General features: G+C 43.4%; 1 protein-coding gene across 2 annotated transcripts; it reads left to right on the plus strand.

The window, feature by feature from the left end:
• Positions 1 to 773: 773 nt before the first annotated feature.
• Positions 774 to 117,055, plus strand: SLAIN1 (SLAIN motif family member 1). Of its 2 annotated transcripts, XM_073614348.1 has the most exons (8): positions 775 to 1,441; positions 19,871 to 20,010; positions 69,169 to 69,318; positions 71,139 to 71,288; positions 74,544 to 74,897; positions 89,964 to 90,113; positions 107,533 to 107,815; positions 115,767 to 117,055. In XM_073614348.1, exons 1-8 carry the CDS (start codon positions 1,050 to 1,052, stop codon positions 115,840 to 115,842), a joined length of 1,695 nt encoding a protein of 564 aa, XP_073470449.1. In that variant the 5' UTR covers positions 775 to 1,049; the 3' UTR covers positions 115,843 to 117,055. The 2 variants fall into 2 exon arrangements, with proteins under 2 accessions (XP_073470450.1, XP_073470449.1); XM_073614349.1 differs by lacking the exon at positions 69,169 to 69,318 and having other exon boundaries at positions 774 to 1,441.
• The last annotated feature ends 27,124 nt before the right edge of the window (positions 117,056 to 144,179 follow it).

Genomic DNA, 144,179 nt, shown 5'->3' on the forward strand with positions numbered 1-144,179 from the left:
ATAGGGATATTTACAATGTCATATAGGAATGTTTACAATGTCATATAAGGATATTTACAATGTCATATAGGGATGTTTACAATGTCAAATAGGGATGTTTACAGTGCCATATGATAATGTTTACAATGTGATATAGGGATATTTACAATGTCATATAGGAATGTTTACAATGTCATATAAGGATATTTACAATGTCATATAGGAATGTTTACAATGTCATATAGGAATGTTTACAATGTCATATAGGGATGTTTACAGTGTCATATGATTATGTTTACAATGCCATATAGTGATATTACAACGTCATATAGGGATGTTTACAATGTGATATAGGGATATTTACAATGTCATATAAGGATGTTTACAGTGTCATATGATTATGTTTACAATGTCATATAGTGATATTACAATGTCATAGATAGAGGGATATTTACAATGTCATATAGGGATGTTTACAATGTGGTATAGGGATATTTACAATGTCATATAGGGATGTTTACAATGTGATATAAGGATATTTACAATGTCATATAGGGATGTTTACAATGTGGTATAGGGATATTTACAATGTCATATAGGGATGTTTACAATGTGATATAGGGATATTTACAATGTCATATAGGGATGTTTACAATGTGATATAGGGATGTTTACAATGTCATATAGGGATATTATGTTTCCAATGTGATATTACAATGATATTAACACTAGTGATGTTTCCCATGTGATATGTGTGGTTAGAGTATAATTGGCCATTGGGTGTGTATAATGAAGAGGATAGGATTGAAGGGGATGACTCCACCCTCCTCGGTGTAGTAATAGATGAGGGTGTCAGTGGACGGTCGGTGTGTCCCCGGATCTCTTTGTTCCATTGTGTGTTTGTAGCCCCCTCTCTCGGTGTGTGGTGGGAGGGAGCCCGGAGATCACATTCATAGTATTAGCGCTGACAGGAGGATGCAGCTTGTACACAGCAGCCATCCCTGAGTGAGGCGGTCATAGAGGAGCGGAGAGGAGAGAGTCGGAGGGTGGTAGCGGGCTGGGACTGGGAGATGATGGCGGAGGTGAAGTGCGCCTCGGGGGCCACCAATGGGCTGGTGGTGAACGCTGAGTTGGAGGTGAAGAAGCTGCAGGAACTGGTGAGGAAGCTGGAGAAACAGAACGAGCAGCTCCGGAACAGAGCCAGCGCCGTCAGTAACTGCACCGCCAGCCCGCACCTGCTGCAGCCTCCTCCCGCAATGCATCAGCCCTGCCTGCTCACCCGACCCGCCGCACTCTGCCTGCCCAGCCCTGTACCCACTCTACTCTGCGGGAGCCTCTACCCATCAGATCCGTCCCTGGGATACTACAACAGCAGGCTGGCCTGCCCGTCCCCCGGGAACACCATCCTAGATGAAGTGGACATCCTGGACCTGGAGGACTGCTATGAAGACGAGGATAGCTGGTAATCATGGATGGATGAGGGGTGCTGCCATTGTCTACCAGCACTGCTCCCCTTCGAGGGAACAGGTTGGCTGGACTCAGGAGATGCATGTCTTGAATGCTGATCACTGGGCTCCACCATCAGGAGGGGGGCCTTCCACAATAACAGGGGACGCTTCTCATTTACTGGGAGGTGACGGTTCTGACGTACTGGGACGACCGGGATGAGGATGACGGTTCTGATGTACTGGGGCGACCGGGATGAGGATGACGGTTCTGACGTACTGGGGCGACCGGGATGAGCATGACGGTTCTGACGTACTGGGACGACCGGGATGAGGATGACGGTTCTGACGCACTGGGACGACCGGGATGAGGATGACGGTTCTGACGTACTGGGAGGACCGGGATGAGGATGACAGTTCTGACGCACTGGGAGGACCGGGATGAGGATGACGGTTCTGACGTACTGGGACGACCGGGATGAGGATGACGGTTCTGACGTACTGGGACGACCGGGATGAGGATGACGGTTCTGACGTACTGGGACGACGGGGATGAGGATGACGGTTCTGACGCACTGGGAGGACCGGGATGAGGATGACGGTTCTGACGCACTGGGGCGACCGGGATGAGGATGACGGTTCTGACGCACTGGGGCGACCGGGATGAGGATGACGGTTCTGACGCACTGGGACGACCGGGATGAGGATGACGGTTCTGACGCACTGGGACGACCGGGATGAGGATGACGGTTCTGACGCACTGGGACGACCGGGATGAGGATGACGGTTCTGACGCACTGGGACGACCGGGATGAGGATGACGGTTCTGACGCACTGGGACGACCGGGATGAGGATGACGGTTCTGACGCACTGGGACGACCGGGATGAGGATGACGGTTCTGACGCACTGGGACGACCGGGATGAGGATGACGGTTCTGACGCACTGGGACGACCGGGATGAGGATGACGGTTCTGACGCACTGGGACGACCGGGATGAGGATGACGGTTCTGACGCACTGGGACGACCGGGATGAGGATGACGGTTCTGACGCACTGGGAGGAGCGGGATGAGGATGACGGTTCTGACGCACTGGGAGGAGCGGGATGAGGATGACGGTTCTGACGCACTGGGAGGAGCGGGATGAGGATGACGGTTCTGACGCACTGGGAGGAGCGGGATGAGGATGACGGTTCTGACGCACTGGGAGGAGCGGGATGAGGATGACGGTTCTGACGCACTGGGAGGAGCGGGATGAGGATGACGGTTCTGACGCACTGGGAGGAGCGGGATGAGGATGACGGTTCTGACGCACTGGGAGGAGCGGGATGAGGATGACGGTTCTGACGCACTGGGAGGAGCGGGATGAGGATGACGGTTCTGACGCACTGGGAGGAGCGGGATGAGGATGACGGTTCTGACGCACTGGGAGGAGCGGGATGAGGATGACGGTTCTGACGCACTGGGAGGAGCGGGATGAGGATGACGGTTCTGACGCACTGGGAGGACTGGTATAGATTGGTTGACTTTCCCATGTACTGGGACGTGTTAATTCTGATGTGACTTCAAAATGTCTATCAACCCATCACAGTCAAGACTAGAATGTGTTGGTTGTCATTCCAATGTACCAGTAAGACTGGGATGTTTTGATTGACATTCCAATGTACCAGTAGGACTGGGATTTTTTGATTGACAATTTGATGTACTAGTAGGACTGGTATGTGATGATTCTAATGTGCTAGTTGGACTGGGATTTTTTTGATTGACATTCTGATGCTACTGGTAGCATATGGATGGATGCGGTGATTGACCATTATGATGTACTGTAGGACTGAGCTGTCATTACCAATATGAAAGGCCTTGATTAGCCAAAGAGGATTTAGTCTGTCATTGCTCGGATATTGGCAGCAGACATGCAATCTGTTCCAGGCAATAGGATTTGGAATATCCTTGAGCGTTGGCTGGATTTATTTGCTTGCTTAAATCCTCACTTATTTAAGGCTGGGAACCTGCTATGAGGGTGTCATGTCTTTGTCACCTTTTATGTACAGGTTTAATTTTTTTTTTTTTTTTTTTTTGAATGGCACAGCGTCATCAGTTTGTGTGGCATGTTGCGTCGGATTGGCGGGTAGAGATTGTGGGTGTTTTGTTTTGTATCACGCCACCTCTATGGTCCTATGCAGTGTACCCTCCTATATGGTACTACGGAATACACTGCTTTCTATTCTACTCATAGCCTGTGCTCAGTGCCATGCAGTATTCCTTCCAGCCACTTTCCCTCATATCAGTGTGTGGAGAGCAGGAATGTTTTTCCAGATTTGTCATGAAATGGGTGCCCTTTATAGAAAATAACCCATGGATAAAGAAAAAATACAGGGGTTACATGTATTGCCCCTCTATAAAATGCTGCTTGTCTGACTGTTGTGCAGATTCTCAGTCTCCGATCTGTAAATAAGCATGTCAGTAGTTCTGGTTGCATACTTATTCCAATTCTGTGTCATAGGGTTTAGAGGGTCAGCTTGGTAGCCAGGAAACCTAGCATTGTTTTAGGGGGTCACCTATGACAGCCCCTTATTTCTTTGTGCACAGGCTGTGCTTTACTCTGTGCAATGGACATTCTGATGACTAGAGCTGGAACAGTGGCATAGACTAAGGACAACATAGCCTTTATTTGGGGATTTAGTAAAGCTGGATTCACCCCTCCTTGTTTTTAGGTGCATGCATATTCCATTGGAGTGAATAGAAATGCATAAAACCACACATTGTTACATAGTTGGTCAGGTTGAAAAAAAAAAAAACACAAGTCCATCTAGTGCAACCATGTTGCAGTGTGCAATGATCCTACTTCAATGTGCATAAAAATACACATCAACGTGGGTTCAAGTATGCTTTTACTTGCATTGATATGCTTTTTCGTTGACTTTCGGTGGAAATGCATGTGTATTAAAACGCGTCAGTGTTTTCTAATTCCTGGAAAATCAGTACTAATCAAAACTGGTAATATAAATATTAGTGACAATTTTGTGTGATAATTCAGCTTAAAGGAAACCTATACTGAAAATCATATGTTGGCTGCCATTACAAAACTCTCCATTTGATAGTACTGGCTACCTGGTTGCCATGTTGCTCTAATTACATAAAGCAGAATTCTAACCAAAAATACAAATCTTAAAACAAATTGCTGTTTAAGCCCTGGTTCACATTGCAGCGATTTGACATGCCAAATCGGCAGCTATTGCTGGCAATGGCAACGTCTGAATGCAATGCCGCATTTATGGCGCCACACCGATTCCCAAAAGTAGTTTCTGCACTACTTTTGGCGACTTTGGGGTGAGATTTCAATAGACATCTGTGCGGAAACGTGCACAGATGTCTCCGAAATGGCCCCCAAAGTCGGGACTGACATGCGGGAATGAAATCGTGCACACTCAGTTGAACTCGCACAATTTCATTCCCGCTGTCAATGTGAACCTGGGCTTAAAGATTAGGGGGAAGAAAAAAACACTTTTGCTGAAATATTCATCTTTAAAGTGACACTAAAGGTATTTTTTTTTTTTTTTTCTTATAACAAACATGTCATACTTGCCCCGATCCTGGTCCGCAGGGGTCCCTCGGCGGCTCTCTCGACTCCTCCCCGCATCAGATAACTCCCTGAGAGAAGCGCTCTCCTGGGGGGTTACCTTGCAGGCACGCTCCCGAGTCCAACATTTCGGCGTCCATAGAGCAGCGTCATTGGATTTGATTGACAGCAGTGGGAGCCAATGGCTGCGCTGCTATCAATCTATCCAATCAACAGCCGAGAACCCCCTAGCAGAGAGAAGGATGGGATGCATTAAGGTGAAAAAACACAAACCTTTACATTCCCTTTTTAATGTAGAGATTTCCCGTCACAGTACATTTTGTCCTCAAACTGATGGCCACTAGATGTCCTCAAGCTGATGGCCAGCATCATTAAACCTACTACTTCCTGAACTTGCGTTGTCCTGGATCTGCTGCCCCTAGCAGCATAATAATGAGCTAATCTGTCTGTCACTCTGCTTTCTCCTCCTATCAGAATGCTCCTTGTCAACACATGAACTGATTTTCTCCTTGTACTGCTTATTTCTCTCACACTCCAGCCCTGTTGTACATGGACTGCAAGAGGCTGATACCAGGTCATATTCAAGTACTTGGATTGCTTTAATACATCAGCAAATGTGTTTTTTAAATTTATTTTCGTCCTTTTACCTGCCAAGCGAACCAAGCTCAAGTCATATTTATGGAAATTAAGTCAGCAGCTACAAAAACCTGTAGCTTCTGACTTTTAATAGACATACACTCACCTGTCTCAGGATCCAGCGCTGTGCTGGCATTTTAAAGTGGAAGTAAACTTCCATCTCTTGCTTTTACCTATAGGTACTGTAAATATCTCCTATACATGCACCGTTTAGGAGGTATTTAGTGTACATGCAGCCAGTGACATCACTGGTGAATGCGCTCTTAAGGAACGACCAGCTGTGCTGTTTCTTCGGAGCCCTGTGTCGTGAACAGTGGCTCCCATGGGCATTTGTGGGAGTGACAACACCGAGGCCCAGGCCTGTCAGAGATCTTGAGTCCACGAACCCAGAAGCAAAACTGATGAAGATGAGAGCGCCTGCAGCACTGACATCTTGAAGCTGGAAGAGCTTTGTTTTAAGGTAAGTTTAACACAATGTGCTAGTATGCGATGCATACTTGCACATTATGCCTTTTACAAAAAAAAAAAAGAGAGCGATATTATATATAAATAATCTCTTTTTAAAAAATTTTTTTTTGTAAAGGCATAATGTGCAAGTATGCATTGCATACTAGCACATTGTGTTAAACTTACCTTTTAAAACAAAGCAATTGTATATGGCAGAAGCAGGATCCCAATTCACTTTGTAGGTATACAAATGTAGGCATCTTCACCTTATAACATCTCTCCACTGCATATATCAATTTGCATCAAGTAGGTCTCTATGTATTTCACGCTAGAGCATGCGTCACTGGGCCCACTTCCTGATGACGCGCGTTCTACAGCATGTTACACTTTACACCCATGTTTAGGGTGTAATGTGTAACATTCTCCAGCATCCCCTCCTGATCTCAGCCCCACCTCCAATGGGTTCCTCTCTCCACACATGCTGCATCATTCATTCATGGGAATCTGGGAATGAGAAAACTACAAGTCTCATCTTACACCATGGCAGATGGATTGTAGTACTCAATGAACTGCGAGTGTGCTAAGTGCCTTCCTGGTTCATTCTAAAGCCCTACAGGTAGAGGCAGAAAGCTGCAGGGCTTGTCTGCAGGAACCTGATATTGCGTCTGTAATCCATTGATAAGAAGTGCAATGCTCTGCAGGCTCCTGCAGGGAAAAAAAAAAATCTTTTTAATATCGCACCACTTATTGGGTGCATTGAAAACTGATTTCACTAGAACAGGCAGCTGCCAGTGCACTTTACCTCTTTGACAGCTGTCCATTCCAGACTGCAGTAGGGGGCAGTGTAGTGCACAATTCGGAGCATCACATGGCTTCCTTTTTATTTATTTATTTATTTATTTTTGTACAAACTTTATTTGAAGTATACAAAAGTCTACTTCATTCATGGTGCTGTTTTCATTTTGAAAATTCAGTGCTAAAAATATGTGAAGGACAATTGCTGAAGTTTTCAGTAAGAAAAGTCCCTCATTTGAAGGTTCTGTTGGCAACGTCTTTAGCAATGAAGAAGCCACTCATTTATTTTATAAGTGGTGCTCCTAGTCCTGTAATATTTGAATTTGAACATATTTAGATTTCATGGCAAAGGTTATTACAAAAACCTTGTGTGGTGTGTGGGTTTTTTTTTTTTTTCATATTTTACACATTTGAATTGCCCATATTTGTAACAGGTTTAGAGCCGGTTCACACGGGGGCGACTTGTCAGGCGACCTAGCTGCCTGACAAGTCGCCTCCCGTTCTGTACAATGGAACCGTTCTAATCGGAGCGACGCAAGTCGCTCCGACTTAGAAGAAAGGTTCCTGTACTACTTTGGGGGTGACTTGCATAGACTTCTATACAGAAGTCGTCTTGCAAGTCGCCGCGGCAGTCGTGTGCAGGTCGCCTCGGTGAGGCGACCTGCAAGTCGTGCCGCTTCTAATGTGAACCGGCGCTTACTCTAAAGCAGACTGGGCACAGTCAAATTATTCTGGTGGTTTTGTTTAGTAGATCAACCCATTTGTGCATAAGAGGCAAATGTCAATAGAATATATTTAGATATCTGAATAAGTCTGCCAAATTTTTGTTAAAGCTTCCTATTGCCTTAAGGTGGTGTGTAGGAACTACTCAATGTATAGAAAAGTAGGGACTGGGAGAGATGTCTTGCTCATCTTTCTCAATTATATAAGGTAGATATCTTTTAAATCATTCCAGGAACTCAAGGTGGAATCCAATATACCAAATCAGTTCTTCCTTCTTCCTTCTTCTTCCTTCTTCTTTCTTTCTTCTTTCTTCTTTCTTCTTTCTTCTTTCTTCTTTCTTCTTTCTTCTTTCTTCTTTCTTCTTTCTTCTTTCTTCTTTCTTCTTTCTTCTTTCTTCTTTCTTCTTTCTTCTTTCTTCTTTCTTCTTTCTTCTTTCTTCTTTCTTCTTTCTTCTTTCTTCTTTCTTCTTTCTTCTTCTTTTTTTTTATTAGACCTGCTTTAGGGACCCAATTTCTAAAGAGGCGAGTGGAGTGAGGTGATTATTGTTCAGAAAGTAATCCATACTGATACGTCCAGGGGTTTGATCTCATTCCTATATGACCGTATACGTGATGGTGGTTATAAGGGAGAACAAGGAGCTTCCCTGCGGGAAGGGATGGGTGGAAGATCTGGGGGATATAATAAATCAGCAGGGGAAACGCATTTTGAAAATAGGTCCATTAAGTACCCTATCGCCATCACAGACAGTGTCACATCTACTGTTGCTGCATAGGGCATATGAGACACCTCATTCCTATTCCTATGTGGGTGGAGGTCGGATGCCCACAATATAGGGATCTAAAGGAAGATCTAATTCAAATGATGTGGAGATGTCCAAAGTTTAAATGGATACTGGAGAGAAGTTATCGGTACAATAACTACAGTATTTGGAATAACTCTTGATTTAGACCCAAAGATATGTATATTGGGCTATATGGAAGATAATAACATACGGGGTAGACCAGTGTTTCTCAGCTCCAGTCCTCAAGGCACCCCAACAGGTCATGTTTTCAGGCTTTCCATTATTTTGCACAGGTGATTTGATTAGTTTCACTGACTTAGTAATTACCACAGCTGTTTCATCTAAGGGAAATCCTGAAAACATGACCTGTTTGGGCACCTTGAGGACTGGAGTTGAGAAACACTGGGGTAGACAAACGGCAATAATTAGATGCCTTTTTCTGGCACGGAAACTGATAGAGAAGAGGTGGTTGGCGGTAAACCCACCAACATGTGCAGAATGAGGTTAATTATATAATAAGGCAGTGTTTCAGTCCTCAAGGCGTCCCAACAGGTCATATTTTCAGAATTTCCTTCAGATGAAACGGCTGTGGTAATTGAAACTGATTAAATCACCTGTGCAAAATAATGGTGAGCCTGAAAACATGACCTGTTAGGGCACTGGAGGACTGGAGTTGAGAAACACTGCAATAAGGAATGAAAAATTTGTGTCTATTAACCACAGCAGAATGATGGCTACAGCGCGGCTCGATAACTCTGGGAGGGTGTACATTGACAACCTCCCAGAATCGCGCCCTGGGGCGCACACATGGGAGTATCCGTGACCACCGGGTCCAGAAGACCCAGGGCATCACGGATTACAGTAAAAGGCTGCTGATAGCAGCAGTTTACCTCGTGATCGCTCTGTTAAATGACGGAGCGATCACTTGTAAACAAACCGGCGTCATGTCCGGTTCCTCTCTGCCCTCTCTGTACCGATCAGTACAGTGTGAGGGGAGAGATCAGTTGCAGCAGCGCTGTGGGCTGGATCTGTAGTGCCCACAGCACTGATCTGTGCCCATAGCAGCCTCATCCATCCATCCATCTATGCTCAGCCATCCCTCTGTCCTACTCATCCATCCATGCTCAGCCATCCATACTCAGCAATATCCATCCATCCTCAGCCATCCATACTCAGCAGTACTCTATCCATCCATGCTCAGCCATCCCTCTGTCATACTCCTCCATCCATGCTCAGCCAACCATACTCAGCAATATCCATCCATCCATGCTCAGCCATCCATACTCAGCAATATTCATCTATCCATCCATGCTCAGCCATACCCAGCGATACCCAGACGTACTCAGCCATCCCATCCATACTCAGTCATACTCAGCTATCCACATTTATGGCTCAGCCATATCCATCCCCATTCATGCTCATCCATGCCACATCAGTTCTCATCTATGCCACTACAGTGCCTCACAAAAGTGTAATTGGTAGTCAATTTAGATTTGAGAAATGTATGCCCCTAGAACACCTGATGGCGCTCCCTGCATGTTAGGCCTCTGTATGTGGCCAGGCACAGAGTTTTTATATCTTAAAGTGGTGTTCCGGTCGAAATTATATTTTTAAATAAAAATACCCCTATAATACACAAGCTTAATGTGTTCTAGTAAAGTTAGTCTGTAAACTAAGGTCTGTTTTGTTAGTTTATAGCAGTAGTTTGTTATTTTATAAACTTACAGCAGGCCGTGGCCATCTTACGTGTGGGCATCTGAAGCCAGACTGTATTTCTTCCTGGATCTCATCCTTGCAGATCTCGCACATGCTCAGTGCAGCACAAGCAGTGTAATAGGTTTCAGGTCAGGTTTCCATAGCAATGGCAGTGTCAGAGGAAGTTGCTGCCTCTTCCCAGAAGGCATTGCAAACAGGAAATGATGCAATGGGCCACAGCCAGAGAGGAGGAAGTGAAAAATGAATACAGCAGATATACAGTAGGTGCTGAGAAAAAAAAAGTAAAAATATCCAATTTGTTTACAGTGCACAGTTTAGTGAGGGATGCTGAAGAGTTGTAAAAGTGGGTGGAACTCCACTTTTAAGTTTTTTTATATCTTAATGCATTCTGTGCATTAAGATAAAAAGCCTTTTGTGTGCAGCAGCCCCCCTTGATACTTACTTGAGGTCCATCCAGATCCAGCGATGTTACATGAGACTCGGCTGTCCGGGACTCCCCTCCTCATTGGCTGAGACAGCAGTGCAGCGCTATTGGCTCCTGCTGCTGTCAAAGTCAGTGAGCCAATGAGGAGAAAGAGGGGGCCGGGCTCTGTGTCTGAATGGACATGGGAACTGTGGCCTGAGTTCCCCCATAGCAAGCTGCTTTCTGTGGGGGCACTCAACAGGAAGGAGGGGCCAGGAGCACCAAAGAGAGACCCGAGAAGAGGATCGAAGCTGCTCTCTTCAAAACCACTTCACAGTGCAGGTAAGTATAACAAGTTTGTTATTTTTAATGGGGAAAAAAACCTAGAAACTTTAGTATCAATTTGAGACTGGGTTTACACTTGAACACGCAGCTGCTCACAGCAGGAGTCCAGTGCATCTCTATTCACAGTTTTGGGTGCGATTTCAGCCCAAATGTTTGGCTGAATTTGGACCTGAAATGGACCAAAAGACGCACAGGGCTCCGTGCAGGAGGAAAATCGTGCAGGAGCTGCTGCGGAAATGTGTGAACCGGGTCCATAGAGAGCCGGTCACAATGTCCTGCTATGCGAATTGGATGCAGGGAAAACCTGCATCCAATTTGCATAGGTGTGAACCCAGCCTAAAGCAGAAATAAAGACAAAAGGGCAGGTTTTATTGCAAAACGGTCACCCCATGTCTCTTTTGCAATAAAATACACTTCTCGATAAAGGAAAAAAAAAAAAAGCACTTTTTTTTTTTTTTTTTTTTTTTTTAAATATTTATCTACTTGGTCAGGGGGATAAGCTTGTTCTAGCTACCGTGGTTGGTGCGGTTTATTATTTTTAGAGATTTGCCTGAGCACTGGTTCTCAGAATTGAAAAATACACTTACCTGCCTGTTCAGTCCTCACAGAATGTACACTGAGCTGCTCTGCATCTTGTGGAGCTGCCCTTGCATGCAGGGAGTAGAGTTGTGTCTCCTTACGCTGTGTAAATCAATAGAAACTCGCAGCCTCATAGCCTAGATGGCAAGATGTTCCCTGCTCCTGCAGTTGGGAGGCAGAGCATAGCCATCCACTAACAACAAGTGCCTGAACAAGGACCTCCATTGCAGGATCACAAGATGTTTTTAAAAAAATACAAATTAAAAATACTTTTGAAATTACAATCAGGGGGATAACAATCAATTATTAAAAAAAAAAAAAATAAATTTGATGTAAATAAAATATATTTAATAAGATGCTTTTAGAGTAAAAATCTATCTAAAGATAGTTTTCTATTTAAGATACATTATTCATTTAGTTTATTCAGCATGAAATTAAGCTTGGTTATGTAGCATGAGGCTGTATATTCTGCAATATTCACATTTTTGGTAAACTCATTCAATGAATGCGAGCTGAGATAACATGCACTGCATTGATGAAGTCACACAATTTCACAATAACCATGAGATAAACCAAAGTTCAGGAATATTTCTTTATCACATTGTTTTACAAACCTATGTACATACAAACTGTATGAATCGGTTCTGATATCGCTATTTTATTAACCTGACAGGTTATTATTCGAAATAGGAAAACTTCATTTTGTTTGCAAATATTAAAGATTCTAACTACCAGCGAGAATAAGTCCTTACATTTAAAGAGCACCTGTCATTTCAGATCCATCATGGCAGCATCCACTCACCTGCTGCTGCCATGTCCCTCACCTTGTTGTGTCACTGCCGCATCACCAACCATCCCATTAAAGTGGTCGGGACTGTCGGTGAGTCAACAGCGGGTTCAGAGGAGGAGTCACTGCAGAACAGAGACAGTTGCTATTTAAAAAATATGATTTAAATCAAGCCATTTTACTAGTGACTTAAATCAAACCCACCCTGATCACAATAACCCTTTAAAGTACAAATTGGAGTTTAGAGATTGGGTTTCCATATACTTTAAACAACTGCTGCTTTCTACAACCTTGGTGCATTCTCCATGAGGATGAACAGTACCATATATAAATGCACCCACTGCAACTGCATACCATGGAAAGATAGGTCTGAATGGGCCGTTATTCCTGTTTTGTAATCTCATCCGTCATCACCCAGACATTCCTGTAAACTGTTAAATTACTCATGCTTATATTCAATGGCATTGTAACATCTCTTGTTGTGTTTTTTTACTTTGATTCCTACCAGGCTAAAGGGCGTCTGAAAAGAACTTGCTACTTTTTCATTAAATACATTTTGTGTGGGTTAGAAAAAGATTGTAGCATGTTATGTGTGAATATTTGACAAGTTGTTTCTTTTCTTTGTCTATAATCTTTAGAAACTGTAGTTTTATTTAACAAATTCATTTTGTTGACCTGAGCAGCCTACTTTTCATTGAGGGTTTTTTTTTTTTTTTTTTTGCAATGCTGCACATTCATGCTATTGATGTTTTTCCTGAGAAAGCCTTTTCTCTAAGTGGGTCAAGAAGTGAGTAACAACATTCATTGTGAACAAGGCCTGCAGATTGGCTTCACTTTCAGGGCATGTGACCAACTGCATTTGTAGAAAACAAGAAAACATCTTTTTGTTTTTAAATGCCATACTATATAGACCAGGGGTAGGCAAACTTTTGAGCAGTGTCCCAAAAAATGTTTTCAAAGAAATTGAGCGTGCTGATTTTATAACAAAAAATGTCAACTTCACACTCTCAATCACGTAAAAGGATTTTTTTAATAAAGTAAATGCTGTAAACTACTTTTAGTAGTGAGAAATTAACATCCTGCACTCTCACGCCTCAGATCAGCCCCAATTCATGCACCTTCACACCTCAGATCACTGTAACCCCCTGCACATCTGCCCCAACACTGTAAATCCCTGCTCTTCTGTTTTACCGCTGAAACATCTTTTCATCTGCCCCAACACTGAAACCCCCCCCCACCCTACTTTTCTGTCCCACCACTAAACCCCCTTCTTATCCCTCCCACCACTGTACCTCCTGCACATCTGCCCCATCAATGTACCCCTTTTCTCATCTGCCCCATCACTGTACCTCCCTGCACATCTGCTCCACTGCCTTATCCCCATGCTCTTCTGTCTCACTACTGAATCACCTTCTCATCTGTCCTAACACTGAACCCATCTGCTCATCTGCCCCACCTCCTGCACATCTGTCTCGCCTCTGTACCCCCCTGCTCTCCTGCCCCACTACTGTAACCCCCTGCTCCTCTTTCAATCCGATACACATCCTTTCACATCTGCACCACTGTTCTACCCCCTGCTTTTCTGTCCCACCACTGAACCCCCTTGCTCATCTGTCCCACCACTGTAACCCTCTTCTCATCTGCCCCAACACTGAACCCCCTTCTCATCTCTTCCACCACTGAACCTCCCTGCACATCTGCCGCACCTGCTCTTCTGTCCCACCTCTGAACCCCTCCTGCTCATTTTCCCCACCGCTGTACCCTCCTGCTCAACTGCTCCACCGCTGTACCCTCTTCTCATCTATGATATGCGTGATATGTAGAGCGGTGAAAGGAAGCAGAGATGAGACCCATCTACCTGTCCTGGCACACTCGTCCTGCTGCAACCAGATGTCACAAGCATCTGGAATGGATGAGCTCAGGTCAGGGGTATTTTCTGAAAGCAGTGGGCCTGTGTGCAGGATCATAAGTTGGTGCGCCACATCGTAGCAAAAGTTGGGTGTGATTTATTTATTTTTTGCATTGGGCTGAATACTGGTCTTGGCTTAAAGGGACACAGAGGTGCAGGGGTTCAGTAGTAAGCTACGCAAAGGTTCAAGGAAAAATTTCAAAAGTTCCCAGAAGCTCAATAGTAATTCCACAAACTGTCACCTTATTGTGGTTTTCTCAATCACAGTGAAATCTTCTTTCTGAGATTGGTAGTGGCAACCAAGCGAGTCATCTTCCTCCAGATGGTGGATGGGGCTAGCAGGATTGTGATTGGCTTTAGCAGTGGCCAATGACAGTTGTCGTCGTCCTCCTGGAAACGGGGAATGCACCCCCCCTCCCCCCCCCCCCAAGCAGAACTGCACCCAATATCTTCCCCATCACAAAACACAAAAGCTGACGATCGCAGCTACAGCAAGGTTAGAGAACAGCTTGGATGAACTGGGAGCAGGAGTGATTTTTTTTTTTTTTTTCCATCCCACTGCTTAAAGTGTAAGTTCACCCACACAGCCGTGTCATTTATTCACAGATTTTTATATATATATATATATATATATATATATATATATATATATATATATATATATATATATATATATATATATATATATATATATATATATATATATATTAGTGCTGCTACATCTCTTGGCACATGGGCCCCGGCACTGTGATCCTCCAGCGTCCTACCACTCCCTCCAGGAGTTAAAAGGAGAATATATATATATATATATTCTCCTTTTAACTCCTGGAGGGAGTGGTAGGACGCTGGAGGATCACAGTGCAGGGGCCCATGTGCCAAGAGATGTAGCAGCACTAGTGAAACAAGGGGCCTTTTGATGGAGTGGCATTGATAGTTCTTTGCTTGCTGTTCAGCCCTGGAGTGAGAGGAACGAGTCCGGGGAGCAGTAGTGTGTTCCCTAGGCCAGGCGATGTGCCAGCAGGTAAGGAGATCGGTTTAGAGTAAGGAGTACTCACTGCTTCCTTGCCGGAGAGCATACAGTTGTGAGGGGGAGAGGATGGCTGGACTAAACAGCAGCGATTACCCGATAGAGGGCAGAACCTGTTTCTTTGTGGAGAGGCAGCAGAGCTAGCAAATTAGATGTCTACTCTGTCTGGGATTTGAGGGGGGTGTATCTGAAATCTAGGGGGGTGCAGCTCTCCCCAGCACCCCGCTATATCTGGTCAGGGTGCATAGGAGAATGATGCAGGGAACAGAACTGTATTTTTAATTGGACAATCAAAAGCCATCCGGAATTTGGTTATAAGTAAGTGCTTGTCACAGCGCAAAACGCGTCAACTTGTACTATATCCCGCACTGTCTGTGATGTGTTTTGCATGAGGGGAAGTATTGCAGTGAATTCCGGATGTCTTTTGATTACGTGTCTGCAGATGAGCTGTGCTAGCACCTTCACCTAAACCCTGGCTATGCTGTGGACGGATGGCTAATGTGCTCATCTGGAGCAGCTTGCTCTTCAGTATATTATTAATTGGCTCTGGTCTCTGGAGCGTTCGGGCCAGCCACTGCTGGAGAAAAAAAGAACTTGGGATGAGGCCAGATTGAAGATCCATGGGCAAAAGAATATGTCTATTATAATATTTTTTAAACTAGAGGGCATGCTCCAAGAATAGGAGGAGAGAGCAACCTGGGGTTGGACTTTAAAGTGGTTGTAAAGGCACAAGGTTATTTACCTTCATGCATGAAGGTAAAAAACCGTCTGTGTGCAGCAGCCCCCCCTTAATACTTACCTGAGCCCCCTCTCGACCCAGCAATATCCATGAGAGCCTTGACTCTCTGGGGACTCGCGCTCCTGATTGGCTTTTGGCAGCAGCGGGAGCCACTGGCTCCCACTGCTGTCAATCACAGCCAGTTAGCCAATCAGGAGACCAAGGGGTCAGGGCTGAGTCACGGCTCAGTGTTCAAATGGACACACAGATCTGCGGGTCAGGAGCATGCCTGCTTAGGTGCCCACCCAAAACAAGCTGCTTGCTGTGGGGGCACCCAGTTGGAGGGAGGGGCCAGGAGCGCCAGCGCGGGACCCCAAAGAGGAAGATCCAGGCTGCTCTGTGCAAAACCAGGTATGCACAAAGCAGGTATGTATAACATGTTTGTTATTTTAAAGAACAAAAAAACAAGACTTTAATATCACTTTAAACACATATATGTGTATAGATCTTCTATTTTTCTACATTTTATTTATTTATCTATTTATTTTTTCACATTCCCTCTGTTTTCAGCTGCATAAGAGCTTGGAGGGGGAGGAGAAGGAGAAGCAGCAGCACACTGAGCTTCCCAGTGAACATATTAGGAATATGAATTGTTGGGGTAACAAACACTCATTTCACTTTCTTCTAATTCACTGTTTAGCAACAATTTGGGAAAGGGTGGAACAGCACTAAGGGTCAATCAAATGTCCTGGCAAGTAACATTCTGACAGAAGGAGAGAGACCTCAACAATCTATTGTTGCTTCCTCAATGTCTCATCCAGTGGTTGTCAACTTGAAAATTATAGCCCATTTCAAGTGCAGCCCCCAACACTTCAAGAAGGCTGCACAATAGCAGGCCATTCAAAATGAATAGGCTGTAATGCACCATCACGTTTGAGAATCTCGGTCCTGCTTCATATTTTGCAGCATACCATGATGTATACAGAGGAGAAGGTGTGCATGTAAAAAAAAAAAAAAAAAAAATCCATAAATGGCCATGGCCACAATCCAAAACTTCCAGTGGTGGTGTCAGTGGCTGCTGCAATAACACATTAAGTATTGTTGGCAGTCATAACCCCCAGCATTGGGGTCAGTGGATGCAAAAATAACTAGTACCCCCTCACTGGTGGTCAATAGTAGAGATATTTAACGTCCCCCTTGGTGGTTGGGTGGCAGTGTTTTTAACCCTGCTTGACAATACAGTTTTTATTTCAGTGCCAACTGCTGAAATGCATTGTGCATTTCAAAGCCTTGCAGTCCACCTCCTGTCTTGTTCCCAACAGATGGCAGACCCAGTCCAGCACATGGCAAGCCACACATAGTGTCAGGGGTCCCAATGTGGCTTGCTTGTTGGACACCAAAGGTCTAATTGTAGACTCTGCTGTGTGGCAAAAGAAATGACAGAAAGACAATGGCTGACAATCAAGACAGCTCACATTTTTATATATTTTTTATTCTATTTTGTGTTTAGCTGGAGTTCAATAAAACCAGTAAAATCTACAAAACCTGCACAATAAAAGTGTTTTACTACCTAAAAACAGATTGCACTTGACCTGTGTTTTTGATGACAGCTAAGTGCTCTCCAGATGTTGGGTCACAGATAATATATTGCGCGGAAGATAATGTTGCCTTTTTTCTTTTTTAAATTCCTTCTCCTAGTGGGCCTCCTCGGGTGAAAAGCACTAAACAAGTAACAAGGCGCAATATGCAGATACCTTACAATGTAGTACCCAATTGTCCAGGAATGTGGATGTACAGATGTGTACACTGGTAATATAAAACCGCAGTCTGTCAGGGCAGCCACCAAGAAACCAAAAGCGAGTTCCAATAGCTGAGAAAAAACAAGGAATAGGGGCGCCTCTGAGAAGTTATCATAAAACACTTTGTTTCAAACAAAATATCCACTCACATGAAGGTAGGAGAAGTCATGTACAGGAGCATGATGAGGGCTGAAGAGCTGAAAAATGGGGAAAAAAAGATGCTTGAAAAAGGAATGTGACTATTCCATCCATCTATAGCTAGCAATTTCGGAAACGCGTTGCATATTGATGACGTCACGGCTCGGCGCGACGGCCTGTGTCTGCTCTCCAAGCCTCGCTTCCATCCTACACACACGGCCGTGTCTCTCCCCTCACCACACAGGGACAGTGCGATCGCTGTGGAGATACAGCGCAGCCCTGCCATCCGGCCGGACGTCCTTCTCCCTCTCTTTATTGACATTTTTGCCATCATTGGACTGATCCTTTCCTCTTCCACTGGACTACTGACACCATCTTTCAGGGACATTGTATTACACCTATGTGTGTATGTGCTCAGCCATCTGCACCCCTGCCTGCCTGGACTTGATTGTGCTTCAGCTACATTGATACAGCTTCTGCCTACAGTCCTGCATTTTTCAGCTCTTCAGCCCTCATCATGCTCCTGTACATGACTTCTCCTACCTTCATGTGAGTGGATATTTTGTTTGAAATAAAGTGTTTTATGATAACTTCTCAGAGGCGCCCCTATTCCTTGTTTTTTCGGGTGAAAAGCAGCTTGCAACAACAAAGTTGATAAGGGTACACCCAACATCTTCAAGTGAATCTTCCACAAAATTAGAACAGTGTCTAGTGTTTTCTGTAACAGACACTGCACAGACATTAGAGGGCAGTCAAACGTCCTGGTACAATTCGACTGCCCCCCGGTATCTGTGTATGGCTGCAAATCCCTGAACATGAATAGTTGCATTAATGTATGGAAAAAGGGAGGCATGGTTTTCTATGTGATTGTTGTTCCCCCTTTCTCAGATAGGCCTCGGCTGGTGGTATCTGTTGATGTTTGTTGGAGTACTCCTAGGAGTATTGACTCCATATTATTTGTTTTGTAATGTTTGTCAACACCCAGGTGAGCTAAAAAAATACAAGCCTGTCCTACACAGATAATAGGACACCTTGTAAGGAGTTGGGGCATCACTTAAAGTGGAACTATCCACCTATTCAAAGCATACCGTGAATGATTAATCACACTTGCTAGTGCTCTAAACCAAGCTGTTAAATCATCAAATGTTTGGTGTCATAACTGATCACATGTGCATCACCATGGCAACTGCAGATCAAACAAAGGCTAAAATGGCAGCTTCCCTGGCCATAAAGGATAGGAGGGTTTAGTTCCACATTAAAGCTGAATTTTGGGATAAGCCAATATTGTTTAAATACAAGAGGCATGTGTGTTTTGTACTTGACTGTGGGTGTGCTTTGCATATTTTATTCAGATCTGAATCCAGCATGAAACCTTTTCTTTGTGCAAGAGCTTCCTATAATTTAAGTCCTGTCACTGATGCTCTTTCCCCTTGTGCATGATGACTGGTCTTGTATCCTCCTAACCTCCTGCCCTCAACCTTTAGTAGGTGGACCTGCTGGGTCCCTCCCACAGTTCTGCAGCACAATGACGTCACTACTACTTTTTTACAAGGTAACGTCGGGGTTTGCAAAGACATTTGGTGAACATAAAGTGAATGTATTTCTTTTGTGGCTTTAAAGGAATATTTTTAGATGAAAGTTTTTGTGCCTGGAGTTCAGGTTACACCCTGGTTTAGGGAGTTAAAGCTGCAAACTCTGACTTGCCCCCAAACTGGTCATAGATATTAGTACATTGATGGATGTGTTGGGTTTATGCTCAGTGAGAGAGAACTTCTAAACCCTTCTAGCAGGGGGCACAACATACAAAACCTTGGGTATTCAGTAATAAGGCAACGGAAAGGATGATGGCCTTGAAATCCTGGACTTTAAAGAATACTATAGCCTTGTCAGCTGACTTTTTTTCTTTCTAGGGGCCACATGAGAAGTAAGTTCTACTTTAGGAAGTATAGAGCATGTCCAACATTTGCCCCTAATAAAAAAAGCAACACAGGCATGCATGTCTTTTTGAAGGTCATTGGCTTTTAATCTGACTTGATTCTTTTTATTTTGTTCATTTCTCTAGGCTTTATGTGTCTCCCCCTAAGAAGCAGAGGTCATTTGAGTCCAGCCTTAGCCCAATGGAGTGGTGTAGGCAGGTTCTGGACAATCCATCTCCTGAAATAGAAGCTGCAAAACGCTCTCTATGCTTCCGACTTGAGCAAGGTAATCTATATAATGTTGACGTGCGTTCTGTTTGTCGAAATTTTAACCACTTTTATTATTATTTTATTATTATTTTTTTTTTTTTTATGTGATCGTCCTGCTTGTCTAACATAATATATGTACAAGCACTTATGGAGCATAGCAGGTAGGGGTGGAGTGTGTATCAGGTTTTAATGTAAAATGAGAGAAAAAAAGTAATAAACTGTGGATAAACAAATTAATATTGTCATTCAGTCTCTGAATAAATACTTCATGGGGCGTTTTATGGCAATGCTGGGCTGGATGTTCTGGTTCCTTCTAGCTAAACACATTGCTGCCATTGTTGTTGATATCTGATTTCTGGGTAGATGTGGTCAGGGCACGCCTTGTCTGGTTAAAGCCGAGAAGCTCAGAAGAGGACTGCACTGAATATGCATGTTGTTATGGCAGGCTTAAAGGGAACCTGTCGTGTCTGTCGAATGAATTGCTGGCTGTGTCACCCTTTAGGATGTTTTCCTTTCCCTCTTTTCTTTCTCTTGCATAGGAAGTGAGGGGAAATCATCCTAATGAGAACGAGTTAAGAAAAAAAAACAACTGACAGAAGTTCTAAATCTTTCCAAGTCTGGTAAAAATGGTTTTATTGCTGCATGCATTTCTATTGGAGAGAGTTATTTCCTGCCTAAGTGACTAATCCCTTGGACAGTGATCAAAGGAAGCCCTCCCTTATGTGGACATAGCAATAAAAAATCAAAAGCAGCTCTAAGCCTTCCTCAGTCTGCCCAAAAAAAGAAGATTTTGCTGAAGTTTCAGTTCAAATATTTCTTTCTTGACCATGTTTAAGACTGGTATTTGTTGGTTTTGTAGCTTAGGTTGCAAGTCTATAATCAAAGCGAAAAAACAAATCTGGTTGTTCAGGTAAATATGTTGTTTTGTAGCATCATTGATTGTTAAACAATGTTCTATTAGGAATGCAGTTTGTGTATAAAACCGATGTCAGAACATTGGTGATAGTAAAAGTATAATAGGGTATTTGGCCTTTTGATGCACAGTACCAAGAGGTGTCTTTCCTGCTCTATTTAGCTACTTGCTTGTCCTATCTTTAACTAGACCTTTAAAAGACTGGCTCAAATGTTGTGTCCAAATCCAAAGTTTTAATTTTTACATGTAGCACCCTTGTCTTAAACAGGGCTGCTAATAAATTTGTCTGTCGTAGCTAGCCAGGCTAAATTGTAGTCTTTTTGATTAATGGGTTTCAATTTAGCTGTGGTTTCTCCCTTTTGTCAATAGGGGCACTGGTACCTTTTGGCATTAGTAAGATGGGCTACAGTGAAATCAGGTTATGAATATAGACATTTTTCTTAGCCAATCAGTAGAAGTTTCTTTGGTCGCTGAGAATGCTGGGAGATGGTATTTATTTGGAGGAAGTCGGGTGATCTGGGTCTTTTCCAGCCAGAGTCTGGGTGGATGTGCGAGGAACAGTTGCTGCTGGGTAGGGCTGAATCCTGAGGCCTAGCCATGTGCTCAAGGTTCTGCAAGGGAGAGCGTGCTCACTACCTGGAAGCATGAAGGAAAGGATGGAAACCTGAGGTTACTCTTGCATGGACCGATGAACTGTTGAGATCCTGGGAAAGCGTCAAGACAGAATCATCCATAGCATTACTCAGGCTATCTCCTATAGCAACTGAAAAGTACAGATTGCTGGTACCAGCTTGAAGGCTCTTCTGTACTGCTGTCTACTTTTTCTACATTTTTGTCTAAGGAGTCTGCTAGTATTTGACTAAGGGTGTCCTGTGCCCTACCCCTCTCTCCCACATTGTTTCTGTTTCTGTTTTTCTGGGAATTTAATTTTTGTGTAATAGGATTTTGATATTTAAAGCAGATTTCCACCCAGCAATGGAACTTCCGCTGATCGGATTGCCTCCCCCCCCCCCTCCAGTGTCACATTTGGCAGGTATTTGCTCCCACTTCCGACGAGAGATCGCTGCACATTGTGCAGCGAACTGCGCCATGTCTGTCGTGCACTCCACAAATCTGGCCTTTATGGTAGAGTGGCAAGGAAAAAGCCATTGTTGAAAGGAAGCCATAAGAAGTCCTGTTTGCGAGATCCCACATGTTTGCTGTGACCCACACATGGAAGAAGGTGCTCTGGTCAGATGAGACCAAAATGGAACGTTTTGGCCTAAAAGCAAAACGCTATGTGTGGTGGAAAACTAACACTGCACATCACCCTGAACGCGCCATCCCCACCGTGAAACATGGTGGTGGCAGCATCATGTTGTGGGGATCCTTTTCTTCAGCAGGGACAGAGATGATGGGAAGATGGATGGAGCCAAATACAGGAAAATCTTAGAAGAAAACCTGTTAGTCTGCAGAAGACTTGAGACTGGGGCGGAGGTTCACCTTCCAGCAGGACATCAACCCTAAACATACAGCTAAAGGTACAATGGAATGGTTTAGATCACAGGTGTCAAGCACAAGGCCCGCGAGCCGAATCCGGCCCTCCAGGCCATTTCATGTGGCCCTCGCACCTCTCCTGCAGCCGCAGGAGAGTTCCAGCCCTCCTCTGGTCCTCCTCCAGACCCCTACTTTCTGCTCTCAAGCAATGCATCCAGCTTCTTCCCAGCAGCAGCATAAGGAAAGGGGGTGCACTGTGATGTTAGGGAGAGTAGGGGACTCAGCGTCTGATGGTGGGGTGGCTCTTGACATCTAATGTAAGGAGAGGGGATGCGCTGGACATCTAATCTTACAGATACAACCGGCCCTTTTGAGGACAATCATAATGCTGATGCGGCCCATAATGAAATTGATTTAGACACCCCTGGTTTAGATCAAAGCATATTCATGTGTTCGAATGGCCCAGTCAAAGTCCAGACCTAAATCCAATTAAGAATCTGTGGCAAGACTTGAAAATTGCTCTTTACAGATACTCTCTATTCAATCTGCCAGAGCTTGAGCTATTATGCAAAGAAGAATGGGCAAAAATTTCACTCTAGATGTGCAAAGCTGGTAGAGACATCCCCAAAAAGACTTGCAGCTATAATTTGCAGCAAAAGGTGATTCTATAAAGTATTGTATTGACTTTGGGGAGCCTGAATACAAATGCACGCCACACTTTTCACATATTTATTTGTAAACAATGTTGAAAAACATTTTATAATTTTCCTTACACTTCACAATTATGTGCCACTTTTGTGTTGGTCTATCACATAAAATCCCAACAAAATACATTTTATGCTTTTGGTTGTAACATGACAAAATGTGTAATGTTTCAAGATGTATGAATAGTTTTTCAAGGAACTGTACCACTAACATAATTTTGTTTCCATTACTTAAAGTCCAGTTCCAACTTGGAAAAAAATTGACCCCCAACTGCTCATTAAAATAAACTTTAAAAAAAAAAAAAAAGCCACTCCAGCACCTAAATTCACCTGACCCCAGCGCTACTTCCCACACTCGCACTGATTCTGCGCTACCTCTAATTTTAGATTGAATAAGGCCCATCATCATTCAGTCCAGTTGGTGTTCGCTTAGGACAACAAGGCTCTGTCCCCTTCCTGGACTTGCAGGAGAATGCCACTACACTACATTATGCTCCTCTCTGTAGAATTTAGGATATATACTTTGTGTGTATGTGTATACGTGTTTAATGATTTGATGGCATCAGAATGTGCTGACACATAAAATGCATTACTGCATGTTGCCCCATTGCTTCCAATTGCAAAAGTATGTTTTGGCCCAAAGGCTTCTTACAGGCAAGCTAGCTAGGAGCCAGTACAACAGGATTAGAGTGACTATGCCGCTTAAAGAATTGTTAAAAAAAAAAAAAAAAAAAAAAAAAAAAAAAAAAAAGGTGTTCATTGTCAATGAGAGCTGCAGAGCTGGAGGTGTGCCTCTGTGTAAATCCAGGAAAGCGAACAGGCAGCAGCTTCAGCTGCCCACAGTTAAACTGGTTACAGACAGATTCAGTGGAGAGAGATTTCTGCAGCATTTTTTGCAAGTACAGAATCGCAGTATATATAAAATATTTTGCAAAGTGGTTGGAGGGAAGCTTCAGAATGGCAAAGATGTTTTTATTACAAATTATGTGAGCAGACTGCAGTTCCTCTATCTAATTTTCTTCCTTGCAGGCCAATTTTAATGAGATGTGTTATACAAGGGTATGACTTTGTATACTTAATTCAAACTTTGCAGAGCATCACATTTCACATTTAAAAGTCTGCCCTGCTAAAATGCCGTTTTACCATGATATGCTTTCTCCTTTTTGGCAAGAAATATTTACATGCTTTCTTCCAAGGACATAACCCCAAATCTCCATAGGTTTGGTTTGAATCACAGTGGAGGATATTACAGCAAACGAATAATCAATGGTGCATTTTTGAATGTCAAGAGTTTTGCTGTCTATGTTCAAGTTGATTTGGTCTAGTCAGTTAGCCAGTAGTGTTTTCTGGTGCTTCAGCAACCAGATATTGCTTCATAGCCCATTTACATTTTATCCATTTTTTTTTTTTCTCTGTTTTTCCTTCAACACCTGCATTTTACCACGTAAACTAGGGTTATACCGATATTAGTAAAGGTACCAAACATTTGCATGAGTATCTGTACTCGTGCAAATGCTCTGGTACTTGATCTGATACCTCTTTTATCGGACTAGGCACTCTCAGTGTAGCGGGAGGTGAATGAAAATAAATAAAACATTTAAAATATATATATATATATATATATATATATATATATATATATATATATATATATATATATATATATATATATATATATATATATATATATATTTAGTTCAAAGGGTGAAGTGCATCAATTACTTTTATTATTTAATTTACACTTATTTATTTATTTTTTGGTTTCATTTTTATTTTTCTATATAGGATTCCCAATCGATATAATCTGTGACACGTGGGAACATTGTCATACCTGTTTGATCTTTTGTTCCAAGATTGTACTATATTATGTATTCACTATATATGTTTCACACCATGATCCACCAATTAATTGATTCCAGATTGTTTAATAGATTACTGATGTCTCTCTCTATCTATCTATCTATCTATCTATCTATCTATCTATCTATCTATCTATCTATCTATCTAGATATATCTATCTATCTATCTATCTATCTAGATATATCTATATATATCTAGATATATCTATATATATGTATGTGGTCATTTAAAGGCATGAGGTTTTGAAGAAGGGCGTGATCTGTATTAGCCCAAAACTGTTACCATGACTGCCTGAATTTTTTGATGTTTTAAACTTTTGTGCAGCAATCCCACATCTATCCTATCTGACAGCCGCTTTGACTCCTCTCCCTCCTGTGGCTATCAGCTGCTTTTATGAAAGGCTATACGGGGGGGGGGGGGGTCGGTGCTTGTAACTCTCGCTGCACCAATCACCCCCGACTGTTCTCTGGCTTCAGGTGTTATCCTCCTCAGGGTCGTCGTCCTGCGGGTCCTCCGCCACCCCCCTCCCCCAGATCTGTCAAGATGGAGAGCGGAGGCGGGAATCAGTAAATCTGTCATTTAGCGGCTCCTTCCTTTTCTGAATGACTGGGTCAGTGATCACTGACTCTGTCCATTCATAACTGAGCATCGTAAACTGTGTTAATTATGCTTCAGTTTATGAATGGAGAGGAGCTTCTGTTTTCTGTCCATTAATCTGCAGTGCAGCTGAGTCTGCAGAGAAAGGGACTGGGGAATCTGTGTCCTCAGTCTCTTTCCCTGCCCCCCCCCCCCCAAAAAAGCATAAAAAACAAAAAAATACCAAAAATTATAGAGATTGTAAAAAAAAAAGACAGTCCACACCTCCATTAGTGCCACTTATCAGTGCTGCATTTTAGTGCCATTGTCACATGACATTAAAAAAAGTGTATCAGTATTGGCGAGAACTTGAAAAGTATCGGTACTTACACTCAGTCTTAAAGTGGTATCTTGTTGCTACCCTAAAGTAAATGTTTATTTTTAGTGGAAATCCCATTCTTACTATATGGCTAGTTCACACGTTTTACTGCTATTTTAGCCTGGGTGTGGTTTTTTTTTTTTTTTTTTTTTAGATTTACATGTGTTTGTTACATCTTGTATGTTGTGCTTTTATACGTTAGTTGGCATATGTTCATCAAGAACAAGATATATTTTTGAATGCTTCTCCACAAATTTGTATAGCCCTTTCTTTTTAACGAATGTTTAACACATGGGGAAAAAAAAAAAAAAAAAAAAAAACAGGAGGTCTAGTTGAAAGAGTGCAAGTGCATGTAAAAATGGAATCTGTAGTTTGTGTAACTAAACAAAATGACAGCAACAGTGCATTGTATGTTTCAAACCCTTCATCATTTCCCTAAAATATTTGCAGTGGCACTGTACACAGCCAGGCTGGTGTGTGGTGTCGTCGTGGTGTGTGTTTGTTTTTTTTTTTTTTTTTTTTTCCTATGATTCATGTAGGATTGCATTTTGGTAAGGGAGTCTCTACTGGAGTCTTTCATCCTATATTTGTCAACAGCTGGCATTTAGATTTGTCCCTCTGCTATGCATTCCATTTCAGTGCCAGTTGGGGCTTTAATAGCAGAGGGCTAAGATGGTCATGGAGGTAGTCATTCTCTTCCTGACTTCTGTGCCCTGTGACTGGTGCCTGAATGAATTATACTGCAGTCCTCAACTCCTTAAGGGGGAAAAAAGCATAAAAAAATTACACATTCCCTAAATTCTTTGTTTCAGGTCCCATCAGTCACTACAGGATTAAAAAATCAGTAGCATTGATGAAGTTGTTGCCAGAATGCATGTATGCTATTATTATCTTTTAGCCAGTGATGTCTTAATACAAGAAAAAGAGACAAAGATGTACTGGTAAGAGGATGAAGTATGTTCTTGGCATGCTTTACTGGTTTGTGTGAGAAATCACTTTGCTCTCAGGATTCACCTGAATAGTCCAGCGCTCCCCTAATGACTGTCATCTTGTTTCTGTCTCAGCTGAGGCTCTGCTCAGTTTATAACCATATTCTGGAGCCATGCTTCACTGCACACCAAAAGATGGGATCTAGAGAACACACGCAGGGCATTGCTTTAAAGGAACAGGAAACTCAAACTTCAAGATACTTGAATAAAAGTAATTGGTTATAATGTAAATACAGTGGGGAAAACAATTATTTGATCCCCTGCAGATTTTGTAAGTTTGGCTACTTGCAAAGAAATTAAGGGTTTATCTTTTTTATCATAGGTGTATTTTAAATAATAGAGACAGAATATCCCCCCATGAAATCCAGAAAAAACACATAAAACAAATGTTATAAATCTGAGTTGCAGTTCAGTGAATAAAATAAGTATTTGATCACCAAGCAAAATATGACTTCCCTAAGAAAAAGGAGCAACAAGGGTGGGACTTTAAATGAAGTGCGTGAATGTCCAGAAACGAAACCGGTGAACAACTAGGAAAATTTTATTCAATTCATAAAAATATAACATGCATATAATATATATCAATCACAAATAGAAATATTGGCAACTATAGCAGCAATTATACATGATTATATGAATATAACAATCTTCCATGGTACACCAATTGGATATAAATACACAACCATATAATAGGGTATCGTGTACAAAATAAGCCTCCAAGAAACTAAAAAAAATGACGCTGGTGAGAAACACGATAATGGTAGCTCTACGCGCTTCGTGGCTATTGTGCCACTCGTCAGGAGAAAGTGCGTGTCTAATCTAGAATAGGAGATATAAAAAATTGGTCTGATAAATATATACATGAAACAGAGGTGGGGTATTTGAAAGAGCCCCACACAAAGTGCATGCTTACGCATTGTGGTTTGTAGGATGGTGGCAGAAGGCCATACGCCACTCCCCAGGAGCTGAGGTGGACGGATCGGCGGGGGCAACCCACAAGGTGCCATCCAAGGCAGCAGGCATGAACACCCGAGGCAAACCTGAGTGGAAAGTGAAGGTTGAAGTTAAGGATACGACCATGCCATAGAAGTGAAGAGCAGTGTGTGAGTAGAGGATGCAAAAGTGATACTACCCAGAAGAAGGAAATGATGAAGGAGAAATGTGAATAGAGACACCTGGAAGAAAGTGCTGAGAGAAAAACCGACTGCCCTAAATAGAAATAATTTTTTTTTTCTTTTCTTGTATTTCTATTTAGGGCAGTCGGTTTTTCTCTCTCAGCACTTTCTTACTTTCTTCCAGGTGTCTCTATTCACATTTCTCCTTCATCATTTCCTTTTTCCGGGTAGTATCACTTCTGCATCCTCTACTCACACACTGCTCTTCACTGCTATGGCATGGTCGTATCCTTAATTTGAACCTTCACTTTCCACTCAGGTTTGCCTCGGGAGTTCATGCCTGCCCTGGATGGCGCCTCATGGGTTGCCCCCGCCGATCCGTCCACCTCAGCTCCCGGGGGGTGGTGTCTCTGATTGTGGAACGGTGTATGGCCTTCTGCCACCATCCTACGAACCACAATGCGTAAGCATGCACTTTGTGTGGGGCTCTTTCAAATACCCCACCTCTGTTTCATGTATATACTTATCAGACCAATTTTTTATATCTCCTATTCTAGATTAGACACGCGCTTGCTCCTGACAAGTGGCACAATAGCTATGAAACGCGTAGAGCTACCATTGTCGCGTTTCTCACCAGCGTCATGCAATTCTGTTTTTTTTTTTTTTTTTTTAGTTTCTTGGAGGCTTATTTTGTAGACGATACCCTATTATATGGTTGTGTATTTATATCCAATTGGTGTACCATGGAAGATTGTTATATTCATATCATGTATAATTCCTGCTATTATTGCTAATATTTCTTTCTATTTGTGATTGATATATATTTATTATATGCATGTTATATTTTTATGAATTGAACAAAATTTTACTAGTTGTTCACCGGTTTCGTTTCTGGACATTCACGCACTTCATTTAAAGTCCCACCCTTGTTGCTCCTTTTTCTTAGACTAGTACAGGGATGGAAACGCATGACTGCATCAGGTCATGGTTTCATTTAAAGTCCCATGGGATGGTCAGTCCCAAACCCTTCTCTAGCAATACATGACTTAGTACTTGGTGGAGAAACCTTTGTTGGCAAGCACAGAGGTGAGACCTTTGCACACACCTCAGAAGGGACCTTGGTCCAGTCTTCTTTAAAGATCTTCTCTAAATCCTTAAGGTTTCTTGGCTGTCACATGGCAACTTGAAGTTTCAGCTTCCTTCATAAATTTTCTATAGGATTAAGGTCTAGAGACAGGCTAGGCCACTCCATGACCTTAATGTACTTCTTATTGAGCCACTCCTTTGTTACCTGGGCAGTATGTTTTGAGTCATTGTCATGCTGGAAGACCCATCCACCACCCATCTTCAGCCTAGGTTCACACTAGATGCGGTGTGAATTTGCTATAGTTTAGGCACCACATCTAAATCTCAACCCGTCCATGCGAACTGATTGCGGAGTGTGTTAACGAATCAGATCTAATGAGTGTCATTGTCATGCTGGGGGATCCATCCACGACCCATCTTCAGTGTTCTGGCTGAGGGAAGAAGGTTCTCCTCCAAGATTTTACAACATATAGCCCTGTCCTTTGGCCTCTCAATGCGGCAAAGTCGGCCTGTACCTTCAGCAGAAAAATGTCCCCAAAGCATAAGGTTTCCACCTCCGTGCTTCACTGTAGGTATGGTGTTCTTAGGGCCATAGTCAGCATTTTTCTTCCTCCAAACACAGCAAGTCGAGTCTTATCTGACCACAGCACTTTCTGCCAATCCTTTTTCTGAATCCTTTATATGTTCATTGGTGAATCATTCAGATGTTCATTGGCAAACGTCAGATGGGCCAGGCGTACATGTGCCTTCTTGAGGAGGGGGGCCTTGTGGGAACTGCAGGATTTTAATCCATGGTGGTGTACTGTGTTGCCACTGGTTTGTTTAGTGACTGTGGTTCCAACTGCCTTGAGATCAGTTACAAGCTCCTTCCCTGTAGTTCTGGGCTGATCCCTTACTTTTCTTATCATCGTTGCCTCATGAGGCTAAATCCTGCATGGCGCTCCAGACTAAGGGCAATTGATGGTTATTTTTTATTTCTTCCATTTGCAAATCATCGCTCCAACAGTTGTCTCCTTCTCACAAGCTTCTTGCTGATGGTCTTGTAGCCCATTCCAGCCTTTGTGCATGCTTACACTCTTGTCCATGACATCCTCTGAGATCTCTTTGGTCTTGCCCATGATGGTTAGGTGTGTGGTTTTTTTTTTTTTTTTTTTTTTTTATAAATCTATCCATCTATCCATCTATCCATCTATCCATCTATCCATACATATTTACAAAAACTTCCAAAATCTGAAGGGGCTCAAGTAATTTTCGCCACTGTGAATGTCTGTAAAAGCAAAAATACAGTTGTGTTTGTAAATGTAATGTAGAACAGAAGTTGGGGTGTTTGACATTACTGTTAAAGCTGAACTCCAGGCAAGGCAAAATCTTAATATACATTGTTTACAGTGGGGACGGAAAGTATTCAGACCCCCTTAAATTTTTCACTCTTTGTTATATTGCAGCCATTTGCTAAAATCATTTAAGTTCATTTTTTTCCCCCTCATTAATGTACACACAGCACCCCATATTGACAGAAAAACACAGAATTGTTGACATTTATTAAAATAAAAGAAAAACTGAAATATCACATGGTCCCAAGTATTCATACCCTATGCTGTGACACTCGCATATTTAACTCAGGTGCTGTCGATTTCTTCTGATAATCCTTGAGATGGTTCTAAACCTTCATTTGAGTCCAGCTGTGTTTGATTATATTGATTGGACTTGATTAGGAAAGCCACACACCTGTCTATATAAGACCTTACAGCTCACAGTGCATGTCAGAGCAAATGAGAATCATGAGGTCAAAGGAACTGCCTGAAGAGCTCAGAGACAGAATTGTGGCAAGGCACAGATCTGGCCAAGGTTACAAAAAAATTTCTGCTGCACTTAAGGTTCCTAAGAGCAGAGTGGCCTCCATAATCCTTAAATGGAAGACGTTTGGGACGACCAGAACCCTTCCTAGCGTTGGCCGTCTGGCCATACTGAGCTATTGGGGGGAGAAGAGCCTTGGTGAGAGAGGTAAAAAAGAATCCAAAGATCACTGTGGCTGAGCTCCAGAGATGCAGTTGGGAGATGGGAGTAATGCCGCGTACACATGAGCGGACTTTACGGCGGACTGGATTTCGTCAGACAATTCGATCGCGTGTGGGCTCCAGCGGACTTTGTTTTCTCAAAAGTTGGACGGACTTAGATTTGAAACGTGTTTTAAATCAATCCATCGAAATCGAGTCCGGTCGAAAAGTCCGCTCGTCTGTATGCTAGTTCGGGCAAAAAGCCACGCTAGGGCAGCTATTGGCTACTGGCTATGAACTTCCTTGTTTTAGTCCGGTCGTACGTCATCACGTACGAATTCGACGGACTTTGGTGGATTGTGTGTAGGCAAGTCCGTTCATTCAGAAAGTCCGTCGTAAAGTCTGTCAAAGTCCGCCGAGCAAAGTCTGCCGTAAAGTCCGCTTGTGTGTACACGGCATAAGTTGTAAAAAGTCAACCATCATTGCAGCCCTCCACCAGTCGGGGCTTTATGGCAGACTGGCCCGATGGAAGCCTCTCCTCAGTGCAAGACACATGAAAGCCCACATGGAGTTTGCTAAAAAAAAACACCTGAAGGACTCCAAGATGGTGAGAGAGATTCTCTGGTCTGAGACCAAGAGAGAACTTTTTGGCCTTAATTCTAAGCGGTATGTGTGGAGAAAACCAGGCACTGCTCATCACCTGTCCAATACAGTCCCAACAGTGAAGCATGGTGATGGCAGCATCATGCCGTGGGGTGTTTTTCAGCTGCAGGGACAGGACGACTGGTTGCAATATAGGGAAAGATGAATGCGGCCAAGTACAGGGATATCCTGGACGAAAACCTTCTCCAGAGTGCTCAGGACCTCAGACTGGGCCAAAGGTTTACCTTCCAACAAGACAATGACCCTAAACACACAGCTAAAATAACGAAGGAGTGGCTTCACAAAAACTCTGTGACTGTTCTTGAATGGCCCAGCCAGAGCCCTGACTTAAACCCAATTGAGCATCTCTGGAGAGACATAAAATGGCTGTCCACCAACATTTACCATCCAACCTGACAGAACTGGAGAGGATCTGCGAGGAGGAATGGCAGAGGATCCCCAAATAAAGGTGTGAAAAACAACTTGTTGCATCTTTCCCAAAAAGACTCATGGCTGTATTGGATCAAAAGGGTGCTTCTACTAAATACTGAGCAAAGGGTCTGAATATTTTTTTCTTTTTTAATAAATCTCCAAAAATGTAAATTCTGTGTGTTTCTGTCAATATGGGGCACTGTGTGTACATTGAGAAAAAAAATGAACTTAAATGATTTTAGCAAATGGCTGCAATATAACAGAGTGAAAAATTTAAGGGGGTCTGAATACTTTGCGTCCGGCAACAGTTAGTGCATCACTTTACAATATAAAAAATATAAAGGCAGACGTTACAGTTACAATATAAGGGGGTTAGGAGGGCCCTGCTCATAAGAGCTTACAGTCTAATAGGATTGGGCAAGTGGTACAAAAGGTAATAACTGTGAGGGATGAACTGGTGGAAGAATTAAAAATGCAGTTGTTGGGTTTCCCTGAAGAAATAGTTTTTCAGGGATCCCATTGAGGTGGACAGTAAGACATGGTCAGGCAGCTTGAGGTAGAGAGTTCTAGAGGATTGGAGAGGCTCTGGAGAAGTCCAAGAGCTGAGTATCTGAGAAGACTAGGAAGCTAGAGTGCAGGAGGTCTTGAAACTGACGAGGTTGTGATCAAAGAAAAGAAAGGGGGTGTTGGCGAGGTTGCCAGGAGTGTAAATATGGAAGAATACAAGGTAAAGGGTGTTGCCATCAGAGCGAGTTGAAGTGTCTGTCCATTGTCTTAGGTCAAAAGATGATGTGAAGTTGTGATGAAGCCAGGCTATTAAGATTAATGGGAGTGTTAAAGTCCCCAAGCATGATGATGGGAATTTCAGAGAAGAGAAAGAAGGGTAACCCAAGTCATCAAGGAAGCGTGATACTGGGTCAGGAGGCTGATAAATCACTGCAATACTCAGAGAAATTGGAGACAACAGATGAACACAGTGATTCTCAAAATGTTTGTGGGTTTTATGTAATCTGCAGGCCTAAAATAAGTTTTTAAGCATGTGTGGGGAAAAAAAAAAAAAATTAGCAAAAATGTCTCTGGCAGCAATAGGGTTAACAGTGGTTTTGTTAATAGAACTTTTATGGTTCTTTGCAGAACCGCTTTATATTGAGTATAAACAAAATACAAATGATAGATTTGATGTTAAGGTTTAGTATCTTCCTTGTTATCACTTTAAAACCAGTTTAGGATCTGTTACAAAGACTTGCTTTCATTTTTCCATCCCTTTGTTACACAAGTCATGAAGACTGCTTAGTTTTGGTTGTGCCATGTGGGATTTATGTGGGTAAGATGGTGGTTTTTACACTGGCATACTTTCAAGTTTGAACAATTAAAGCTATTGGAAAGCATGCTGTTTTTGTCTCAGGGAAATCATTTGAGATGATGTACTTCATCTAAAAATTCACTCATCTCTTTCATCTTCAGTATTTGTAATCCCTACTGGATGAAGCATAAAAACTACTGTGATGACTTGTGGTGATAACGTGTTAATCTATTTATCTCTGTGGCTTTGATGAAACACCTGCTGTACATGCATATTTCCTTTTCCTTCCATTATTTTAAATGCATGCTAACCATCGCAAATTAATTGTGACCATTAATTACAAAGTGCTTTAACAATTTCTATTGTACACTACCAAAGCTGCCTTTTATCAAGCAAGAATGTGCAATACAAGGATTTAAGCTGGCTCAAAGTGGATGACCATTACATGCCTGAAGCATGTAGTCTAAACCAGGTGTCTTCAAAATAAAAAAATAAATAAAACAGTTTACTGTCCTTCAGACTTTAGGGGGGCTGGACTGTGGCCAGCAGGAATGGAAATTTTCCTGGCATCAGTGGCAGTAAACGCCACATTTGGTAATAGTGGGAGGAATAGCCATCATTGGTGTCAGTGGGAGAAATTAAGCCCCATGGTTATTGGTTGGCAAAATAGTGTGCTGTGTCAGTGGGAGGGATATTTCCCAAAGGGCCTTAATCTACCCTGGCCCGCAGTTTGGAGACCACTGGTCTAAACCATTGCCCTAAAAGTAAAAACTTAATTTTTGTTTTTCATCCTTTGCTTCATCTCAGTGCTGCTACTGTCGGAGCCAGTTCTTGTCTATGTCCATGCATTTCATTGATGGCTGCATAGCATTTATCAGGGAGGGTTTCCTTACAGTTGGCAGCATTGGACCATTCAGAATTGGAAGTCTGGATGATGGGGTGACAGTACAGGAGCACAGGGAGACAGCGTTGTCACATTGGACCAGGACATGCCTAAACAAGGACCTTCAAGGCAATATTACCAGGTTTTTCTTAAATTAAAGTTGAATGTTTACAAAGAAAATTAAAATGTTATATTAACACGTTGAAGATTCTATGAGATTTTAGTAATTGGGTTTAATTATGCTTTTTACCATCTACTCTTCTAAACATATTGAGGATAGGCCTTGGCAGTGCGAAAGGTAAAATGTGTCAAAATGTTTGCAAAGTAGGGCTTTCCGAATTTATTGCAAGCACATGGTATTCTCATGGTGTAAGGAATATTATGCGCCATCTGTTTAGAAGCTGACACATTGCTCAAGTGTCTGGTCAGAGATTAAAGTATAACTAAAGGCAAACGCTTTTCTTTAGTTTTGAAAAGACTGCAGAGGGATTAAAATTCTTGTCATTTTTTATTGCTGTCTGTACCCCTGTTTAGAGGAATCACTCTCTCTATGTATCGAGTTTACCATCATCATTGAAAGTAAGAGAAAGTCCTAAATTTTAAGTTGTTCCCAGAAAAGTAATAGAGGGAAAATCTTCCAATGATGACACTAGTTCTGATGACCTGGGGGTCCCCAAGGAATTCCCTTTTAACTTTCAAGGATTTCCTCCTCGCTTCCTGTTTGGCTATGGGACAGGAAGTGAAGGGAAATCTTCGAAATGAGACACAGATGTAAAAAAAAAAATATGACGAGTTATAACCCTCCCTCGCTCTATCCAAAATGAAACACTTTAAGACCCAGTTGAATATATTTTCTGTGATCCATTGGGGGTGTGGATAGCATACACAGTGGGGAAAATACTTATTTGATCCTCTGCATATTTTGTAAGTTTGCCCACTTGCAAAGAAATTAAGGGTCTATACTTTTTTTTTATCATACATGTATTTTAAATGATAGAGACAGAATATCAACCAAAAATCCTGAAAAAACACATGATACAAATGTTTTATAAATGGAGTTGCAGTTCAGTGAGTAAAATCAGTATTTGATCCCCTACCAACCAACAATAATTCTGGCTCCCACAGACAGGCTACAGTATGTGCTCATTTGGTACACAGATTAGTCCTGTCAATTTAAAAAGGTGCGCCTACGACAACTCATTATGTGTATAAAAGACACCTGTCCACAGAATCTTTCTTCCATTCAAACCTCACCATCACTGCAAGACCAAGGGGCTGTCAAAGGACATCAGGGGCAAAATTGTAGACCTGCACAAGGCTGGAATGGGCTACAAGACCATTAGCAAGAAGCTTGGTGAGAAGGAGACCACTATTGGAGCAATAATTCGTAAATGGAAGAAATGCAAAATGACCATCAATCAGAATCTGTATGGCACTCCATGCATGATTTTGCCTCATGGGGTAAGGATGATCATAAGAAATGTGAGGGGTAAACCAAGAACTACAAGGGAGGAGCTTGTGAGTGATCTCAAGGCAGTTGGGCCCACAGTCACCAATCAAAGGATTGGTAACCCAATACGCCCCCATGGATTGAAATGCTGAAGTGCCTGCCAGGTCCCCCTTTAAGCAGGCACATGTACAGGCCTATCTGAAGTTTGCCAATGAAGATCTAAATGATTCAGAAAAGGATTGGGTGAAAGTGCTATGGTCAGATGAGACCAAAATTGAGCTCTTTGGCATTAACTCAACTCGCCGTGTTTGAAGGAAGAAAAATGCTGACTTTGACCCTAAGAACACCATCCCTACGGTCAAGCACGGAGGTGGAAACCTTGTGCTTTGGGGTTGTTTCTCTGGTAAAGGTACAGGCTGATTTTTGCCGTAATGAGGGGCCAATGAACAGGGCCATATATTGTAAAATCTTGGATGAGAACCTTTTTTCCCTCAGCCAGAACACTGAAGATGGATCGTGGATGGGTCTTCCATCATGACAATGACCCAAAACCTACTGCCAAGGCAACAAAGGAGTGTCTCAAGAAGAAGCACATTAAGGTCATGGCGTGGCCTAGCCAGTCTCCAGACCTTAATCCTATAGAATATTTATGGATGGGAGATCTGTAAAGAAGAGTGGATGTTTTGTATGGGGAACAAATTCTTATTTTACTCACTGAACTGCAACTCCATTTATAACTTTTTTTTTTTTTTTTTGTATCTTTTTTTTTTTTTTCCACTGGATTTTTGGTTAATATTCTCTTTCAAAGATTTTATTGGGATTTTAACAACAAAATACAAATAATAAAAAACAAAACACAAGGACAGATGCTGCAAAAAGACAATACAAAATGTTACAAATATTATCCGATCAAGAAAACCTTTAGAAGATATAGAAGGGGTCCTGGAAGAGACCGAGGAGCATGAATCTTCGAGACAAAATATGATCATAAAATGTCAAAACCCCCTCCCCGCCAAAAAATAATATGGATTCCACAGGATGCCACGTGTTACTCTTTACTATACTCAAGCCTAGCTCCAGTTGTCACGAGAGGCCTGCCCAGCACCCCTAATGGGAACTAACTGTGCCGAGTCAGGCCCCCCTAGACCCCCAGAGCGCGTCCCAGAATACTATCCAACACAACGAGTCTCAGTGTAGAAGAGTATAGGAGCTTATCTCTTATTGGTTCCTTTGGAAGGTTGAGACACTGTATAATGGGAACAATCAGACTGCCTTGAAATACGGAGCATAAAGTCTGTTCGCAGCAAATGTGAGCTAGTAATATCCAGCTAAAAAAAAAGAATGTAAATTAAAGATCAGAGGGGGATAGGAAGAGAAGGAAGGGGTCAAAGAGCCACTCAGCAAGCATCACGAGGGAGCAAGGGCGGTGACGTCCACTTGATATGTTTGCATTCCGGGAATGAGGGAGATACCTATGTATGTAGCCCAGGATTCCCAGGTGGATTCGAACTGCGCCCTAGAGTTTAGTAAGGCGCTGGTCAATTTCTCCTGGGACATCAACCAGGAAATTTTTTGCTTGGCCGCCAAAAACAACACTTTAGGCTGTTTCCAGGCCTTTGCAATTGTTAGTTTGGCACTAAGGAGGATAAAGTGGATTAATTTGCGAGTCCATTTAGAAGTGCCAGGGATATTTGCGTTCAAGAGGGCCACAGCGGGAGTTCTAGGAATCTGTTGTCCTGTCACCTTGTGGATTAGAGCAAATATCCTCCTCCAGAATGACCTAATTTTGGGACATTCCCACCATATGTGGGCTATAGACCCGGTCAGTTCACAACCTCTGAAACACCTGGGGCTGACAGAGGGAAACGTGGGCTAATTTAGAGGGAGTGAGATACCACCTGGTCATCACTTTGATATTTGATTCTGTTAGGGAAATGTTTTTTAATCCCTTTTAAAGGCTCTGGAGAAGGATATCTGCCAATTTTCTAGATCCCATTTGAAATTGAAAGTCGTTCTCCCATGCAGTCATACGAGGTTTTGCCTTCTTGCTGAGCTAGAGATTGATATATGATAGAGATTCCACCTCTCTGATTCGTGGTCTGGTCTATCCAAGCTTCATAAGGGGTGATCCTAGGAGGGGCGTGTTTCCCTATCCATATTTTATGGAGAAAGTGACTTATTTGATGAAACCTAAAATGTTCCCTCTCCTGGATGTCCAGTTTTTGTTGACAGAATTTTAAGGTTAATGGGCCTGTTGCCATAAAGAAGTGACCAATCTGATACAGCCCCTTGTCCACCCACCATTTGAATGATGAAATATTAAAGCCAAGCGTAAAATCTGCGTTATTGAAGATGTGAGCCAGAGGTCGACAGTTGGAGGTAAATGAAGGTAAAGTCCTTATTTTGTCCCAAAGGGTTATGGATTGTGATAGGATAGGCGAGAGTATGGGGGGTCTGTCCCTGGGGAGGTATCCATAATAAGTAATCAAGAGTATGGTTAGGCACTGACTGTCTTTTAATTTGGATCTAATCAGGTTTTTCTGTTCTAGAGAAAACCGTTGAGAGTTGGGCGATTCTCGCTGCCTGATAATACCAGAAAAGTCTTGGTAAACCCAGACCCCCCTGTGTACGTAACCTATAGAGAATGCTATTTGGTAATCTATGACCCTTGTTTCCCCAGATATACTTATTGATTTTCCTTTGAAGGGCTTGCAAGTGATCCTTTTTAAGGTTGATCGGAATCGCTCTAAATAAATATAATAGTCTGGGGAGGAGTGTCGTTTTTATTGAGTGGATCTTCCCTAGCCAGGAGAGCTCCTTACTGCCCCAGGACTTTAGTTCTGATTCTATTTTCGTATACATGGGTGGAAAATTCATTTGGTATAGTTGGTCAATTTTGGCAGTAAGTTGGATCCCTAGATACTCTAGTGACGATTCGTTCCATTGAAATTTGAAAGATTTTTTCAGAGATTCTATTATGTTAGGATTAAGAGATGTTGAGAGCATGGGTCTTGTCATAATTAACCCTGAGGCCTGACACCTCAGCGATGTCTTTAAGGAGGCTACATAAATTTGGGAGAGATGTGATGGGTGAGGTTACAAATACTAGCATATCGTCGGCAAAAAGACCACATTTATGAATTTTAGGACCACAGGAAATTCCCTGAATATTGGGATTAGAATGAATCACCACTGCGAGCGTCTCAATAGTCATGGCAAAAATTAAAGGGGATAATGGGCAGACCTGTCTAGTGCCCCTTGCAATATTAAAGGGTCTGGAGTGGTGCCCGCATAGGCTAATCTGTGCCGATGGGTTGGAATAGAGGGAGTGGAGAAAGCCCAAAAATTGTTGCCCAAATCCCCATCTCTCTAATAGCCCAAACAGATACGGCCACTCTACTGTGTCGAAGGCTTTGTGTAAGTCTAACGATAGCAGCATCCCTTCCTGTTTGGGGCCCCCGTCCCAACCCGCTTGTAGTAGGGAGACCAAGTCAATGGCCCTTCTGCTTTGGTCAGGCCCCTGTCTTCCAGGAATAAACCCAACCTGATCTTTATCATATTGCCCTATAAAGGAAGATAAGCGGTTAGCCAATATTTTCGTCAAGATCTTAAGGTCGTTATTTAGAAGGGAGATAGGTCTATAATTCTCAACTGCCTTGGGATTTTTATTAGGTTTGGGGATTATCGTTACATAGGCCGCATTTAGTTGTGGATCAAAGGGGGATCCATGAGCTTTAGCGTTAAAGAATTTAGCCATGTGGGGAGCTAGCGTGTCTACAAAGGCCTTACAGTATGGCACTGAAAGGCCATCGGGACCAGGGGCCGAGCCCGTTTTCAAGATGTTTCATGACTTCCTTTATTTCCTCAATAGTTATGCTTGCTTTCATAATCTCCCTGTGATCCTCCAATAACGAAGGTATCGGAAGGTCCTTAAGAAATTTGGGAATTAAGAGATCTTTGTTCTTGGTAGGCTTGGCATAAAGTTCCGTGTAAAATTCCCTGAAGGCCTCTAGAACCTTGTTTGGGTCAGCCGATGGAGGATGACCGGCTACCTTTATCCTGGGGATACAATGCGATCGTAGGCGCGGAGATAGTTTTGAGGCTAGCATTGGGCCTATTTTGTCTTTTTGATGGTAGAATCTGGCTCCACTCCAGCGGATATATTTCTCTGCTTTTACCGTGAGGGCCAGATTCAGTTCAAGCCTAGCTGCATCCAGTTGTGCTAACAGGGTTTTAGAGGGGTTTTTCTTATGTCTACTTTTAAGGGCAGCAAAGTTCTTTTCTAGTTTTGTAATGTCTAATAATTTTGCTTCTAATGAAAGCTTTATGGGCTGCCCAAAGGGTCTCGGGGGATATGTCGTCAGTATTGTTGAGTAGGAAATATTCTTTCAGTGAATTCTCCAATTCTGAGGTATTGATGGGGTCATTTAGAATAGATTCATTTAACCTCCAATGAGAGCCTGACGGCCTGGAGAGGGCATTTCGCATATGTAATATCACTATGGAGTGGTCTGACCAGGCAGTATCAATTATGGTCGCCTTGTATGTATAGGGAATAAGTGAGGGGGGTAAGGATAGGATAAACCTACCCTCTGGGTCTTTATGGTCAGAAATGTAAGAAAATGTACTTTTTTTAGAAAAAAGAACTGCTACACCTTTGGTCTTATTAGCTGCATTCGCTATATAAAATGAGGGGTAGTGTGAATGGAGGAATTTAGGGCAGTATCGAATTGGAAAAAAGAGTTTCCTGTATTAAGACTATATCTATCTTCAAGGATCGGTAGTTTTCAAAAGCAATTCTACATTTTTTTTTTTAGGTGAATTTAAGCCTTGGGTATTGTGGGAAGCCACTCTAAGGTCCTTATGTGTCGCGTTCCCTACAGACATTTAATCAGAGGGGTGGAATGCTGTAGAAGAAGACGTCACTCACCCTTGGAAGACTTTCCATCCTGGTCCCCTGCATCTGGAAAAGCTCAGAACGGATCGGCATTGATATCCTAAGCTTTGCGAAACCTGCCGGGTGGCTCAAAAGAGAGAAGTGGTTAAAGAGGAGGGGGGAAGAGGAAAAAGAAAAGGGATAAAAGAAAAACAACAAAGGTCATCTTCTAAGAAGACCAACAATGCCGAACGGGGTTGAACCCCATCCAACATCTACAGTGTGGCTTTGGAGACCTCTAGGAGGGGTCCGAAGTCTCATGCCACAGAGGAGTGTCAGCCTCATCTGTGGGATGAGTGAATGCGCAGGGGTAGCACCCCCAACCCTTATAAGATAACAAAAATAAAGTAAACAGCGAAATTACAACCTGACCTAGTACCCTTAGAGATATAGCGGAAGTCCTCGGGTCTCAGAACCTGAAGTGGAACCGAGAATAATGACTCCTGCCCTTTCTCCTCTAGTCAGGGAGATAGGGGGGAGCTGGGAGTATATCAGGAGAAATCAACTTTTTTGATATCATGACTATCCCCAGGTCAAATGTCCTGTGTCGCAATCTATCAAAAGTCCCTGAGATCACCAAGTTCTCTTTTTGGAAGATCTGTGGGATTATCTTCTCGAACTCGGTTAGTTCAAACTGGATGACAGATCAGAGAGGAAAAACTGGTGAACTCCGGAAAGTCACGAACCATCTTGACCAACAGAATAAGATAGGGGTTGAGACCTAAAGCGAATGCTCCAAGTCCGTAATTCAGGCTGGCTGTAGCGTGGGAATACTCGTGAAAAACAGGAAACCGTGGATTAAAACTTCCGAAAACCTAAAGGTAGGCAACTCGAGTGTAGATAGGAGCCCTAGACTCCAACAACAGGGGGGAATGACATCCCCAAATAGAAGGCCCCGATGAGGGCAATGAGGATGAGAGGAACCCCAGAAGCGGCTTATGGTGGACGACCTTCTTTGGGTTTCTTTGACTTGCCTTTGTTCCATAGAGGGGATATTGGACTCTCCGGCGTGGGGCTTTTGGATGAACCTGGAGCCGCAGTGATCTCCATGGGTGCTTCCTGGGATATCAGCTTAAGGTGAAGGAAAAGTTTCTCTCCCTCTGGCAGGGAGGAGAAGGAAAAGGTTTTATCTTGGATGGAGAATTTTACTCCAAATGGAAAGTTCCAACGATATTTGATGTCCCGTTGGAACAGAACTTGCAAGAGCAGTTTCGGGGACCTTGTCTTCTGGATGGTCGAGGGGGCCAAGTCTGCATATATTTGAATTTGATGACCTCTGCAAAAGACTTGTTGTTTGAGGCGGGATTGCCTCATCACCTCCTCCTTTTTATAGCATAAAAGTGAGGTTTGACAATGACGTCCCTCGGGGATCCATCCCTTCTGGGGGGACCAAGGGCTGTATTGGCCCTATCCAGATGAGGGGGCGTGTTGGGGATCAGCTCCTTGATGAGATCCTGGATTGCGGGAGGAATATCTGTGATGTTTTCAGGGAGACCTCGGACTCGGAAATTATATCTCCTCAACCTGTTCTCAAGGTCATCTATCTTGGCCAGGGCTGTATCCAGTTGCTCCTAAAGGACCTGTATGTGAGCCACATTCTGGTTGGTGTGGGATACTGTGACATCCAGTTTTGTCTCTATTGCCTCCATTCTGGAGCCGAGGTTGGCCAGGTCTGACTTAATGTCTCTGGTAATCTGGACAGCTGTGTTAGACAGGCCCCTCTCCAGTAAGGCAGAGAATTTCTGGAAGAGATCTCCCTGTGCTGAGGATTGATCCTGGTCCTGCTGATAGGGGGAGAAATCGGCCTGAAAAGGTGTAGGAGCAGGCCCTGCAGGGGATAGGTTATACTCCTCCAGCGTTCTGCTCAGTAAGGATTCTGTAGAGGCTGGGGAGAGAGCTGGGCGGTTTTGATGGGCTCCTTGGACCACTTGGGAGAAGGTCAGTGTGGCTGGGGCGATCACTTGCCTGTATTCTGGCTGCTTCTCCCCGCAGGCCGCATGTTGCTGTGTGGAGTTAATGCCGGCGGCCATCTTGGTACACCCACCGCGGTCCGCTCGATCGAATTCTGGCCCCAGATCACGTCTTACGGCCGGATTAGACATTCAGGGGGGGCCTGGAGGAGACCCGAATACGCTGGGTCTATTGGGGGCTCGATTCCTCGGGTGCTGCTGCTGTTATGAGGCTCGGAGGGCGGAGCTGCTGCGGAGCTCCTGGCTCAAGCGTCCATCTTGGAGCTCGCGCACATGCGCATGACTTTTTGGTTAATATTCTATCTCTCTAATTTAAAATACACCTATGATAAAAATGATAGACCCTTTATTGCTTTGTAAGTGGGCAAACCTACAAAATCTGCAGGGGATCAAATTATTTTCCCCACTCTAATTGAATGCATATCCTTTTGATCCTAAATAAAGCATGTACTGATATATATCTATATCTATATCTATTACACTGCAATCCTACCAGTAAAAGCTGCTTACTTGTTTAGGACAGTGACTCAGTGAGTATTGTAGCCATTTGATTAGATGTCAGCCAGCAAACTGGCAGTTCTGTGGAAGGAGAGGTTTAGAAGCAGCATAAATATTTCTCTTAGTAGAGGCAGTCAGCCAATTAAAGAAGTGAAATGCAAATTAAAACCGATTTGTTATAACCATGGTGTAGCAAAATCTGAATTTTTACTTGGTCTCTCCTATTAAAAGGATGGGGATATTCTAGTAGTATTACATTATGTGCAGTAACTTTCTATAACTGAATCATGTAGCAACACAACCTTTTGGTGTCTAAAAGCAACTTTAAACTGTTTTTTTTGGGTTATAATATAGGTATATTAAGCTTCTATGAGATGGCTGTATTTCTAATGATGTTGAAAAGAAACTGAGAAACAGGGAAGAACCACCTTTTTGCCTCCCAGGCCTGTATTGAATAGCGTATCTAACCATTACCGTGTATATGTATATGTATGTATATATATATATATATATATATATGTATATGTGTATATATATATATATATATATATATATATATATATATATATATATATATATATATATATAGAATTTTTATACATTTCTCACAAAATTGGATCACCCTGTTAAACTTGTGATATTTAGACTCTATTTAAGACTTTTTTTTTAGTTGAGTGTAGTGTGTGTGTGTGTTTAAAATGCCATCAACATTTTAAATAGAGCAGCAAGTGAGGAAGAATCTCTTTATCTCCCATTTATTTGACAGTTGTTAGAGCAGAAAGCAAATGAAAAATCTCTTAGAGCCCTTTCACACTGGGGCGGGGGCGTTGGCGGTAAAGCGCCACTATTGTAAGCGGCGCTTTACCGTCAGTATGCGGCCGTTAGCGGGGCGGTTCTACCCCCCCTGCTAGCGGCCGAGAAAGGGTTAAAACCACCGCAAAGCACCTCTGCAGAGGCGCTTTGCCGGCAGTATAGCCGCGCCGTCCCATTGATTTCAATGTGAAGGAGCGGTATACACTCCGCTCCTTCACCGCTCCGAAGATGCTGCTGGCAGGACTTTTTTTACCGTCCTGCCAGCGCATCGCTCCAGTGTGAAAGCCCTCGGGGCTTTCACACTGGAATGAAAGCAGCGGCACTATCGGATCGGTTTGCAGGCGCTATTATTGGCGCAATAGCGCCTGCAAACCGCCCCAGTGTGAAAGGACCCTTAAAAAAAATTATTAGAGGCAGCAGTAAAAAACACATTTTCTAGTATAACAGAGATTTCAATGTATGGAATGTATTTGCAAACTCCCTGAGAACCAAAACTAACACAGCTTGTAACAGAATATGTCACCTGATTTGCCATTGTCTCTCTACAACATCTTTTCAGAGCTCTTGTTTAGGCCTCCAGCACCCTGTGGTGCCACATCTTTCCTGAGATTTGATTACTTGTACCGCAAGTTCTGTGAGAGTTTCCATGTACACTTAAAGTAGGTGAAAATATGCTTCCCCTCTCCTCCCTCCTTTTTTTTCACAGCTTAGTCAGCAAAAGTTTTAAAGACTAATAAGATTTAGTCTAAAATTCTACTTTGAATCCTTTTATATTCTGTGACATTTTCCTAAGGCCGAACTATTTTCTGCCGCACGCAAAGCTAAAGTGCAGCAAAATCAGGACAAGGGACATAATTTACAGACAGTAGGATGTGCCTTTGTGCTGGTGCCTCTTCTGTTAAAATCTTCCTCCTAGGGCTGAAACAACTAATCGATTATGAAATTAATCGATTACTATTTTCATAATCGATTAATCGGCCAGTAAAATAGTGGGGTTAAAAAAATAAAATGAGCCCTTTATAGTACAAAAAGAGCAAATCGCTACTGTAAATATTACTTTCACCGTTCTACAGTAAAAAAAATGAACCCCTTACAGTAGCGATTATTTGCTTTTTTTGTACTATAAAGGGCTCAGTTTAGTTTCTTTTAACCCCATTATGTTACTAAACGTCTCAGACCTGGTTCACATCTATGTGTTTTTTGGTGCTTTTTGCAGAAACACACTACAATTAATTTAACATGGTTTCCTATGGGACACGTTCACATCTATGCTTTTTTTCAGCCGCTGCGTATTTGGAAAGGGTCAAGGACTTTTTTTTCTTAATGCAAAATGGTGCTTTTTAGGTTCAATATACTTCAATGGAGAAGCTGCAGAAAAGCATGTAATGCGTTTTTGCAGCAATTTGTATTTTTTAATCTGCCCAACAACAAATTGGCCAAAAAACAGTATTTCTCTTCTAATAGTGTATACAGTATATCTCCTCTAATAGTGAATATACAGTATATCTCTTCTGTCTGTTATTCTCAGAGTGGATTCAATATTTTGCTCCCTAACCATATAGTTGGTTGTTTATATTTACCACTGCATAGAGATATTTAAGAATAAATTGCCTTTTTTTTTTTAAACTTTACATATTAACTAAATTATACACCACACTTTTTTTTTAAGGTTATTAACCGATTAATCGAAACAATAATCGGCCAACTAATCGATTATGAAAATAATCGTTAGTTGCAGCCCTACTTCCTCCATACATGACCCCCCAACCCAACCCTGTTGCCGGAATCTTCTGGTGCTGTGGAGGTTAAAAGAACACAAGGGATGTCGCAGGCTCTTATCAAGCGTGCCTGACAATTTCCGCCCAGCTCCGCCATTCATAGAAGACGTAGTACAATTTCTATGAATGGAGGATGAGCAGACAAGCGATAGGTCTGCCTCTTCCATTAATATAGCATGCTTCATTCATAGAAGCTGTAGTTTGGCTTGGATGGTAACGTGTTACAGGGGCTGTGGCTATCAGTATTGTCAGTGCTGATTCACATGTCTATAGCTTTTCAGTCAGCACCAAACCACACCTAGCCCTGACCACTGCATTCTGGATCGATGACCCTACCTTGGTTGCTGAAACCCTCACTGTGAGCTACTGTGTCTTGGAGGGGGAGCATGTAACACACAAATGAAGGAGGATTTAGCTCAGTCAAGAGAGGTAAAGGAAGTGGAAGGGCGATTCTAACCCCTATTTAATCCTGCCTACAGAACTTCAGTGGAGAGAACAGTGTGAAAGCCCTTTTAAATATGAATGCCCCATGTGTCATTGATATTTCCAAACTCTTTGGGCTGTATGGTGGCTAGCAACCACTTCTCCGGTGGTCATGGCTTGGTGGCAGGATCAGGATCGCCCGGTTTAAATTTGAATCTGGTGCAACTACACACGTGAAGTGAAAAGAAATCTACCCCAAGGAAGTGAAACTCACGCCTATGTTTCCACAGCAAATCAAAATTTTCCAAATCCAATTGTCACAAGGACAAAAAGTGAGGTGAAATCTTCTGAACTGGGATACAGACAGCAAAACAAACATTACAGGGGGGTGGTCCAAAAAACTTAAACTTAAATAATTTTTTTGGCTGGAATTGCACTTATCCAACTTGCATACAAATTCAAAATAAAACAATATTAAAAAGAATTTAATAAATCTTCTCCCTGCAAATTAATGTCATAATGTGCTAGTATATACCTCGCATACTTGGTTTTTCCTTCTGGGTTGGCAGGCAACCGCAATTTTATTGGCCGAGCCACGGCGACATCACTCCCGTGCATACATGCGGGAGTCATTAGAGCAGCCTGGGTATCCCACAAAGGGCCCATTTAATTGCTAAAGCCAGCTAAGACTTTCCTGGTTCACTTGCTGGTGGAGCCTGGCCTATAATGGGACTGGCCTCATTTTAGTTCCATCCTGACGAATTTACCTATGACCCTGTGCTAGCATGTGAGGGGCTTGGTGGACACACTTTGTAAAATCTCTAGGATGAGTGTTTTCTTTTCATTCTTATACACATGATCCTTTGGCCTAAATGCTGGTGTACTGAGCTTGCATGCAACAATTGCCTTGAGTGTTACCATCTTGTACTTCCTTGGATAAGTACATCAAGGAGATTATATATCCAGGATTCCCATCTTTCTGCCTCATCAGCACTATCTGTGATTTGCAGTGGGTGATCAGCATTACCAATTTATCGCCCACCCCTTTTCGAATTTCCACAGCCCCCTGGGTTTTTACGTGTGTGTGTGTGTGTGTGTGTGTGTGTATGTGTGCTTTGGTTAGATCTTCAATTTAAGGTTGTCATCCTGGACCCATCATGCAGATTGTAGTACCTAGGCTTGATGTTGGACACTGTCCTGTCCAGGATCTTCTAAGACGGGACAAGCTACATTCCCTCTGCTCTCATGCCCAGGCCCTAAGGATCCAGAGGAGATTCTTCCTTTGTGCCTGCATGAGGGTCTTGGGTGTCATAGTTGCCTGCTTCAAGGCTTTGCCATACACCCATTCTTGATCCAGATCATGTAGGACAAACTAAATTGGACAGGTAGACTCACTCCATCTTTTCGACACCCCAGGCCGATTTTTTTTTTAAAAAGGGTTTTATTATTCAATCCAACAGATAAGCTCATCAATTAAATGGTTACATTGACTATAGAACAAAAATGGATCAGAAAAAAGATGCGAAAGCTTTGCAAATTCCAAGGACGGCATCACGTAGTAGCAAAGAGCCAAATGTCACTATCCAAAGCTTCTTGGGAATCGGGAGTATGCTGCATGGTGCATAAGAATGAAAATGTCCAAACAGCGCCAAATGCAGCTAAACACAAAACCTTAGGTCAATATATTTGCATATAGAGAAAAATGCAATACTAAAATGTAGAAATGTTATCACCATAACTAGGGGTACAACGGATCGTCATTGATCCGTACGGATCAACCTCCGCGGATCGGGACACCCGTGATCCGCGGAGCGCTCTGTGGCCTCGGCCATAGGAAAGGCCGCGGCTTCGGCCTAGCTCCGGAGCGGCGGCCATCTTAGTATACCCGGCGGCCGTTCACCACGTGATCAAATGACCGAGCGATCACTTGTAACAAACCAGCGTCATGTGATGACGCTGGTTCCTCTCTCCCCTCCTGTGTACTGATCTGTACAGTGGAGGGGAGAGTTCGGATGTACTCTTCCATGCCCTGCCAATACTCTTCCATGCCCTGCCAATACTCTTCCATGCCCTGCCAATACTCTTCCATGCCCTGCCAATACTCTTCCATACCCTGCCAATACTCTTCCATACCCAGCCAATACTCTGCAATGCCCTGACAATACTCTTCCATACCCTGCCACTACTCTGCAATGTCCTGCCAATACTCTGCAATGCCCTGACAATACTCTTCAATACCCTGCCACTACTCTGCAATGCCCTGACAATACTCTTCCATACCCTGCCACTACTCTGCAATGCCCTGACAATACTCTTCCATGCCCTGCCAATACTCTTCCATGCCCTGCCAATACTCTTCCATGCCCTGCCAATACTCTTCCATGCCCTGCCAATACTCTTCCATGCCCTGCCAATACTCTTCCATGCCCTGCCAATACTCTTCCATGCCCAGCCAATACTCTTCCATGCCCTGCCAATACTCTTCCATGCCCTGCCAATACTCTTCCATGCCCTGCCAATACTCTTCCATACCCTGCCAATACTCTTCCATACCCTGCCAATACTCTTCCATACCCTGACAATACTCTTCCATGCCCTGCCAATACTCTTCCATGCCCTGCCACTACTCTTCCATGCCCTGCCACTACTCTTCCATGCCCTGCCACTACTCTTCCATGCCCTGCCACTACTCTTCCATGCCCTGCCACTACTCTTCCATGCCCTGCCACTACTCTTCCATGCCCTGCCACTACTCTTCCATGCCCTGCCACTACTCTTCCATGCCCTGCCAATACTCTTCCATGCCCTGCCAATACTCTTCCATGCCCTGCCAATACTCTTCCATGCCCTGCCAATACTCTTCCATGCCCTGCCAATACTCTTCCATACCCTGCCAATACTCTTCCATACCCAGCCAATACTCTGCAATGCCCTGACAATACTCTTCCATGCCCTGCCAATATTCTTCCATGCCCTGCCAATACTCTTCCATGCCCTGCCAATACTCTGCCAATATAACCGCCAATACCCTGCAATACTCTGCCATACCCTGCTAATATAATATTACAGTGGGAGAGATTGGATATTACAGTGGGGGAGATTGTGGATATTACAGTGGGGGAGATTTTTTTTTTTTTTTTTTTTTTTTGTTGATCCGAACCTTGACTCCTGATCCGAGAAATGATCCGAACCGTGAGTTTTTTGATCCGTTGCACCCCTAACCATAACCATCCCAACCAGCACAATGTTTGGCGGCCTAATATATTTAGTAAGTAAATACGGAAAAATCAAACTAAAGGTAGAAAGACGAGAAGGAAAGAAAGCCAAAAATAAGAAAAGGGAGAGAAGAGGCGAGGAAGAGTCCCTGGAGCGGGGGATGTGTTGCATGAAGAGAAGTGTGTTATTAAATCTGGAAGGTTGGATGTATGTAACCCACGGTTGCCAAACCGGAAGATTATTTATCATGTGTGTCTGAAAGGATAGCTATCAACTTCTCATTTGCCATAAAATATTTATTCATACAGGTTTTTAACTGCCTCAAAACTGAGTACAGGAGTTTTCCATGCCTTTGCAATAGATAACTTAGTTGCAGTAAAAAGATGCAGAGCTAGTTGATGTTCCGGACAAAGCAGTACCGCAATCGTTTAGCTTCGTAAGGGTCCCTTTTGAGATTGATATAAAATAAGTTGCTGAGAAGAGTATACACGGACCCATAACCTGCATACCTTTCGGACAAGACCACCAAATATGTGCCCTACTGTGAACATCCCTGGAAGCAGAGAGGAGAATCGGTTGGAATAAAACAGGCCAGCTGGCATAGAATACCACCTGTATAGTACTTTTGTAAGCATTCTCTAATAGAAGAAATTTTTTTGAACACTTAAAGTGCTATAGTCATGGTCTGCCAATCCTCCGGATCCAACTGCCTCCCCAGTTCACTCTGCCATTGAAGATAAGGTCTCAGTGTTTTTTTTTTTTTTTAAAAGGAGCTTATCGATTTGCGTAAATCCATGATATCAAGCCTGGGGAGTGAGGTCGGGCTCTACAGAGCTTCTCAAAAGGGGGTCAAGGTATATGGGGTAGGTCTGGACTTTATAAGCTGCTGAAGAAAGTTGAAGGTAGCTATAGTGTTCTCGCAGGGGAATATCATGAGAAGAACGCAGGGCATCAAATGTTAATATATTAGTAGGGAATGAATATCGACAAATCCTTTGTCGGTCTACCAGGAAAATTGTTTAGTTTCGCACTTACAAGCGTATACAATCCAACTGCCTGTCTGGGCCATCTACATCCAGTGGTCTCCCCAGTCCAGCCAGTGAGTGCGTGCAGACCGCAGCTACGCGCTAGGTCGGCTGCGACATAACCTTAACGGACGGAGGCTGGCCCATGAGTTAAACCTCTCGCAGGGTTGCATATGAATGGGCTCTGGTCCGAGTCACAGCGGTCCCTTGGCCGACAGCCCCCCACTTTGGTGGCGAGGGGTTCTGTCTGGAGGGTCACCTGCACCATGGATTGGTAAGTACAGTCCCCCTCTCCTCCTTTTGTGCGGTTTGGAGTGGACGTGGGTATCCTCCAGGGATGGTCAGACCTGCCTGCAGGATTCCTCCTCCCATCCTACAGTCCCTTGGTTAAGCTGGGCCCCCCCCCCCTCCCCCACGGCTTGGTGGGAGTCCCAGGGCAGGCAGCAGGAACCCCTGGGGGTCTCCCCTGCCATTCTTCTGCGGTGCCTGCGAAGGACTGAGGGCAAAAGTCCTCTGGTCCTTCTGGTGGCCGTAAACATCCCTTGGAAGATGCCTCTCAAAGAGGACCAGTTGTACAGAGGGCTGAGCTTCCATCCTGCTTTATAGTAATTGGTTTTAAGCAGAAGTTGGCTTTGAGTATCATCAATGGCCAGGTGTCTACCTTGGCAGTCTTCTTTCAGCAACCCCCTAGCCACTCACTCTTTAGTTCGTACCTTCATTCAAGGAGTCCGGCACGTGGCTCCGCCTGTACGGTCTCTCTTGCCACCATGGGATTTTAACTTAGTACTATTGGTTCTTGAGAAACCTCAGTTTGAGAATATTCGGGAGATTCCCTTACCTACATTGTCCCAGAGGGTGGCATTCTTGGTGGCTATTGCTTCGGCCTGCAGGGTTTCGACGTTGGTGGCATTATGCTGTCGTAGTCCCTATTTAGTACTCCATAGGGTTGAAGTGGTTCTTCGTCCCTGTCCGACTTCCAGTTGAATGAGGACATTGTGTTGCCATCCTTGTGTCCCAATCTGGCTCACCCCAAGGAAATTGCTTTGCACACCTTTTTTAGATGTGGTTCGTGCGATTCGGGTGTTTGACTTGCCTCCTCCCTCCTCCCTCCTCCCTCCTCCCTCCTCCTTCCTCCTCCTCCTCCTCCTCCTCCTCCTCCTCCTCCTCCTCCTCCTCCTCCTCCTCCTCCCTCCTCCCTCCTCCTCCTTCTTCGTGATTTTTAAGAAAAAAAAAAAATTTAATTTCAGATGGGGCTTCTGTGTCCTAGTTAGGGCTCTTGTGGTTAGCCTTGGGTAATTTTGGCCACCCCTCCATTTTTTTTCTTTCGCACTGCTTTTGGACGTCCCAATGGTCAAGATTAAGGCGGCACTGTGTCCGTCGAACAAAAGAGAAAATGGGATTTTTGTACTCCCCATAAAAATCCATTCCTCTGAGTTCATCGACGGATACAGCATCCACCCCTCTATGGACTTTTTGATACTTATATTACTGCTTGCTACTAAACTAAATACCTAGAGCAGGGAGGGGGTTATATACTGACTGAGGACAGCCCATGGGCGTAGCCAGTTTTTTGCTCTGCCTAGTCCTACTCTTGGCGAGGCAATATAATCCAATGGTCAAGATTAAGGAGGCGCTGTCTGTCGAACTGGATTTTACGGGGAGTACAACAATCCAATTTTTACGGCTTTTGGATGTTCCATGTTAAAGATTAAAGTTCCTGTGCCCTGCACTGTAAAACCCAGAGAATAGGAATTTTGACTTGCCAGTAAAATTAGTGTAGCATCCTCCAAATGGTTTGCTAGTTTTGGTTTATTTTATTTATTTATTTTTGTTCCTCTGTAATCGGAGCAGTGTGTGATTTGATCTGATCTGCTGAGTTTTACTAGCTGTGGGTTTAACTACTCCCTCTGCCTCCAGGATAGTTCTAGAATGTACTGAGCTGGATGTAGCAAATCGGCAGCTGAATATTTATTGTCTCCGCTAATCCCTGGATGAGGGTGCCCAAATGGTGCCTGGGAGTGAGCATAAATAGTCTGAAGCCTGAAGCTGTCCTGTGTTTGTCCAGGACATTTACCAGGAGCTCATCAAGGTCTCGGGTTTACTAAAGCTATTTGGTGAGAAACTTATAAAAGCTAAAGTAGGAGGATTTCACTTAGGATCCAGGATAGGTGTGCACAGCCTGCCTATTGCATTAGGGTGTTCATTCCAAAGTTCAAACACACATACCTTTCTTTGCAGCCTTAGCTGCATGGGGGGCTGTGAATGAATGGGAAGTGCTCTGTGCTGAATGTCTTCCAGTTCATTCACAATTCTTCCAGTTAATCCACACAAGATGTAGGGAGGGCCCCAATGTTCGAGTCGAATGTAAGTTCGACTCGAACATGGGGTGTTTGTTCACAAACGAACCAGACATATGGGGCATTTGCAGCAAATCCGACGCCGCGGAGCACCTCATAATGCACTGGGAGATCGCAGTGCATTGACTGCTGCTCCTTGGCCAAAGCATGCACCTGAGCTGCATGCTCTGACCAATCGCAGAGCGATCTGCTGTAAGAGCCATGATTGGCCAATTATGGCGCAGTCCACACCCCACACTATATAAGGCTGCTTACATGGCCGTGTATAGTGTGATAATAACTTGGAGAGAACTTAAGCTAGATTAGGCAGGTCAGTTAGTGGCATGCAGGCAATATTTTGTGTGTGTGTGTGTGTGTGTGTGTGTGTGTGTGTATCCAGTTGTACTCAAAAGTTTGCATACCCATTGTAAAAATGTTGGCATTCATTTCGAAAATATGACTCTTTATGCCAAAAAACTGTCTTTTATTTTAAGGATAGCAATCACATGAAGCCATTTATTATCACATCGTTTTTGGATCCTTTTTAAATTATAATAACAGAAATCGCCCAAATGGCCCTTATAAGTTTTCATACCCTAGGAATGTTTGACCTTGGTACAGACACAGAAAGTGGCGCACACATGTTAAAATGGCACTTAAAAGTTAATTTCCCACATTTGTGGCTTTTTAAATCACAATTGGTGTCTGTATATAAAAAGTCCAATGAGTTTGTGAGCTCTCACAGGGATGCACTAAGCAGGCTAGAAACTGAGCCATGAGGAGGTAGAAAAGAACAGTCAAAAGACCTGCATAACAAGGTAATTAAACTTTACAAAGATGGAAAAGGATATAAAAATGATATCCAAAGCCTTGAATATGCCAGTCAGAACTGTTCAATCGCTTAAAAAGTAGAAAATTTTGGTTTCTCTTGATGCCAAGGTCAGGTAGATCAAGAAAGATTACTGCCACAGGAACTGTTCGAGGTAAAAAGAAAAACCCATAGGTAACCTCAGGAGTAATACAGGCTGCTCTGCAAAAAGATGGTGTGGTTTGTTGTTTTTTAACCACTTGAGCCCCGGACCATTATGCTGCCTAAGGACCAGAGGTCTTTTTCCAATTTGGCACTGCGTCGCTTTAACTGCTAATTGCGCGGTCATGCAATGCTGTACCCAAACGAAATTTGCGTCCTTTTCTTCCCACAAATAGAGCTTTCTTTTGATGGTATTTGATCACCTCTGCGGTTTTTATTTTTTGCGCTATAAACGGAAAAAGACCGAAAATTTTGAAAAAAAATGATATTTTCTACTTTTTGTTATAAAAAAAATCCAATAAACTAAATTTTAGTCATACATTTAGGCCAAAATGTATTCGGCCACATGTCTTTGGTAAAAAAAATGTCAATAAGCGTATATTTATTGGTTTGCGCAAAAGTTATAGCGTCTACAAACTAGGGTACATTTTCTGTAATTTACACAGCTTTTAGTTTATGACTGCCTATGTCATTTCTTGAGGTGCTAAAATGGCAGGGCAGTACAAAACCCCCACAAATGACCCCATTTTGGAAAGTAGACACCCCAAGGAAATTGCTGAGAGGCATGTTGAACCCATTGAATATTTATTTTTTTTGTCCCAAGTGATTGAAAAATGACAAAAAAAAAAAAAAAAAAAAAATTTACAAAAAGTTGTCACTAAATGATATATTGCTCACACAGGCCATGGGCCTATGTGGAATTGCACCCCAAAATACATTCAGCTGCTTCTCCTGAGTATGGGGATACCACATGTGTGGGACTTTTTGGGAGCCTAGCCGCGTACGGGGCCCCGAAAACCAATCACCGCCTTCAGGATTTCTAAGGGTGTAAATTTTTGCTTTCACTCTTCACTGCCTATCACAGTTTCGGAGGCCATGGAATGCCCAGGTGGCACAAAACCCCCCAAAATGACCCCATTTTGGAAAGTAGACACCCCAAGCTATTTGCTGAGAGGCATGGTGAGTATTTTGCAGCTCTCATTTGTTTTTGAAAATGAAGAAAGACAAGAAAAAACATTTTTTTTTTTTTTCTTTTTTCAAATTTCAAAACTTTGTGACAAAAAGTGAGGTCTGCAAAATACTCACTATACCTCTCAGCAAATAGCTTGGGGTGTCTACTTTCCAAAATGGGGTCATTTGGGGGGGTTTTGTGCCACCTGGGCATTCCATGGCCTCCGAAACTGTGATAGGCAGTGAAGAGTGAAATCAAAAATTCACGCCCTTAGAAAGCCTGAAGGCGGTGCTTGGTTTTCGGGGTCCCGTACGCGGCTAGGCTCCCAAAAAGTCTCACACATGTGGTATCCCCGTACTCAGGAGAAGCAGCAGAATGTATTTTGGGGTGTAATTTCACATATTCCCATGGCATGTTTGAGCAATATATCATTTAGTGACAACTTTGTGCAAAAAAAAAAAAAAAAAAAAATTTGTCTCTTTCCCGCAACTTGTGTCGCAATATAAAATATTCCATGGACTCGACATGCCTCTCAGCAAATAGCTTGGGGTGTCTACTTTCCAAAATGGGGTCATTTGGGGGGGTTTTGAACTGTCCTGGCATTTTATGCACAACATTTAGAAGCTTATGTCACACATCACTCACTCTTCTAACCACTTGAAGACAAAGCCCTTTCTGACACTTATTGTTTACATGAAAAAGTTTTTTTTTTTGCAAAAAAATTACTTTGAACCCCCAAACATTATATATTTTTTTAAAGCAAATGCCCTACAGATTAAAATGGTGGGTGTTTCATTTTTTTTTTTTACACAGTAATTGCGCAGCGATTTTTCAAACGCATTTTTTGGGGAAAAAACACACTTTTTTAAATTTTAATGCACTAAAACACACTATATTGCCCAAATGTTTGATGAAATAAAAAAGATGATCTTAGGCCGAGTACATGGATACCAAACATGACATGCTTTAAAATTGCGCACAAACGTGCAGTGGCAACAAAATAAATACATGTTTAAAAGCCTTCAAAAGCCTTTACAGGTTACCACTTTAGATTTACAGAGGAGGTCTACTGGAAAAATTACTGCACTCGATCTGGCCTTCGCGGTGATACCTCACATGCATGGTGCAATTGCTGTTTACATATGACGCCAGACCGCCGCTTGCGTTCGCCTTAGCGCGAGAGCAGGGGGCGACAGGGGTGCTTTTTTTTTTTTTTTTTTTTTTTTTTTTTTTTTTTCTTTATTATTTTTTTGCTTTTTTAATCTTACTTTTAAACTGTTCCTTTCATATTTTTTTTTTTAATCATTTTTATTGTTATCTCGGGGAATGTAAATATCCCCTATGATAGCAATAGGTAGTGACAGGTACTCTTTTTTGAAAAAATTGTGGTCTATTAGACCCTAGATCTCTCCTCTGCCCTCAAAGCATCTGACCACACCAAGATCGGTGTGATAAAATGCTTCCCCAATTTCCCAATGGCGCTATTTACATCCGGCGAAATCTAAGTCATGAAATACTCGTAGCTTCCGGTTTCTTAGGCCATAGAGATGTTTGGAGCCACTCTGGTCTCTGATCAGCTCTATGGTCAGCTGGCTGAATCACCGGCTGCATTCTCAGGTTCCCTGTTGAGACAGGAGAGCCAGAGAAAAACACGGAAGACGGTGGGGGTGGGGGGGGCATTCCCTCCCACGGCTTGTAAAGGCAGTCTAGAGGCTAATTAGCCGCTAGGATTGCTTTTACATGAAAGCCGACCGCTGGCTGAAAAGAATGATACCAAGATGATACCTAAACCTGCAAGCATCATTCTGGTATAACCACTCAAAGTCGTGAATGGCGTACCTGAAGACAAAAAAATGGTTAACAATGGTTAACAATAAAGCACAGTAAACAGTAAAGTATAAATAATTACACACCTGAAAAACAAACATGATAAAACATAATAACAATAACAATAAAACATTGCAGAATAGAATACAGTAAAAAAGAGCAGAACAATAGAGAGAGAGAATAGAGAGAGAACAATAAAACGACAACTATTTTTTTTTTATTTTATATTTTTTTTTTTTTTTTTTACACTTTTTTTGTAACTAACTTTTATAACGGTAACCGGTTCCAGGTTCGGGTCTCTCAAAATGCGATGGCATCTTGGGAGACCCTGTGAAAGTGTGCCTAGTCTGTGCAATGCTGTACTCTACGCTAATACTCAACTAGTAAATGGTAGCGTTCAAAACATTCACCAATGCAAAGACCAGGATTGTCAGGACAGGAGGGACAATAATAGCGGGTGTCACGCCTATATCCGCGCTTGCTGCAGACACAACATCTTTTTTGGGGGGTTCGCTGGGTAGGGGTACTCGGGAGGACTTAAGAAAATGCCTCTCATGCAGCCGACTGCATTTGGTTGGGGATGTGAATGGGGGAAGTACGGGCGCTGCAGAAGCGGTGGGTTCCCAATTAGGATTGGCGAATGCAGCAGGAAGGGCACTATGGGCACGACGGGCCTGTGTTTGTCTTTTTGGTGGCAGCGGGACACTACTTGTGCTTGCCACCTCACCAGCTTGAACTGCACTTATGGGACTCGCCACGTCACCACGTGTTACTGCAGTGCTGGTTTGACTACGACCGGGGTGTACCAGGCCGCTGGCGCTTGCCAGTTCCCCAAAACGCTACCAAAAAACTGGTAGCGATCGCAGGGATCAGGCCTGACTCTGCGAACGCTGCAGTTATGCGTTTAGTGTTTTGTAAGTGACAGTGATCAATCGATACTGCACTTGGGTGGGCTGGGCCGGGCGGAGGGGCAAAACGCAGGTGCTAGCAGGTATCTGGGCTGATCCCGCTAACACTGCGTTTTTGGGAACCCTAAACTGCTGGTGACGCTAGTATAGATCTGATCGGATCAGATATTGATGCGATCAGATACTATACCACTAAGGGAGGTGTACGGTGCGTGCGTGGGTGTTAGCGGTACTGGCGCTAACCTGACGCTGCCTGGGGCTGGTGCTTGCCAGTTCACCAAAACGCTACAAAAAAAACTGTTAGCGATCGCAGGGATCAGGCCTGACTCTGCGAACGCTGCAGTTATGCGTTTAGTGTTCTGTAAGTGACAGTGATCGATCGATACTGCACTTGGGTGCGCTGGGCTGGGCCGGGCGGAGGGGCAAAACGCAGGTGCTAGCAGGTATCTGGGCTGATCCCGCTAACACTGCGTTTTTGGGAACCCTAAACTGCTGGGGACGCTAGTATAGATCTGATCGGATCAGATATTGATCCGATCAGATACTATACCACTAAGGGAGGCGCATGCTGTGTGCGTGGGTGTTAGCGGTACTGGCGCTAATCTGACGCTGCCTGGGGCGACGCATATCACCGCCGGGCGATCGGTGGGCTAAACCTTTATTCGGTAATAAACGGCGGGTGCCCTGACACTATAAAAAAAAAAAAAAAACTAACCAGCGTCAACCGTAACGGTTATACAGTGATCAGTGGTGAAAGGGTTAACTAGGGGGCAATCAAGGGGTTAAAACATTTATTAGGTAGTATATGGGGGTCCCTGACGCTATAAAACGCTGACGGCGAACCTAAATATTTACCTCACTAACTAGCGTCACCAGCGACACTAATACAGCGATCAGAAAAATGATCGCTTAGCGACACTGGTGACAGGGGGTGATCAAGGGGTTAAAACTTTATTAGGGGGGGTTAGGGGGGTACCCTAGACCTACAGGGGGGTAACAGTAACTGTGCTAACACAGTAACTGTCACAAACTGACACAGCAGTAATCAGAAAAAAAAAAAAAAACTGCTGGTGTCAGTTTGTGACGGGGGGGGGGGGGTGATTGGGGGGGGATCGGGGGGCGATCGGGGGGGGGATCGGGGTGTAATGTGTGCCTGGCATGTTCTACTGTGTGTGTGTGTGTTGGTGCACTCACTCACATGTCGTCTCTCCTCGGGCCGGAACGGAAACTACCGACCCGAGGGGAGATTACATCACTTCCTTTGCTGCTGTTTAGCATACAGCAGCAAAGGAGTGTTCCCATTGGCCGGCGGCGATCGCGAGGGGGGGGCCACGAACGGATGGCCTCCCCCTCGTCTCTGATCGCCGGGGGACAGAACGGGACCGCCTCGGGCGGCGGGGGGGGGTCCGATCGGACCCCCCACCCGCGGAAGGCAAATCACGTACCCTGTACGTGATTTTGCCTGTCCGTGCCGCCTTGCCGACGTACATCGGCGTGAGGCGGTCGTCAAGTGGTTAAGGAGCACAATTCGATGATACTTGAACAAAAAAGATCTGCATGGTCAAGTTGCCAGAAAGAAGCCTTTACTTTACAAGTTCCACAAAAAAGCTTGGTTTCAATATGCCCAACAACACCTTGACATGCCTCATTTGGCTTTTTTGTGGCATTGGCGCAGTAAGGGCCCTTTCACACTGGGGCGGCGTTGGCGGTAAAGCGCCGCTATTGTAAGCGGCGCTTTACCGTCGGTATTCGGCCGCTAGCGGGCGGTTTTACCCCCCGCTAGCGGCCGAGAAAGGGTTAAAAACCACCTCAAAGCGCCTCTGCAGAGGCGCTTTGCCGGCGGTATAGCCGCGCTGTCCCATTGATTTCAATGTGCAAGAGCGGTGAAGGAGCGGTATACACTCCGCTTCTTCACCGCTCCGAAGATGCTGCTAGCAGGACTTTTTTTACCGTCCTGCTAGCGCACCGCTCCAGTGTGAAAGCCTTCGGGGCTTTCACACTGGAGTCAAAGCAGCGGCACTTTCGGGTCGGTTTGCAGGCGCTATTATTAGCGCAATAGCGCCTGCAAACCGCCCAGTGTGAAAGGGCCCTAAAGGCTTCCATCTGGCAGCTCAGCCATGCAGATCTTTTTTTTCGTTTAAGTATTGTTGAATTGTGCTCCTTCTTTTAAAAACAACCACAATGTTTTTTTTGGAGATCAGCCTGTATTTCCCCTGCTGTTACCTGTGGGTATTTCTTTGTATCCTGAGCATTTCTTCCGTCCGTTGTGGCTACAATCTTTCCTGGTCTACCTGAGCTTGGCTTGGTATCAAAAGAGCCCCTAATTTTCCATCTTTGTAAAGTTTCAATTACCTTGTTACACAGGTCTTTTGACTGTTCTCTTCTACCTCCTCATGGCTCAGTGTCTAGCCTGCTTAGTGCATCCATGTGAGAGCTAACAAACCCATTGACTATTTATACACAGACACTAACTGTGATTTAAAAAGCCACAAATGTGGGAAATTAACCTTTTTAATGGGCATTTTAACGTGTGTGTGTGTGTCACCTTCTGTGTCTGTACCAAGGCCAAACATTTCAGGGTATGTAAACTTTTTATCAGGGCCATTTGGGTGATTTCTGTTATGATGTAAAAAGGATCCAAAAAAAGCTACGTGATAATAAATGGCTTCATGTGATTGCTATCCTTAAATAAAAGGCCGTTTTTGGCATGATCAGTCATATTTTCAATATTAATGGCAACATTTCTGGCAGGGTATGCTAACTTTTGAAAAAAAAAATATATATGAGGACCGACTGTTAATTTTTTTGATTGATCAAAATTCCTTTGATTAAATCGAGGAAATATATATATATATATATATATATATAATTTATTCCTTGATTTAATCAAAAGAATTTTGATCAATCAAAAAAATTAACAGTTGGTCCTCACCTCTCCGCCGGCTTCTGGGAGCTCTGTCGGAGATCCGGTGACGTCACGGACATCAACGTCACCGGACTCCTCCCCCCTTCCCCAAGTGCCTCCGTCTGCTAACGAAGGGTAGGGGGGAGGAGTCTGGTGACGTTGATGTCCGTGACGTCACCAGACAGCCTGGACAATGATGGTAAATATGGATGTGGTTAACTGGGATCATTCAGTGAGCTAAGTGTAGGCAAATTTGACAGTCCAATATACTAGATAAGTTTTAGAATTAAAGTTAATCTAACTTTCTACGTTTTTCTCAAAGTTTAATAAAAAAAATTACTTACGTCAGTGCTACAGATGAATTTAAAACGTATTTGTGTGAACTGTGAAGTTTAGTCATGGATTGTGGAAACTAGTGTTGGGTGATTGTATATAGTGTAGAGTTGCAATGCAAGGAGATCAGCTAAAAGTGGTTGGTTAGATAGATAGATAGATAGATAGATAGATAGATAGATAGATAGATATAGAGAGAGAGATATTAGTGGGGACGGAAAGTATTCAAAGCAGAAAGAAAAGCAGCGCCGCTCTAAGGGTAGTAGGTAGTTAAAACAAAAGCTTTAACATTTTAAAATTGTGCACTCACATTTGTGTGATTAAAACAGGCATTGGTAATGTCTCCTGGGCAACGCAGAGTTACTTCCGGAACCAGCTGGGCTGTGGTGGGGCCGGCCTCGGCCGCTTGCGGTGGAGTCCTGATGAAGGAGCATGCATGCTCCGAACGCGAGCGCTACGGCCATACCCCCCGCTCTCCTCCACCTGACGTCATCCTCCCACGTACTTGCTGACGCGCTACCAGAGGGAACCCCACGCCTCGGAGCTACGGTTTCCACCGCAAGCGGCCGAGGCCGGCCCCACCACAGCCCAGCTGGTTCTTTCTGCTTTCTCGTACCACAGAGTCCCTTCTACTCAGACAAGCTGGCTGCCGCTCATCATAGATGCCTTAACCATCTCTAACTGTTTTTAACTGCTTGTCACCCCTTGGACATACCTGATCTCCCACGCCATTGCCCCTTACCTATCCATCAGCAGCACCTGTCAGCGCTCCATTCCCCCTCTGTTACAGAAAGTATTCAAGCCCCCTTAAATTTTTCCCTCTTTGTTATATTGCAGCCATTTGCTAAAATCATTGAAGTTCATTTTTTTTCCTCATTAATGTACACACAGCACAGAATTGTTGACATTTTTGCAGATTTATTAAGAAAGAAAAACTGAAATATCACATGGTCCTAAGTATTCAGACCCTTTGCTGTGACACTCATATATTTAACTCAGGTGCTGTCCATTTCTTCTGATCATCCTTGAGATGGATCTACACCTTCATTTGAGTCCAGCTGTGTTTGATTATACTGATTGGACTTGATTAGGAAAGCCACACACCTGTCTATACAAGACCTTACAGCTCACAGTGCATGTCAGAGCAAACGAAAATCATGAGGTCAAAGGAACTGCCTGAAGAGCTCAGACAGAATTGTGGCAAGGCACAGTTCTGGCCAAGGTTACAAAAAAATTCTGCTGCACTTAAGGTTCCTAAGAGCACAGTGGCCTCCATAATCCTTAAATGGAAGACGTTTGGGACAACCAGAACCCTTCCTAGAGCTGGCCGTCCGGCCAAACTGAGCTACCGCCAATTCTGTGTTTTTCTGTCAATATGGGGTGCTGTGTGTATTAATGAGGAAAAAAATTAACTTAAATGATTTTAGCAAATGGCTGCAATATAACAGAGTGAAAAATTTAAGGGGGTCTGAATATTTTCCGTCCCCACTGTAATATCTATCTATATCAGATGGGGGCAGGGTCATCTGGTTACGTCAGCGGATGGCCCCGCCCTTGCCTATATAACAGCTGTCACAGCCAAAAGGCAGCATTTGCAGGGAGGCCTCCCATGAAGGCAGGTTTATATATTAATTTTTTTTTTTCGGGTCTGTCGGACGGTGTGATTGAAGATGGATGGACATCGTGGGACACTTCCTTTTATTTAAAAAAAATTAAAATTAAAATAAAATCGGCAAACTGTCTATTGAGGTTTTTTTACTTTTTTTGATACTTTTTTTGGTGAATGGGTACCACATACCCATTCACATGGGGGGACCCCCACAACCCCTGGGCCAGGGTTGTGGGGATGAGGCCCTCAAAGCACACTCCCCATGTTGGCCATACCAAGGCAAGTGGCCTGTTATGGTTCAGGAGGGGGTGGGGGGTGCGTTTTTTTTTTTTTTTTTCCATCTCTATTGCCAGGAGCCTGCAATATATTACAGCCACAAGCAAGTTTAAATTACATTATTTTTTTTTCCTTTTAGAAATGTAATTTTGCACATCTTACAGATGCGCCACTTTACATCTGTAAAGTGGCGCATCCCCCAGAACGATATATAAAGGAATATTTCATTTATATTGTTTCACTTTAAGCATTATTAAGCTCACTGCTCCTGAAAAAACTGTGATTTTAAAAACTTTTCTTTGTGTTGATACATGTCCCCTAGGGCAGTACCCGGGTCCCCATACACTTTTTTTTAAAAAAATTTTTATGGCAATAACTTGCATATAAGCCTTTAAAATGAGGACTTTTGATTTTTCATGTTCATGTCCCATAGACTTTAATAGGGTTTGCATGTTTGCACAAATTGTTTGCATGTTCTGGTGCGAACCATGGGGTGTTCGGCCCATCCCTAACAACAATGAGTGAGTGTGTTCATTTAGAAAAGGAAGGTGCTGGTAAATACATATTTTCTACCCTCTTCCACCACTCTCCATCCTGAAAGTATCCCACAGCAGCTGAGGGGAGAGTTGGAAAAGCCAGCAGCACTTCATGGTGGGGGCCAACACAGGGGAAGGCCTGACTGTTCTGTCTCTGGGACAGCTAGCTAAACCTTCTCATCCCAATAACTGTAGATACCATATTTCTTTGATCTCAGTTTTATTAGCACAAGCCAGGTGAAACTAAGAAATAACAGAAATAGACCTCAATAAGTATAATGCATACAATACAGCATACATTGCATAAACAATATGCAATAGATCCCAAATATAGGTAAGTACCAACATTCCTCTGAGTCTTTGAGGTTTGGGGCTATCTCAGCATGACCATTCTGGAATATTTTCTCCATGAAGGAAAAGAAATGTTCTTTCATCTCTGGTTTCCTTTGAAGATTGTGTCTTAGGGAAGTGAGACGTTTATATGCTAGTTCTCTATTGTTAGGCAAACGTCGTCTTTGTGGTCTAAAGGGAAGAGGGGCAACCCAGCTATTAGTCCCGTCTTTCTCCATACTCCTTTCCATAACTTCTAGGAAGAGCCTATCCTCAATAGACATTGCTACCTGGTTTTCTTCCTTTGTTCTCTGGAACACTGTACTTCCTAAGTCGCTTTGGTTGTTGTCATAGGTATTGCTGTCACAGAGGGGACATAGGAAGGGAAGAGGTACAGGGTTGTTGTGTGGTAGCTCCTTCATGAGGATGTGATTTTGACAGGGTTGGAAAAGAGTAGGACGACCATTCTCGAGGGTACTAGTGAGCAGGTTATTAACAGATGCCGGTTTGTGTGCACCTCCTAGGCAAACATCACCTATAATGACCCACCCGAGATCCAGTTTTTGGGCATATGGGGCGTTTTTAGGACCGTTGATCAGTTTTCTTACTTCGTGGACTTGCAAGATATCCCTCCCTAGGAGTAAGATTATCTGAGCCTGATCATCTAGTTCTGGTATGAGATGTGCTATGTGGTAACAAGTGAGTCTGGTGAGCTGCTGTGTCTGGTGTGGGAATCTCTGATCTGTTGTCTGGCATCTGGTTGCACTCTATTATGGTCGGTAAGGGTAGGCATGTCTTACCATCCATAGATTCAATTTGTAGGCTGTCAGCTCTTCTCCCCGCTGTTTCCACTGTACCTGTACAAGTCCTAAGGGAGTAAGGGCTGCTGGGGCCTTTAAGGTTTAGAATGTAAAAAAACATAGATCTAGCTAGTGACTTTTTACTCTGATCATCCAAGATGACGTAGAGTTTGACTGCTTTGTCTCTGCGTCCTTTTGGATAAACTCTCACGAGACAGATTTTAGAGCAGGATCTGCCACCTGTACTTCCTTTGCAAACTTCAGTACACTGTGAAGTGATTGCTATGGCGTCTGTGCTAGAGTCTTTGGTCTCCCCGCCTTGCTCCTTGTCCCTATGAACAGGTGGGAAACTTCTTGGAGTAGGCCTTGGATGTAGAACTGTGTTGTGCTCTGTGCTGTCACATTCTGTACATTTGACACTGACCTTACAGTCCTTGGCGCAATGTGTGTGGACAAAGAGCAGCACTTGTAACATGTTCTTTTTGAGGAAAGCTTTACGATCCTTGATGGTCTTTGTCCTGAAGGCTCTGCATTCCAGAAGAGGATGTGGCATCTTATGTAGAGGGCAGAACTTAGCAGGGTCCCTGTCTTGATCTTCTGGCTGAGACTCTGCAAATCTGTGGGAAGAAATGTTAGTTTTGTGCACTGCTACTGGAGCTCTGAGCTGTTTAGGGCCAGAAGAAGTGGTATAAGACGCTGGAAAAATGAAGCTGGGGTCATCGTTCATTCCTGCTTGTCTGTCTGTCTACAAAATCCACAAACTCACTAAAGGGTGGAAAAGGCACATTGTGTTTTTTGTTTGTAGTTACAGCCATGAGTAATCCATCTTTCGTGTAACTCATAAGGAAGTTTTTGTGCTAAGGAGTTAATACCTGTAGCAGAGTCAAGATAAGAAAGGCCAGGTAAGTCTCCTTCTGCTTTAGCAACTTGTAACTCCATACACAGGTCACTGAATTCTCTGAGTCTTTGGTAACCTCTGCTAGGTATTTTTGGGAAGTCTTCTATCCTTTTAAACAGTGTACTTTCTATAGCTTCTGGTGAGCCATAACATCTATCCAGTCTGTTCCAGATGTTTGTAAGGCCTATCTCAGGGTGGTTTATATTAATGTCTCTGATCCTTTTGGCATGTTCAGCAAAATCGCTGCCAAGCCACTTTACGAGGAGTTCTATCTGTTCCCTGCAGGATAGATCTAGACCTTGAATGACACTCTGGAAAGCGGATCACCATGCCCTGTAGTGTTGAGGGCGATCACTAAATTTGAAAAGTCCTTTGGTAACTAACTCTCTTTTGGCCAGGAACTTGGCAAAGTCTACAGTAGCCTGATTGGCATTGGGGTAGGCTGCTGGTGTATTGTGGTGCGGTGTAAAGGCATACCTGGTAAAAGTCTCTTCTTTAGGCGCGCTGGGTTCAAACTTACAAAAGGTTGGCAGTTCTTACCTGTTTGTTGCATACACCTTTGGAGTGAAGACTGGTGTTTGATGCTTGTATGAAGGCTGGCTACCTTGTGGAGTAGAAGGTTTGGTTGGAACTGGAAAGTCTTGAACTCTGTCAGATTTTTCTTGCTTGCAGCGTTGGGGTCCCAGGTCGTCTTGTTGCTTTATTTGAAGTGACTCACTGACGTCATATTTAATTTCTTGTTGCGGGATGCTGCTTGGGTCCCAGTGCTGGTAGACATAATCTGACGTGCGTTGTAAAGAATATTGTTGGTCCTCTTCTAGACCTGGTATGCTGCTACCTAGTCTTGGCTCATCATAGACAGCTGCTTCTAAAGCTTCTGCTTCTGCAATGGCGGCGGCAGTGTCTTTCTACTGCCAGCTTCTCCATGTTAGCTTCTAAGATAGCTTGCTGCAATTTCAGAGATGCTTCCTGCTGGGCTAGCTCTTCTTCCAGGCGTATTCTTTCCTTCTCTCTCTCTTGTTCCATGTGTACTCTTTCTTGCTCTCTTTTGTTCCATGCGTACTCTTTCCTTCTCTCTCTCTCTCTCTCTCTCTCTTGTTCCTGTCTCTCACTTTTTCTGCATCAAGGCGGGCCTTTTCTTTTTTCATCTGCAACTCTTGGTCTGCGAATGCGGCCCTGGCTTTTGCTGCTTCAGCTTTTGAACGGGCGATAGCTGCTGCATTTGCGACAGATGACTTCGATGAGCTTGCTTGTGAACATGTTTTGTAATATGTCCCACTGTGAGACATGGCTGTGGGAAGAAGCTGTCTTGCTGTATAGAGACTGTTCTAATGTCGTTGCTGCTTGACAGAGCGTGTCTCTGTGTAGCGTGGTTGCCTGCTTCGCCTGCCGCAGGCCTGTATCTTTAAGGCTTCTGACTGTATGGGTACTGCGTAGCCCCGGGCTGTACAGACTTCCGAAGTCGGTTTAGCTTCCCTTCAGAGGACAGCTTAAAAATTTAATTGTTCTGTCTGTGGGACTGCTAGCTAAACCTTCTCATCCCAATATCTGTAAATACCATATTTCTTTGATCTCAGTTTTATTAGAACAAGCCAGGTGAAACTACAAAATAACAGAAATAGACCTCAATAAGTTATAATATTGCATACATTGCATAAACAACGATATGCAGTACAAGATGAGATAATAAAAACGTACTTTTTAAGTTCCCTAAGGGGTGATGGTGATAGAGAAATACATGTGGTGTTTCCTGAATGTCTTCTCACAAAATGGTGGCTGTTTCACTTCCTGCTAAGATTCTACCCAGAATTCCCTGCTTGCTGACAACGTCCTTAGTCACACATACAATAGACAATTAAGAACAGAACTTCAGCAATACCAAAAAGGAACGCTAGATGGAGCCTGCACACCACATATGATTGTCTTAAGTAAATTACACATTTTGCATGTAAATTTAACAACACAGGTACAAATAGGGTACAAATAACAACCAGCAAGACATCTGGTGGACAGAACACTGACAGTAGAGGGAATTGGCACTGCACATAGTGATTAGGGTTTGTACAAGCACACCTGGCACACCCCCAGTGCACATTTATGGGATCCGGTGTGCAGAGTCCATTAAGCAAATGTCTGGCTGACACTGGAGGGACACATCCAAATTCCCAAGAACTTGTAAGTACAAACCTGAATGCAAGATTTGGTTGACTGTTGCTGCTGTTTAACCCCTTGGAGCACTAATACTAAGTCTTGCCTGGACTGGGTTATTGCTTATTGTGTCCCAGTGCGGTCTATTCCCTGAGCTATTGACTGTTCTAAGAAGTAGCTGCAGAGTGAGAAGTGTCCTCTTATTACTGTGGTTCACTGTTTTTAGAGTTCCCTGTGCCCAGTCGTAGTTATCCAATAATAAACAATAAAAGGGCAACCCCTAGACTATTTGAGCTAGAAGAGTTAATGTTGCTGAGTTACTGGCTGCTGTTGCACATACTGGGGAAAGAACCTGGGAAAAATCGGTGCTCCTGCGGTAGTAATGCTACATTTGTTTCTATTTTGTTTGATTTATTTATTTGTGGTTTTTCATTATAAAGCCGTGTGCATCACATAGTAACTGGATTTGGTATTTTAGACACTAATACTGGAGCATTTAGTTGTACTCTAAAAGAGGCCCATGTAGTGTGAACCAATATCGATATTTAAAATTGCTATTGCTCGTTAGTGTAAATTTTATATATTATACCTTGTGGCTTTAGAAACAGCAGTTCATTCTCTAGCACAGGAGTTGCTAACTTGAGGTCTACATACCCTTATGAGGTCTAAATGATGAAGGTATTGGACTGGATCTCTGAATAGATAGTGTTACTAAACCCAGATTATATTTGGTCCCCCACATTACTGTACACAGAACATGGAAATGCAATTATTTTATTAAATATAAATTGCAAAATACCTTTTTTTTTTCTCATCAGCAGTCTAGTGATTTTTATCAGTTCCTGATGAAGCTTGTAGGAGTAGTTTTTCATATATTTCATACTGATCTGTCCTATGAGGCTGCAGGGCTCCTGACCCTCTGTCTAGACCTGTCTGGACAGTGCTGACTGGCCATGTGCTGATCAATTGCACTCTCCCAAGAAAAAAGAACAACCTCTCCAGCAATACACACCAAACTGGGCATACGTACCAGGGGGGCAGTGCAGGAAGGGGTGGATCTGTGCATACAAGATCAAGCAGCCTTTTTACACAATGCAGATGAATAACCCCTTAGGTTCCACAGTGAGTATAACACAAGCGTGCTTTACTGTATGTACAGACTGATTTTACTGTTGTTGGTTTAGTAACACTTAAAAAAAATAAAATAAAAAAAAATTGTAAACAGAAATTTTCAGATTATGTGAGCAAACATTGTTACTGTACCTTAATTCTAGGTTTTGATTAGACAAAACAGTAAAAAACACTTGTTGTATCCAGCCTGTATATTTGGTTTTACTTTACATATGGATAGCTATAAACTGAACAAAAAAAAAAACAGACTATTGACATCTTTTTAAGGCATACGGTTATCTAGTGGGACTGGTAATAACCAGTGCTATGACACTTTACTAAAAAGGTAGTAGGTGCTTTGGATTGGGCCTTAATGAGTGGAGTCCTGTCAGGACACAGATGGATGTAATGATTGATATTGACTTTAAGCCTGAGCCCTGTGTATTGAAGTTCCACCCAAAACTGATATTTTTGTGGACGTTGGGTTGAATCACGCACCAAATGCTGAGACATCAATGGTGCAATTCCCCTTCATCATTTGGCTTTATTGTGACTGAGGCTTTTGATTGAAAGCGAGATTTGCTAGAATACACGCAAAACTGAAATATTGGTTTTTGGGTGAAGTTGACCATCAATTACTGTTAGCCTGAACCGTGCGTGTTATGGTTACAAAATAAATACTAATCAGTAATTTCTGTTCCTTTATGTTTAGCTGGTCGCTGGAGGAGTCTTTTTTCCACTCCCGTTTCCATGTCTTTTCCATATAGTCCAGTTGCGAGACTCACTCCATATTTCAACGGTGTTAATTCTCCCAGCATCCTTAAAACCCCAACTAAAGCAATACTAACACCAGAAAAGACAGGTAAACCTACAACCTATTCTATTTTGCACTGAAAATGTTGTGGGTTTTTTTTCTCCCTTTTCACAGTATAATTGGCTCCCTGAATATATACTGTGTTGTTTTTTTTTTTTTTTTTTTTTGTTTTTTTTTTTTTGTTTTTTTTGCCATTGATGTTTTGTGGTTTTATGCCGCTGTACTTTTATTTATTTATTTTTTTATGGTGATTTTTATTTATTTTTTATTTTTTAGATGTTATTTTAAAGGCTGTAATGGATGTTTGACAATGTTTTTTAAGATTTGTTGGTTTCAATTTCTTTTATAACTATACATGACAGCTGTTTTGTTTTTTTGTTTTTTTATACCAAATGAAATATGTGACATTAATTGGTGTTAATCCAGTTATAATTCTGTGCATAATGCTGTAAAACATCAAAAGTTTACATGTGGGTGCTTGTGGAATGCATAATAGATCTTACCATGCGCTAGTAACAAGTTATATTCACATTTGTTTCCCACATGATTTGAAGGTAATTGCCTTCAGTATTGTCCTCTTCATTTAGGACTCCCCCCCCCCCCCCCCCCCCCCCCTGTAAATTTTACTGCCAATTTAGCTGCTTTTGAAGCAGTCTGTACTGTGTCCACATCTCTCTTCTTTAAAGGAGAAGTATAGCTAAAGCTATTTTGGCTATACTTTTCCTGTGATCCATTTTCAACTGACAGCAGGCTGAAGTCCGCAGTCATCTGTCATCGCAGAGCTGGTCCAGGCTCTAAAAAAGGTTCCGACCATATAATCGGGATCCACCCAGAAGTCTGGACTGGTACCTGGCTCAGCCTCTTAGCGATCCACAGGGAGGCAGCCTTTCCCATAGCCACAGTGAGCGCTGGAGGGGAGAGCAGAGAGCCGCTGACTGAAAGTCACTGCTCTCTGCTCAGAGTGGAGGGGAGAACTGAGCGAACAGCGGTCTTTGCTTGCTCAGTTCTCACTGCAGAGCCGGCGGGGGACAGATACAGCATCAGATAGATGATGCATCCACCTAGAGGTGTGTGTGTGTGTGTGTGTGTGTGTGTGGTGTGTTGTGTTTTTTTTTTTTGTTTTTGTTTTTGGAGCATAAACGCGTATTGTTGCTGGGCAGAATAAATTAACAATCTGGCCAATCGAATTAGTTTGTGCCAGGCTTTTACCACGTTTTTCTGCTGCTAATCTACTGTAAGAGAAAAGGCGAGACTACAGTGTGTATGTGGGCTAAATCTGTCTTCAGTGGATTGCAATAATGGAGAAATAGCATCCAAAATAATTCTGGACATGACTTTCATTCAGTCTGTGTTCTTTACTGACCAGAAATTAATTAGATATGGCCATACCTACCTTACACTAGACTGCTGCTTTTCAGTATGGATGATAAAACTGATGCACAAAAATGTGCCTGTATTTAAATGTGTTTCATCTTTTTCTCTCTTTTTTTTTTTTAATTTTATTTAAATTTAATCGGGATTAAAAGGCAGCAAAGTGCTGTATTTAATGGTGTAGCTAGAGTCAGTGGTCCCTTGTACTAAGTTTTGGATCAGGCTCTTCCCCTCTCCCTTGTTTTGCACCCTTCTTTCTAAAGCTTGCTGGGTTGGGAGAGCTGCTGTAATAGGTACCACAAGAACATGTTGTGCAGGGAAGCTATTGATGACTGATATGGGGGGGCGCGCGTCAGTCAGAACTTCATTTTATGTTTTCACGATTGGAAATGTAACTTTTTTCTTTCTTTCTTTTTGTTTGTTATATCCTAATACTCTAGTTTGGGGTGGTAATACATATGTATTATATATCATTTAATGATGATCTTGTTTTTCAGGCTACAATTTGAAGATCTCCCCTTTGAGCCCACAGTCTTCAATAGACAGTGAACTTAGCACTTCAGAAGTGGAAGATGACTCAATTGCTATGGGATACAAATTACAAGACCTCACTGACGTTCAGATCATGGCACGATTACAAGAAGAAAGTAAGCTTTTAAATTGTTGGTGTGGTAGTAGATACGAAGTGTTAAAGCTAGTAGATACAAAATGTTAAAGCCAAACTCAAGTAGAACCAAAACGACTCCCATGCAGCGGGGCTGTGTCTGTACTGCAAGAATTAACTACGTATATCTGTCTACGGAACGGTAAAAATATTTTACCTGCCTGATCCCTGCTCACCTGGCAGATAGCGCTCCCCATGCTCCATCGGTGGACTGTCCCTCAGTGTCTTTTTATCAAATGCAGGTCTATGGATCATGCCTGTCCTGATGACATCAGAAGACCATACATTGTGTGTATATACATACCACATAAGAGGGGGGGGGGGTGGTGTGCCACAGGGCTCTGAGCTGAATGGGTCTCTCTCCTACAGCCCAGAGCCTGCACTGACCATTCCCTCTCCCTCCTCCCTCACTTGGAGAGGAGAGCCAATCTGCTTCTTCTTTCTACCCCTCTCCTCTTGTGTGCACTGCAGGAAGTGTGAAGCTAAGCAGCTGAATTTTGATCATTCAGCTTCTGGGTTTCACACTTCCCATGGTGTACATACAGGAGGAGAGGGGTGGGAGGAGGAGCCGCCGATCGATTCTCCCATCTGTGTGAGGGAGAAGAGAGGGGAAACTGTCAGTTCAGGCTCTAGGCTGTATGAGAGATGCTCTCAGCATCAGCTGCTCTGCTGAGCAGGCACTTATGAGCACTGATAGGTGACACTGATGGGCAACATTGAGCACTGATAGGTGGCACTGATAATCAGTACATGGTTTACACTGATCATCAGTACCCTGGCAGTCTTGGCAGTTAACAGCTCTCCTTTCCTCACACAAACATTGTGTGGGAGGAAAGGACTGCCGATATCCGTCATGTCTGTTATACATGTGATACGCTGATCACATGGTAAAGGGCCGCTAAGATAGGCCCTTTACCATGATCTGCCGTGTCCGAAGCAGTCGCTGAGCAAGCTAGATGCACACCCTAGGGGGCATACAGGAGGCAGGGTTCTGGGAGGATGTCCATGTACATCCCAGGACTCGGATGGAAGGGGGAGGGGGGCTCAGGGGGCCCGTCATGGTTTTCTGCACTGGGGGCCCTGAAAGTTCTAGTTACGCCTCTGCTGTGCAGGGAAGGTGGGTGTCAGGACAGGTCTGATCATTGAAGGAATCGGACCTGTCACAGCTACAGAATTGGTTGGGCTGTGATGCCTAGTGTGGTCAATTTTTGATAAGAAGCAGGAATATCAGGTATTTCACACAAAGGAAGCAATACAAAGAGAACCACTTTTTTTTTTTTTCATATAATGTGAAAGATGTTACGCCAAGTAAATAGATACCCAACAACATGTTCTTTAAAATTGCATGTGGAATGGCGGAAAACTACGTTGCTTAAAATTCTCTGTAGGCGATGCTTTAATGCCTTTACAGGTTACCAGTTTAGAGTTGCTCTCGCTCTGATGTTTGTGACAATACCTCACATGAGTGGTGCGATTACGGTTTACATATGCGTGCGGGAGTAACATATGTAAATCTCTCATCTGGCCTCTCATGCAGCCGATCAGACACAGATCGGTCTGCTTTCTGGGGCAGAACCGGAAGTGACTAATTACTTATCGTTTCTGGGGTTACAGAGAGAGGAATGTCCTCTTTCTCTGTACAAGGCAGCCATCGCCGCCGGCCTACATCGCTCCTGGGCTCCACGATGGGGAAGGAGAGCCTGGGAAAGGTGGCGAGAGGGGGGTATGACCTCCGTCTGCCACCCACAGAAGTGATTGAGTTGCTAATTAGACACTCATATCACTTCTGCATGAAAGAGAATCGCTGGCTGAAAAAGTTGATACAGGGATGAAGCCTGTAGGTGCAGGCATCCTCCCGGTATAACCACTGAAACCTAAGGACGTCCTACAGACAAGAAATGGTTAAGGGGGCCCCCCCATGTGAGTACCTCTACTCTTTCACCAAAAGAAGGTCAAAAGTAAATAAATGCAAACGCAGTCCTTTTTTATTAATAAGCATTTACAGTGTAAACTAAAGTAAACAGTATAAATAAACCCAGTGACAGGTGATGGTGATCATTACTAATACATAAACAACTTATAATAAAGTTTGTGCAAAAATAGTCCATAAATGAGACTGGATTGTCTCAAACAAGGAAAGCTGAATATATCCTGATGTGAGATCTTCAAAACTTTCACCACACCGCGTGCACTCAATGTTTCCACTCCCCCTTGGTTAAAAAAAAAAATCACCAAATGATGCCTTGCACTCTCATGTTTGGCAAAACGGCATCAACCCTTACTGGGTTAGATATCTACCAATATCCAGACGTGACGCCCGATATCATGGACTCTCCATATATAATGAAACAAAGTGCTTCAGTTGTGCAGTATTATTGTAAAAAGATTTTTCTATTATTAAAGCAGCTTCATACATTGCACTCACATAAGCTCAAATCAATGAAACCTAGAGGCATCCACTTGCGGTAGCGAGTACTGGTGTAATGTGGTCTCACTGGACACAGCATGTGTGAACAGAATCTCACCAGCGAAATATTGTGATCCTCTCACTTCCAGTATAGTGTCAAGCGTGAAAAACTGGTTGCCATACAGCCACGTCCCGCAGTTTCGTCATAACGACTTACTCATTAAAAAAAAAAAAAGTCCCCCAATGTAAATTCATCGTCCATCACAACCCGCATGGGGGAAAAAGAAGCCGAACATGATCGCTTCTGTTGCTTGACACTTGAAGAATGACTGCTCAGCTTCCCCTCTGTCACTAAGTAAACATAGGGACGGAAGTCACCCGATGACCCCCACCCTCCTGACTTCACTCAGACTCTGCCCCATGACATCACAGGGATGTGGCCAACCGGTGATGGCACAGGCCCCTGTGATGACACATGCCACCCCTGAGACCCTGCCTGCGTGACGTTATAGTTGTGGACATGTGGCCTGGTGTACTTCAGGGTTTGCGGCGGGCTCTCCTTTGTCCCCCTCCCTTTCCTGGCCTGCCGGGCTACATGCTCTTTTAATAGTATGTTGATCCTTTAAATATGAGAAGGTATTATACTGTATTTGTCCAATACTTCAGCTACTGGAACGCAAGTCAAATGTTTATTTGTTTTTTTTATGCGTAGATTAGAATTTTTGGGCAAACTTTATTTGTGTCTGTCCCCATTGGGGAGTTTTTCCCTTTCTTGCTTATGTGACGCCAGTGTGAGCTATTGATCAGAAACAAATGGTTTTTGTTTTGCAGGCCTTAGGCAAGATTTTGCATCTACCTCTGCTTGCAGTTCAGTATCACGACATCGCTTTAGCCTTTCGCTATACTCTGGAAAGAAAGAACCATGTGCCAACAGTGACCAGGAATCTGATCGTTATAGTGTTGAAGATGAAGATGAAGACTTTGACCTCTTACCACCACCTCAGCCTCGACTTAGTCGCTGCTCCCCACTTCAGAGAGGAATTCCTCATTCGCAGACTTTCTCTAGTATTCGGGAGTGCAGGAGGAGTCCAAGTTCCCAGTATCTTAATTCAAATGGATATCAGCAATATCATTTTTCATCCCAACCTCAGACATCTGAACAAACACAAAACAGAACTAATGCAGGTAAAGTGACTTCTTTTGTAGTAAAAAATATATTTGCGCCTATCCTAAACTAGGCAATATATATACTGAGGGTGCTGCTACTATGATCGCCAGAAATACTATAGCTAATAATAATGTCGGAAGGTATAAGAGCGCTACCCAAACAAAGTATCAAAAAGTGAATACATGAAATTGTACATAATAAAGATGTAAAAAAAAAATAATTGCAAAAGAGTTTTTATTCCAAAAAAGTGAGTTCAAACAGTGTTCAGGATCAAACGGGTGAAAATCAATGTCCACTTGATGTGTTCTGCTTCAAATGAAATCAAAACCGCTTACCAGATCTGTTGGATCTTAAATTATAGAGATAAATTACGCTCATACAAGGGAATCCAGCATAGAAACACTCTCCTGGTAGTCCTCTGCACACTACACCTCCTCGATGGGATATGGCTGTTTGGATAAAGGATGTTTCTTGGATACGATTCATCTCTCTCCCGATCATTTCAGACAAGAGGGAATAATGGAAGGAAAAGACTTCATGATGTAGTACTTCATACAAGGATTTATTAAAAAATATGTAGCACTCGCATTCAAGAAAGTGATAGAATTCACATAGGTAACACAGCCGTGGCTCTTGCCAACAAGCTGATCGTGGTGACGTCTAGGGAATGCTGCTTCACCTGATGCATTTACCCGTAAGTGGCATCAGCTGGGACTGGAGGCTCTTAAAGAGCCTCCGGTCCCAGCTGATGCCTCTTAAGGGCAAACAGCCATATCCCATTGAGGAGGTGTAGTGTGCAGAGGACTACCAGGAGGGCGTTTCTATGCTGGATTCCCTTGTATGAGAGTAATTGATCTCTATAATTTGAGATCCAATAGATCTGGTAAGCGGCTTTGATTTAATTTGAAGCAGAACACATCGAGTGAACATTGATTTTCACCTGTTTGATCCTGAACACTGTTTGGACGCACTTTTTTGGAATAACTTTTTTCTTTTGCAATTATTATTTTTTTATTGTTATCTTTATTTTTTTATCATATACAATTTTATGCATTCACTTTTTGATACTTTTTTGTTTTTGGGTAGCGCTCTCATACCTTCCGACAAAGTAATTTCTTTGCGTACCATTTTTGCTATTTCAAATCTTCTGTATTTTAAGAATGTGTCAATTTCTAGCCAACTTGGTAGTTTCAACAAAATTTAAGCCACTTCTTTTTTCTGATTATCCAGTAGGCTTTGGTTAATCATTAAGACATTCAAGACAATCATTGGGCTATGTGCAGCTACGATCAGATTGCACACTGGCAAAAAAGCTGATGGTACATACCCCATATAACCTCTTCCACTGTCAGCAAGCCTTAGTTTTTTTGCTTATGTCCCTAGGCAATGGACCTCTTCTCTCTACGGAGAGGCTTCTCTTCTTGCATGGAAGTTTTCTCTAGTCATCTTCCAGGACGGCATAACCTGAGAGATGACTGGTCCACCTGACAGGAAACACAATCAACATACAAGGTTAAAAGGCCCCTCCCTTCCCCCTGCACCTCAGTTCTTGATTGTGTTTCCCGGCAGCGAATCGTTTGTTGTTTTTTCTCAAACCTGAAGCTGGTAGCAGATGGTCCCCCCCCCTGAGGGCTGGACGCCAAAGCCGGAGAGGGTGGCGGGTCCAGCCAGGGCCCTGTCCTTCTCAGGGGGTCCCCCAATGGCTGGGGGAGAGAGTCTTCCCCGGCAAGGAGCCTCCCGGGTACAGAGGGGTATCCCGAAACTCCTGTGAGCACATACCTCATGCTTTTACCTTCCACCTAGTCAGGTACGGAGGTGATGAAGGAACTGGGGCTCAGGCTGGTGACTAGCCCGCAGAGGGGGTAGAGGACGCCAGCCAGGTCGGTACCTAGATGCTTTGTAGGGCTGGTGGACGTCCTGGACTTTCATAGGGAACGCTGAAGCTCCTGTGTATGGAGGAAGCATTCCGGCCGGGTGGAGTAAGATGACGGTGTTTCCGGTTCCGGGCGCTGTGACTTCTGACTTCCGGTCTATGTCAATATGGCGGATGCAGACACTAGAGGCCAAATTCCCCCCTCAGACAGCGGCTCTCCAACAAAATGGAGTGGATCACCGGTGTGTAGGAGATAGACACTCGGCGCTCCAGGGAAAAGCAGGAGGCCTCACGATTTTCCTCTCTTGAGATCAGAAAACCTCGCAAAGCAGGAGATGTGGATGGAGAGGAGATAACAGCTGCACCCTTAGCCCAGGAAGAGGCACAGGTGGTGAGTCCTCTTCTGTTTTGAATGTGGTAAAGTAAGAGGGGTCTTACCTACACCATGGAGGGGGGGAGCGACACAGAAAGTCTTGGGAAACTGGTTAAAGTTTGGACTTTGTCTTTTTGTCTCCCTAGATCCTGGCGGCTCTGCTCAGGGGGCTCACAAGGTGAAGGGTAAAAATCCCCCTCCTCCCAGGTCAAAAAGATGTGGGAACTGTAATGATAAGCTCCCACAGGACCATGTGAAACCTTTTTGCTATAGGTGCATACAGAGACTGTCTAGTAAGGAAACCTTATGAGGGACTTCCTTGCGGTACAGTCAGAGATGCTTTCTACCCTTCAGTCTATCAAGACAGCTATAGTACCTAAGGCGAATGATAGAGAAATCCTGTCCTCTAGAGAAGGCACTTCCTCTCAAGAAGGTTTTTCAGACAGGGGTCAGAAAACCTTGCAAAGACCCCCTTCCTCTGTCGCTTCGGGAGTTGAGGAGTTTGAGGACCCAGAGGAATCAGAGGAGGACTCATTAGAGGAAGGGGAAGACACAGACGCTGACAGCCAGGATAGTGACAGTCCTAGAGCTAGTAGCCACCTCTTTCCCTTGGAAGACATGGGACAATTACTTAGGGCGATCTATGTCTCTGAGGATATCCCAGAACCTACGGTTCAGGCGTTGGCCCGGGACAAGATGTACAGGGGTTTGGGAAAGCCTCAGTCCAGGGTGTTCCCAGTTCATCAGGCCCTAAAGGAGGTGATTTTGAAAGACCCAGAAAGAAAGGTTCTTAGACTCAAAACTTGGAAGAGAAGGTTTCCTTTTGGGGAGGAAGAAGAACAAAAATTCTTTAAAACCCCCAAGTTAGATGTTTCTAAAAAATCTGACTTGTCTTTTGAGGATTCAGGGAACCTAAAAGACCAAATGGACAGAAGGGCGGAGACGCTTATGCGCAGAGCATGGGATTCCAATGCAGCTGCCATGGCTCCTGCTTTGGCGTCAGCATGCGTGGCAAGAAATGTGGACGCATGGTTAGGCAGACTTTCCAACCATGTTTCTTGTGGGAGTGATTCTAAGGAAATTACAGATTCGTTAGAAATAATAGGTAAGGCTGTGGCATATTTGGGAGTCTGTCAGGAACACAGCCAAATCTGCGGCCCTCCTTAACTCTGCAAGAAGGGCAGTCTGGGTCAAATCATGGGAAGGGGACCATATGTCTAGATCAAGGCTATGTGGTTTGCCCTTTGAAGGTTCACAACTCTTTGGACCTGGCCTGGATCAGGTGCTGTCAAGGTCAGCAGAAAAGGGAAAAAAGTTCCCGGTTAAAGCTAAAGGAGAAAGGGGCAGGAAGTTTTTTCGTCCCCCCTCTAACCAGGGTCAATGCAAAGAAAAAAAGGATGCGAATAGAGGGTGGGGAAAGGGAAAGAGCGCACAAAAAGGTAGTCTGCTCTTTTCTGGACCTAAAGATGCCACCAAGCAGTCTAAGTGATGCCAGCATCAGGGTAGGGGGGAGATTGTCTCACTTTGTCCCTCAGTGGAAGAGGATCTCCGAAAGCCCCTATATCTTGCAGATTGTAACAGAGGGATATCGTCTGGAACTTCTCTCCCCTCCCCCTCAAAACTTTTTTCTGACACGTCTCCTAAAGGAAACTTCAAAAGCTGCAGGGCTGTTGGACAGCTTGCAGGGATTGGCGTTCCAAGAGGTGATCATGTGTTTGTCGTTCAAAAACTATCAGGGAAATTTCACCTGATATTAAATCTCAGGAAGGTGAACAGGTTTTTGCGACAAAAGAGCTTCCGGATGGAGAGTATATACATGGTGCGCAGGTATCTATTAAAGGGTGCGTTCTTAGCCACGATAGATCTGAGGGATGCTTACCTTCATATCCCGATCACCGGGGAACACCAGTCCCTGCTGAGATTCGCAGTCCTTACGAGCGAAGGGATTCAACATTGGCAATTCCGAGCTCTTCCCTTTTGGATTAGCTGCAAGCCCAAGGATCTTCACAAAGGTCCTGGCGGAGGTTGTAGCTTACCTACACCTACAGGGGTTGTCCCTTATACCCTACCTAGACGACATTTTGGTATACGGGCAATCCCTAGAGCAGGTGAAAGTAGACGTAGGCAGAGTGATTTTCACTCTGGAGTCCTTGGGCTGGATAGTAAACAGAGAGAAATCTTCTCTGGCACCGTCCCAAATAAAAGTATTCCTGGGATATCTGGTGGATACAGAGGCTCAGAAACTGTTTCTTCCAGAGGAAAAATGATTAAAGGTGGTTACAGCAGTATCCTCTTTAAAAGAACCCAGGGAGTACTCTCGCAGGCATATCATGAGGGTTCTAGGTCTAATGACCTCATGTATCCCAGCGGTACCCTGGGCTCAGCTCCACTCCAGGGAGCTGCAGTTCTTCCTTTTGTCCTCCTGGGACAAAAGGAGAGCGTCTTTAGAGGGAAAGGTGTCTATCCCAACAAGAGTAAGGACTTCCCTAGATTGGTGGCTGGATCAGGACATGCTCAGGTCGGGTCTACCCTGGGACCAGTGGAATCCCACAAGAATCACTACCGAAGCAAGCGCCTGGGGTTGGGGCGCTCACCTGGGGGATATCCAGGCACAGGGGGCCTGGACTCCTTCTCAGGCAGGGGCATCCTCCAACCACAGGGAACTCCTGGGGGTGGGCCAGGCGTTGGTAGCCTTTGGGGACAGGATTCTGGGCTTAGAGATCCAGGTCTTGTCAGACAATGTGACAACGGTCTCTTACCTAAATCGTCAGGGGTGCATCAGATTCAGGAAGTCTAGTCCTGAACATCTTAAACTGGGCCGAAGAGAATCTTCAGTCCATATCGGCGGTTCACATAAGAGGTGGCAGACTTCTTAAGCCGGCAACGTATCCTCCAAGGGTAATGGGAGTTAAATCAGGAGGTCTTTCTCCGGATAAGTCAGTAGTTCGGGATCCGGAGACCATTTTGCCCACAGAGGGAAAAAAAAGTGGATTGTTTTTTCTCTCTCAACAGAGAAGGGGGATCTCAGGGAGTGGACGCTCTGTCTCAGTACTGGGACTTCCATCTAGCATACGCCTTTCCCCCACTAGTCTTAATACCACGGGTCATACAAATATTGGCCCGCTCAGATTGCGGACTGATCCTTATAGCCCCATGGTGGCCAAAAAGGACCTGGTTTGCCACTCTCAAAAAGTGGTCATTTTCTGCTCCGCTCCGTCTTCCAACCAGACGAGATCTTCTACAGGGGCCAGTCCTCCACCCGACCAGGGATTCCTCAATCTGACGGCATGGTTCTTGAGGAGGAGATCCTTAGGGGCAAGGGTTGCTCTGATAGGGTAATTGAGACCCTCTTGGGCAGCAGGAAGCTGGTCACCAGGAGAATCTACTCCAAGGTTTGGAATTGCTTCTCACATTGGTGCCGGGATAAGGAGGTGTCTTATCCTTCGGTACCAGTGGTACTAGAATTTTTACAAGCGGGGGTGGATCAGGGGATTTCCCCGAACACCTTGAGGGTACAGATAGCAGCGTTATCTGTATTCTTGGATCAGAGGCTTGCACTAGAACCTCTGATTAAGAGATTTCTTCTGGCAAGGGAGAGGTTAACCCCTGACAGGGTGAATGTATTCCCTCCGTGGAATTTATCTCTGGTTTTGGAGGCGCTGACGAAAGCGCCCTTCGAACCAGCGCAAGAGATTTCAGTTAAGTTTTTGACTCTTAAGTTAGCGTTTCTGTTGGCCATAACCACGGCCAGAAGGGTGAGCGACCTACAGGCCCTGTCAGTTAAGGAGCCTTTTCTGTTGATTCTGGAGGATAGAGTGGTTCTTAGACAGGACCCACTATATCTTCCCAAGGTCGCATCTAAGTTTAATAGATCTCAGGAGATCATTTTACCCTCCTTCTGTGATAATCCAAAAAATGAGAAGGAGAGGAAATTTAATTTATTAGATGTCAGGAAATGTTTGTTGACATATCTAGATAGAGTAAAGGACTACAGAAAGTCGAATCATCTTTTAGTTTTATTTAGAGGCCCTAGAAAGGGAGGGCAGGCATCTAAATCTACTGTGGCTAGGTGGATTAGGCAGACAATAACATTGGCCTATGAACAGACCGGTTCCCCAGTACCAGGGAACCTTAAGGCCCACTCAACAAGATCCTTGGCGGCCTCTTGGGCAGAGCCAGCTGGGGGCTCGATAGAACAGGTCTGTCTCACAGCCACTTGGGGCGAAGCAGGATACATTTTTGAATCACTATAGAGTGGAACTGCTGTCGCCCCAGGATCTGACATTTGGAAGAAAGGTGCTACAAGCGGTGGTCCCGCCCTGAGGTAGGCCTTTTAACACCTTGTCCATCCTCTCAGGTTATGCCGTCCTGGAAGATGACTAGAGAAATTTGACAGTTACTTACCGATAACTGTTTTTCTAGGATATCTTCCAGGACGGCAGGCCTACTTCCCAACCATGTTTTAATATAAGTACTACGGGAAGAGTTTCTCTCTGTCACCCGGATAACCTATTACTTTGGGAGAACTGAGGTGCAGGGGGAAGGGAGGGACCTTTTAACCTTGTATGTTGATTGTGTTTCCTGTCAGGTGGACCAGTCATCTCTCAGGTTATGCCGTCCTGGAAGATATCCTAGAAAAACAGTTATCGGTAACTAACTGTCAATTTTTTTTTTCTTCCTGGATGAAGTGTGTGTGTGTCCTGGAACACTCGCTGAGCCCTGTGTGCCCGTGTCTTTCCTTTTTTGAATGTGGTTGCCGAGCCTGTAACATCTCCTCCTTATCTCCTCTATTGGGCACATAGGTGATCTGGATTGCTACGACCTACAGGTAGCTGACACCCAAGGTATTTCCCTCCCTCCATTATTGCTGTGGAGATGTAAGCACCCCTCTGGAGGGAAAAATTCAAGAACATGGCAGGTCATGAAATGGCACGTCATAAAAAGAAAAGGGGTCAAATGAGCTTTTAAATTCAGGCTCCATTTTCTAGTTTCCCCTCTTTTCAGCCTCCCATCTTAAACGTAGTTTTTGATTTGGCTCTTGAACCAGACACAAATCCTGAGGAGGAGGCAGCATATGTTGAGGGGGAGGATCCCTCGTTCTCCGGGGCATCAGATCAGGAAGACACCCCTATGCTGAGATTTCCACCAAGCTAAAAAAAAACTAAAGCTACTCTTCTTTACATTGTATGTTCTTGCTTAGTGTTGTGAAGACCCCTTGGTCTGCTCACACCAGGGTGTCAAGTATGGGGTGACTCAAATTCCTTAAACCAGCCAAGACCTTTTGGATCCACTGGTATAACATGTTATGTGTTGTATGGGGACTGTCCTCAATTGGGGACTTTTTTTTTTTCTCCTACAAAACATTTTGTCCAATACTATTTTATTGATGACCGTTTCCTTTAAGTGTGTACATCCAGTGGTAGATCCTGCTTTAATAAGACCCTCTTGACCCCTGTGGAAGATAATTCTGTGTTCAAGGATCTAAAAGATTAGAGGCACTACCTAAGCTTTCTTTTCCCTGACCAGGCCCTATCACGCAATCTGCAGTTCTTGATCCCATGATCTTAATTCAGTCCTTATGGTTGTTTTTGTCCAGTCAGTTGGACCTGTCACCAATGGCCAAATGTTGCATGAATAAACTGCGCTAACATATTATTTTTGGGATGTTTTCAAGTGAAAAGCATGAAACATCCCAAAAAATGAAATAAGTCATATGTGTGTAGCACTAACTCGGTGGAGCCGCTGGTTTAAAGCGGGCTGTTACCTTCAGTCTCGATACCTCTGTTTCACCGGCACCGGGTCTAGGGTCCCGTTGAGTTTACCTCTGGACGATATAAGCACCAAACACTTGAGTATATTTTCCAATGCTTTAATGAACAAGTAATAACAGAAGTAGCAGGAAAGAGGCAGAAGGAAAGTTGCAGGGAAGCTCGAATACCTTTCCGTAGTATTCTTTAGAACAATCTTTGGAATTGAACACCTGTAGTTGAATGCACTCCCCTTGTGGGATTCAATCTTTGCCCGCCTGGATAGGCCTCTCTCACTTGCCTAGCAGCCAGTATGTAGCACGAACAAAAGTCTCTGCCACAGACTTGTTTGGAATAAAACCCGTACGATCCTTTGCCACAGGATGTATTGGTTTGCGATAAATGTCAGACACAGTACTTGAACCTTTAAGCCAACCCGGCAGTACTATGCAGTAAGATTACTTCAGGATACGTCCTCCAACCGAGTCACCAGGCCCCTCTCCAGACCAGCACTCTGTATGATCCTTCCATGACGGGTCCTCCCCTGGGATCTCCTCGGTTGTCCAGCTTCTTCACTCAGGATAGACAGCTCAGGACCATTCCTCTGCTGCTGTGGTAGGCCCCAGACAGGCTTCTGGGCCCACCCACACGCCGCAGCGACATGGTCCTCCGGAACGGAGGACCACGATGTGGTACTCTTAACGCATACCTGTCGGCCAGGAGTGCCAGCAGGTGGCTGAAAACAAACCCCTGAACATGGCGTCTGTCCCATAAATACCCTCTCCCAGAATGCAACTCGGAGGACCACCTCCACCGAGTTGTCCACGGGACAGAGGAGCACTCATACGCTTCAACACGTTGCCTTTCCAACACCAGCCAATGGTGACAACGACACCCACCGGCACAGTGTGGAACTACACGCAACTCAGCCAAGCTGGAACAGAGGCAAATCTAACTTCACCTAACAAGTAACCCACATAATTTACCTATCAGCGGTAGATTAAAAATCTACCAGCGCTACATGTGCATAAAGTCCATGATTGAAATAATGTTCCAAAATATAAAATCTGTTTTACGAGGGGTTGATTTACTAAAACTGGAGAGTGTTAAATCTGGTGCAGCTCTGCATAGAAACCAGTCGGCTTCCAGGTTTTTTTTTTTTTTTTTTTTGTCAAAGCTTAACCACTTGCCGACCGCCCGCCGTCGTTATACGTTGGCTGTTTGAAGAGGATTATCGTTGTTATGGCAGCATATCTAGCTGCCATAACCCCGGTATTCTCTTCAGTGGGTGGTTGGCTTTCAGATAAAAGTTGTCTCTGCGGCGGATTTGCCACAAGATCATTTTTATCGGTGGTGGGAGAGGCCCCCCCCCCCCCACTCTCGCCGCTCTCCGGTGCCCTTGGCTGCTTACAGGAGCCACCGGTAGCGGACGGAGGCGATTGGATCCTTCTCGGTCTGTGGTATGGAGCTGAGGGGAAGATGGCCCCCACTCGGCTCTATACCATTGCAGGGCAGAAGCGACGTTAAAACGTCACTTCCGCCTGTAGCTCTTAAAGGGACTTTTTTTTTTTTATTGCATTTTAGTGTAAATATGATATCTGAGGTCTTTTTGACCCTAGATCTCATATTTAAAAGAGGTCCTGTCATGCTTTTTTTTTTTTTCTATTACAGGGGATGTTTACATTCCTTGTAATAGGAATAAAAGTGACTTTGTTCTTTACAAAAAAAAAAAAAAGTGTAAAAATAAAAAGTAACACGTCCCATCCCGCTAAGCTTGTGTGCAGACGCAAACGCATCCGTGAGCAGCGCCCGCATATGAAAACGGTGTTCAAATCACACGTGAGTTATAGCAGTGATCGTTAGAGTGAGAGCAATAATTCTAGTCCTAGACCTCCTCCTGTAATTCAAAACATGCAACCTGTAGAATTTTTTTAAACCTCACCTATGGAGATTTTTAAGGGTAAAAGTTTGTCGCCATTCCATGAGCGGGTGCAATTTTGAAGTGTGACATGTTGGGTATCAATTTACTCAGTGTAACATTATCTTTCACAATATACAAAAAAAATTGGGCCAACTTCACTGTTGTCTTACACTTTTTTGAATTAAAAGAATGTCTTTTTTTTTCAAAAAAAAGTGTGCTTGTTAGACTGCTGCGCAAATACGGTGTCACAGATTATTGCAACGACTGCCATTTTATTCTCTAGGGTTATATATATATATATATATATATATATATATATATATATATATATATATATATATATATATATATATATATATATATATTAATTATATTTTTTATGTTTGGGGGTTCTAAGTATTTTTTCTAGCAAAAAAAAATTATCTTAACTTGTAAACTCCAAATCTCAAAAAGAGGCTCTGTCCTTAAGTGGTTAACCACTCGACCTCCAGAAGATTTACCCCCTTCATGACCAGGCTGTTTTTTTTTGCGATACGGCACTGTTTTGCTTTAACTGATCATTGTGTGATCATGCAACCCTGTACCCAAATAAATAAAATTTTATATAATTTTTTCCCACAAATAGAGCTTTTTTTTTTTGTGGTATTTGATCACCACTGGGTTTTTTTTTTTTCATTTTTATTCTCCTCTATAAACAAAAAGACCACCAATAAAAAAAAAAAAAAAAAAAAACATTTTTTTCTGCAAAAAACATATCCAGTAAAAAAACAATTGAAAAAAATCAAATGTGTTCATAAATTTAGGCTAATATGTATTCTGCTACATATTTTTGGTTAAAAAAATCCCAATAAGCGTATATTGATTTGGTTTGCGCAAAAGTTATAGCTATGCGATATATACTGGCGTATTTATTTTTATACTAGTAATGGCGGCGATTAGCGTTTTTGTAGTGGGACTGCCATATTGCGGTGGACAGTCGGACACTAACTGACACTTTCTGGGAACCAGTGACACGAATACAGTGATGAGTGCTAAAAATATGCACTGTCACTATTGACACTGGCTGAGAAGGAGTTAAACCTCCTAGGGTTAACTGTGTGCCTAGCAAGTGTTTTACTGTACTACGTGTGCGCTTTTACTCGGGGAAGTGATGGATTTTATTTCCTGCAAAGGACACAAAATCCATCCCTTCCCTGTCAGCACAGAGATCTGCCTTGTTTACATAGGCAAAGGTCTGTTCTGTGTCTCTGCCAGGCAATCGGCGGGTGGCAGCAGACATCCAGTGCCCGATCAGCTTCTTCTGTGAGTAATCACCCATGCGCCCCCAGGCGGAAGTGCAGAATCACATAGGTAGGCATGTGTGATTCTGCACAGGAGAGCCATCCTGTAGCAGTATATCTGCTATGGGGCGGCCCGTAAGCAGTTAATTAAACTATGCTAAAGTTAAAGCTGCTACCATTCACAGCTGCACCAGATTTTGCACGCCCCGGTTTTAGTAAATAATCCCTAAGTGTATGTTAAATGTTAATTCTATACAACCTTGTGCTCAGGAGTTCCCCTTTAAAAAGTGCCCACTTGTTGGATTTAGTTGACCCCTTTTAATCAATAAGGAGGACTATCAGTGCTCTTAATGTAATGTTCTAATACAGAAGAGATCACCCCCAAGAGGCACAGAAGTGAACATCCATAGGTGTATCCAGTCACATACAGTATGTTTTGAGTTATGGGAGCATCATCTTAATTAAAAGATGCACACACAATAGCAAGGTGGCCATTCAGGCACCCGGAATGACGAGCTCACCAAGAAACGCGAAACTGCCACTGCTCCTCTTGCCCCCAGAGCCATAAATGAAATGATGTTGCTTGAAGTCCTGACTCAACACGTTTTGTCACTGACCAGATCTCTTCAGTGGCTGATTGGCCTTTTCTTGAATAAATACATCAATAAGATTGCAGAGTGTAAGAGTACCCTTCTTCCCCTTTCGGTATGTATTTAACGTCTGAAGTGAGGAACCTTTCATCCCCCTCCGATATCCAGTGCCAAGTCCATGACCGGAACATACTTTTGTAAAGACGTGACCTTCCAAGCCAGCCAAGTCTGGTGCCAATGCCTCTACCCGATGATGGGTCACCTCACCTTTTCGGTAACTACCTTTTTGGTTTTGTCATAACAAACCTTGAACGTGTGGATCCAGGGTGGCATTTTCAAGGACTATGCATTGGATTTTTGCACTCTGCCCTCCTCCCCACTTTATGCTTTCAAACCTGATGTGATCCCCATTATAATAGGCGGATCTCTTAACAGCTGTCCAGCAGCTTTTATCCCAAGGGGTCATCATTCCTGTACCAGTAGTGGAACAATTTCAAAGTCTCTCTTTGAACCTTTGTTTTAGGCCCATAGCCAAATGGAGAAGTTTAAGCCCATTCTGGTCCTAATGATACTCAACTTGTTCTCATGAGTTCAAATTTTTTTTTTGTGGAAAATGCCAGGGGAATGGCGTGGTTTTTTCTAATTGTGACAGCGGATGCAGGGAGGAGGTCATCCGCCTGTTGTCACAGGGAGGGGGAGGTGGTGGATGCTCAACATGTTACATGTTACACCACACAAATGGATGTAACTTGTAATATGTTGAGCAAGAGACCAACTTAACCCTTCTGGTGTTTACAAGTTAAAATCCATATTTTTTGCTAGAAAATTACTTAGAGCCCCCAAACATTTTATATATACAGGGGGTCCCCTAGTTTCAAACATCTGACTTACAAACGACTCCTACTTACAAACGGAGGGAGACAACAGGAAGTGAGAGGAAATCTACCCCTAGGAAGGGAAATTCACTTCTGTAAGAGCTATTATGGGGAAAAGGTACATCCACTGATGCTTTATCACCAAGGCTTGTTTCCACAACAACACAAAATTTTCAAAATCCAGTTGTCATTGGGACAGAAAGTGAGGTGAAATCTTCTGAACAGGGGCACACACATCAAAACAAATGTTACAGGGGTGTTAACCCTTCCCTATGCTATCCAAAAAGCTTAAAAATAGTTTTTTTGGCTGGAGCTACACTTAAAAAATTTACCTGTTCCGACTTACAAACAGATTCAACTTAAGAACAAACCTACAGTCCCTAACTTGTTTGTAACCCGGGGACCCCCTGTATGTATATATATATTATGATATATTTATTAGCAGAGATTTTTTTATTTAATGTGAAAGATTGTTACGCCAAGTAAATAGATACTAAACATGTCATGTTTTATAATTGCACGCACTCGTGGAATGGCGACAAACTACGGTACCTAAAAATCTCCATAGGTGACGCTTTAAATTTTTTTTTAAATTTACGGTTACCAGGTTAGAGTTACAGAGGAAGTCTAGTGCTAGAATTATTGCTCTCGCTCTGACAATCGCAACGATACCTCACATGTGTGATTTGAACACCGTTTACATATGCGGGCACGACTTCTGGTGACGGGGGCGCTTTAAAACAATTTTTTTTTCTTATTTTATTTATTTTTATATTTATAAATTGTTTTAAAAAAATAAAAATTTGATGACTTATTGCTGTCACAAGGAATGTAAACCTCCCTTGTGACAGTAATAGATGGTGACAGGTACTCCTTTTATGGAGGGATCGGGGGTCTGAAAGATCCCTCCTTTGCACTTCAAAGTATTCAGATCGCCGTTTTCTGTGATTCTGAATACTGTGTATTTTTTTTAAAACCGGCGCCATTGGCAGCCGAGTAAATGGGAAGTGACGTCATGACGTCGCTTCAAGGTTTACGATTAGGAGGCTAGAACGAAGCCGCTCACGGCTTCCTTCCAGCCCGTCCTCAGCTGCCGGAGGCGGCCGATTGGTCATCGGGCCTCCCGATGGAACGGGAGGCCCTGTAGGAGCGGCGGGGGGGGGGCGTCCCCTCCTGCTCCAGTATAACAGCCGAGCTGCTTTTAGCCGCATCAGTTGTTATACCAGGAAAGCCGATCGCCCACTCTACAAACCGGTACGGTACAAAACGGTACCGGGATGATGCGGGATGGCATCATCCCGGTATAACCCCCAAAAGCCGAGTACGCACATCTGCGTACGCTCGGCGGGAAGGGGTTAAATTGTAAATTTAGTCAGAAAATTAAGTCCTGCTAGATCACTTCTGGCTGGTCCTTTGTGCAGGTATAACTATGTTAAACATTAAAAATAAGTTCCTATACTGTTTAAAATCTGGTAATACAGTCTCACCCTACTCTGCACATGCTTAGTTGCTCTCTATTTTTAGGCACTGCCGAGTTTGTATAGGCCGATCTGCTGACATCCTAAAGATTTACTACTGCTCAGGGACTCAGAGCTTAGGCAAAATGGCAACCTCCAGCAAGAAGAAATAGGAGTGCAATTTACAGCACACACTAATGTTGGTAGCATAATTATTAATGTGGAATGTATGTTCCTTGCTAAAGAACATTATTTTTATCAAGTTGTTATGGGTAAAGTTCCACCTTTTAAAGTGAAGGCACTCAAGTGGTAAAAAAAATTGCCAGAAGATGGGGTTTGTAATGTATTGTTAAAGTCCGTTGGTTTAAACCCTATTTTTATATTCAATTTATTTTATTTTTTTTAAACTCTTCTATACAGGGCACTTTTACCCCTTCCTGCCCAGGACAATTTTCAGCTTTCAGCGCTGTCACACTTTGAAGGACAATTGCACAGTCATGCAACACTGTACCCAAACTAAATTTTTATCTTTTTTATCTTTTTATTTTATTTTTTTTACACAAGTAGAGCTTTCTTTTAGTAGTACTGTATTTAATCACCACTGGGTTTTTTATTTTTTGCTAAATAACTGAAAAAAGACTGAAAATATCTGTAAAAAAAAAAAAAAAAGCTGTTTTTTTTTTTTTTTTTTTTTTTTCTTTTCTTCGTTATAAAATGATACAAATAATGTTTCTTCAAAAATTTAGACCAAACTGTATTCGGCTACATTTCTTTGGTAAAAATAACCCAAATCGGTGTTGATTATTTAGTCTATAGGAAAGTTAGAGTCTACAAAGTATGGCATCCACTCGGAACGGTGAATATCCTGCCCAGCGGTCGTTTGCCTATAGGACGGGCGGGAACTAGTTAATGTTTGGTTTGTATGTATCCTTTGACTAGAATGCTGTCTTTTCTTCTTTCTACCTAGATAAACTACGAAGGAGCATGCCTAATTTGGCTCGAATGCCAAGCACAACAACAAGCACTGTGGTTTCCCCTGTTACTGTACGAAACAGCCAAAGTTTTGATTCTAACCTCCATGGTGCAGCAAATGGGATGTCTAGGCTGCAGTCAAGTAGTAAGTACAGTGATCATTTTTATATGTCCCAATGTCTTTAACCACTTCGGCAATAAAACAATTTTTTTTTATTTGCACACCTGTAAAACCCCCAGAATATTATATATTTTCTGAATGAAAGGGGACCTGTAGATTAAAGAGCTAGTTGCTATTTTTTATGTCACACAATATTTGTGCAACTATTTATTAAAGGGGTTGTAAAGGTTCATGTTTTGTCACCGTAATGCATCCTATGCATTAAGGTGAAAAAACATCTGATGATTACCAGCCCCCCAGTTTACATAACTGAACCCTCGAAAGTCCCACACTCGATCGTTGCCCGGGCTTCTCCGGTCTTCTCGGCTCTTCATTGGATAGATTGATAGCAGCGCAGCCATTGGCTCATGCTGCTGTCAATCACATCCAATGACGCGGCCTGCCGGGGGGGGCGGACCGAGTCATACACGCTGTGTCTATGGATGCAGCGTGTATGACAGGGAGCATGCCCGCAAGTTTACCCCCTCGGGATAGAGCTTCCCAGAGGGAGGTTAGCTATTGCGGGGAGGAGCCGAGACAGCCACCAAGGGACCCCAGAACAGGAGGACAAACTCATACAACCCCTTTAAATACATATTTTCAGGTAAAAATATAATAAATTTTTTGGTGCAAATACACAATATAATGCCTAATTTGTTTTAGAGGTTGCGATAAGATACCAAATATGCCAGGTCTTTAAAATTGCGTGCGCCAGTGATATTGCAAAGGACTACGTTACCCAAAAATCTTCCATAAGTGATGTTTTACAACTTATCTGTTTAGAGTTAGTGAGAGAGAGAGATTCTGTTCTCTGGCACAGTACTGGCACAGATCGGGCTCAGGTAAGTATTTAGGGAGGAGGGGGGTGGAGGGGAGCTGATCAGTGTTTTGTTTTTTTTTGTTTTTTTGTTTTTTTAACCTTATTGCAGAGAATGCATTAACCACTTCAGCTCTGGAATGTTTACCCCCTTTATGACTAGGCCATTTTTTGCGCTATGGCACTGCGTTACTTTAACTGACAGTTGTGTGGTCATGCGATGCTGTACCCAGATAAAATTGATGTTTTTTTTTTTTTTTTTTTTTCTAGGTATGCTTCTGAAGGGAACTAAAAGCATCTGAAATTAGATCACTTACAGATATACGTTATCTCACAAAAATGAGTACACCCCTCACATTTCTTTATCGTACATCATGGGACACAGAGCCATAGTAGTTACTATGTGGTTATAGGCCACCTTCAGGTGATGGACACTGGCACACTCTAAGACAGGAAGTCCACTCCCTATATAACCCCTTCCACTACTGGGAGGGGTTATATACTGAGTATATAACTGAGTACCTCAGTTTTTCCGCCAGTGTCTTCCCAGACGTAGATCTGTTTGCGTCCAGGTTCAACAAGATCGACAACTTTGGGTCAAGAACAAAGGATCCGCTAGCAGGCTGAACAGATGCCTTGGTGTTCCTGTGGAATCAGTTCTCACTGAATTATGCATTCCCTCCTATTCTGCTGCTTCCACGACTTCTTCACAGGATCAAGCAGGAAGGGAAGTTGTGATTTCTTGTGGCCCCAGCATGGCCCAGAAGATCCTGGTATGCAGAGATCATAAGGATGGCGGTAGGGGACCCATGGACCTTACCACCACGTCCAGACCTTCTCTCGCAGGGTCCTGTACTCCATCCTACCTTACTAATGCTAAATTTAATGGTTTGGCTATTGAGACCCACATTCTGAAGAAGCTTGGGTTGTCAGGTACAGTGGTATCTACCTTGATTTAATGCAAGGAAGCCAGCCTCCAGGATCATATATTATAGAGTCTGGAAGGCATATGTCTCCTGGTATAAATCCAGGGGTACCCCAGGAAGTATTTCATAGTTAGAATCCTTGACTTTCTGCAGATGGGTTTAGAAATTAAGCTGGCCTTGAGTACCATTAAAGGCCATGTCTCAGCCTTATCAGTATTATTTCAACGACCACTTGCTTCGCATTCTTTGGTCCGTAGCTTTATTCAGGGGGTAATGTGGCTTAACTCTCCGGTTAGGTCACCCCCTGAACCCTTGGGACTTGAATTTAGTTCTGTCGGCATTACAGAAGCAGCCTTTTGAGCCGATACGGCATATTCCCTTGGTCCTTTTGACAAGGAATCTAATTTTTCTGGTAGCCATATCTTCTGCAAGAAGGTTATCTGAGTTGGCTGCTCTTTCTTGTGAAGAGCCATATTTAATTATTCAGGATAAGGTAGTATTGCACCCTCCTCCTAGTTTTCTACTGAAGGTAGTGTGAGGTTTTCATTTAAACCAGGATATTATTCTACCTTCATTTTTTCCAGAACCCTGTTCTACGGCAGATAAATCACTACATTCTCTGGATGTGGTGAGAGCAGTCAGTCTACTTGAAGGCGATTGCTCAGATCCGAAAAACTGATGTTTTGTGTTGCCTGAAGGTCCTTGAAAAGGACAGGCAGCATCAAAATCTACTATTTCTAAATGGATTTGGCAAGTAATTGTTCAGGCTTATGGTTAGAAGAGGAGGATTCTACCCTCTCAAATCAAAGCGCACTCCACTAGTGCTTCGTGGACAGTGCATCACCAAGCTTCCATGGCTCAAATCTGTAAGGCCGCAACTTGGTCTTCAGTTCATACATTTACCCGATTCTATCAAGTGGCATGAGGATATCGCCTTTGGGCGTAGTGTGCTGCAGGCGGCAGTATAAGTCCTCTAGTCTCATGGTGCCCTACTTTTGTTGTGTCTCCCTCCCTTCAGTTGGCATTGCTCTGGGACATCCCACATAGTAACTACTCTGGCTCTGTGTCCCATGATGTACGATAAAGAAAATAGGATTTTTATAACGGCTTACCTGTAAAATCCTTTTCTTGGAGTACATCACGGGACACAGAGGTCCCTCCCCTCTTCCAATACACGTATATTGCTTTGCTACAAAAACTGAGGTACTCCCAGTAGTGGAGGGATTATATAGGGAGTGAACTTCCTGTCTTAGGGTGTGCCAGTGTCCATCACCTCAAGGTGGCCTATAACCACATAGTAACTACTATGGCTCTGTGTCCTGTTATGTACTCCAAGAAAAGGATTTTACAGGTAAGCTGTTATAAAAATCCTATTTTTTGTAAATATTTGATTACATCTCTTCATGTGACAACAAGAAATTACACTTTGCTACAATGTATAGTTGTGAGTATACAGCTTGGTTCAGATGGTGTCAAGTGTGTGTGTGTGTGTGTGTGTGTGTGTGTGGCGGCAACCAGGTGAGGAGTACAAAGACCAGTGTGTCTTGCCTACAGTCATGCATGACTGTAGCCAAGACGGTGTGTGTCATGGTCTGGGACTGCATGAGTGACGTCGGCTCTGGGGAGCTACAGTTCATTGAGGGAACCATGAATGCCAACATATACTGTGACATACTGAAGGGGAGCATGATCCCCTCCCTTCGGAGACTGGGCCGCAGGGCAGTATTCCAACATAATGACCCCAAAAAAACCTCCAAGACTACCACTGCCTTGCTAAAGAAGCTGAGGGTAAAGGTGATGGACTGGCCAAGCATGTCTCCAGACCTAAACCCTATTGAGCATCTGTGGGGCATCCTCAAACGGAATGTGGAGGAGTGCAAGGTCTCTAACATCCACCAGCTCCGTGATGTCATCATGGAGGAGTGGAAAAGGACTCCAGTGGCAACCTGTGAGGCTCTGGTGAACTCCATGCCCAAGAGGCTTAAGGCAGTGCTGGAAAATAATGATGGCCACACAAAATATTGACACTTGGGGCCCAATTTGGACATTTTCACTTGGGGTGTATTCACTTTTGTTGCTAGCAGTTTAGACATTAATGACTGTGTGTTGCATTCTTTTGAGGGGAAAAGCAAATTTACACTGTTGTACAAGCTGGTACACTCACTACTTTACATTGTAGCAAAGTGTAATTTCTTCAGTGTTGTCACATGACAAGATATAAAATATTTACAAAAAATGTGAGGGGTGTACTCACTTTTGTGAGATACTGTATATGATGATATTTTTATATTTAATAATGAGTTTTTTAGGCTATATTTTTGACTTTTTACTTGTTTGTTTTATATTTTATTTGGTCCCAGTAAGCGCTGTACCAACTTATAAAATAGTGCTAAAATCTTGTGAGCCACAAATGGGTTAATGCCTCCAATGTGAATAAATGAACCTAATTCAGCTGCACACACTAACCACGTTCCATACCGTGTATATGCCACAATAAAATAAATATATGTGCATGCGCTAAAGGCTATAAATACGTGAACAAAGAATATAATAAATCTATACAATATTGAAAATTACGAACAGTGTCAAATGCCTGTGAAGAAAGTGACTAAAATCCACAATTGAATATATGAATAAATGGTAACAAGCAACATGCAAAAAAAAAAAAAAGTGAGAAAGAAAAGAAAAAAATCCTTTTAAATAATTAACAAAAATATATAAGTGCTACTTGATAAATAAAGTGTCCGAAACCAATTCATACAAACGAATATATCTCAGTCCAAACCATTCACAAGAGTATATAAATCAAAGTGCACAATAGTGTCCAAACAAATAGCAGGCATTCCTTATGCTTGTATTTATGAAAAAGTGCTAAATATTCCTCGTGCTCTTAAGAGATGTGCACGTTATGGCATGCTGCAGTGCTCTCCAGTGACCCCCAATGGATAATGCGCTCACCTTAGACCATGTGACACAGTGGCTAAACAGTGTCATACAGGGTCTGCTGGTGATGATCTGTACCATGCTCAAATGGTGACATATATATAAAAGAAAGGAGACTCATAGCATAATACCGTCAGGAATTTATTTGAAAAGCCATAAAAACAATCCCTCCAGGAGGGTACTCACAATGCTTGGGTGCGTCAGTGCACCATCCTATCCAAAGTATGCAATACAGATGAATCCTGTGGTGTGCGGTGCGGTGTACAATCCTCTGCCTGTCTGTGTGTAGAAAGGACGGAGCTTTCTACACACAGACAGGCAGAGGATTGTACACCGCACCGCACACCACAGGATTCATCTGTTTTGCATACTTTGGATAGGATGGTGCACTGACGCACCCAAGCATTGTGAGTACCCTCCTGGAGGGATTGTTTTTATGGCTTTTCAAATAAATTCCTGGCGGTATTATGCTATGAGTCTCCTTTCATTTATATATGTCACCATTTGAGCGTGGTACAGATCATCACCAGCAGACCCTGTATGAGCCCTGGAGTGGCTCTAATGCGTGTTTTGACACTGTTTAGCCACTGTGTCACACGCTCTAAGGTGAGCGCATTATCCATTGGGGGTCACTGTAGAGCACTGCAGCATGCCATAACGTGCACATCTCTTAAGAAGAGCATGAGGAATATTTAGCACTTTTTCATAAATACAAGCATGAGGAATGCCTGCTATTTGTTTGGACACTATTGTGCACTTTGATTTATATACTCTTGTGAATGGTTTGGACTGAGATATATTCATTTGTATGAATTGGTTTCGGACACTTTATTTATCAAGTAGCACTTATATATTTTTGTTAATTATTTAAAGGATTTTTTTCTTTTCTTTCTCACTTTTTTTTTTTTGCATGTTGCTTGTTACCATTTATTCATATATTCAATTGTGGATTTTAGTCACTTTCTTCACAGGCGTTTGACACTGTTTGTAATTTTCAATATTGTATAGATTTATTATATTCTTTGTTCACGTATTTATAGCCTTTAGCGCATGCACATATATTTATTTTATTTTCGCTGTACCAACTTGATACTTGTGTTGAGATTATCCCCTCCCTCTAGGGGAGCAATCCTTGTGCAGGAAGCTACCTTTTATACACCATTATTCTTGGTATACAGTAGTACAGCATCAATTTATTTTTGGATTGTGTAAAGTCTCAAACAGAGCTGTGGTAGCTTCTATAAGGCATTCTGGAGATGACAAAAAGCTTTGGAGGTGGACTGTCAGTGGAAGGGCCACATAATATATTCAGACGTGTACAAATGCAATCACAGTATGCAGATGTGCACATCTTTAATTTCATACAGTTCAGTTTACAAATATATGTTCTGATATGCGTGTGTTTGTCAGTGATACAAAATAAAAAATAGAGGACAATATGGACATTTTTCTCTTTCTTGCATATGCAGTAAATATTCAAAAATACATTTGTTTGGGTTATGTTGGTGTTATTTTAAATTCTTATTCTTTTGTCAAGTGGCTTTCTAAAGGTTAGCTCCACACATAATTCAAACCCCTCCCGTATTCTTGATTCTGAGACTGAAAGTTACAACTTTAGTCTAGCTAGATGTGGGTTCCCTGTATATTTCTGTGTGCAAATTTGTAGTACCTGGAAATGCTACTGAGCAAGGTTTTCAGGAGGCATATTTAAGCAATGGTATAAACACATCCCCCATGGGCCCACTGACTCCTGCTTCTTGGATTTTGTTAGATGCCTTTTAAAAAAAAGAAAAAAGTACAGCAAAGGCTTGGTCTGTCCAGGTAGACCCGAAAACTGGTTAGCACAAATTTCAGCTCGGATGCACTGACTGCTGCGCTGCCAAATGGCATAATTAATCTCCATACCTTGATCTTTGTGAAAGAAGTTGAAATATTTCTGACCAATCCATTGGTTAGTGTTTCACCTTAAATAGAGCTTGGTAATGTAAGGAATAGGTCATCAAAGTCATGCCCATGGTTCTTCTAGATGCTCTGTTAGCAGCCCCTGGGAATCTAAGCTTGAAGTTCGAACAGGAAGTACAACTATTGATCTCTGTAGCTGTCTGTGAATATACAGCTTGGGGATTCACATAAAGAACAATATAACTTCGCTGTAGACCTATGCTCTTATATGTTTTTATATAAATCTTTAGTGTGGTTTCAAGAAAATACTGCGTGTGCCATTACCATTTTTTATAGCAATTATAAAAACTCACATAGTTTACTAAAGTAAACTTGTATTGGAAATTGCAATCTACATTAAACTAGGAGAATTTATAACTAAATGGATCAGGACCAAGAGGGAGAGATGGCTTATAGTTTGAGTTTTTTAGTTTCTTGGGTTTGACTTACAAGTGTGCTCTGAAGTAAGGCAGGGCTGTGCAAAACTCCTGTCCTTTAAAGAGGCCATCTCCTTTCAAAAAACGAATTTTGATTTATTCCACCAGGGGAACAAGTTGTTCCTGTTAGGACACAGATTTGTGAGTGATATTTTAGTCTTTGGCAACAGGGTCTGCTCTGGTGGCCAGCACTGCCACTCACAAAGATCACGCAGTCTGCAAGGCTGTGTGAGCCATCTGCAGCCACTTGTAAAAAATACCCAGCCCTAAGCTGAGTGATTAAAAAAATAAAAATAACTTCCGGTTCCGGCGCCACATGAGGAGGAGGTGAGCAGCTTCAGCTCCCGCACAGCTCCTCACAAAACCGGCATCTAATTCAGCCACAGCGCCGGTGGGAACCCCTACTGCCTCTGCTCCATCTCAGGCAGACATGGATCGCTTCGTGGAGCGATCATATGCTCGGGCGCTGTCCTCGCCCCCCTCCACAGCTCCGCCGGCGGGAGACACAGCGGCCGACACAGCCAAGATGGTGGCCACTCCGGACACAGCAGAGCGGCCTCAGCAGCAGCCGCAACCTCCCCCTGCCCCTGCTATGGCAGAGACTGACCTTACATCCCCTGCTAACATTGCCCAGGCTGTAGTACAACTTCTGGGGCCATCCCTAACAGCCACTGTGGACGCAGCGGTGCACAGAGGGCTGGAACAGCTACACATAGAGCTCCAGGCTCAGGCCCAGCGCATCACTCAGGTGGAGGAGAGAATATCTATACTTGAAGATGACTGCACAGCCTCATCTGCAGCACTTGCACGCATCACTGCCTCGCATAGAGACATATGGGACAAACTGGACGATTTAGAAAATCGCTCAAGAAGAAACAACTTGTGCATAATTGGCTTGCCAGAGTCGATCCCGGCCTCCCACCTTACAAATGTATGTGCGAAAACCATCCCAGAGCAACTTGGCCTCCGCATACCCTGCACTGTTGGACGAGCGCATTGTATGGGTCAATATTCTGACACACGCGCTAAACCTCGGCATGTGATAGTGAAATATTTGAACTATGCTGACAAAAACGCCATAATGCAAAAATTTCGTCGCACGCGCTCACTGGTGGTAGATGGCACGAAACTGTTGCTCTTTGCGGACTATTCCATAGAGGTAATGAAACAACGCAAGGCATTCTCCTCGGTATGCTCCACTCTGCACCACAATCAAATCCGATTCTCCCTAGCTTATCCAGCTGTCCTCCGCGTTCAAACACCTGAAGGGGAGCAACTCACCTTTAATACATCTGAAGAGGCGGAAACCTACCTAGCCAACAGAAGCTCCGAAATGGAACACAGCGCCGCTGCAGAGGGCTCACCATCGTCATCTTCACAGCACGGGTATGGACCCCCTAAACACCCCTGAAGCCCGACCAAACCACCATACAAACGCAGCCGTTTCACCAACCAGGAAGATCACTCTGGGAATTGTTGAAGGACTTCACATCACCACCTTTTTCACCTCGCCATCTACTAACGGGTAGTATCAACCCATCTTATACGTTTTTCTTTTCTTAATTTTTTATCCTTAAGACGAGGATGCTTTTGGTGCCTCTAGAAACTGCCGTACATGCTCTTTATGGAGCACTACCCCTACCAGCCTGTAGCTAAAAGTTATGCATTTATAGTGATATGGTCATGTAACTCAATAACGGAGGTGACCCCCCACTACCTGGGGGACCTTCCTTTTCAGGGACACTTGCAATGTTTTTGTTATTTATATTTTCTATTTTCTGGTTTGTTTAAGCCTAATCTAAAGAGGGGGGCCCTCCCCTGTGTTTAGCCTACCTCACCATTGGTTAGTTTAAACCTGCATTGCCTCCTTAGGGAATCCTCCCTAGACTACCCTCCCTTCCTATCCTGTACCCCCTCCTCCCCCTATCCCCCTTTCCTCTCCCCTACCCTCCCTATCCTCACCCCCCGTTGCTAACACCCTGCCCCCACGTGAGGAGCTGGCAATCAATGGGAGCTATGCTAACTAGATAGGTGGGACCTCATGTGGAAAAAAGAGAAGTCCACATGTCACGTTATATATTTCCTTATCCGATATTCTGCTTTATTAATGTTTATAACTTATTGTTGCTTAGAGAAGTTTAAGTTCATGTTTGCCAATCTAGCTCATATGTCTTCAGGGGATCTGAGGCGCTTTGGTGGCTCCCAAAAGGTAGATAACACATCTACAAAGGGGTTATTATACAAACCCCTAAACCAAACCATTTTTAACTGCCAATCATGTCACAGTCTACAGATGGGAGTCGCCTAAGGTTTGTCTCGTGGAATGTTAAGGGGCTGCGTTCCCCAAACAAACGCATGTCCATCCTCAGACACCTGCGGCATCTCCGGACTGATGTGGCTCTACTTCAGGAGACACATTTGGCTGCAGACGACTTGCAACGTCTTCGTAGAATGTGGGTGGGCTCTGTTTATGGTTCACCGGCAGTAGGCCGTAAAGCGGGTGTTGCTATCCTTCTACACAAGAATTTACAGCACACGGTTAGGGATGTCAAGGTTGACTCGGAAGGAAGGAAAATGACTCTACATCTGACTATAGACGACAAACCTGTAGCACTTACTAACATCTATGCTCCCAATTCTCCTGACACCTCCTTCTTTCAAGATTTAGTGAAATGGGTGCTAACTACCCCAGAGACGTTACACCTAATGGGTGGGGATTTTAATTCAGTCATGTCCTCCCTAGCTGATCGCACAGGCCCCCCTACACATAGAACACACACCCGTACCCCCTCATCATCAGCATCTACCCTGCTGTCACAATCCGTCGCCTCCATGCAATTTGTAGATGTCTGGCGCTTGATGCACCCAACGGATCGGGAATACACTTTTTTTTCGCCCCCGCACAATACGTTCTCACGTATAGACTATTTTTTTGCCTCCCCGGCTCTAAGCTCCGTAATCACTGCACCAGACATACAAGACGCAGTGATTTCAGACCACAGCCCAATTGTGGTTCATTTAACCCAAACAGCTCGTTCATCCCCCTCCCCTACTTGGCGCTTCCCCTCCTATCTAGTTGACAATGAGGACTTCCAACATACACTATACTGCGCCTGGGAGGAATACATCTCCACTAATGGAGCTCACATTACAGACCCTAACCTCTTCTGGGAAGCAGGTAAGGCCTTCTTACGGGGTAAAATAATTTCATACACAACCCAGTTCAAAAAAAGAGCCAAGCAACAATATAGCAAGTCAAGCGAAGCCCTGCGCTTGGCACATGAACAGCTCACATTAAACCGCACCATAGAGAACATACAAAAATGGAGACAGGCTAAAAGCACCTTTGACCTCTGGGCAGAACAGCATGAAGCGGCCAAAACGTCATACTCTCAGCTACATTTCCATAGATTTGGCAACAAGGCTGGCAGGCTCCTGGCCAAGATGTGCTCAGGACCCAGACGTCCTACCCGTATCTCTGCTCTTAGAGCTACGACAGGCTCTCTGGTCACCTCCCCAGCTGAAATTCGCAACCTACTTGTGGAATACTATACTAATCTATACAAAGCTGACCCGACTGACTTACCTACCACTGACTCTCTGCTCGACAAAATACGTCTACCCAAACTGCACCATACACAATTGGAGACATTTACGATCAAAGACATGGCCTCGGCCAAAGCCCCGGGACCCGACGGATACACCGCCGAATTCTATAAAATGACCAGGGAATTTATTCCGGATACCTTAAAACATGTATACGCAGCCATGTGGGACGGAGGGCCCTATCTTCCTACGGGAACACAGGCCCACATCAAACTAATCTCTAAGAAAGGGAAAGATCCCCTATTACCGGGTTCATACCGACCGATATCGTTAATCAATGTCGATGTCAAAATCCTATCCAAAATAATTGCCTCACGCCTAGCTCCCCTACTGCCATCTTTATTACACCCAGCCCAATCTGGGTTTGTTTCGGGCAGATCAGCTACCCTAAACATTCGCAAAGTATTAATGGCTCTGGAATATGCCAAAACCCACCCTAACCAAGACATTGCCATCATGTCCTTAGATGCGGAAAAAGCCTTTGACAACATCAGTTTCTCCTGGCTCTTTAGAGTGATGACACAATTTGGATTCTCAGGACAGATTATGCGATTCCTTCTACAAATGTACGCATCCCCTACCGCACGTCTTGTCACCCCTGACTTTATTTCAGACACGATTCCATTAACAAAAGGAACGAGACAGGGCTGCCCCCTGTCTCCACTCCTGTTCAATCTAGCAATCGAACCCCTGTCCAGAATATTAAATTCAGTTGATGGAATCAGTGGCATCACTCTAGAGAACCACACTCTTCGTTCGGCGCTATTTGCAGACGACATACTATTGTTCTCCACCGACCCTATAGCAGACTTTGACAGACTCAAACAACTTTTTTCAGACTTCAGACTTTGCTCGGGATTCAGAATCAATTTCGATAAGAGTGAGATCCTACCATTGCACCCCCATCTTTCCAGTAAATGGAAACACCTATCCCCCCTGGCCATAGCCAACCAACATATTACATACCTGGGCATTAAAATAGGACGTGAATTACCCCCCTTTGATAACCAAAATTGTGAAGGAGTTGGAGGCTTGGGGGACCCTACCTCTCTCGCTCTTTGGGAGATGCCACCTTTTCAAAATGGTATCTTTCGCACGCTTGCTTTACCCAATGCAGACCATACCTCTTCTAATTAAACATTCAGATATCCAAAAACTCCAGAAGGCCCTAACTGCCTTCATATGGTCTCGCAAGAAACCTCGCATAGCGCTGCAGAAACTGTCTCCCGAAGGGCGGGGGCGGGGCGGGACTGCCCAATATGCGATTCTACAACCTGGCATGTTTACTTAGACAGGGCTTAGACTGGTTAACAGGTGGTTCTAAATATTCTAACTTATCCTTAGAAGAGGCTATGGTACACCCATATGACCTCTCGGCCATCCTCCATTCCAATCCCAATACATTACCCCCCCACCTCAAAACAAGTGTATTCATTAAGGATACGGTCACTGCTTGGAGAGAAGTAAGAAAGCTGCTTAAATTGCCATCCAGCATCTCCAAATACCTCAAAATACAAGGCAATCCTATGTTCCTTCCATCTATCATCCATAAAGCTTTTGGCCAATGGAAACTTAAAGGCCTCACGGATGTCTCGTCTTTCTATCTCAACAAGCCGGGCAAATTCAAACCATTTCAAACTCTGAAATGTTTTCTTCCATCACCAACTCATCAACTACCGTATTTATCGGCGTATAACACGCACCGGCGTATAACACGCACCCCAATTTAGGAGGGAATTTTAAGGAAAAAAAAACTTTTAGGAGGGAAGTTGAAGGGAAAAAAAACTTACATTTAAACGCCCATCATTGCAGCCTTGTCAGTGCAGCCTTGTCAGTGCAGCCTTGTCAGTGCAGCCTTGTCAGTGCAGCCTTGTCAGTGCAGCCTTGTCAGTGCAGCCTTGTCAGTGCAGCCATGTCAGTGCAGCCATGTCAGTGCAGCCATGTCAGTGCAGCCATGTCAGTGCAGCCTTCCCCAGTGCAGCCTTGTCAGTGCAGACTTCCCCAGTGCAGCCTTGTCAGTGCAGACTTCCCCAGTGCAGCCTTGTCAGTGCAGCCTTCCCCAGTGCAGCCTTCCCCAGTGCAGCCTTCCCCAGTGCAGCCTTCCCCAGTGCAGCCTTCCCCAGTGCAGCCTTCCCCAGTGCAGCCTTCCCCAGTGCAGCCTTGTCAGTGCAGCCTTCCCCAGTGCAGCCTTCCCCAGTGCAGCCTTCCCCAGTGCAGCCTTCCCCAGTGCAGCCTTCCCCAGTGCAGACTTCCCCAGTGCAGCCTTGTCAGTGCAGCCTTGTCAGTGCAGACTTCCCCAGTGCAGCCTTGTCAGTGCAGACTTCCCCAGTGCAGCCTTGTCAGTGCAGACTTCCCCAGTGCAGCCTTCCCCAGTGCAGCCTTCCCCAGTGCAGCCTTGCCCCAGTGATCCCAGCCATTCTGGGCTTCAAAATCGCCGATCGCGATTTGAAAATGGCGCCGCCGGCGCCGAAATACACAGAGCCGGTCCTCGGCTCTTTCCAGCGGCTCTCGTTCACTTTCGGCTCCACTCGTAGTCCCGAGCGGAGCTATCCGAACCTAGCCGAGTAGGTTCGGATAGCTCCGCTCGGGACTACGAGTGGAGCCGAAAATGAACGAGAGCCGCCGGGAAGAGCCGAGGACCGGCTCTGTGTATTTCGGCGCCGGCGGCGCCATTTTCAAATCGCGGTCGGCGATTTTGAAAATGTGACAGGTCGGGATTGCAGGGGATCGGCGTATAACACGCACCTGCGATTTTTCCCCTGGTTTTAAGGGGAAAAAAGTGCGTGTTATACGCCGATAAATACGGTATCTCAAATCATGCTCTGGCCCCAATACCAATCCACTTGAAACATCCTGCATTGATACTCTCATCAAAAGCAATAACTACTCCATCTCCAATATTTACTCCTGTCTCATACAACATCAAACACGGAAATATGCCCTCAAACCCTTTCAAAAGTGGTCACACGTATTAGAAGACGAGTCTCTGCCAGAAAAAATCCTTGAGGGATACAAAACAGTCAATCTTACTGCTTCCGAATCTTGGAGGGAAACACAATTCAAGATCATTCACAGGGCTTATTTTCCATTCCGCTTCAACAAGGCGGATCCCACCCAAGCGCAATGTTCCTGGTGTAACCTACCTCGCCCCACCTTGCTACATAGGCTCTGGGACTGTACCTAGATTGATGCTTATTGGATTAAGGTGATCACCTACATCAACGAGGTCCACAAAATTCAGTGTACTAAGGACCGCCTATTATGCCTGTTTAGCATACCCCCTTCACCCTCATCGCCAACGAGGGTCTCACAAAATATTCCACATTGGGCTCACCTGTGTCTTCTAGTGGCCCGCAGGACTATTATGTCTCACTGGATATCAGCGACTCCACCTACCCTAACAATGTTTAAAAAGGCCTTGGCATCACTTTTCCATCTAGAGAGATTGGACACCATCACCCTTAATTTCCGATCGACTTCCCGTTTTTTTAAAAGATGGAGAAAATACATCGAAGCTACATTCGCTCCACAGGCACTAATGGATATAATGCACCCATTCCGCTACACGAAATGGTACTTGACAAAAGATCTCACCAACTCTCTTGGCCGACTTAAAATACCCCCCACCCCGGATTCCTTTACATTTAACCCACCGTAGAATATCCACAAATCCATTGTGCTCCTTAACATCCACCCCCCCGCATTTATTATTCAATATTTCCTAGTATAGTGAGATCAATCAGGTTATTTATTATACCCTGACCAATATATACCATGCTCAGCCAGGTATGTACAGACGCTGCCTCCACTCCTGAAGATATCTAGATGCTAAGATTTCATATGTCGAGCAAAGTTATGCTCAATAAAGTTGATAAGATGGCAAAAATGAACTCCCCTGACCTCCCCTTCCCCTAATTTTTCTTTTTCTTTTATGTTTTCTGTTTCTTCTCTTTTGCTCTAACTGATATGACAAGCCTTTATTTCAACTACTATGAGAAGTCATTGTTCTTTACAGATTGTAACAATTAATACTCTGTAACCTTTGTTACACTCAGTTTTATACTATTGTATGCCATAAAACCCAATAAATATTTTTCAAAAAAATAAATAAAATAAAAATAAATAAATACTTATATGAAAAGATCAGCATTTCCAAGTTATGTCATACACGGCATTGGCCTGACAACTGATCAATCATAGTTAAAATCATCACACAGTGCCGCAGCGTGGCTATGTAAAAGTAGCCAAATAGATTACACAGAACCACAACGCTAAGTGATCCGTCACTATTCTGAATGAACAATCAGCACTGCTTGTTTATTCATGATAGTAAAAGAGCACGGAGAGCTGCAGCTTTGTCTGATTTGTCTGCAGTTGCTTGTACACATACAAGGCACTGGCTGGACCTACACAGTCGCAGCTCTGAGTGATCCTTTACTATTCTGAATGAGCAAGCGTTTCTGATTGTTCAGTCATAAGCTTAGAGAAGGGGCAGGCACTCTCCTGGCTGTACGTTCCCAACAGGATCACCCATAACTTGGGCTTTGAGATGGGGTGGAGCTGCAGCCAGCATAAAAGTGTTTTTACGGGACACGAGGACCCCAATCAGAATGGATCCAAGTGCTATATGCACTTGGTCCTCTTGGGAAATTGAAAAAGTAATTTCTAATCTGCAACACTGTCATTTTCTGTAAAATTCAATGCAATATGGCAACCTGGAGGCCTTCTGTACATGCAGTGGTGGCTGATGCTTAATATATTGGGGGGGGGGGGGTGAAAACTAACACCCCCAGGAGACAGACGGGACGACTGCGATCAGGGCATTACCTTTGGAGTCAAGGGGAAGGAAGAGCCGGGCCATTAATCCTCCTCCCGAGCAAACGGGTAGTGTGTCCTGAGACCCGATTGGCCAGGGAGTCCTAAGACTCAGGTCACAGGAACTGCTTCCTGATTGGCCAGGATGAGAATTAGGAAGACAATAGCGAATATTAATGCGCTATTGTTACACAACTTGGTAGGCACTGTGCCCTGAACCTATACTTTTTTTAAGCCAATTAGACCCTCAGGCTCTAATCGCGTGCTTCAAAAAAAGAATAACTCCCATTGGAATCCATGTGTCCAGCATCCCGCATGTAGATTAGGAGCTGGGCACATGGATTTGGGGGCAGTGCCGCTGCGCCCCGTATGGAAATGTCATTACTTGTGTGATTGGCTTACTGAATTCCCAGAACTCTGCACTAAGATACAAGATCGATTTTAGGCATGTCATGTTTGGTCATATATACCCAAAGGGTTAATCACATCTAAGGCCGGGTTCACGCTGGTGTGACACGACAGCCGTCCTACTTTGGATCCAACTTTGCCCTGCGACTTGAAGCCGACATACGTCCGACTTTCAATGAGTATGGGGTTCATCGTACCCCTACCCATTCACCTACGAAAAAGTGTCAATAAAAAAACACATTAGACAGGTTTTTTTAAAGTAATTTATTAGGCAGCTCCGGGGGTCCGACTTCGGGGGTCTCTTCCCTCTTCTCCGCGCTCTCCGGTTCTTCTCCCGCTCTCTTCTGCCGAGCTCCTCTATCTTCTGCTCTTTTGCTAGCGGTGGCCCTGTCTTCTCCGTCGTCTTCTTCCACAAGTGGTGACATCATAAGGGGCAGAGTCACCGGATGACATCACCCGGTGACCACCCCCCCTGCCTATATAAGTCGCTGCGCACACAGCGACTTATATTCACATAGGGTGGGGGGGCCGGGATCTGGGGGTACTCACGCCAACAACACTCATGCTCAATGAACAGCGTTGTTGCTTGAACTACTTTGGAGGGGGTGTACTGAATCACTGGAGACCTGGTCCTCTGTACTCTTGCTGGGTGAGTGCAGTGGTCTAGCTCTCTGGCTTTTAAAAAATAAAAATAAACAAAAATTATTGTATTTTTCCGTTGGTCTACACCACACTTTTAAAAATAATCAGCACTGGCAGGTGTTAATATATGTATCCTGACAACTTTCTCTAAAAACTTGCACTGTGGAAGCTTCAGGAGGTAAGGCTGCATTCACACCTGAGCGTATTGACTTTCAGGCATTTTTATTTGAGAGTTTTTGAGTGTTTTTAGAAGTATATTAAAAGCTTTTCAGAAGCGTATTCTAAGCAATTTACAGCTTCAGGCGTTTGTTTAGTCAGTATACAGTACTAGGGGGAGAAGAGGGGAAGGGAATTGGGGGTAGAGAGCTGCTGTTAGAGCAGAAAACATGCAACAAAATGATTGTAAAATGTTCAAGTCACGCGTTTTCAGGCGTTTCTATTGAAGTCTAAAATTCTTGTAACCTGACAAAAAGAAGCTTGTGTACTTTAAGCAACCAAGTGTTTTGCTTCAAGCAACAGAACACTTCTATGTGAACATGGGCCATTGAAATGAATGGGATTTGGCCTGTTGAGTGTTTGAGCTTTAAGCCGAAAATCGCTCAGGCGTGAACAGGACCTAAGGGTAAGAACTATGGAACAATTTAGATTATCTGTCACTTTCTATCTCTGTGTGTCATCCTCTTTACATTTTCCTTGTGTTTTATGTCAAGTCCTAAGTATAGAATAAAGAAATCTTTGACATAAAACCCTCTTTAAACTTAAAGAAAAAAAAAATGTGCGATTTTGTTTTTAATGTTCACATGCAGTTTTTACTAATTGTGTTTTTTTTTTTTTTTTCGTGTAGTCATATAACCTATTCTCTTTTACAGTACCGTCCCCTGGTCAACTGCAGCAGAGGGTCCACAGTGTGGGTAACTTCCCAGTATCAGTGAGGCCACCTCTGAAAGCCACAGCCTACGTCAGCCCGACTATACAAGGCAGCAGCAGTATTCCACAGTCAACTAGTTTACAGTCTTTATCAAGTTCTGGGATCCCTATGCCAAACAAATCTGCAAGTTCGTTGCCTGTCAGAAGTGCACTGCCTAGACCATCACTGTCGAGCACAGGGGGAAGTGGTATACCCCGAAGCAAGATTGCTACTCCACCACGCAGGTAATTAAGCAAACTAAACCTGTTCAATAATAAAAAAAAAAAAAGCAAAAAAAAAAAAAAAGCTGAAGTTCATGTTAAAGTAAACATATTTTTGCATAGTTACATTTGTCCAGCTCGTACCAGTTTTTATCTGCATTTTTCATACCTGGATTTTTCATAATCTGGAAATCACTGTAGTAGGCACTGCTATCACAGTGATTGCTGCTAGATACTGGCTTCCTTGGTGAGTTACTGCCCTTCTGCCTATTGAACACACAAGGTCACACTTGTTTGGCACATGCTCCATTTAGGCAATACTTTGCATTTCTTTGTCTTTCTTCATGTTGAAAGTAACAAGTTCACTTAACTTTCACCTTTCCCAGGAGTATTTGCATTCCCTTCCCACCCCATCACTCGAGTTTGCTACCAAGAGTAAAGCAGAAATACCATGTACTTCAGGCTCTAGAGAAACATGCGACTTCCTCCCTGCCCCATATGACAATGCTGGTGCTTGGCGATTGGCACAGTGCTGTCACATGGGGAGAGAGTCTTGAGCCCTGTATAAGCTTTAAGTACTGACGGCCTATCTAATTTCTTGAGACCCTAACATGCCAGAAAAGTACAAATACCCCCCAAATGACCTCTTTTTGGAAAGAAGACATTCCATGGTATTTAGAAAGATCCATGATGAGTTTCTTGAAGTTGTCATTTTTTCCCACAATTCTTTGCAAAATCAAGATTATTTTTTATATTTAATTTTTTTTCACAAAATTGATTGTCAAATTAGCAGGTTATTTCTCACACACAGCATATGCATACCACAAATTACACCCCAAAACACATTCTGCTATTACTCCCGAGTATGGCGATACCACATGTGTGAGACTTTTACAAGGCGTGGCCACATACAGAGGCCCAACATGCAGGGGAGCACCTTCAGACGTTCTGGAGCACCCAGGCCAATTCTCATTTCTCTCCTACATGTAAAAATCATCATTTATTGGCTAGAAAATTACATAGAACCCCAAAACATTATATATGTTTTTTTAGCAAAGACCCTAGAGAATACAATGGTGGTTGTTGCAACTTTTTATCTCGCACGGTATTGGTGCAGCAATTTTTCGAACGCGTTTTTTCTGGGAAAAGAAACAGTTTTGTGCTTTAAAAAAAACAAAACCGTAAAATTAGCCCAATGTTTTTGCATAATGTGAAAGATGAAGTTATGCTGAGTAAACAGATACCTAACATGTCACCCTTCAAAATTGCACACGCTCGTGGAATGGCCCCAAACTTCGCTACTTAAAATTCCCATAGGCGACGCTTTAAAATTTTTTACTGGTTACATGTTTTGAGTTACATAGGAGGTCTAGGGCCATAATTATTGCTCTCGCTCTACCGATCGCAGCGATGCCTCACATGTGTGGTTTGAACACTGTTTTCATATGTGGGTGGGACTTATGTATGCGTTCGCTTCTGCATGCGAGCACATGGGGACAGGGGTGTTTCAAATTTTTTTTTTTTATTGTTCATTTTACTTTATTTTAGTTTGACGCTTTTTTTTGCCCGAAGGGTGGCGGGAGGGGGGGACGTCCCCTCTCGCCTGCCGTAAGAACGATCAAGCAGTGGAACAGCCGCTATGATCATTCCTATGGTGTAGGGAATCGCCGGCTGAAAGAGTTGACATCTGAACGATGCCTGTAGCTGCACCCATCATTCAGATATCCCCGCACAAGGACGTCTGACGGCTGGCAGGCGGAAAGTGGTTAAAATTGTATTTTTTTTTTGTTTAACACAAAGTTGTCCATTTATGCAATATTTCTAACACACAGCATGTACATACCAAAAATGACACCCCAAAATAGATTCTCCTACTCCTCCTGAGTACGGCGATATCACATGTGTGAGACTTCCACAGTCTCTCCACATACAGAGGCTGAGCATGGCTGGGTATCACAGGGTATTGCAGGGTATGGCGGGGTATTGCAGGGTATTGCTGAGCATGGATGGATGGCTGGATGTGACTGCATTCGTCACAGAGCAGCGCTGTGGGCACTACAGATCCAGCCCACATCGCTACTGCCATCCGATCCCTCTCCCTCTCCTCCCACACTGTACCGATCGGTTTGTTTACATGTGATCGCTCCGTCATTTGACGGAGCGATCACATGGTAAGCGGCCGTTTACTGTGATCCGTGGACCCGGCGGTCACGGATGTTCTTGGGTGCGTACCCCAGGGGGCGCGCAAGAGCTGGATTCTGGGAGGACAACATAGTACACCCTCCCGGAGTTAAGCAACCGCCCTGTAGCCATCATTTGGCTATGGGCCGGTCACTAAGTGGTTAAAGGTTTCTAAGACTTTATATAAAAGTCTTTTAATTATTGCACATTCTTACATAGTTACGTGGTCAGTAAGGGGGTGGGTGTGGGTGTGTGTGTGTGTGTGTGTGTGTGTGTGTGTGTGTGTGTGTGTGTATGTGTTTATGGCAATAGTAAATCGCATATCCCTGTATGTTGTGGTCATTAAGGTGCTCATCTAATAGTTTTTTGAAAATATCGATGATCCCTGCTGATACCACTGCTTGTGAAAGAATTCCACATTCTTACAGCTCTGACAGTAAATAACCCTCTACACAGTTTAAGGTTAAACTGCTTCTCTTCCAATTTCAATGAATGGCAGTGTGTCTTTTTTAAAACTCTCTCCCACTGAAAAGTTCTCTCAGCTGAAGACAAGCAAATCCTGGAATACAGTATCTCAGTGCAGCTCTCAAAAAAGAGAACTAAGCATTTCTGTCACTAGGGGGCACTGCAGGGGCAAGGTTCCTCCAGTTTAGTTTGCTAAACTGGAGGAACACCCCCTCCCCCCCCCACTGGTTCACCTTGAACAGGCAAAAAGTTCTAGCGAACATGTAAAATCTAATAAAGTCTATGGGACACGAACATGAAAAATCAAAAGTCCTCATTTTAAAGGCTTATATGCAAATTATTGCCATAAAAAGTGTATGGGGACCTGGGTACTGCCCTAGGGAGCATGTATCAATGCAAAAGTTTTTAAAACTATTGTTTTTAAAGGAGCAGTGATTTTAATGATCCTTAAAGTGAAACAATAAAAATGAGATTGTCTTTTACACATCATGCCTGGGGGGTCCCCTTAGTCTGCTTGTAAAGTGGTGCATCTGTGCGATGTGTAGAACATACCGCAGCAATGCCATTTGTAAAGGAAAAAATGTAATTCAAACTCGCTCGTGTCTGTAATGTATTGCTGGCTTACGGCAATATAGATTGGGGGGGGCGTAGGGTCCCCCCCCAGTCCATACCGGGCCCTCCGGGTCTGGTATGTATCTTTAAGGGGAACCACAAGGCGTAGGGTCCCTCCCAAAATCCATACCAGACCCTTATTCGAGCAAGCAGCCTGGCAGGTCAGGATAGGGGGGAACGAACGAGCATCCCCCCTCCTGAATCATATCAGACCACTTGCCCTCAACATGGGGAGGGGACATTGTACCATTGTGCTTTGGGGAGGGTACATTGTACAACTACTAATTCACAAAAAAGTAAAAAACTACAAGAGACAGACAGTTTTTGACAAATTCTTTATTAACCACTTCAGTACCGAACACCCCCCCCCCCCCAAGACAATTTTCAGCTTTCAGCGCTGTCCCTTTTTAATTGTGCGGTCATGCTACACTGTACCCAAACAAAATTTGTATCATTTGGTATTTGATCACTTCTCTGGTTTTTATTTTTTGCTAAACAAATTTTTAAAAAAAAGACCGAAACAAAGAAAAACTTATTTTTTCAAAATTTTCTGTTATAAAATTTTGTAAATAAGTACATTTTCTCCTTCACTGACGGGCACCGGTAAGGTTGCACTGATGGGTACTTAAGGGTGGCTCTGATATGCATCAATGACACTGGCAGGCATTGCTGATGGGCACTGATTGACATCTGCCTGGACACTGATTGGCATATCCCTGGTGTTCCAGGGTGGCATACCTGGTGGGCGTTTTTAGTGGGCATCCCTGGTGGTCCTGGGTGGGCATCTGCGGGGGGGCTTCACTGATAAACAATCAGCTGCCGATCGGCTCTCCTGTAGTCGCGTCTGTCAGACGCGAGTGAGGAAAAGCCGATAAAGGGCTCTTACTGTGTACACTGTGATTAGCTGTGATTGGACATGACTGTTCACGTGGTAAAGAGCCTCCGTCAGAGGTTCTTTACCGAGATCGTTGTTGCGGTGTGTCAGACTGAGACCCCGGGCATGTGATCGCAGCTTATCCTGCTGGACGTCGTATGACGCCCAGTCAGGATAGCTGAACCACCGCCCGCCCATCATTTTGCTATAGGCCGAGCGGGAAGTGGTTAAAGGAAAAAAAAAAGTCCAGAGATGTACATCCACTGTCAATCACGCCGCCCGACGGACCCGAAAAATAGAAAAAACAAAAGCTTTGCCTCAATGGGAGGCCTCCCGACGACTGCTGTCTCTTTGCTTTGACATGTTATATAGGTGTAGCACCCTGTAGTTTAGGCAGGGTTGCTCCTCACAAATTTACTTGCCAGGAATAATTATCCTAATTGTTAGAGGTCTATTGATTTCTCCCTAAGTTTGGCCTTGTTGCACTTTTCTCTTCTCTTCTACCACTAGGTGGCCGGGTACTTGGTGGCACTAGGTATGAGAAGAACAACACAAGGTCAGCTTATGGGTATCTCAGCCAATGGGCAGGGGTTTTCTTGAATCCCCTGGCCTGCTGGGATAGCCTATATATTCGGGTGGTGTCGGGTGATCTATGTTCTGTGCCACCTGGACGGCTGTCTGGGTGGACGTGTATTGTCTGGGCTGCTAGGCCGGAGATTGGGCCTATCCTGGGCACATCTGGCTGCTAGGCTGTCTGAGGGCCTATCCAGAAGCAAGAGACCAGCGCAGGGTTGGGACTGCAGCTCGCAGTCCAACCAGAAGTGACGGTTCTGCCGGACGGAGAACCTGCTGTGGTCAGAGGTAGAGGGGAAGCTGCCAGTAAGGGACTCTCTGCCTAATTACCAGGGACCACAGTGAATAACTGAAACAAGTACCAGAGCAGCATTCTCCCTATCCGGGGATGGTGAAGAATTGGGAAACTTCAGTGGGTATCAAGCCAGGGACCCAGCCAGCGGAGGTGACACTTGCTGAGCAGCCTTGTGTGTCAAGCCAGGGACTCAGCGGGGGTGAAACTTGAGAGGTATCTACAGTGCCAAGCTAGGGACCCTGCAGAGAAGTGGGGGGGGGACGCTTGAAGAAGATACCACCGTGAAGATTGGAGGAGCTCTAAGGGATTCAGTGTCGGTGAATCAGCGGGTCTAGTGAGAGACCGGGAGCTCAGTGTGCCGAAGAACTACAAGGAGTGATTGTAGTGGAATAGAAAGGAACTGTTCAGTTTTGTGTTAGGAACTGTTAAAGACTGTTGCCATAGGAGACAGCCTTCCTGCACATGCAGATGTGGTGTCTTGCTGGATGCCTTTCCCTGCATGGCTGTCCTCCTATTGAAGTCTCAGAGTCAATTAAGACAATTAAGCTTACAACTACCTAAGGGTGTCCTGGCCCTAACCCTCTCTCCCCAAAAAAGTTTAAGAAAAATAAACTTTCTTTTGCATTCAAGAAGTGTCTGGCACCCAATAACTTTAACTACTCTGCACCCACCATGCCTCACAACCCACTACATACAGAAGGATGTCAGCTATCCCTGGCCCTGGAGGTTCTCGTTCGATCAAAGGAGGCCTGGGGCCTTGCTACATAGGCAAGGGTGGGGCCACCCAGTGACCCGCCCCCTTCTGATGTCACGTCTGGTCTGGTATAGATTTGGGGGGGGGGCAATTTTTCTCTTTTTTTTTTTTTTTGCAGTGGATTTCCCCCTTAAAATCTGTACCAGACCCCCAAGCATGGTATGGATTTGGGGGGGGGGGGGGGGGCACACCGTTTTTTAATTCTGTCATAGGGTTCTCCTTAACCACCCTGCCTTTGGCCAATCATGGCTCTCACAGCACATTGCGCTGTGATTGGCCAAAGCATTCAGGTCAGGTGCATGCTTTGGCCAATCAGCAGCCTTCAATCCACTGTGATCTTGCAGTGCATTATTGGGCGTATTGCGGCGGGTGAATGTCACCCGAACGCCCCATATGTTCATCTGTTCTACGAGCGAACGAACATCCGATGTTTGAGTCGAACTTACGTTTTACTCTAGCAGCGGGACCATCCCTACTTGTGGGCTCCATCTTGTACCTCCTACAGTTGGGTGATAGGATACAGTGGATGATAATTTCTGTCCTCTCTGGCTTTAAATGACAGATAAACTAATTTTTCAGATACATTTACCCTCTTATCTTTATAACTTTTACATGATTCATATTATTGTTCCCCGCCATTACAGCATAATGTTTTCCCTACAGTTTGGTCAGTAAATTGGTTTTTCTTTTCCTCCTTTCAATAAATGGCGAGACCAAGATCTAGAGAGTGGAAACCTTTCCACAGTGCAATTTCTGCTGAGTGCAATTTGGAAATATTGTGAGAAGAAATATTTTCCAAACACATCCTTGCATTCTAGAGTTGCCCTAAAAACAATAAAATATGTTTATGGAATTAAATGATGAGAACCATAATGAAAGTGCAAGTAGCTCTTCCTTCCAGAGTTCAAATTCCACAAACACTCTTATGTCGCGTACACACAATCGGAATTTCGGCCCGCAAAAGACAGATGAGAGTTTTTCATCAGTAAGTGCGACCGTGTGTGCTCCATCGGACTTTTGCTGGCCGAATTCCAGCCAGCAAAAGATTGAGAGAATGTTTTTAATTTTTCGGTCGGGAAAAGTTCCTATCCGAAAATGCGATCGTCTGTGGCAATTCCGACGCGCAAAATTCCTATGCATGCTCGGAAACAATTTGACGCATGCTCGGAAGCATTGAACTTCATTTTTTAGATTCGTCAAAGTGTTGTACGTCACCGCGTTCTTGACGGTTGTAAGTTCAGCGAACTTTTGCGTGACCGTGTGTATGCAAGGCAAACTTGAGCGGAATCCCGTCGGAAAAGCCGTCCTATCTTTTTCCGACAAGAAGTCCAGTCGTGTGTACGCGAAATAACTGCTGCTTCTGGATCATCACAAATTTGAAAAAGCAAGTTTAGTTTATTAACTGAATATGCTGTCCTTTTATTTCAAGCATATCACTTTTACATACACTGGATTTTACATTCCCAGTGTAACAAAATCAATTTTTAAAACTACTCCACACTGAATTTATTTTTTCAATTTTTTCGGGAAAAAAAAACAGGGAAAAAAACTTTCCTATGGCTTGAAAATTTCTGGAAATTGTTATATCTCTACACTGTACTACCCTGGTAGGTTTTTTTGCACTGTTATTACGTATGACTGTGATGATCACTGTTATAAGGATTAGTTTTATCTGTCATGAATGGCTTTAATTCATGACCGCTTGCATACTATTGTTATCTGTGATTGGCTACAGCTAATTACCTGCTACAAGATGCCATTCATGACTGTTTTGTTTACATTGTAATCATGTGATTGCTATGATTGGTCATAGCAAAAAACATGATACCCTTGCCGCTCAGACTGGCCGCCTACCCAGTGCCATAATCTGGTTGACACAGCGGTCATGGGATCATGCCACTGCACACCCCAGGGAGCATTTCGGTGCACATATGCTCAGGGAGTATGTCGCTAAGCCTGTAGCTGTTGTCTGTTTGCAGTAACAGTACTGTGGGCAGCAAGTGCATGATGCTAGAGAGGGAACCTATTGATCTAATACACAAATAGCATCATGACAAGATGGTTACATAGTCTGGTTGAAAAAAGACACTAGTCCATCTTGTTCAACTATATAGAAAAGAAAACCCTAATCGTGCTACTTGTAGGTAATAAAATGAGTTAAATTGTGTAGTGACTGAAATGTAGTGCTGTCCTAATTATTGTTGTTTTCCATTCCGTGCAGTTTTATTCAGCCTCCGAAGACGCTATCGTCACTGAGCACACTGCGAGATGGAAACTGGAGAGATGGATGCTATTGATCTGTTCGAATGATGAGCTTACACTTAAAAGCAATTTTAATTAACGTGTTTGTTTGTTTTTCCCAGCTGGCTGGGTAAAAATAGTGTAAGAGGACACATCTCCTGAAGATTTTAGTATTTGTAATATATGTGTTATGTGAGAGAACTGTCAAAGACAATGTAGCTCTTGAATGTTTGACTTGAAATGCTTAATGGATTTTCACAACAATAACTATTATTTAATAACACACTGTACAACCAACAGACATATGCAAAAGCAAATACTTGTAAAAATCCGTCACAAAACATGTTTTATTTATTATTCACTTTCTGTTATACTGTATAAGCACTTAACTTTTTTTAAATGTATGATACACCATTACAATACTGGACAACATGTAAACTTTGTGTATAGAATAATTAACCACACTTGGAGATGCTGCTTCACTTTTGTGCCACAGAAGATAGTTTTAAGTGCATTTTTTTTTCAAAAATAATTTGGTATACTTCATTTGTGAATCACTGGAAATGTACTTTAAAATGTATTTCTTGTTGCAAAGTACAAGGAGGAGAGTCACTGTCACGGTCTATACAACCACGTTAAGGTAGAAGTAAAGGCATTTTTTCCATTTTGGAAAGAGTTTAGGAGAATTATAGCCCCGGTCAGTTTTTTTTTCTGTGTCCCTTCACTTCCTACCCCACAGCAAAAAAGGAGAGTAAATCCTTACAAAGTGAGGGGATTTCTGGTTGTCACCAGGTTCACTCAAATTGGTGTCCCCATTGGAAGATTTCCCCCTATGTTTCTGTTCTGATGACAACTTAAAATGTAGGATTTCCCTTAGTTTGCACTCTTAATAATGATGGTAAACAGCAATTAAAACTGGCGGGTGTTCTAATCCCTCTCCAGTCTATCCAAAAAAAAAAGGGTTTTGCCTTTAGTTATACCTTAATTTTGTCTTGTTGATTTTTTTGTTTCATGTTAATTTATTGTTTAACTGTTGAATGTTTTCTTCTGAATAATTATGGATTTGCTGCATCTCTACAGCAGTGTGGGCTGGGTTTTTTCTTACTGTCAAAATACTGAAGATCAAAGCTCTTGGACATAACTTTTGATAGGCATTTTACAGAATTAAATTGCACTAATGCTTTAATAAGACAGTATACGATTTCATAACGATGACATCTGTATACTGCTGTTTTTGGAATGTTTCAGTAATAAAGAATATTTTTGAGCCATGTGTGATGTTTATTTCACAAGCTTACACACAAGCCTTATTGCAGGCAGATATGTACAAGATCACTAAAGCGGCCCATACATGGATCAAAATTTGGCTGGTTCAGCAGGGGACCGGTCGAGATTGGATCCATGTATGGGCAGGTTGATTGTATCCAAGTCGCTCCATCGATCAACTTTGGTACAACCAGCCTGTGGGGTTTTTCTACATGCGATTACAGCAAGCAGCTATAGCCGCTAGCAGTAATCATTCTGTTCCGCTGGCCGGGAAGGTTGTGCGCCCTCTCCCCCGCACGGCAGAACACAATAGCGGGAGGCATTCCCCCATCAACACTGTCTGCTTAGGAGATTCAAGCAATTTTCAGAATCTTTGGGCTGCTTAAGTGGTATTTTTATTCCCTTAATCAGCGCAGAAATGTAAAGGATCAAAAAACCCGAAATGAAAAAACTTTAAAGTTGAACGCTGAAGGATTATTTCACATCACCTCAACATGATATTTGCAATTCCTGTTTGTAAATATTTTTATTCCCTAGATTTTTTTTTAAATGTTGATAAAGGCGTGATGCCCAAATTGTTTCATAACCACTTCAGCTTTGGAAGGTTTTACCCCCCCCCCCCCATGGCCAGGCCATTTTTTGTTATTTAACACTGTGCTATTTTAACTGGTAACTACGCGGTCATGCAAAGCTGTAGCCAAACAAAATGTATATCCATTTTTTTTACACAAATAGAGATTTCTTTTGGTGGTATTTGATCACCACTGTGATTTTTATTTTATTTTTTTCGATTTATAAATGAATAAACCCCAAAAATGTTGAAAAAAAACCCAAATGTTTTTTTTACTTTCTGCTATGAAATATATTCAATTAAAAAAAAAAAAAAAGTCTTAATAAATTTTGGCCAACCTAAGTGTTCGTAACATGTATATCCCAATAAGGGGTAGAACATGCGTATTTCCATTGTTTGATGAGCATCACTCGAGTTGTGGGATCACAGTTTAATTGCTGGAGGAAAATAAGGATTTCTTTATCAGTTTTGTTTTTTATATGTTTAATGTCAATTGTGTACTGGTATCACAATCTAGGTACAGTGCCTTGAAATTTTCCACATTTTGTCATATTGCAACCAAAAACGTAAATGTGTTGTATTGGTATTTTATGTGATAGACCAACACAAAGTGGCACATGATTGTGAAGTGGAAGGAAAATTATAAATGGTTTTCAAAATTTTTTTGCAAATAGATATCTGAAAAGTGTGGCGTGCATTTGTATTCAGCCCTCCTGAGTCAATACTTTATAGAACTACCTTGCACTGCAATTACAGCTGCAAGTCTTTTTGGGTATGTCTGTACAAGCTTTGCACATCTAGAGTGACATTTTTGCCCATTCTTCTTTGCAAAATAGCTCAAACTCAAAATTGGATGGAGAGCGTCTGAACAGCAATTTCCAAGTCTTGCCACAGATTTTCAATTGGATTTAGGTCTGGACTTTGACTGGGTCTAGTTGTATGTTTAGGGTCGTTGTCATCCTCGAAGGTGAACCTCAGCCCCAGTCTCAAGTCTTTTGCAGACTCTAACAGATTATCTTCTAAGATTTCCCTGTATTTGGCTACATTCATCTTCCCATCAACTCTGACCAGCTTCCCTGTCCCTGCTGAAAAAAAGCATCCCCACAACATGATGCTGCCACCACCATATTTCACGGTGGGGATGGTGTGTTCAGGGTGATGTGCAGTGTTAGTTTTCTGCCACACATAGCGTCTTGCTTTTAGGCCCAAAAAGTTAAAATTTGGGCTCATCTGTCCAGAGCACCTTTCGCCACGTTTGCTGTGTCTCCCACATGGCTTCTTGCAAACGGGTCTTCTTATGGCTTTCTTTCAACGATGGCTTTCTTCTTGCCACACCTCCATAAATGCCAGATTTGTGGAGTACACGACTAATAGTTGTCTTGTGGACAGATTCTCCCACTTGAGCTGTGGATCTCTGCAGCTCCTCCAGAGTTACCATGGACCTCTTGGCTGCTTCTCTGATTAATGCTCTCCTTGCCCGGCCTGTCAGTTTAGTTGGACGGCCATGTCTTGGTAGGTTTGCAGTTGTGCCATACTCTTTCCATTTGCGGCTGTTGGATTGAACAGTGCTCTGTGAGATGGGATATTTTTTAAACCCTAACCCTGCTTTCTCCACAACTTTATCCCTGACCTGTCTGGTGTGTCCCTTGGCCTCCATGATGCTGTTTGTTCGTTAGGGTTCTCTAACAAACCTCTGAGGACTTCACAGAACAGCTGTATTTATACTGAGCTTAAATGATACACAGGTGGACTCTATTTACTAATTAGGTGACTTCCGAAGGCAATTGCTTCCACTAGATTTTAGTTAAGGGTATCAGAGTAAAGGGGGCTGAATACAAATGCACGCCACACTTTTCACATTTATTTGAAAACCATTTATCATTTTCCTTCCACTTCACAATTATGTGCCACTTTGTGTTGGTCTATCACAAAATCCCAATAAAATATATTTAGGTTTTTGGTTGTAACATGGCAAAATGTGGAAAATTTAAGGGGTATAAATACTTTTTTAAGGCACTGTATATCTTTTTTTATTTATTTTAGCAGTGGGTCATCATATTATTGCATTCAAAACTTGAAAGGAGAGTAAGCTTACTGCTTGGACCTTGAAGAAGGGGGTACACCCTGCAACTATAGATAGTTTCAGGTTTGTTGAAAGTCTCAGTCAATTTGGATTATATTTTTACCATCTACCATTTACAATATCTATTGTAAAAAAATAATTATTTTATTTTGTGAAAAAGATTCAATTGTACAAAAGATTAAAATATGAGGTCTGGTCAATACACATAAGGCGGGGTAGCCGAAATTGATGGTGACATTATACATCATAAAAACAATGGGGATTATTTGCTAAAGGCAAATCCAAGTGCACTTGCAGTGCAAAGTGGAAGTTCAGTCACTGTAGATCTGAGGGGGACATGCAAGGAAAATGAAAAACAGCATTTTAGCTTGCACATGATTGGATGATAAAATCAGCAGAGCTTCTCCTCATTTCAGATCTTTCCCTTAGATCTACAGCGTCTGCGCTTCCAAGTGCACTTGCAGTGCAAAGTGGATTTGCCTTTAGTAAATCAACCCCAATGTGTTTACAAATTAGGTTACACCATGGGATGCATGAGAATACCCTGATGCATGTCGACCCCCTACATTCATGGTCTTCTTCTGAGGTTTTTTTAACATTCTAAAAGATGTATCAAAGAGAGGTTTTTTACCATTTTGACATTTGCGGTGGGAGTAGAAGACTGCTTAATTTGTATTCTGTATAAAACATACATTGCTTTGTATCTATGATGGTATATTTACCCCTCGTAGTAAAAAACGCAATGGACGGGGTCCTGATGACCAGTATCGTTGGTCAATTCAGGTAGCAGGTTACCGGCTCACCTAATAGGGTGATGTTCCTTGTCAGAACAGGAGAAGTAGTCAAAATAAAAGGAGTGGGAATAGGACCCAAGGTGTCCTTACCTTCAGTGAAGGAAAAGGAACAAACTGCGGTTTAACCTGATATAACTTTATTAGAACAATTAGTAGAAAGATATTTTAATCATTGAAAGGAAAGCATAAACAATAGGAGATTGCATAAGGTAAAAACTGACAACGTTGTCACTTAAAAACGCATGCGCATGAGCTCAGCCATAAAAAGGGGATATGTGCTTGTTACTCAAAGGTGGGGTGCCGGGAAGTAGAGTGCAGTGTATGTGTGCAAAAGGTGATAAAACATAATGTCGAACCGTGTATGATGCCGAACCTGGCGCAGGTATAGGCGCTCATATACGAGGTTCAAAATGGAATATTGAGAAGCCAATCTATATAGAATAGTGTGAAATAAAAGTAATAATTGGTATGATATACGTTCAGCCAGTGCATCAATGATGGCACTTACCAGTCTGCCTTTCTCTCATAGTGTGAGCGCTGATAATCCTCCAGGGATCATCTGAAGATCCACTGGGAGGAAGTAGCTGGTAAATGCCTTCCAATTAGTGTTAGTTGGAAGGTGGCAGGTGTGAACTCCCTCTCCTCCCAACCCCTCCATGGTGGTTCGTGCCGCCCATTGGCGGCATCGGCGTGGCCCCCTCGGCGTTCTGTCATCCTCGCTGCAAACAGCATGATGGATGGACAAATGGATTGTTGAAATTCATGGAGAAGGTGTATCCAGTTATATATTGTGGTGGTTTTGATGCGCTAAACATGAAGCACAAACCCATCCATGGATCCATCCAAAGACATTAGAACATATATAGTTTGCACATTTTATTATCAAAGTTGTATTTCACGTTTGGTGGATGTATTCAGTGCAATGTATGGTGGCCAAACTGCAAACATGAGTATAGAGCAAATAGATAGCTATGAAAGGTGATGAGAGTGATCTCTGCACTGATTGAAATTGGAGACAGTCGGAGGGTTAAATTACCTGAAGACAGCCCATAAATAGAGTGAGCCATGCCATGTAGCCACACCCTCTGACGAAGTCTACGACGATACGTGTTAGGCTAAGGCTACATGACCACTCAGCTTGTCTACCCTTGTGGAGCTAAACCCAGGCATCGCCACAATCCTTTCAATACTAGGAGCGGTGGAGTGATACCAGCCAGACAAGCTACTGTTTGTTTACATGTTCGTTTTTAATGCTATATTTGTAAGTGCAATATGTAAGGGGGGATTTGGGGTTTATTTAAAAACAGTTTAAAACGGAATTATGCTATGAGAGCTTCTTTATCCTTTGGGCATGCTCACTGATGAGCTTGGGATCCAGTAGCAATCTATTGGAGTCTGGCATTCCAGGATAGAACATAGTGTGAACCCACAGACCTAATACTGGTGAAATTATGTTACAAGCTAAAGAGGTAGTCCATACCATGATCCGATAACCAGAGGAGGAAGTCCACTTATTTGTGGAGCTTAAGGCCGATTTTCAACTGATTTCTGGTGAGTGTAAAATCTTAAGGGAGCGGTGTCCCACATGGTGAAGGGATGAAGATTCTGAGGAAATAATTATAATTACAATTTTTTCAAACTTAAGAATTGGAAGAAAGGGGGGGGGTAATTGTAGTTTTGTCGAAGAAATTCTATAATAGTGAATTGATGGAACAATTGAATGATCCAACTACATATCTAAAATTAATGGGAAATCCAGGAAATATAAAAAGGAGTTGGAAAGTCTGATAGAAAGGGGCACCAAGAAAAAAAATCTTAAATGATAAAGAGGCTAAATACAGTGGGGCAAAAAAAGTATTTAGTCAGCCACCAATTGCGCAAGTTCTTCCACTTAAAAAGATGAGAGAGGCCTGTAATTGTCATCATAGGTATACCTCAACTATGAGAGGCAAAATGTGGAAACAAATCCAGACAATCACATTGTCTGATTTTTGAAAGAATTTATTTGCAAATTATAGTGGAAAATAAGTATTTGGTCACCTACAAAGAAGCAAGATTTCTGGCTCTCACAGATCTGTATCTTCTTCTTTAAGAGGCTCTTCTGTCCTCCACTCATTACCTGTATTAATGGCAACTGTTTGAACTTGTTATATGTATAAAAAAGACACCTGTCCACAACCTCAAACAGTCACACTCCAGAAGTCTGCCTAAGATACAAGTCAGATTTCAGGCATTCCCTGCAATAAAAATGTCATTTTTGGTGAGATATTACCAACAGGAACACATCTAAAGGGATGCAGGCCCAGCAGCTTTCCTCATTAGTGCCCTGCAGATGCCACAGCTGACAGATAATTACGAAACCACTCCCATTAGACCCACTCAGCCCAGAGGCACAGACAAACGCACGTGGATTTCTTCAGGATAACAAAAGGTAGGAATCTGCAACAAAGGTTGTTATAATCCTTTCAATGTACATAGATCACCCAGGGGGGAAATGTTTTTTTTCTCAACAAAAGTGGAGTTACGCTTTAAATGTTTAGAATATGGCTTACAGCATAATTATTTGTGGCACAATTCAGATTATTTTAAACAAATTAAAGGTATTGTGAGGGGGGCCAAATATGCACCTAGTGTTGCCAATTTTTTCATGGCTGAACATTCCAATAGATAGCTGTCACTATGAACCCTGGCTCATTAATATTCTGAAACAACAATTTATTAGACTTCGGAGGAATTGTAGTAAGGAAGATGACTTTAAGGAACACCCAACACATCACATCATCCAAAGAACACCATCCCCACAGTGAAACATGGTGGTGGCAGCATCATGCTGTGGGGATGTTTTTCAGCAGTCGGGACTGGGAAACTGGTCAGAGTTGAGGAAAAGATGGATGGTGCTAAATACAGGGATATTCTTGAGCAAATCCTGTACCACTCTGTGTGTGATTTGAGGCTAGGATGGAGGTTCACCTTCCAGCAGGACAATGACCCCAAACACACTGCTAAAGCAACACTTGAGTGGTTTAAGGGGAAACATGTAAATGTGTTGGAATGGCCTAGTCAAAGCACAGACCTCAATCCAATAATCTGTGGCCAGACTTAAAGATTGCTGTTCACAAGCGCAAACCATCCAAATTGAAGGAGCTGGAGCAGTTTTACAAGGAGGAATGGGCAAAAATCCCAGTGGTAAGATGTGGCAAGCTCATAGAGACTTAAGCTGGCCATACACCTATAGATTATCTGTAGATTTTCTATGGTTAGATAGAAAATGTGCAACAGATCTCTCCATGTTCGCTAAACTGTGAGGATGGAGGAATCTCCCACTTTTTTCATCTAACCATAGAAAATCTGCAGATAATCTATAGGTGTATGGCCAGCCTTATCCAAAGGGACTTGGAACTGTGATAGCCGCAAAAGGTGGCTCTACAAAGAGGGCACTGTTTCTTGTCTTTTACTATGTTCCAGAGTCTCTTCTAGCTTTTGAAATGGCAGCCTCCTAAAGACAGCAAACTATGCTCCTCACATGGACACATTGTCATATATGGACTTATTTTATTGCTCAGCTTGATCACCCAGCCCATCCCATTGTTGCCAGTAGTATATAGCCATATCCTGGATGAGCCATACAGTGGGGACGGAAAGTATTCAGACCCCTTTAATGTTTCACTCTTTGTTATATTGCAGCCATTTGTTCAAATCATTTAAGTTCATTTTTTTCCTCATTAATGTATACACAGCACCACATATTGACAGAAAAACACAGAATTGTTGACATTTTTGCAGATCTATTAAAAAAGAAAAACTGAAATATCACATTGTCCTAAGTATTCAGACCCTTTGTTCAGTATTTAGTAGAAGCACCCTTTTGATCTAATACAGCCATGAGTCTTTTTGGGAAAGATACAACAAGTTTTTCACACCTGGATTTAGGGATCCTCTGCCATTCCTCCTTGCAGATCCTCTCCAGTTCTGTCAGGTTGGATGGTAAACGTTGGTGGACAGCCATTTTTAGGTCTCTCCAGAGATGCTCAATTGGGTTTAAGTCAGGTCTCTGGCTGGGCCATTCAAGAACAGAACAATTTTAGCAAATGGCTGCAATATAACAAAGAGTGAAAAATTTAAGGGGGTCTGAATACTTTCCGTCCCCACTGAATTATCCAATTGTTTGCACCAATAGAAGCACCTGCACCTTTTCAAAGTCACATTGCACCATGTTGCATTAATGTGAACAGGCACCATAGAGCGTAATCTGATTTCCATTGCCATGCATTGCAGAGCAACGGCAAATGCAATGAGGTACCCAACTTGTTTCAAAGGGTTACTCACCTATAGGCATAGACCTCAAAATAGATCGATTTTTAGTATGAGGCTCCAAGAACTGCATTGCTTGTTGTAGGCAACATTACCAATAAGGACCTAAAAATGTATGAACACCCTATAGTTATTTTTACTACAGGTCCAGACAAAACTGTTTAACTGTGGAAGGTTTAGATTCTTTTTCAGGTCGTTTTTGCTGTTTCCACTGGAGAAATTTCAGCTTACTTCTGGTTCTGATGCATCAAATAGACTTGAAATGAGGAGTGAACTTTTAAAATATTTTACATAGTAGGTAAGGTTGAATAAAGACAACACTCCATCCTGTTCAACCTGTGTAGGTGTACGTGAGTCAGCAGCGATAGTCATTTCCTATATGCCTGTATATTGTGTTCTTTAAGATGCACGTTCAAGAGTCTTTTAAAATTATCAATACTCCCCGCTGACACCGCCACTTGTAGAAAAGAGTTCCACATTCTCACCGCCCTGACAGTGAAAAAACCCCTACGCTGCTTAAAGCGGAGGTCCACCCTAAAAAAAAAAAAAATTGAAAAAAAAAATTTTTACTTACCAGAAATGGCTGTTGCTAGGCAGATCGTCCTAATCTGCCACTTCCTACTCCGCTGTGAACTTCATTCTTCATTCTTCTCCTCCTCATATTGTCTTCTGGGGAATGGGGTGCGCTGTGTTCTGGGAACTGTGTGTGTCCCAGAACACAGCCGGCCATTCACAATGCGCCGCGCGACTCGCGCATGCGCAGTAGGAAACGGGCAGTGAAGCTGCAAGGCTCCGCTGCCTGTTTCCCTTAGTTTGAATGGCGGCGCCAGGACCCGATCTGATGGACGGATCGGCCTCCGGTGGCCAACATCGTGGGCACCCTGGACAGGTAAGTGTGCTTATTAAAAAGTCAGCAGCTACAGCGTAGCTGCTGACTTTAAAATTTTTTTTTTTCAGCTGGACCTCCGCTTTAAGGTTAAACTGCTTCTCCTCCAGTCTCATTGTGTGGCCCCATGTCCTCTTACACAACCTGAGATTGAATAGCTTTTTTCCTATGCTGGGGTCACCATTGAGGTATTTGTAAATTGCTATCATGCCCCCTCTCAAGCATTTTTCTCCAGCGAAAATAAATTTAGTGCTTGTAGTCACTCCTCATATTTGAGGTCCTCCAGTCACCTTATTCATTTAGTTGCCCTTCTTTGGACTCTCTCCAGCTCCAGTACATCCCTTCTGAGGACTGGTGACCAGAACTGGACGGAATACTCCAGATGTGGCCAAGCCAAAATTTTATAAAGTGGCAGGATTATAGTTTTATCTCTGGAATAGGATAGCTGCCAATGTTATTGAACCTCCCAGTAGACCCATGTTTTTTCACAATCTAAAGGGTTATTATCCCCTTCCCGCCGAGCATAAGCAGATGTGCGGCCTCGGCTTTCAGGGGTTATACCGGGATGATGCCCGCAGCTGCAGGCATCATCCCGGTACCGTTTTGTAGAGCGGGCGATCGGCTTTCCAGGGATAACAACCAATGTAGCTAAAAGCCACTCGGCTGTAATCCCGGAGGAGCGGGAGGGGACGAACCCCCCCTCCTGTTGCCTCCCGCCGCTCTGAACGGGGCTCCCGTCCCACTGGGAGACTTGATCGATGATTCACCACTTCCAGCCGCTAGGGACAGACTGGCACGAAGCCGGAAACGGCTTTGTTCCAGTCTCCTGATTGTAAACACGGAAGCGACGTCACAATGTCACTTCCTGTTTACTCGGCTGCCAATGGCACCGGTTTTTAAAAAAAATACAGTATTCACAATCGCCGAAAATGGCGATCTGAATACTTTGAAGTGCAAAGGAGGGATCGGGGGTCTTGACCCCCGATCCCTCCATAAAGAGTACCTGTCATCACCTATTACTGTCACAAGGGATGTTTACATTCCTTGTGACAGCAATAAAAGTGATCAAATTATTATTTTTTTTTTTAAACACAATTTAGTAATATAAAAATAAATAATAAACATTTTTTTTTAAAGCGCCCCCCGTTCCTGCGAGCTCGCGCAGCAAAGAAAACGCATACGGAAGTCGCGCCCGCATATGTAAACGGTGTTCAAATCACACATGTGAGGTATCGCCGCGATCGTCAGAGTGAGAACAATAATTCTAGTACTAGACCTTCTCTGTAAATCTAACCTGATAACCATAAAAAAATTTAAAGCGTCACCTATGGAGATTCTTATGTACCGTAGTTTGTCGCCATTCCACGAGTGCGTGCAATTATAAAGCGTGACATGTTTGGTATCTATTTACTCGACGTGACATCATCTTTCACATTATACAAAAATTGGGCTAAACTTACTGTTTCCTTTTTTTTAAATTCATGAAAGTGTTCCTTTTTCCAAAAAGTCGCGTTTAAAACCGCTGCACGAATACCGTGTGACATAAAATATTGCAACAATTGCCATTTTATTCTCTAGATTCTCTGCTAAAAAATATATATATAATGTTTGGGGGCTCTAAGTAATTTTCTAGCAAAAAATGGATTTTAACTTGTAAACACCAAATGTCAGAAATAGGTTTAGTCATGAAAGGGTTATCCTTGTTGCAGGTGTAATGTGTGCTATCATAATGTATGTGGTAGGAGAAAGTCAGATGCTTTTCAGTCTACTGTCAGGAACTGCACATATCAAATGAAGCACTTCAGCACTTGTGCAACAAAATTTATTGTTTACTTACATGTCCATGTAAAAAACATATGTTGGACGGACTATATGTCCATTTTCTGTTATGCCGCGTACACACGAGCGGACTTTCTATCCTACTTGGTCCGGCACACTTTCCGACGGACTTTGTCCGCCAGGTGCGCCGGACTTTAAAACGAACGGACTTGCCCACACACGCCGGGATTTTCCGGCGGGCTAAGTCCGCCCGTCTTTCCGACGGACTTTCGCCGGAGTTCCGGCGGACTTTCAGAATGAACGGACTTGCCCACACACGGACAAGTCCGTTCATTTTGAACGTGACTCAGGTGCGACGGGACTAGAAAAGGATGTCAATCTTGCCGCTTTTATCGGCTAGATTGACACCTTGCGAGCCCCGTCGCGGGGCATACCAGGCCCTTAGGTCTGGTATGGATTATAAAGGGGAACCCCGCTACGCCGAAAAAATGGCGTGGGGTCCCCCTAAAATCCATACCAGACCCCGATCCGAGCACGCAGCCTGGCCGGTCAGGAAAGGGGGTGGGGACGAGCGAGCGCCCCCCCCCCCCCTCCTGAACCGTACCAGGCCGCATGCCCTCAACATGGGGGGGTGGGTGCTTTGGGGGAGGGGGGGCGCCCTGCGCCCCCCCCCCCAAAGCACCTTGTCCCCATGTTGATGAGGACAAGGGCCTCTTCCCGACAACCCTGGCCGTTGGTTGTCGGGGTCTGCGGGCGGGGGCTTATCGGAATCTGGGAGCCCCCGTCGACCACGCCCCCTAAACCGTCACAGTCCCAGCATGCCCAAGGACTGTGACATCATATGGGGGCGGGGTCTCCGCCTATATAAGTCACAACGCAGCCCTCAGAGACCAGTCCAGCCGGAGAGAGCGTCGTGTCAACATCTGGGGGAAGAGAAGAGAAGCCAAGAAGCCAAGAAGCCCAGAAGCCCAGAAGTCTGGACCTCCGCTCGCAATAGAGCTACATGAAGAGAGCGGAGGGGCCGGCCGAAGACCTGCGACACCGGGAGAAGAGGCCGGAGAGCGGAGAAGAACCAACCGGACGCCGGGAGAAGATGAAGCGGAGGGACCCCCGAAGCCGGAAGAAGACCCCCGAAGCCGGAGGAAGATCCCCCCCCCGGAGCTGTTTAATAAAATATTTTAAAAACCTGTGTAGTGTGTTTTATTACTTACACTTTTTTCCTAGGTAAATGGGTAGGGGTACCATGTACCCCATACTCATTTACATAGGGTGGGGGGCCGGGATCTGGGGGCCCCCTTATTAAAGGGGGCTCCCAGATTCCGATAAGCCCCCGCCCGCAGACCCCGACAACCAACGGCCAGGGTTGTCGGGAAGAGGCCCTTGTCCTCATCAACATGGGGACAAGGTGCTTTGGGGGGGGGCGCAGGGCGCCCCCCCTCCCCCAAAGCACCCACCCCCCCATGTTGAGGGCATGCGGCCTGGTACGGTTCAGGAGGGGGGGGGCGCTCGCTCGTCCCCACCCCCTTTCCTGACCGGCCAGGCTGCGTGCTCGGATCGGGGTCTGGTATGGATTTTAGGGGGACCCCACGCCGTTTTTTCGGCGTAGCGGGGTTCCCCTTTATAATCCATACCAGACCTAAGGGCCTGGTATGCCCCGCGCTCGCCGCAATAGGAAGATTTGTTTTTCCTATTGCAGCGAGCGCGAGATGCAATACCATCCCCTCGTGTCGTATCTGGTCTGTCGGACCAGCCTACACACGAGCGGGCTTTCCGTCGGACCAGCACACACACGAGCGGACTTTCCGCCCGAAACTGAGTCCGACGGAAAGATTTAAAACATGTTTAAAATCTAGGTCCGGCGGGCTTTTGGGAAGAAGTCCGCCGGAAAAGTCCGCCGCCGCCCACACACGGGCGGATTGTCCGGCACACTCTGGTCCGCCGGACCAAGTATGCCGGAAAGTCCGACCGTGTGTACGCGGCATTAGAGTAAATGAGCATATAGCAAATCTAAAGGAAGGAGTAACTAATCACAGTGTGCCTAAGCATTATCTCCAACATCATAATAAAGACCCTAAAGGCACTCAGTTTCTTATTATAGACAAATATATATCACCATGGAGGGGGGGGGGGTCCCAGTATTAACGGTGCATCATGGTTAGAAACTTTTTGGACCAATCATTGTTAGTGGTCACATTGAGGCTTGGCTCTACCGGGCCTTGCTGTGATTTAGCACCTATCATCACTGGTGGTCACATTGAGGCTTGGAACACACTCCAGATACCACGTTGAATATGGCCACACGTCATTATGTTGTATACAAGTTTGTTTAAATATTATTGATTATTTAGTGTATATTATTGCACAGAGCATGGATGTGGACTCATACCCCAGTTGAAGTCTTTGTAGACAAAACATGTCAATTTTTTTTTAAAGAGTTTGATGAGTCCTTTCCATGCTATTGTGCCTTTTTGAATTTTATGCTTGTGTGATCACAGAGGAGATTTTTTACTTGATGCAGTACATCTTGGAATCGATGTAAAGCCTTTTTATTCCAAATAAACCCGTAACCATACGGTTTTTCACTATGTGGAGGCTTTCTGTTGTTTTTTATGGAACCTACCAAACGGTTCTGTGGTGGAAGGAAGTTTTTTACCATCTGGGACAATGCCATCCTGATCCATCTTCCCACTTGCCGGGTCGAGGTTGCCTGAGGTGGCTCAGCTGAGGAGGAGGAATTGCACCACTCGCTATCCAGAGCTTTGATATCACATGCCTGATTGATGCTACCTTCTGGTAAGCATATTTAATTTTCTCCCCTGGGTGGTGGATGCACACACGGCAGTATCTCCTTTAGTCCTACACTCCTGGATTCATTCCCATCAATATATACTAATGGGTTAATGTTTTAATCACCAATGGGACTATACTACCTATGTTGATTTACAATTTGCATAGTGCTCTTTATTTAGAGACACTATCAGTCAGATGATGGTGAAATGCCCCGTACACACGATCGGACTTTCCGACAACAAAACCGTGGATTTTTGTTCGAAGGATGTTGGCTCCAACTTGTCTTGCATACACACGGTCACACAGATGTTGGCCAACAATTACGAATATGGGAATGTGGTGACGTACAAGACGTACGATGAGCCGAGAAAAAGGAAGTTCAATAGCCAGTGCGGCTCCTTCTGCTTGATTCCGAGCACGCGTGAACTTTTGTGTGTTGGACTTGTGTACACACGATCGGAAATTCCGACAACAAAGTTTTGTTGGCGGAAAATTTGAGAACCTGCTATCAAACATTTGTTGGTGGAAAGTCTGACAGCAAATGTTCGATGGAGCACTCACATGGTCGGACTTTCAGTCAACAAGCTCACATCCAACATTTGTTGTCGGAAAACCCGATCGTGTGTACAGGGCATTAGAGTTTTTTGTATATGCTAATCACAATTTATTTTGTATAACACAGTATGCTGATATGTCAATACTCTTAGAGCTGCACTGTTTTTACTTTATTCATTCACACAATTTTTGTTAAGAATGTAGTGCTGGCTGCTATTGTTTGTTTACGTGTATAGCACAGTATTTCTATATTGATTCCCTTATTCATTTAGTTGCCCTTGTTTGGTCTCTCTTCAACTCCAGTACATCCCTTCTGAGGACTGGTAACCAGAACTGGACGGAATACTCCAGATGTGACCGAACCAAAGTTTTATAGTTTTATCTCTGGAGTATATCCCCTTTTTCATGCATGCTAATATTCTTCTAGCTTTGGTAGCTGCAACTTGACATTGCATGCTATTGCACAGTCTGTCTTCAACTGGGAATCCCAGTTCTTTCGCTATCCTTGACTCCCGCAGCGGATCTCCCCCCCCCCAGTGAATAGTTTGCATTTATGTTCTTAGCCCCAAGTGCATTATTTTACATTTCTCCACATTAAACCTCATTTGCCATGTAGTTGCCCATTCCATTGTTTTGTTCAGGTCTTTCTGTAAAATTTCTATATTCTGCTCTGAAGTTATTGCCCTGCTTACTTTTGTATTGTCTGCAAAAACTGAGATTGAGCTATGTATCTCATTCTCTATATCATCTATGAATGAATTAAACGGAATTGGTCCCAAGACAGAACCTTTTGATTCCCCACTTACCATTCCAGACCAGTCTGAGTACGCATTATTTATTACTGCCATTTGGATGCACCCCTGTAACCAGTCTCTGCCCTTTTTTGAATATTGGTACCACATTGGCTTTTCTCCAATCAGCTGGTACAATTCCAGTCAGTATGCTGTCCGTAAAGATTAGGAACAATGGTCTAGCTATAATCCGACTGAGTTCTTTGAGGACTCACGGGTGTAAGCCATCTGGTCATTGTGATTTATTTGTGATAAGCTTATCTAGTCTTTTCTTGACTCCGTCCTCTGTTAGCCATGAGGGAATATCACATGATGATACTATCATGGTCAATACACCCCTCCTTTTCCTGTGTAAAAACTGAGGAGAAGAAAGCAATTAGTACAGCTGCCTTCTCTGTGTCATCTGTAACCATCTTCCCATCATTGTCTTTTATGTGGGCAATTTGCTCTGATTTCACTTTTTACTGGTAATATATCTAAAGAATTCTTTGGGATTTTTTTTTACTCTCCTCTGCTATGTGTCTCTCGTCTTTTTTTCCTTCTTATTGCATTCCTTGAAGTGTTGGAATGCTGACAATGCCCCCTCCGCTATTTTTTAAAGGCCATTTTATTCTCTCTAATAAGAATTTTTACATTACGGTTTAGCCACCCAGAAGATGTTAGACAACATTAAAAAAACAAACAAAGGATTTACCCCTTTTGCACTATGTTCAAAGCTATAATAATGATTTGGTCAAAGGGGGTGGGGGTGGGGGGGTTATATCCCATCTGTATTTTAGGTTTTTCTTTTTTTTTTCATGTAAAGTGGTAAAGAATTAAAACTTTTGTCAGCTTTTATTTGTGGGGACATAGACATAGGGCCATCTGTGAAAAATCTTCTCCACTATTACCTGACAGTTCTAACCATTCAGCTCTCAAGTAAAAGCTAGTCTTTAAAATTAAAGGCAAATATAAAAAAACTGTAATTTAGAAATGCATGTAAAGCTGGCCATACATTATACAACTTTATTGTTCAATTTCCTTTAGATTTACCTTCAACTATGTAGTACAAAGGCCTGCATGATTGCATACAAAATTTAAAGTGTTTAGGCGTGACCTCATATTATATGGCTTTGGTAAATCTAAAGGAAAGTTGTAGTTGAAAATTGTATAATGTATGGCCAGCCTTAAAGAGAAAACTTTATAAATACATGAAAGATGAACAGTGATCTGAATGCGCAGTATGTAAAACACTGTGTAAATTGTCAGCACTAATAAATATATATGTTGACCATACAATCTCAAGACTACGGAGACTATGAGCCAGGCCTTCTCGTCCAACATCAGCACCTGACCTCATAAATATCTTTCATTCTGGAAGAATGGTCAAACATTCCCATAGACACACTCCTAAACCTTGTGGACTGCCTTCCCAGAAGAGTTAAAGCTGTTATGGCTGCAAAGGGTGGGCCCACTCAATATTGAACCCTACGGACTAAAACTGGGATGCCATTAATGTTCATGTGTGTGTAAAGGCAGGGTATATACACAACTGAAAGTTGAGGCACTCTTAGATCTTAAAAAAGAGAATGTGTAAATAAAGTAACTATTATTTGAATGTGACTTAGCCTATCCTTCTCAAAGCAACTTTTGACAATATAGTGTACCTAAGAGAAGGTCTATCTGTACTGTACATATAGGGAAGAGCTAATTAGAAAGAAATGTCTGTAACTGGACAAACTATAATTAATACGATACACAAAACCCCATAAAACATTTTTCTTAAGTTCTGTCCATGTAGCCAAAGATCTCCCAGAATGAAGGTTTTATTTTTTTTATTTTATGGTATTGTTTTCACTTTATTTCATGTGATTAGTCCGGTCTCGGTGAGCCTGTGGCTTAGCCCTAAGCATCATGAGCCTCTAGTGCTCATTAGACTCAGAAAGCCCAAGGCTATATCATGGACTTGCAGCCAAAGTAACACTTTCACAGAGAATACTCCACGCTACACATAGAAAAGCTTGAGAAAAGAGACTGACTGAAAACCACTGAAAATAAGTCCAAGACTGGTCTGCACTACAGAATTGCCTTGTTTTGTTCCTGAGACAATATTCTTAGCCGCAAAAGGGTTTTTAATATCTTTCAGTGTTTTGATGTTTATATTGTGTTTGAATGCTCCAAATAAAATCAACTTTCAGAATTTCAGAAAGTCAAGACACCCTGGAGACACTTCTCTTTAACTTGGCAGAAGTGATGTTTAAACCATAACTTTCAGAAAGCCTGGAACTGAAACAGATCATTCTCTACGCCGTGTACGATGGACAGATCTATGATATAGAGCATGAAAAATGTGTGTATACTGTGAGAACTCTGGAAACAAAGGTGCCAGCAACCTAAATACAAGACAAGTTTAACTTTTTCACGTTATTTTATTTTTTAATTGTATTCTGTAGATTTATATTTCTTTTGCAGTAATATTATTGGTTTATTTGATGAATTCCAGACATGGTATATTTTTACATAGTTACATTAGTCCAGCTTGGACCAATGTAACTATGCATTTACCATATCTGGTTAACGTTGCTGGAAGCTGGATATGACTGAGGTAGACACCACTGCTCCAGTGATCTTGAAATGCTTCCAGGTCCTCTGCTGAGCAGCTGGCTTGCTGCATTCTAAACGCGTGAGATCAACAGCTCAGCACACCTACCAGTTAGTGAATGCTTTGCACTACCTGAATAAATGCAAAACGTTCTCCGATTGAATGAGGTGGAGATTGTGATGTCACCTCCCTACCTCTCTACATTATCCAATCAAAGAACACTCTGCAGTCATTCATAAAATGCAAAGCATCTTCTGAGCAGCACCTGTGCCTAGATGTCCACCTCCTGTGTTCACAACTCATTAGGCTGGCTGCTCAGCACAGGACCCAGAAACAAGTGGTGATCATTGGAGTAGCAGTCTTCTTCAGTGATTTCCAGCTTCCAAGGGCATCAGACAGGCTGGACCACTCTGACTATGTAAAAATTAACCATGCCTGGAATTTTTCTTTAAAACTGAAGTTTAGTTTTTCTCTACAGCTGTAGTTTCATTAATTACCTGTAATGAATTATGTCCCACAATGTCCAGTCTGCTGGATTCTGTAGAAGTCTCCACTGCAGGGATGCACTGTCCTCTTCCTGCTGCTAGACTTTCAGTCAAATCCAGCTACAGCCCTATTAAACCTAAAACCTGATGGGGTTCACAAGGAATCAATTTCTGGATCTACTGGATTCTATGCAGTAAGGTAGAAAATCTTCTGCATGTAGCTCTCAACTCAGCCCCCCCCCCAAATATTTACCTGAGGCCGATCTTGATCCAGCGATGTGCACAACTGGAGTTCCACGGCCACACCCACATGCGCTCCATTGTGTATATATAGCTGTCCTCCTCTAGAGGGCAGCAGGCAAATAGAAGGAGCAGTCAGCTCTGAGCGCGTAGCTTTTCATCTCTGCAGCCCTGATTGACAAGATTCCAGCCCTGCCTAGGTCCAATCAGATGCCGGTGCTATCACTTCCTGTTCCACGGTCCATGCTGGTCTGTGTGGAGCTGCTTGGTTCCTTTGCTCCTGGAGAAACACTGTGATCCATTCCAGCCAGCTGCACAATCCTTTCCAGCTATCTAGAACAGCGGTGGGACCCACAGAGCCATGTGGAATGCCAGGACTGCACTTTACTTTGACAAGCATGCATCTTCTATCATATTGTAAGTGTTTTTAATCTTATCCTATTAAAATCATAATTTTAATACTACACTCAGGTCGGCGCCTTCCCCTCCCTGTTTTTTCCTTACATGTCTTGTAGAGTTCTGGACACACTCTGAAGGATGGCTGCCTTCCTTTTTAACCCTTAATACCCCTTTCTATGGATATATCACCATCCAGCTATTACAGCCACAGACTATACCCCTAAGGATTACTCCATCTGGAGTGCCAGATAAACACTGACTTTACTGCTATCTGTTCCAGAAATGGGACGCTCAAGTTGTTCACGTGGGTTGTGAGACTGTTAGAAGGGTAATTTGTGGAAAAAGGGAATCAGCAGCAGCATGGTCAAAATTATGGTTGGGCGAATATAATTTAGCAAGATTTGAGCAGAATGTGTGTAAAATTTTGACAGGGTTACTTGTGTATGAGTCACGGTTTAGTTTGAGGTTTTTGCAGTGAGCGTAAGGTTTGAGCTAATAGGGTATCTGGTTGATTTGCTTTGAGGTAATAAAGGTGATTTACGTATTAATTTATCTGTCAGTGAGAAACAGGTGAATTCTAAGTGGGCTCTATCAAGCCTAGCTTTAGTAGAAGGGGAGGGAGAATTTTTGGAATGTATCATGACACAGATTGAAGTCATTTTTTAATTTTTGTTGAAGGAGCTTATGCTCGCTTTTTTAGACATAAAGCTTGCCGGATAAGAGTACCTCGAATTACAGGTTTATGGGCTTCCCAAAGAGTGAAAGGGGAAATATCTGCAGAAGTGTTATTAATGAGTCATTGAGAGCATGTTTAATATCTAGACAATGGGATGGGTGAGTTAGAATGGAATCATTAATGCATCAAGATGAATCCTAGGATCTTGGGATAGGGGAGGAGATGGTAGTACAAACTTCACTATGATCGGACCAAGTAAAGGGCGTAATAACTGATGATAGGATTTCTAGGGCCATGCCAACCCTTAGGAAGATATGATCAATCCTAGAAAAGGATTTGTGTGGATGGGAGTAATATGTAAAGCGTTTACGAACTGGATTGAGTCTAACATGTTATGCTTAGAGATAACTTGCTGAAATGAAAGCTTAGGGGAACAGGGGGAGAGAGAAGGGGGAGATTTATCCAAAAAGGGAAAAAGAACTTGGTTTGAGTCTCCACATAATATCACTGTACCTAACTTGTGTGAATTAATTACATGAAAAAGATGGGAAAGAAATGATAATGGATGTTTATTAGGAGCATAATATAATACAGTGGTTACAGCAACATCAGAAATGTGCTCAAAAAGAATGAGGTAGCGACCTTCAGGATCTTTAATTTCAGATGAAAGTACAAATGGGGTTGTACGGTGAATAGCTATAAGAACACCTCCTTGTTTAGTAGCTGCCAAGGCTGTATATACCTGTGGATAAGAGGATCTGAAAAACGTAGGAGTAGATTGTTCAGTAAAATGGATCTCCTGTAGGCAAAGCATGATGATTTTAGCTGTGGCAAATGAACGGAATGCTTTGGTGCGTTTTTGTGGTATATTAAGACCTTGGACATTTAGGGTCAAAATTTTTAAGGAGGCCATATTGGTAATATAAGGAGTTGCATAATAAAAACGTTAAGTTCTGACAGTAGAATCGCATACAATTCAGTATAGGGGGTAGGAAAAAGGAAAAGCTGGAGGAAAAGGAAAGGAATTGGCTCTCGTCAAGCAGATATTACTAAGATTTGTAAAATAATAAAGAGAGCTAATAGCTCAACAGAACGGCATACTGGGGGAGTGAAAGGCGGTCCACCAAAGGCCAAAGAGCTACCGTCAGAAGCTCACATAGTAATGGGGATCCGAGGGTAGCAAACTGGAGGCGCAAAAACACCACCAAAGGGAACACTGCCAACAATAAAAAGTAATACGTAAATAGAAATGATACCATTGTCCCATTGTTCCAAAAGGTTCCATACCCATCAATGTTTCATGAGAAAGCATATGAAGAGGGATGGCAGGGATGGAAGGGATGAGGTAAGGTGTATACAAGTAACAAAAAAATCACAGAAAACATAAAAAATATGAATAATAGCTTAAGGCTATGTAAAGAAATATAGCAAACAACCCGCTGCTGTCAGTAAAACATCTAAGTAGTTGGAAGTTAAAGATACCTAACAAATATTCCTAAAGATATACCTAACATCAAGTAAAACAAAAAGAAAAAAGGCAGTCCATAGAGTCCTTATGAGTTGGCGTAGTAAAAGAAAAACTACCACATTTTGATTGCCCCTGGCGACTTTTATTTTCTTCAGCACCAGCTGATTATTGCAGGGAACAGGCAACCATTGAATTTCGTGCGTTGCTTTGGTTGAGAGGGCATTCTAAAAGCTGACTGTTTTGTAAAGAACATTGGAGTTCTTCAGCAGAACGGCAGACATATTTAGATCCTTGGTAAATGAAGCGAATTGAATATGGAAAGCCCCATTGTTAGGTGATTTGATGTCGCTGTAAAACTTGAAGAAGTCGCTTCAAAGCCCGATGCTTAGAGATTGTGCGCTGAGATAGATCAGCAAAAAGCTGATAGCTATGTCCCTGGAAAATCAGTGAATCGTTTGCTCTAGCTACAGCTAGAAGTTGTTCCTTGGTACAGAAATAGTGAAATTTGTAGATAATATCACGCAGGGGTCCATCAGCTTTGCGAGGTGTGAGGGCTCTATGAACCCTGTCCATCTTCATTCGTTCGACTGCTATGGAAGGCTGTAGTTCTTGAAATAGGGATAGCATAGTGGCTTGCAAATCAGTAACAGATTCAGGTATTCCATGTATGCAGATATTGGAACGCCGGGCCCTATTTTCTTAATCTTCTAAATGAGATTAAAGAACTAAGTTTTCCTCTTTGAGGTTTTCAAATTCAACTGCATAAGCCTGGGTGTTATTTTCAAGTTCATCAACCCGCAGTTCAAGATTTGCATTGCGTTTGCCCAGTTCTCTGATTTCCCTTGTCAGACTGGTATATGAACTGAGGTCTGTTTAAGGGCTTTGTAAAGCATTTTTTCAAATTGCCTCAGAACAGAAGAATGAGCAGGGTCTGTAAAAGATGTAATTCGTGAAGTTTGTATATCTGAATCTGAGTCATATTCCCCCAGTGTTGCCACAGATGCTTTAAAGCGCTGAGAGGATTTCACTGAGTGTGAGGTAACAGGGGGAGGGGATGCAGCTAGTGCCATTCTGACTGAAACCTGAGGCAGCGCTGCTTTGTTGTTTTTTGGCTTCATTTTCAGGCGAGAACTCCCAAGAACCATTACACTAAGTGGCGGGGGTTATTAGCACACTGAGTAACAATATTTATCCAGTGAAGCTGAGTTGAGACACAGTATAGTATGGCAGAAACATCCCTTCAGGAGCAGAGCTCTAAGCTGGCATGTCTGCTCAGTCAGGCGCTGCCCATGCCCCCCTAAAGCAGAATATATTAACAAGAGTGTTTTTTTTATAGAATGTATTTTCCAGCATCTGAATATATGCCAGCTAATGCCCCATACACATGATCAGAAATTCCATCAGAAAAAACTTGGATGGTTTTTCCGACGGAATTCTGCTCAAGCTTGCCTTGCATACACACGGTCACACAAAAGTTCTCTGAACTTTTGACCGTCAAGAATGCGGTGATTTACAACACTACGACGAGCTGAGAAAATGAAGTTCAATGCTTCCGAGCATGCGTCGAATTGTTTCCGAGCATGCGTGATTTTTTGCGCGTCCGAATTGCATACAGACATTGTCATTTTCGGATAGGAACTTTTTCCGACCGAAAAAAAGAGAACCTGCTCTCAATCTTTTGCTGGCTGGAATTCTTCCAGCAAAAGTCCGATGGAGCATACACACGGTCAGAATTTCTGACTAAAAGCTCACATCCGACTTTTGCTGGTGGAATTTCTGATCGTGTGTACTGGGCATAAGTCATAGCTAGCCTAAAATAAAACCGTGACATTTCTCTATGAGGTTTGAGTTTGTTCAAGGACTGTTAGCATGTTTAGATGTGCATACCACAGAGGAATAAGATTGTATCAAGAGAGGACTGTAATAAACCTTCATTTTCAATAACTAGTGCAAAGCACATTTCACCATGTTTTATTCCTTGAAAGACCCTCCATGTACAAAGTCCTGTTGTGGGTCTACAACACACAGTATTTTTGTGAATGGAGTAGCATCAACATTGCACAATAGCATAAATAGATCAACAGATGAAAGTTAAGGCACTTAAAGGTCTTGAAGCAGGAGAACATGTTATAAAAAGTAACTATTTATTGTGTTCAATGTGTTGACAGAGGTCAGCCCATCTTTCTCGCTTTGAGAAGGATAGGTTAAGCCACATTAATAAAAAATAGTTACTTTATTAATGCATTCCCTTGCTTTGAGACCTAAGAGTGCCTCAACTTTCAGTTGTGTATATACTGTGTGTGTATTTGTATATATATATATATATATATATATATATATATATACTATATTGTCAATAGTAGTGGGACGCCTGCCTTTACACACACATGAACTTTAATGGCATCCCAGTCTTGGTCCTTCTGGGAAGGCTGTCCACAAGGTTTAGGAGTTTGTCTATGGGAATGTTTGACCATTCTTCCAGAAGTGCATTTGTGAGGTCAGACACTGATGTTGGATGAGAAGGCCTGGCTTGCAGTCTCCGCTCTAATTTGTACCAAAGGTGTTCTATCGGGTTGAGGTCAGGACTCTATGCAGGCCAGTCAAGTTCCTTCACCCCAAACTCACTCATCCATGTCTTTATAGACCTTACTTTGTGCACTGGTCCAAATCATTTGGTGGAGGGGGGGATTATGGTGCAGGGTTGTTTTTCAGGGGTTGGGATTGGCCCCTTAGTTCCAGTGAAGGGAACTCTTAAGGCATCAGCATACCAAGACATTTTGGGCAATCTCATACTCCCAACTTTGTGGGAACAGTTTGCAAATGGCCCCTTCCTGTTCCAACATGACTGCACACCAGGACTTGGACATGTTCTGTGAAATAGAAATATATAGGTATTTTCCTGCAGAGCTGATTCAGTACCAATACTGTACAGTAGAGGGCAGCAACAGATTGTTTAATTTCTTACTTATTTCATTTATAGTATGTAAGAATAAGACAATTTCCAGATACCGGATTTGCATCTGTAAAAACAGTTGGTTATAATTAAAATGGCTTGCTCTCAAAGTTTGATGGGATTGTTTTATTAGGTGGAACAACAGTTCATATATATTAGAATAAAATAAAAATAAATCTGCTTCTCTTTTAGAAAAGCTTAGCTCTTCTGCTTTACTCTTTAGAAAGACAAAAACTGCAATGGCTTAGATTAAGATAAGTTTCAGGTTTTAATGCTAGTGCTTTTTACAGCCAGACAGTGTACAGGGATCATGGGGAGAAAACTTTCAGAACAAAGTAGTTAACTTAATAACTGAGTCACCTCTAAAGATTCACCCCCAAGATTCAAATGAGAATAAATATGCCTCAGAAAATGTTTGCACAGCCTGTAGTTCGGTTTTAAAAGCTAAACTCAAGTCAGATATAAAAAAGAAAGAAGTGATTGCAGTTCTGCATTATTATTATAAATAATTACATACAGTTTTAAGTTTTAGACCCCTTTCACACTGGGGCCGCATCCTCGTTAGCGCTAAAGCGCAGCTCGTTTTAACGGCCCATTAGCGCTGTTTAGGCAGGGCTTTTAACCCCAAAAAAGGGGTTAAAAGCGCCCGTGTTGCGGCACTTCCAAAACGCTTTTCAGCCGCTTCGGAAGCGCTGCCCATTTATTCCAATGGGCAGGGCATTTTGGAAGCACTAAATGCAGCGCTCCCAAACCGCTCCAAAGATGCTGCTTGCAGGACTTTTCAGAACGTCCTGCAAGAGCTCCGCCCCAGTGTGAAAAGTCACACTAGAATGAATGAGAGGCAGTTTTCAGGCACTTAGCAGAGGCTATTTCCAACGCTAAAGCGCCTGAAAACCGCCCCAGTGTGAAAGGGGTTTAAATCCAAACACAAAGTTCCTCAATGAATAGTGCTGAGGCATATACAGTATCTCACAAAAGTGAGTACACCCCTCACATTTTTGTAAATATTTTATTATATACTTTCATGTGACAACACTGAAGAAATGACACTTTGCTACAATGTAAAGTAGGGAGTGTACAGCTTGTATAACAGTGTAAATTTGCTGTCCCCTCAAAATAACTCAACACACAGCCATTAATGTCTAAATCGCTGGCAACAAAAGTGAGTACACCCCTAAGTGAAAATGTCCAAATTGGGCCCAATTAGCCACTTTTCCTCCCCGGTGTCATGTGACTCTTTAGTGTTACAAGGTCTCAGGTGTGAATGGTGAGCAGGTGTGTTAAATTTGGTGTTATCGCTCTCACTCTCTCATACTGGTCACTGAAAGTTCAACATGGCACCTCATGGCAAAGAACTCTCTGAGAATCTGAAAATAAGAATTGTGGGTCTACATAAAGATGGCCTAGGCTATAAAAAGATTGCCAAGACCCTGAAACTGAGCTGCAGCATGGTGACCAAGACCATACAGCGGTTTAACAGGACAGGTTCCACTCAGAACAGGCCTCGCCATGGTCGACCAAAGAAGTTGAGTGCACATGCTCAGCAATATTTTCAGAGGTTGCCTTTGGGAAATAGACGAATGGGTGCTGCCAGCATTGCTGCAGAGGTTGAAGGGGTGGGGGGTCAGCCTTTCAGGGCTCAGACCATACACCGCACACTGCATTATAAAGATGATGCATAAGAAAGCCTACAAACAGTTTGCTGAAGACAAGCAGACTAAGGACATGGATTACTGGAACCATGTCCTGTGGTCTGAAGAGACCAAGATAAACTTATTTGGTTTAGATGGTGTCAAGCGTGTGTGGCGGCAACCAGGTGAGGAGTGCAAACACAAGTGTGTCTTGCCTACAGTCAAGCATGGCGGTGGGAGTGTCATGGTCTGGGGCTGCATGAGTGCTGTCTGCACTGGGGAGCTACAGTTTGTTGAGGGAACCATGAATGCCAACATGTACTGTAACATACTGAAGCACAGCATGATCTCCTCCTTGCGGAGATTGGGCTGCAGGGCAGTATTCCAACATAATAATGACCCCAAACACACCTCCAAGATGACCACTGAAGCTGAGGGTAAAGGTGATGGACTGGCCAAGCATGTCTCCAGACCTAAACCTTATTGAGCATCTGTGGGTCATCCTTAAATGGAAGGTGGAGGAGTGCAAGGTCTCTAACATCCACCAGCTCCGTGATGTTGTCATGGAGGAGTGGAAGAGGACTCCAGTGGCAACCTGTGAATCTCTGGTGAACTACATGCCCAAGAGGGTTAGGGAAGTGTTGGAAAATAATGGTGGCCACTCAAAATATTGACACTTTGGGCCCAATTTGGACATTTTCACTTAGGGGTATACTCACTTTTGTTGCCAGCGGTTTAGACAATAATGACTGTGTGTTGAGTTATTTTGAGGGACAGCAAATTTACAGTTATACAAGCTGTACACTCACTACTTTACATTGTAGCAAAGTGTCATTTTTTCAGTGTTGTCAAATGAAAAGATATAATAAAATATTTACAAAAATGTGAGGGGTGTACTCACTTTTATGAGATACTGTAAGTCTGTACAGTCACAACTTTGTGCTCATAAGGATGATGGCTGGTTTGTATAGTCCCACAAGGATGGATGACCAAAAAGGACATAATGTAAACATGTAAAAATTGTTTATTGGCCAGGCAATAGTCATAAAAAAGAAAAACTCTTGTTAAAAGCAGACTGGTCTATGTTGTCAGTAACAGAATTGCCAAAGCCCCACAATTGTATAACGCTATTGTATAACGAAAAGACTGGATCCACATGCCATATAACAAGCAGGGCTGGAGAGGGGAAGGGGAGATAATCCACACCGGCAAAGTCACTCAGTGATGGTGAAGTAACCAGATGCTGTTGGGGTAGTACTGTGGAACACCTGTTATGGACTTATACTAGAGTGCAGAGAAACCGATATCGGCAGCTGGATGTGCTGTCAGCGCAACCGGAATGACGTTAACTGTGCAGCAGGGCCACGGGCCCACTCATCCACCCAGGGATGGAGGCAGCAGACACAGGCTGGGTGTATGTGGCCAGGGCTTCTGGGTGACGTACCGGATGTGAAATCAGGGCCACGATAGTCGCTGAATTCACTGTAGTATATTGAACCCAGCAGGCCCAAGAAAAGTACCGCTTTGAACTGTGATATCCAGATGGCAAGGTGCAGGTGAAAACAACACACCCAACTCCAGGTGCTCAAAGGCTCAGAATGCCCTTCCCACATCCAAAACAAATAGTAACATAGTCCAATGGAAGAGCCGTCACAACTGGATAATTCATCTGTACTCTTTATTGTAAAATCAAATTCAAGCAGACAAGCAGATGCGTTTCGGCAACAGCCTTGACCACAGCTCTATTGAATCAAGGGATGGCAACTATTCTGTGGAGCAGTCTCTCACAAGGCTGTCATCTGGATGACACGTTTCGGGCATAGTCCATCTTCAGGTCATGTGACATTGAAAGCAGCTCTCCTGAATGAAGGCAGGTTCTCCTTCCTCTCTCCAGTCATGTGGTATACAGTAGAGATGTCAATTTATGCAGAACTTTTTTACAAATATATATTGTACATTCGCATCAATCCCTGCCCTCAAGGAGCTTGCAGTCTAAGGTCCCTAACTCACATTCATATTCACATTCAGTGTGGGAGGAAACCAGAGCACCCGGAGGAAACCCACGCAGGCACAGGGAAAACATGCAAATTCCAGGCAGGTAGTGTCATAGTTGAATATCAGCCTTTTGTACTTC

This window comes from Aquarana catesbeiana, linkage group LG02 (genome assembly GCF_042186555.1).
Source record: "Aquarana catesbeiana isolate 2022-GZ linkage group LG02, ASM4218655v1, whole genome shotgun sequence".
Taxonomy (NCBI): Eukaryota; Metazoa; Chordata; class Amphibia; order Anura; family Ranidae; genus Aquarana; species Aquarana catesbeiana.

Bases quoted from the DNA above. Each gene is read 5' to 3' on its own strand.
- SLAIN1 (XM_073614348.1), top strand. From the start codon at position 1,050: ATGATGGCGGAGGTGAAGTGCGCCTCGGGGGCCACCAATGGGCTGGTG. The intron at 69,319-71,138 runs GTAAACCTACAA...CTTGTTTTTCAG, and splicing joins ACTAACACCAGAAAAGACAG to GCTACAATTTGAAGATCTCC. The intron at 71,289-74,543 runs GTAAGCTTTTAA...TTTGTTTTGCAG, and splicing joins GGCACGATTACAAGAAGAAA to GCCTTAGGCAAGATTTTGCA.